The sequence below is a fragment of the Carassius auratus genome, unplaced genomic scaffold, assembly GCF_003368295.1.
Source record: "Carassius auratus strain Wakin unplaced genomic scaffold, ASM336829v1 scaf_tig00014003, whole genome shotgun sequence".
In the NCBI taxonomy this organism is placed as follows: domain Eukaryota; kingdom Metazoa; phylum Chordata; class Actinopteri; order Cypriniformes; family Cyprinidae; genus Carassius; species Carassius auratus.
In genome coordinates this window covers 1-126,108 of record NW_020524465.1, presented here as the reverse complement: position 1 = coordinate 126,108, position 126,108 = coordinate 1, and the positions used below count along the sequence as shown (strand labels likewise).

General features: G+C 38.4%; 5 protein-coding genes and 1 pseudogene across 6 annotated transcripts; 2 read left to right on the top strand and 4 right to left on the bottom strand.

The window, feature by feature from the left end:
• Positions 1 to 21,023: 21,023 nt before the first annotated feature.
• Positions 21,024 to 22,865, bottom strand: LOC113074221 (aerolysin-like protein). 2 transcript variants are annotated; one of them, XM_026246977.1, is made up of 2 exons: positions 22,817 to 22,865; positions 21,024 to 22,476 (listed from the first exon to the last, which is right to left on the bottom strand). In XM_026246977.1, exon 2 carries the CDS (start codon positions 22,457 to 22,459, stop codon positions 21,512 to 21,514), a length of 948 nt encoding a protein of 315 aa, XP_026102762.1. In that variant the 5' UTR covers positions 22,460 to 22,476; positions 22,817 to 22,865; the 3' UTR covers positions 21,024 to 21,511. The 2 variants fall into 2 exon arrangements, with proteins under 2 accessions (XP_026102762.1, XP_026102764.1); XM_026246979.1 differs by having other exon boundaries at positions 22,813 to 22,859.
• Positions 22,866 to 24,766: 1,901 nt separating this feature from the next.
• LOC113074217 (uncharacterized) lies at positions 24,767 to 57,250 on the bottom strand (annotated as a pseudogene).
• A 6,136-nt stretch (positions 57,251 to 63,386) lies between these two features.
• On the top strand, positions 63,387 to 68,908 carry LOC113074216 (uncharacterized). Its single transcript, XM_026246973.1, has 13 exons — positions 63,387 to 64,079; positions 64,794 to 64,953; positions 65,207 to 65,429; positions 65,525 to 65,651; positions 65,804 to 66,102; positions 66,205 to 66,295; positions 66,383 to 66,499; positions 66,598 to 66,673; positions 66,782 to 67,039; positions 67,208 to 67,379; positions 67,720 to 67,868; positions 67,975 to 68,117; positions 68,903 to 68,908. Exons 1-13 carry the CDS (start codon positions 63,699 to 63,701, stop codon positions 68,906 to 68,908), a joined length of 2,202 nt encoding a protein of 733 aa, XP_026102758.1. The 5' UTR covers positions 63,387 to 63,698.
• Positions 68,909 to 74,433: 5,525 nt separating this feature from the next.
• Positions 74,434 to 79,646, bottom strand: LOC113074220 (interleukin-8-like). The gene is made up of 4 exons (XM_026246976.1): positions 79,332 to 79,646; positions 79,103 to 79,232; positions 75,110 to 75,178; positions 74,434 to 74,970 (listed from the first exon to the last, which is right to left on the bottom strand). The coding sequence occupies exons 1-4, from the start codon at positions 79,396 to 79,398 to the stop codon at positions 74,937 to 74,939; spliced, it is 300 nt and encodes a 99-aa protein (XP_026102761.1). The 5' UTR covers positions 79,399 to 79,646; the 3' UTR covers positions 74,434 to 74,936.
• A 21,863-nt stretch (positions 79,647 to 101,509) lies between these two features.
• LOC113074219 (aerolysin-like protein) lies at positions 101,510 to 102,556 on the top strand. Its single transcript, XM_026246975.1, has one exon. The coding sequence runs from the start codon at positions 101,562 to 101,564 to the stop codon at positions 102,513 to 102,515; it is 954 nt and encodes a 317-aa protein (XP_026102760.1). The 5' UTR covers positions 101,510 to 101,561; the 3' UTR covers positions 102,516 to 102,556.
• A 3,346-nt stretch (positions 102,557 to 105,902) lies between these two features.
• Positions 105,903 to 109,276, bottom strand: LOC113074218 (interleukin-8-like). Its single transcript, XM_026246974.1, has 4 exons — positions 108,799 to 109,276; positions 108,570 to 108,699; positions 107,033 to 107,101; positions 105,903 to 106,893 (listed from the first exon to the last, which is right to left on the bottom strand). Exons 1-4 carry the CDS (start codon positions 108,863 to 108,865, stop codon positions 106,860 to 106,862), a joined length of 300 nt encoding a protein of 99 aa, XP_026102759.1. The 5' UTR covers positions 108,866 to 109,276; the 3' UTR covers positions 105,903 to 106,859.
• Positions 109,277 to 126,108: the final 16,832 nt, after the last annotated feature.

Here is a 126,108-nt window from a genome sequence, read left to right as displayed (position 1 = left end):
CTGCAACACTGGCTCTGCCTGAGATCATGTATCTCTTTGCTTTTCTTGATTCTCCTGCTCTTTGTTTTTTCGCCATCATGGCATCTTTCAGAAACCTTTTGCACAAAACATGTTGATTTACATATCAGACTTCATGCTAGCAGCTTTTGCCCATATGCAATGTGACAACCGATACCTTCACTCTAAAACTGCTGGGTTGAAAACAACCCAATTTTGGGTTTATTTTGACAACCCAGCGCTGGGTCAAAAAGGGACGAACCCAGCGTTGGGTTATTTTAACCCAACAGTTGGGTCTATCATATTTTAACCCAGCCTGCTGGGTTGCCATTTTTATGGTTTAAAATGACTATATTGCAGGGGTTTTCAAAAACCAGAGCGGGTGTTTTTTATCACTGTATTTCAGAAGGAAAACTACTGTATTTAGAAAATGTTCGATATATTTCGCATGTGCTTGATAAGGGCAGCGTTTGTGAGCTCAGCACCGCTCTGTAGCCGTTACCCGGAGAAACCTACCTCTCCCGCTCTTAGCGCCTCCTGCTGGCAGAAAATAAACTCGCAGAGTGGCAGCCATGTGGGGAAACGATGCATTTCTACGTTAAAATTAACCCAAATTGAGCTAGGCATTAAACCTACAAATGTTGTTCATTTTAAATATCACTTTTACACACAAATAATAATTATCAAAAGGAAAATATTTATTAAACAACAAGAGAAAAGTCAAAAAGTAACATGTTAGAAGAAATGCAGAAAAGGATGGCATTAACAGCTACAGAGTTCATAAACAAAGCATTGAACATTTGATGAATATAACTGAATTAGGTTTTTTTCCAACTATTCTGGCATGACAGTACACAAATAAATCACAACATTAACTTTGATATTATAACATTTAACAGACGCGTGTGTGTGTGTGTGTGTGTGTGTGTTAAAGGATGTGAGCAGGTGTATGAATGACAGTGTAAACTCTTCTACTAAACAACACAGAAAAAGCATTTAAGTTTTTTTTTTTTAAACAAATTATACACTTACAGTTTGTTTCATAGTCCATGAATACAGATCATGCATCGCAGTCAATTTTCATGATCTCTTTAGCATAACTGATGTAATCATGAAGAAGCCCCATCAGCACAGCATGTGACATCTTCTACATCATCCAGGGCAGCGTCCTCCTTTAAAACCACCGCTGCATCAGTTTAGGGGAAAGAAGATTCTCCTCTCTGACCAGGATTCATCCCAGTCACCGCCTGCTCTTCATCAGTGGCCTAAGAGAAACACATTTGAAAAAATTAAACATTTAATTCAACTATCCATTTTCAGGTAGAGGTGTATTCACATCCGTAAGGATAGGTAAATAATCGGTTTTAAAGTTTCAACACTTTGTGTGGTTGTTTAATGTCTCAGTCCACCACAGCTCTCATGAAGTCTATAATGGCAGCACTAGTGTGAGGACATGCGATATTGTTTGAATAAATATTGCTTTCAGAAAGCTTCTTTACTGAAACATTAAAACAGACATGACATTCACATACCTCACAATATTCATGTACATGGAGGGCTGCTCTTCAAACCGTTAGTTGACCAAATAATTAAAATGTTTATAATTTACTCTCCCCATGTTTTTCCAGACTCATACAAACTCTGCTCATTTTTTGGAAAACATATGAATATATTTAATATTCTCTTTTTGTGTCCTCCATTGCTGGTCTGGGAGACCAGTATTTTATTTTAAACATACATGTTTGCTATCATATAATTTAAGATGTATTCATATATAAATATCAGAATTTACTTCTACAATAACTCTATATTTATGAAGCTTGAAAATACTGATTATCTAAACTATAAATGGATTAACAAATATTATGAGAAAACTAAAAATATATTAATTTATGTTGTAAAGACAGACAAAAGTCTTATAGGTTTGGAATGACTTGAGGGCAAGTAAATTATTTTTTGTGTGAACTTTACCTCTAAGAGCGAAGACCAAGAATGATGACTCTCCAAATCAGACAAGACAACTCCAAACTTGGTTTGATTTCTGCAATAAAAAACACAGACATCAATGGTCTTAATGAAATGAGCACATAATCACACTGTTGTTGCATCAAAATGTGAAGTAAACTGGCAGGAGACAACAGAAACATTTATTTTCTAAAAATAACTTACATAAAATCTCAAAGGAATGATGCTCTCCCATGTCTCTTGCTTTTAACATCTACAAAAACAAATATTATTTTACTCTTAGTAGTAGTCAGTTAGTTTGAGTTCTGCAAAGAGGGACATCAATGGTTTCAATAAAATATTAACATATACATATATATATATACACATACACACACATACAGACATATACATATACATATATATATATATATATATATATATATATAATCACACTGTTTTTGCATCAAAATGTGAAGTTAAAAGGCAGGACACAACATAAACATTAATTTTCAAAAAAAAAAAAGTAATAATAACTTAACTTACATCAGTCTCAAAAGAATGAAGTTATCTTGTCTCTGGATTGCAACATCTAAAAAAACAACATTATTTTAGTCTTAGTAAAATAAAGATAACTTGATGTTATTCTGAAGTTTACTCTCCTTAACCGTCTGTCCCTCTCTTCAGAAGAACACCTCCTCCTCATCCTCACACAGGTCTGTGACTCCTCACACAAACAGCTTCTGTGTCTTTAACTCTCAGCGCGAGGACAATGAAGACACAAGCTTGACAAGAAATATTACATGTAAAACATACTTTTAACAGTTACCACTTCAACAGCCTCAAAATAATTATGCTAGTCTTTACTACACAATGCCGTTTCCTTTAGGAGACAAACACACATTCAGTTTAACCGCGAAAAAAAAGACAAATTCACATGAGCGTAAACCGTGACCCATAACCGTCTGTTAACGCCCCAAAAAGTACAGATAATGTAAAACCGTGTGTAAATATGACAAAATACATTCACAGACGTTATATTAAAAGTACATCCTCCGTTCAGTACCGTTACATGAGGCAGTTAAGACCTCCGTGTCAGAGGCGAAAACCGCGTCCGTTTTATTTTTCAAAATATATATATATATATAACGTTAAGCTCCTTTGTTTCCGCCTTTCATAAAACCTTCCGCCTTTCATACAACCGGGTAAACAATAAAAGATAACTTTACATTTGAATATTTACTTACCATAGTCTTTCACTCGCTTCTCGCTTCTATCACGCTGAGAAAATGGCGGCTGCTCGCACTGGAGACGTACGATCTTGACGTGACGTGCGTGCTCTCCTTCACGTCCGCGTCCTCAACCCAGACCGCTGGGTTAAAAAAAATTTTTTTTAAACCTTATTTTCAACCCAAACTTGGGTTAAAACATCCCAAAGTCCTATCCAACGGCCTCAACCCAGCAGTTGGGTTGAAAAACAACCCAGCGTTTTTTAGAGTGTTGCAGTGAGTCTGTGGCCCCAGATCCTTGAGAGGTCGAGGGGTGTGTGACCCCTCTTGTCTTGAGCGAGTATGTCTGCCCCGTTTCTCACTAGTGTCTCTGTACAGTCAGTCAGACCTTCAGCAGCGGCCAGATGCAGCGGAGTGAGTCCTTCATCTGTGGAGCTGAGGATACAACAACACTGAAGAAGCTGAAACAGCTTTACTAGACAGAAGACCCCATGGAACTTCCATATGCTTGCTTTTCATCCAATGGTAATTTGACTTCAGTATCTAATAAATTATGTCTGGTAATCTAATAAATAAATAATAATTATATTCATTAGTGCATGTTTGTATGTTAGGGCAAAAATAAATCAATCAATCAAAAAAAAAAAAAAAAAAAAAAAGACATAAAAGAAATTTGAATAATTGTTTTAATAATTTTCGATCCAAATACAATAGCTTGCTTAACCTTAAAAAGAAATGACTTTTCTTTTTGGCTGTTTCCAGTCCTGGTCTAATTATGCACAATTTGTCACTGCATATATTAAAATAAAAAAATAAAATAAAAATTATATTTTTTTATTCAATATTGTTTTACAATATTTGATCAAGATATAATAACTTGCTCCAACTTAATAATTACTTGCCTTTTCAGATGAATTTAACCATATCCTTGTCTAATTTTGCACAATTCTTCAGTGAAAATAAAACAATAAAATAAAACAATGTCATAATATAAAATAAAATATTATTATGTTTTATATAATCTTTGATCAAAAATATAATAGCTTACTCAACCTTAAAGAAATTGCTTGCCTTTTTGGCTAATCTATCCTAATGTAATTTTGCACAATTCGTCCATGCATTTTATATATATATATATATATATATATATATATAATAAAAATAAAAATAATAAATGATCTGTTATTAAAACATTTATACAAAAATTAAATTAAATTTGTTAAATGTACTTGTTACACCATCAATCAATCTTTTGTTTAAGCCCCCGCAAACCTTTGCTAATCCAGTCAAAACCTGGAAGGTAACGCAAAGTCCCGCCTATTTTATTCCTTATTAAATATCCAGTTTCACTCCAAAATAACTACAATTGGTTGTATGTTACATATTGTTTAATGCTGACTTTAATGTAAGAAACAAAGTAATCTGCATTTTAATACATATCTGTGTTTAAATATCTTAATGATTATGGGTTCATACACATTGATCTGGGCTCCATGTTCCAGCAGGTAAATGAGGCAGGCGTGTGTGTTGGGTCGGCTCTGGGCACTCAGCACCATATGTACAGGTCTGCGTCCATGAGGACAACTGCTGTTCACATCCACAGGACCACCGGCGTCCAGCAGCAGCTCCATACAGTCCAGATGTCCATGTAGAGCTGCTATATGAAGCACACTGAGACCCTGACACACATACACACACACACACACACATAGTTTCATATTGTTTTCATGATCTTTTATCAAAATGCCATCCAAAAATACTTTCCACTTCAACTGAGGTTACCAATCGACATATCCTTGGTTATAATGTTCTAAGCTCTAATAGTCTTTTGACTTTACAGTTATGTAAAACATGGCAGTGAAGATTGAAATCGTGTTTAAAGCGAGAAATATCTGGTTTGTGGGTAGATCATTGCATTCAATGGATGTGAAATTATTTAATAAATATTAACAGTTATGCTTTATAATATATGCTTTATCTTTATTTAACTCATGGTCATTCTTTGAAGTCTTAAAATCTACTTAACCGTTATTCAAAACTAAAGATTAATCAAGAATATCAGTGTAACATACAATGTAAAATTGCAAGATAAATGTATTTAAAAAGCTCCAGATTATGTGTTACTGCACATTATTTTAAAATAAACTTATACGTACTTTATGATTATTAATGTAATATTTATCCACCGCTTATATACGTTTTGCATGATATTTGTATTAGCAGTAAACATTTCACTGAAAATGGGGAATGACAGACAAAAAAAGGGGACCCAGCTGACGTCACCAGCACTGACATCTGAACCGTCAGTCAATGTAAGTGTTTGCTCTTTAATGTCTAATGTTAAGCAGTTGGAGCTGAATTAATAACAGTGCATTGTGTGTGGTGTGTGAGTGTAAAGCACGCACGCGTTTGTCAGTGTGCAGTGGTTTGCGCGCACTCTTCAGAGCCGAACTCAACCACTCACGCGCTCCGCACGCGGCCGCGTGAAACAAGTCGCTCTCCGGCGGAAATGCACGTACAGGCCGAGTCAACGATCCGGAAACATCCGACCGATTAACACTAGAAATAAACAAATGCAATGATTTATCATTTCTAAATTAATTAATGTGGGTTATTAATACCACAACCTCTACAAAATATAAAATAAAAACGTGTTATTTATTTATAAAAAATTCTAAAAACATCGAACAAAAACTCACCTCATGACCGCAGAGTTTGTTGACGTTTCTGTTGCTGTGTCCATGGTGTCTCTCCTGTCAATCAAGCTTATTTCAATTCATTATTGTCAGATTACTTGACTAGCATGGACGTTTTAGGTTAACATGTCTTTATGGGTTTTAGGTAAACATTGATCTCAGTACCAGCTCATGGAAACTAAATTTAGGTCTGTAATAATTAGAAGAATTATTTGATAAATGTTTTCAATGAAGAATAGCCTAGCATGTGACTCTGCGTCATGTGTTAACTCCCATCATCCACTACAATATTGAACTGGACATGTATTTCTGTAGGATATGTGCATATATGACCGAGATAAAGAATAAAGAACCCCAAAGGATGAAGTTCATTAAGCGTCCATCAGGAGTTTAGCCTTTTGACACCAGAATTATATAGATTAATAACTTTTATCCTGTGACTGCATGCAGAGATTGATCTGTAGGAGGCTTATTGATTTTGAACATAAATATAAATAAATATCATATATACATGATACATGCAGCATTAATTGAGTAGATTTTTTAAAAGTACAAACTCATTCCCTTTAGTGCTTAATCAGATCATTATACCACAAATTCATTTTATCAGGATTGTCAATTTGACATTAGTATGTTCATTATATATATATATATATATATATATATATATATATATATATATAAACTGTATAAAAAAGTTAAAATAAAACAACAATCTAACAATTATAAAACAACAATCTAACAATTTTTTTTTCAAGAAATGCATTTTTTTTTCAGCAAGGACACATTAGATTGATCATTAGTGACAGTGAATATATATATATGTATTTCTAGACATATTCACTATAATTATATATATATATAGAATTATTAGTACACTTAAATCTTTGAATTGATAGGTTGCCTTATTTTTTATATATAGCAGGAAAAAGAGACTCTGTGAACTTCTGAACCGCAGTGATTCTGGGCCGCTGTGAGCCTAAAGGCAGAGGAAGGGCTCATTCTGACAAAATGTCAATGAAACTGATCCTAACTCCATCTTTAACTGCCCTCAAACTATGTCACGTCGTTTGAAAGTGGGTCACCTCGCTTTGCTGTCATAAGGTCATGTACGGAGCACAAAAGCTCAGGGCGAGATGAGGGTCACCACCTCTGTGTCCTTCATCTCTGATCTGGGATCAGCTCTGTTGGACGGCTGAAGGGAGCAAAGGGACACGGAAGAGAACGAGCCTCTGGTCACAGACCAGCAGAGCGCAGTGAGAATAAAAAGAGGGATGGAGGAACGAAAGATAACAAATGAACGTTGGCTCATGAAGCTCGCTTTAGGCTTCCCTGAAAATGAGATCATGTATTTCTCTTGCTAGCTGTTGTGCATTACTATTGGATACTGTCTAGACCAATAAAGATGTATCTAGTCTGATGTGGGTGGAGCAATGACACCAGATCACAAATGTGAACACCTTTGAAAACAAACACTCCAAAGACAAATTGTGCCTGAGGTGAGTCTCTATCTGACTCAAATGAACACTCGACAGAGTCAGTTCATGTGTACAAACTAAATACCTTGATAAGCTGTAAAAAATGTTTTTATGATATTGCCAAGGTTATTAAAGCTATAACTATATATTTTTTTGTTACTTGAAGTAAAATAAATGAAATCAGAAAAAACAACATCCCACTCTTTTATTTGTTTTATTTTAGCTATAGTTGCCAAAGGAAACTTTTTTTTATTATTTTTATTTAGTTTAACTTAATACCAAAATATCACAAACTAAAACTGAAATAAAAATATTAAAAACTTTAAATGACAATTGAATGATTATGACAAATTATTATAAAACTAAAACTTTTTTAAATTACTTTTATGAAAATAAACATTAACTGAGTTAAAATAAAATACACTAAAAATAAACTTTTTCAACTAGTTGACAAGGCAACATTTCTTATTCTCATTAGTTTAAAAGCAAAATACAAATCAATAAAAACTATATAATAGACAATTACAAAACACACAACAAAATTACTAAAACTTTAACTAAAATTCTAAAATGGAATGTAAAAATAAAAACTCAAAGTATGAATAAAAACTTTAGTATCAGAAAACAACACTGCGGCCTAAAGTGCATTACCTAATTGTAAAGTGTTTCCACTGTTTTTATATTTCAGAAAACCTTTAAAAAAGTAAGATTACATCATCCAAAAAGTGAAGTATTTTGTAGACTAATTATTAGGAGCAGCATGTACTATACCAAATCAACCACAGCAGGACCAGGAAGACACATTTAGAAAATAAACATGATCCACTTCGATTTCAAAACTGAATTGAATGAGAAAATAATCTGTGTGGGTGATGGATGGCTGTTCCTTGAACTTTATCTAAAAGATCCACACAAAGTGCATCCATATTTGATGAATCACATTTTGCAGGGCTCATCTTGAGCTGGGTTCATGTAAGTGCGCTGATGTCCACTCTCTCTCTCATAGTCTCCATGAGTTTCTCATCCTACTGGTTCTTTTATACTGCACTTCTCTCTCTCTCTCTCTCTCCGTTCAGCTCTACACTAATGCACACTGTCATGTTCTGCAGCTCTGAGTCGCAGTCTAGCCTGGTGAAGCGCAGTGACCGTATGATGACCCCACTCACCCGCCCCGCTCTGAGAGAGAGAGAGATGGAGACTGAAGAGAGAAAGGCAGCAAAGGATGGGATCAATAAAACTATATAATACAGTCTGTTTTATATAAAACCTTGAAATGAGAGAAGACAGTGCTTTAAGATCCCAAAATTGCAGTTGTGTGGCTTTTATTTGATGTCTGTTGTCTTCGAGTTAATCTGTAAGCTAAACAAACAAAAACATAATTTAAAGAGAGACAGATTTCTGTCCAAACAGAGGCTCTCTGGAGGTGTTTCTGGACGTTTTATGAAGGTAAATTTAAGAACTTTTAAAACCAAAAAAGTTGAATGGAAAAAATATGTCTTTATGGTCTCTAAATGTAAATGTCTTGTATTAGCACTGCTTAAAAGTCTAAACTTCTAATAGATGTCTATTACTTTTATTGCATTTTACAAAAGAAACTCTACCTTCTGATCACACTGCAAACAATTTTTTATTTTTAGTCAAGAAAGGGAAGACAACTGCACCCATCGACTCATCATGCCAACCTTCATCAAAACCCTACACTCTCAGAGAAAAGGATACAAAAGCTGTCACTGGGCGGTACCTTTCATACTAATATGTACACTTTAGGTACTTATTGTTTAGGTAGAAAAGTGTACTATTTGAAAAGGTACCACCCCAGTGACAGCTTTTGTACCAGTGTATCATTGTGGTGGCGAGTTTTGCACTTACATTTTATTCTAGAAATTAAAATATTAATATTAGGTCTCTCACACAGCAAGACTGAATTCTGTTATTGTAGGTAAATTATGCATATTTTGAAGAAAAGAGAAGGAGATAGTGGGATATATCTTTCATGTGTTTCTTTCAGGCGGTAGCACAAACATCCCATCTGTGTCCCATTTTCTGTACTGTCCTGGACTCTATGAGAGAGAGAGAGAGAGAGAGAGAGAGAACTGTGTCTTTATATGAAAAACCTTAACATGTTTCCACCAAATCAGAATTATTATGTTTTAAATATGTGGCATTGAAATATTTGGAGGTTCTGTGATTTGAGGTATTTGCAAATACAAGCAAGCAAATGTGTGTGTGTTTCTAGGTTTATCCAGACTGATTCGAGCATGTGTTGGTACATGGTGTGTGTCACAACATTTTGGAGCAGATGCATCTGAGAAGAAGAACAACGGTGAGTGTGAAGTCGCCCAGGGCTGCTTGTCTCTTGAGATTTTTGTTTTTGGGTGCTTCAAGGAAGTTAGAATGGGGTGTGTGTCCCTGGACATATACAAATACACACTACATACACACTTCCTGGTGTGCGTTTCAGTAAAGTTAGCAAGTAAGAGGGAACACATTTTAAAGGAAAAGTTAAACCTGAAATGAAAATATGCCAAAAATGTACTCCCTCTTAGGCCATCCAAGATGTAGATGAATTCATTTTTTCATGGGAAGACAATGGGTGCTGTCAGAATAAAAGAGAAACACTGTGTGCGTACAACAATCAAATACATCAAGAAGAAATATGCATAGGATAGACAGGTCTAAACAAACATGTAGGTGAATTTTGATGTGTGGACACCAGGGGATGCACTTTTTCAATGGAGGTGTTATTATGGATTATTGACTAGTATTTGGTTTAAAGTTAAAATGCCTAGACTTTTTCTCAACATGCTTTCTACTTTCAGTTCACAAGACGTTAATTGATAATCGTGTGGATTATTGTGAGATATTTATCAGCTGTTTGGTCTGTCATTCTGATGGCACCCATTCACTGCAGAGGATCCATTAGTGGATAGTGAAAATAACACCTCTGAGAAATAGATCACACTCCTGCCGCCGAACTCTCAGCAGCCGGTCCAGATTACTGTCCTGCCCTCACCAGGACCGACTGGCTTCAGATGTGTGAACACTGTCCCCGTCGTCAGAAAACATTAGCACTGAGGCTGCCACTCAGGTCAGAGAACATGAAACGTAAGGTCAGCCTGAGGTCAACTAATGGGAAACGCTATGAGTATCGTGCCGGGAGTCAGTCAATGTGAATCAGCTGTGACAGAAACATGCCGATCTATTGACTCTGCTTGACAAATTTACAGTGGGGCTTTTAGTCCACGGATAGATGGCTACTGTCACAATGGTTTATTTACAGATAGAACCAGCCTTTTAAAATATCATTCTTAAGTGATTTTATTGAATTGCAAATCATTACAAAAATCGTGTGACCATTGCATATAACACCATGTACAATTATGAAAATATCTTATATGTACACACACACACAGACACACACACATATATATATATGTGTGTGTGTGTGTGTACATATAAGATATTTTCATAATTGTACATGGTGTTATATGATTAAATTGGTTTACATGGTAAAATTTGAGTTTACCTGATTTGGACCCGACAACTGCAAGACATCCATCATCGCCCTGCAGAGTTTGGAGGTCCTTTAGTTTGGTTTCTGCTGTGACTGTGAGGAGGGCCAAAATGATTAGTGGAGAACGGATGTAGGAGAAGATGATTGGATCAGAGGAAAAGGGAGAGGAGGGGGTCTGACACTGGTGTTAGATTATAATTGTACCTGGCTGGCAGAAAAGACACACTTAACATTTATGACTAATAATGCATGCATGTGTTCAGATGAGCACATTTACACATGTATTTCTCTCTCTCTCTCTCATGGGTTGTATTTAACCCACATTAGATGGATTACCTTTCAGAGATGAAGCAGATGGAGCAGATATAAGAAGACATTCACATGGTCATGAGACTCATGCAGAATTCAGGACTGAATGGAGCTAAACTGAAATCACAAAGAGGACATAGAATAATAGTACATTTAAAGTAGAATACAAATGGAATATGTAGAGTATATTACCATTCAGGTTGTTAAGATTTTTAAAAGAATTAATTGCCAAGGCTGCATTTATTTGGTCAAATAATAATAATAATTATTATTATTATTGCTGGTTTCTATTTTAATATATTGTAAAATGTAATTAATTCCTTTAATGCAAAGTTTAATATTCAGCATCAAAACAGTGTTGGTTCATATTTTTGCGGAAACCTTTTTATCAGGATTCTTTGATTAATAGAAAGTTCAAAAGAAAAGCATTTATTTAAAATAGATATTTGATCAAAGTAATTTAATGTCTGCTTGCTGAATAAAAACCTCAAACTGACCCCAAACTTTTGAACTTTCTTTCAATAATTGAATGTGGATGAACAGTCTAATTTACCCCAAATTATTCTATAAACAATAATAGACATTCTGTGGTGCTGGAAGGCAAATTTAACATTTTATTTTGCTGACTGTAAATTTTGTTGACAGTGTTCTACATATCAGAATAAATTGGCATAATTAGTCTAAATAAATGACGTAACTGTGGCTAACTCCTCTGCTGCGTGACTGTGTTGTATTTGTGTGCATTGTAATTCAGTAGACCGAAATTCCTCTTCATATCCTTAATTCCAGTTCGATGCAAATTCCAACAGAATATATATATTATTTTTTTACATTCTGCATGGAACACGGTTTGACCAAACCCACACAGACACACACACACACATATATATATATAGCTACATACATACATACATACATATACACACACGAGTGTTGTGTTCAGGTCTCTATCAGTCAAATAACAGGCATCTTTTCTCTCCATCTCTACGTCCAAGATCGTCGAAGCGCTCAGTAAAGGATCTTTGGGAAGGCGCTAATGTGATGGACAGCAGGGAAGTGCGTGTGAAAAACTTACAGAAAGTATTTCACTCAGCCATCGCTTTAAAAGGGGCTCCACTGAAAAATCTGACCCACTCGTGATTGTGGAGAGAAGGCTGGGATGTAACAAGTCAACGATTGAAAAAGGGCACCTCAGTTTCAAAATGCGATTAAAAATGAGCAAGCAAAAAAAAAAAAAAAAAAAAAAAAAAAAATAATAATAATAATAAAACAATAATAATAATAATAAAAATAAAATAATAACGAATACATAATCTAAATGATTAAATGTTAATTGCAATATGACTGTAGAGATCACCGCAGGATGCGCAAAGCGTTTTATATATTTATTTTTTTAATTCTGATTGAAACGCGATTGTTGTTACCAAAACTTGCCACTTGATGCTGGAGAATTTTTGATGGTTGCCAAGGCATTGCTATGTGGTTGTTAAGGTGTTCTAAATGGTTTTCAGTGCATTGCTAAATATAATATAAAGGCCTTTACAGACCTGAAATTAATTTATCAAATAATAATATATTTCATTGCTTTATATTACTATTACATCTAAAGTAAAAAATAAATAAATAATAATAATTCTGATAACCACTTAATCCAGGCGATAAAGAAATACGATAAATTGAGTCTTTCCACAAGCTGAGCTATAGCCTAAAGACACGACACTAAAATAATGCATTAATTAAACAACAACATAATATACATAAAACGCAAATCTAGATAACTGCTAACAAAAACTAACAAGAAATATAGCCTAACCATAAATACAAATTACAGTTAGGTTTTTCCTTCAATAGGCCTAAATTTGGCAGTATAGTCGCTTAGAAAAGTCTTGGAAACCTCTTCAGAAAGTCGCGTGATGGTTGAAGAAAGTGAGGCGTTAGCGTAGGCTATAGTATTCGTCTTGCGCTGCATGTTCTCGTTTATACAAAATGAGTTATCTGTAAGACAAGTTTCCTGCTTGTATTTAGCCTGTGTGAGCTGTTGAAGGTTTAGCCAAAGGTCCGTGAGAGTTCAGGAGGGTATGAAGTGCTCTGCTCAAACGTGCACTGACATCTCACCTTGCGGATGTCATCAGAGGCTTTTAAGATCCTCTCCAAGCCGTCACATCGCTCTGCCTTCACTTAATTGATTTTCTTCAAAGAATCTGCCCCTTTAACTGTATCTCTGTTTCACAACGGGCTTGTATTCTCGCGTCTCACGCCTCGAGTTTTAGAGGCAAATAATGCAAGTTTTCATTCATGCCAGCTTGAACCACGCTGGACCGTTTGCGCGTCAGCATTTCTCTCTACATTTCATGGGCAAATCGCTATGAAGAAGACGATAACGCGCGTGAAGAATAGTGATTACATTACATTCAAGCTTTATCGATGTCCTCAAATATGTTGCAGATTCAAGGGCACTTAAACTTTATAAGACGTGTAAAAACTTCTTAAGGCACTTTAATGCATTTTGTTAATACGTCTATTTTAACTATTAGCCGGCTGTCTGATACACTTTCACTCGTAGTAATTTTAAACGAATTTTTTAATTATAAATCATTATTGTCATTATAGCATAACGGCCTTTGTGCGGCATAAACAACTTTTTGGATAAGATTTTTGCCAGTCTAAGCAACAACTATTGCTGAAAAACCTTTACTTTAGACAGCTGTGAAGGGGGAAACCAACAGGCAAACAAAAGTAAAAACAGAAATCCTGATCATTTAAAATATTTAAACTTACAAAGACGCCACTGTTCTGAAAACAAGCATAGCAAATTGATCTGTGCTGGTTTCGTGCGTTTGGATCATTCAAGTCTAATGCCGTGACCGGGGGCCACCTGCTCAGGTAAGAGGAACATGCATCCCCGCGCAACGACGAGCTGACACCGCGGGCTGCATCTGCTGCTTCGCACAGAAGCGATCTGGAAACACTTCTTTATTTTTGTTGATGTTAATTTGCTCCGTGTTAGGGCCGCGGTTCACGGCTCGGTCAGCCTTCCCTGACACTATATTCCCGTTTATTGCTGTAAAGGTTCCCCCGTCTCATCGCATTAGCGTCCAGACGCCCGTGAACTGTGAATGCACCGCGCAAGGGGAGATGAAGCTCTGCCGCTCATGGTCCTAGATTCCGTCCAGTTACTGACAGAGGAGGACAGCAAGTGATGCATTTATGATTCTACATAAATGCATCAAATGCATGATATACATACAAACCTTTATTTGATGAATGTTTCTTTTTAATAAAACATTACCAAAACAAGTCAAATATTATTGCAACAAATATACTTCTTAAAATTACATTCAAAATCGCTTTTTAAAAGATAAAAATGACAATTTCTTACTCTTTGTGTACATTTCGTATACTATTTAGACTAAAAGGGACAACATATTATTATTGCACATTTTTACCTTGTTTTCCTCCAGCTTTCCGCATGTGTCCCGTGGTTCTAAACGCGTCTGGAAACTCAAATGGGCGCAGAGCCTTTCTGGTGTATCTTCTTTTTCTCCATTCTGAGATCCCATGAATAATTAATACGCAGACAAAGGTATTGGAAGATATTTGAATGCAATCCATATTTAGATCTAAACAGCAAAAACTCCAGAATATCTTCTTAAAACTGGACTGACTAAACATGTGCGCTGTTTTGGTGTGCACACTGTACATTTTACTTGTCATTAAGCTTTGTTTAATTATAATGCTTTAGAAAGGCATATTTTATCAATTATTTTAATTTTATGTTTTAACCAAATGGTTTTTAAAAAAGCACCAAGTTCCAGCACAGATACGTTTTTAAATTGTAATGTAATTACCCATGTTTAACTTATAGCCTACTCACACTTTTAAGTAGCTAAATGTGTGAATTTCAGTTCAAAAGTGCACTGTAAAACCGAACAGTGAAATTAATCAAATGAAATTAGTTAATTGCACTCAAATAATAACTAAAGTTCATTGGACTTAATTTAAATAAGTTCCGTTAACTCAAAAATTTGTTGTAGTGAGGTGAACTTAAAATGATTGTGTTTTCTAGTTCCCAGCATGCTTTGCATCAGAAAACAAGGAAAATAAATGTAGAAATTAAGTGTTATTTTGTGTGTTTTTACACAAGATTAACATAGAGGGACATAAGTTAATACATAAATGTTGTGTTATATTAGATTTTACAAAGGTTTATGTTATGTTGGATTTGTAGTGTTACCGTTGTGGTGAAGAGTAGAGCCTGTGGTTAGACTGAGGATGGACAGCAAGAGCCTAATTTTGAGTGTATTTCCCACATTATAGGACTTGAAAAATAGATAAAATTATGAGTGAATTACTCCCTAATTATAAGTTCAGAAATATAATTATTATAACTCTGAGATAATTAAAGGCAACTGGAATTAATTTTATTTTAAGTTTATGTAAACTTAAAACATTTAAAAACATCACTTAAATGTTTTTGTGTAATCTGTTACAAAATATTTTTTGAGTTCTGTGAACTTATCAGGGTTTACAGTGTGACATTTGAAGTAAAGAAATTGTATTTGTTGATGTATGACACAACCGATGCTATTTTTATGTTTACAAGAAAGTTTCCCTCACTTTACTAATCTTGCCACCAAATACACCAAGCTGAATTAGAGGCAATCATCTCTCTTTTGCAAGATGTCTGCTAAAGATTGCATCATCTGGAAAACATCTGCTGTGTACAAACATCTGACAGACGTCCTTAAGATGTCAGTTTACATACATTCTAAATCATAAACATCTTAAAGACATCTTCTAAATTTCTGTCAGGAAACGTCCTGTAGACATATAGCAGATGAGCAAACACTCAAAAAATTGTTTACAGATGTAAATACAGACGTTTTTATTTTCCAGATCACAATGGGCCAGTCTTTAAATTTTTGACTTTTAGATCAATAGTATAAAAGACTTTCAATGTTTAAATTACTATGATTTCTTTATCTTATTAAAATACATCTTTATATAACATTTACTATACGAGAGTTCTACTTTAAGTTTTAATACTATAAAAATTTGTATTGCAATCTGTAATGCAAGGCATTCAATGAGTCACTGAATTTAGACAAGCTGAAAGTTCATCAATAGTCTGTTTTTAGGAAGGTTACATCTTTGGTGTTCAACATATTGTTTCAGAAATGCCAACAATTAAATACTGAAATGTAAACTTAATTTGATTGGTTTTATGTTGTTAAAGTTAACTTTAAGAAAATAAATATGATTGTCTGTCATTCATTAAATTACTTTTTAAATTATTATTTATTTCACATGGGTTTGAATCAGATGTGGTCAGATGGTCATTTTACACCCAGATGGTCCATCTTACACAGTGACTCGACTTGGGTCAACTTACCCCAAACCCGGGGCAAACTAAGCCATGGGAACACTTTTTTATAAGAAACCATATTTTTAGAACCCTTTGTCAGAGATACAGTACATTCTGATAATATAAAATTATAGGAATACATTCATTTGGAAAGGATAGACTTTCATTGTACTTCTGGATCCTTTTCCCTTATCTTGAGGACCACATAAGTAAAAAATGGCTAATCTACACTCTCGCCGTAAGTATTAGACATTTAATTTAACATTGTACTGCATAAATATATTATGTATTAATAAACAACTAATTTACATGTATACTTTATTTTTTAACTATTTATAGGCCTACTATTAATATGGTTTTAATAAAATATGATGTGTTATAGATGATCAAGACAGGTGATTATAATGGGAAATATACTTTATTACAAGAATTAAACTGTGACAAATGGCTAAATATTCTATATGATGTTTTACCTTCTGGCTTGCTGGAGCTTTGTATTCATGTTTGCAATGTTTCTGACTCATGGTGGGTTTTTAAAGGTACCTCCTGCCCCATTTGGATCTCTATTTAAGAAGTTATCCTGTCAACCTTATCTCACATTTCTGACTTTCACCAAACCAGTTCATTTTGAGAAGACATTCATTACGTTACAGTCATCTGTGAATATTTTTTCCAGTTATGGGAACTTAAGATCACTTAAAACGTCATGTAGCAAACAGCTTTATATTTTTTCACTAGGTTACCACAGATATACAGTACAATATAATATAAATGTGAGTAAAAGGGGAGGAAAAATAAATACAAATTACTTTAAACTACTGTAGTTGATAACATGGAAAAAAAAATGTTCTAAAGAGTATGCATTCATATTTTGTGAGTGTTTCAGCTCACTGTCCCTCTGGGGTAACGGAGTAACACGTCTTGGAGCCATCAAATTCAAGACCAAACAGGGTGGAGAATTTTTTACAAAATGACAAGCTGGGGTTTAAAAACTGAATATCTCATCAATATCGGCTCTGGATTTTGTCATCTTCATGGTCGATGATTAACGGATTTACGGTAACATTTAATGTGGAAGTGAAGGGATGGATTCCAGAGATTCAATAAGTTCCTATTCACAGATGAGACACAGATAGTAGAACCGAAACTCTGACTACCACTGTAGATGTGCCACCAAGAAAGAAGGTGGATTTTGACCGCCATCGGCAGAATGTAATTCTAGTTTTCCCCCGCGTTTGACCTGCCTTACACTGGCACAGTGATCATCACTTACAAGAACGGCAGTGTGTTCAAACCAAGGGTCAATACAGAGGCATCACTTACACTGATATATTAAAAAAAAAATCCAGTAAGTTGTGTTCAAATAAAAGACAATAATTGTGAATATTCTTAACACACAAATACGACACTTTTGTGGTCGTCACAATTGCATTTTAAACGAACCCTGAGCAAATTAAAATGTAGCCCTGTTGTTTCATTGAATATAATTGTCTTCATTATGTTACCATTTGGATGTTTTTTTTTTAATTATATTCTTTTTTATATGGAGCATAAAAAATAGTACTCTTATGGAAATTCTAAGTCTCATTTTAGTCGGTAAGAAATCATTTTTAAATATTTGCTCATGTAGTTTTAAGTATTTTTAGAATAGGTGATTCATTCATTGCTTCAGACTATGCAGTCTGTTAGTTTACCTCACTTCCCGATCTGTTCAATCTTTTTCATGTCACATTCCCAGCTGATCAGTTTGTATCGGAAACAGAATTGATTCATCTCTCAGTCGTCAAGTTTGAGTCGTTTGTTCAGCTAAGGCTGGCCACACTAAAAGATTTTAAAGCTGTATTTAAGCATGATTTGCACCCCCTATCGATCAGGGGGTATATGGCCTGATTAGACGCAAAGACTTGTCGCAAATTATAATTTTTTGTCCAAATATCATCTGTTGTGTGGTGTCATTATTTAACTGCTCCCAATTGAGAAATCGTAAATATCAAAAATGTTTAATATTTACGACTCTTGATTGGGCTGCTTCTGACGTAACCTGCGATAGCCGATGAGAACACGCAGGCCTCACCTATAGGATGTGTGCTTCTATAGCTGAAACTTAGCAGCCACAAAACATGCCACAAATGTTGAGTACTGAGAAAGTACTCAACATACCCATATTTTTTTTTTCTATTTAGTTTTTCACTGTACAACAGAATGCGTACCAGGAGAGCCAGCTGACAACGTCGGTTGTCTTCCTTGTGTTTTACTTCTCTTGTCATGTTTGATCTTGTGAGTGTTCATGAGATCTCGTGTCACTGTGAAATCATTCCGACAAAACATGTCTGTGTCTTCATGTCTGTGGTCTCCCATGGGTTTAAAATCGGTTAAGGTTTGAAAATTGTCTATTGTGTACCATACCTTAAGCTAAATGTCGTTCATTATTTTGTCACATGACCGCTTCCTGGCTTATATCTTACAAACACATACATTACATCAGGGTTATTAAAATCTTGCTCTGGAGGGCCAGTGCGGTGCACAGTTTGGCTCCAACCCTGATCAAAGTCAACTGCCTTTGATTTTCTAATGTTCCCAAAAACATTGATTAACATGCTCAGGTGTGTTTGACTAGGGTTAGAGCTAAACTCTGCTGGAAAGTTTATCTCGTTTTTGGGATCATTAGAAAATCGCAGGCAGGTGACTTTGATCAGGGTTGGAGCCAAACTCTGCACCGCATTGGCCCTCCAGTGCAAGATTTGAATAACCCTGCATTACATACTGTATGTTATCATCATATGTAAGTATTTCTGCTTTATCAAAGTGTTTACCTCATCATACATATAAAGTTGTAAGAATTAACCAATTCTTTATTACCACATTTAATGTTATGGGAAGAAAACATCATGACAGAACTCACAAATTGTAAGAAATAAAAAGGCTAAAATTTGTTACCAGACATGCATCACAGAACTGTAGGAGTTAAGAATGGACTTCAAACTTATTTATAAGGAAGGTTGGGAATTATTAATTTCTGTATCCAATACTGCTGTCACATCATGTGAAAAAAAATTGAACAACTCAGGTCTGTAGACTCAGGTGAACTAATCATTTCTCTTTCCGTTACTGACTGCATATTCTATGAGGTTATCACGGGATGAACAAATGACTCCAACCCGAACCCAAAGATTGGAGGAAACCAGTGTTTCCTGTAAAGAACAAATAGGATGTTACTCATGTCTACACAAAATTAACTAATCCCTCGCTGAGACAACTTGATGTTCCCGAGTCATATTAAAGATCATTTCAAACTGAATAAATCACTCATGAACGATACATCACTATGTGAAGACAACAAAGCCGATAAGCCTGCAGGACATCTAAATCTCTAACTCATGGGTTATATTTTTAAATAGTTTTCAATCGATGGTTAATTCAGTTGACAGCTAGCTCAGTCTGTAGAGCATGAGACTTTTAATCTTAGGGTCGTGGGTTTGTGCCCCATATTGGGCTTATCTCCTAATGGATAGAGAGTAAGACTTTTAACCCAAAGGTTGTGGCTCAAGTCTCAGGTCAGGCAGGAACTGTTGGGGTGGGGGGGATGAAAAACCCGTGCTCTCTTCCACCTTCAAGACCATGACTAATTTGAGAGCCTTGAGCAAGGCACCCAACTGCTCTCCGGGTGCCATAGCACTTGGCTGCCCACTGCTCCGGGTGTGTGTTCACTACTATGTGTGTGTATGCACTTTGATGGGTTAAATACAGAGCACAAATCCCAAATGGGTCACTCGGCCACACGTCACATGTCGTCCACTGGTGTGCTCCTCCTCATACTCCTTAACTCCTTTTTTCAATAATTGGATCAAAACTTGTCACAAAGTGATTATTCAGTGTGTTTGCCTCATCATTTTATTTATTTATTTATTTATTTATTTATTTATTTATTTATCAAGAGTATATTTGGACTATATGCCATATAGTCCAAAAATGTAAACCAGACAGTGCTGACATGTAGGCCATGATGCCTTCAAAACAAAATCTGGCTTTCATTGTATCCAAACTACTTCATTTACTGTATACCGAATAAAATAGTTAATCATCTTATCAAGAGACAGAGTAATAGAGTACTTGCTCGCCTGTCATTTCTTTAGTGTGAGAGTGTCTCCACTCACTACCATGTTTTTGGAGTTTGGTGCTTTCAACAGAATTCTCTCGCTGCTATGAGTGATCATCATTCAGGCTATGATGGCGGTAACGATGTCATTTTTTAAACATATATTGATAAAAGGGTCTGTTATTTGTCCAGTATTTTGCAAGACAAACTGAATTGACTGATGTGTTTTTGTTGTTGTTACAGTGTGCAGTGATGTTTTAAAAAATGTATATCTTCGTTATCATTCATAATGTCATGAGCACTTGAGGATTAATCATAACCATGGGGTCAAAGGTTTATTCAAAGGTTTTTTCTTTTTTATTCGATGACATGAAATTATACATTGGTGTGCTAAATTAGGATTGATTAGTAATGTTTTCCTCACAGTAGGACATGTACAGGGAACAGATAATGTGTACCATGATTTATTCAATAAAATGTAATCCTTTTATCAAAGCTCAGATTAAGCCCATTTGAAATTCTTACATGAAGTATAATCGCTAGTAATATTTCGGTTTTAAAATCCAAAAATATTATTTCAAAAGCAATGTTTAATATATAGTTCCCCTGAACACCCAAACACCCAAGAAAATTATAATTCAATGTAGAATAACTGATACATAATTGATGTACTAGGTATTAAAATGATCACACAAAGAATAAACTGAAAGATTCTAATAGTAAAATATTATTTTGAGAATAAAAATATTGAAGATATATTTTCCCTGAACAACCCTTTAATTTCCGCTGAAATCATAAGTAGAATAACTGATACATAACTGATCAAATCAAAAGTAAAATCAAATTTGTTTGTGTTGTGTTGCATGTATAAACTTTCTTCAAATTACAAATCAAATTCTTTAGTATTCACTTTTATATCAGTGTAAGTGACACCATTGTATTGACCCTTGGTTTCATACTGTAACACACCGCCATTCTTGCACGTGATCTTCACTGTGCCAGTGTAAGGCAGGTCAAATGCGGCTCTTCCGATGGTGATTTTAACATCCAGCTTCTTTCTTGGTGGCACATCTACAGTGGTAGTCAGAGATTCGGTTCTCTCATCAGTGTACTGATGGCTGTAAGTGCTTTCTGTTCCAACGGTGAAACTGAATCCTGTAGAAACGTCTGCAACTTCTGGAATCCCTGCCTTCACTTCCACACTAAATGTTGCTGTAAAGCTGTTAGTCATCGACCACGAAGATGTTTTGGTAACTTTCTTGGAGGTTTCGACCATTTGCTGTTGTTTGGCAGAGGAACCGTTTGTGTAAGTGACAGATTTGATCTCTTCCACTGTCACCTTTGGTATCAGTTGGTTTATTGTGGGATAGTTGACATTGGTGAGGACTGTTGATTGAACTGCATTGAGAAACATGAATCCCATGGAGTCAATATCTGCACCAGCTCTTCCTACAACTCCCAAACAATAACCAGAGCCGACATCCATTGGATATTCTTTTTTTAAACCCCAGCTTGTCATCGATGCAAAAAATTCTCCACCATGGTTGGTCTTGAATTTGATGGCTCCAAGACGTGTTCCTGCTCCATTCCCCCAGAGGGACAGTGAGGTGAAACACTCACCAGGCTTGAACGTGTACTCTTGATATGGGCCATCTGGTTCTCCAAAGGTTTGATTTCTACCATCAGAAAGCCAAACCTTGACAGCCTTCACCTGCCATCCTCCCACCCAGACCCCGATCTTCTCTAAACTGGCACCATTGTTCTCACCCGTAAATGAAAATGAAGCACCTCCTCCACCACCAATTAGCCCTAGAGTAGTTGGGTAAGACATCTTTGAGGTAAATAGATCTGAAAGATACATCACAGATTTGTATTGATGTTTGGAATTATGGAATTGATTTTTTTTTTTTTTTTTGCATTTATTCAACATTAGAAGTATTTCCCTGCTTCTATAGGCCCCTTTTTCTTTTCTTATCTGACCCTTCCATTTCAGGTAGAGTCTCTAATGAGCTGGTGAATTGAATCAGTTGTGTTTACCAGACTATGTTAATTGATGGCATGCCTCTAGGAACAAGCATGGGAAACAGTACAATATGTAATCCTAAAATAATCGTATGCAATGTATTAGAAGCTGTATACAACATTAATTACATCTTAAGTGCTCATCACTGGAAGTATACTCACATACCGTAGATGACTGTAGTCTGATGAACTTCTCAAAATCAGCTTGTCTAATAAAAGCAAGAAAAGTGATATGTATTTGATCAGGATGCTGCTTAAATAAAGCTCCAAAGGGGGCTGGCGGTACCTGGAAAAACACCAAGATACCCCAGGTCAATGTAATCAGTGTTTGAATATGAAAATAATGTTTCCAACACGCCTTAAAGCACCATACTTATATGTGGATTTTTGTAATTATATTAAGTAGTAGTTTCACTGGCAGCAAATTGTTGATTAATCATTAACCATTCTGTTGTGTTCAGTTAGGGCAGAAAATCATACATGTATTAATGGGATTAATTTATTTCTCAGGTCATCTTGATGGTTAGGAAAAACTGCCTTGCACTCTCCAATATCTGTTGACATAACATAGTTCAAAGAAAACCCTTCCCCAATTCTACTTTTGCATATTTTGCATTCATATTTGCATTCAGACATAACCTTTTATTTATATTGCAAAACAGGTTTCTGCATATCTTTTATTTTGCATGTACAATCATAGTGATAATTTTCATGTCACAGTTGCACAAAATAACGGCCAACAACTGTTCATTCCCAGGTTGAATATTGTACACACATATTGCTTTCATGAAAATGCATTTAGTTTAGAAAAGGCTGCTTTTGTGTTTTGTTGTGCTTTTCCAGAAAGGTCGGCTCAACCATGTTTCTAGTGCAGTATGTTTCTACATTATTATTTTTTTGTTAGCTTTACACTATGCTAGCTAACTCATTAAAACATGAACACATTATTTGTATAATATTAGGTCAGTATATGTAGCTCATCTGGGAACTTGATGTACTCATTCCATACTGTGTAATTTAATGGTTAATGCAATTCTGGGAATGTCTCTTTGATCATAAACTATAAATCATATTATTATATGGAATTAAGTAAAAGCATACATACGATTTTTATATTCATTTTCCATAAAAATTACTAACATTTATGGTGTGCTTGATGAGTAGGACAAATGTTGTAGTCCTTATGCTTTGTGTTACCACATTTCTAAAGCACATTACCAATTAAAAATGCAAATTTGAGGTATGACTTTGCTAATTTATGAAGTAAAACAAATTCTGATAATGATTAGCTTCATATAGTAAAGTCGAGACTGGACCTTTGGTTTTCATCTGGTTTATTTATAAAATTATATCAAATTCGAATGTCTTTAGATTCAAAATAATATGGTAAAATGTTATATGGTTTGTAAAAGTAATTTTCAGAGCTGTACAAAAGATGAAAATCTTTTTAAATTATGACATGGCAACTATTCCATGTATTGACTACAGCGAGCCAGACAGACAATTGCATTCATATTAAAATTAACTCAAACATACAGACACAAATAAGATTTTTATAATATTTAGCTCAGGCATACAATAAAATAAAATAAAATAAAATAAAATAACAGTGCACAAAACATAGTTAAATTAAATGCTATTAAATGCTATTAAAACCACAGTAATTGCTTTCTCGTTCATGCTGTTCATATTCCAAAGTATTAGGATATACAATTCTGAGCAAAGATAAATTTGTTTCCAAAGTATAAAATATGATATGGTCTTCTATTTTGCATGCATGATGATTAAAATTAGTGGCTATGAAGAACAGTCTGTGTTTTTATCTCTGATATACATTTACCTTTATTCATTTGGCAAATGTATTTATCCAAAGTGACATTCAAATGAGGAACATCATGAGCTAAAGCTATGGTGATATAATATCTTGTGAAATGGTGTTGTAGTAAAAGCTTTTTATTTGCAAATATGAAATGTTCCTGTAGCTCAGTCACAGAGCATTGTGTTAGCAGCTCAAAAGGTTGTGGGTTCAATTCCCAGGGAACACACATACTGGTAAAAAATAAATAAAAATGTATATCCTGAATGCACTGAAAATTGCTTGGATGAAAATGTGTGATCAGTTCCCAGCCTGCGTCCAAGAAGCGTTCGCCCACTGTTTGTCCCTCCTGATCCACAGCCATCGTAAGGCTCTTTCCGCAGCCTCTGACGCTCCACTGATAGCTCTTCTCTTGCGTGCTCCTGTTATTTCCTGGAGGCTGTAGGACCTGCAGAGGGACCTTCCTGCAAATCCCCTTCCCCCAACCTCGATGGGCAAGCACTGTGCACGCCACCCCCATCTCTGACACTCCTCCACCAGCTCCGCATATTTCTTTCTTTTCCTTTCACTCGCTTCCTCCATCTTCTCCTCCCAAGGCACTGTTATCTCCAACAAGATAACCTGCTTCGATGTTACTGAGAGAAGAACCATGTTGGGTCTAAGGCTTATCTCCACTATGTCTCTGAGTTGCTTTCCCAGGTCCACCCTTAGCTGCCAGTCATTTGCTGTTCCCAGCAGTCCTGTCTGAACTGTTGGTCATGAAGGCGGGGGTCTCCTGCTCTTAAGAATGGCACTAGTAATGGACTCACCTTCAGCGCTTGGTCATGGCGCCAGTGGTAGCGGCCTTCCCCAAGTGCTTTAGGACAGCTGCTGAGGATGTGTTCTAGCGATCCTCTTCCTTGGCACAAGGTACAGTACATGCCGGTGCCTCCACCTTACCCCAACAAAAGAGATTGGATGGACTGGACAAGGTGTTATAGACAGACTGGATGAGAAATTTGATGCGATAGGGCTCAGCCCTACACAGCTCTGCCCATGAAATCTTTCTCTCCATGGCATTCTCCCAACTGGTCCATGCGCCCTGTTGCCTCAATCCCACCATCTGGCTTGCACACTGCTCCTCAATCCCAACCCTCACTTCTTTTTGGACCAGGTCCCGCCTTTCCTTACTCTTCAGTTTGTTATAATGGGTTATTGGGGTGCTTCCCAGTCCTGCCCGTGCCCAGTCTTTAATGCTTTACATTTGATTAAATAAACACTTCAGTTTGTAATATTTTTATTAGTAGAATTAACTCATTCAATTATTTCGGGTCATATTTATTATTTATAATATATATATTTATTTATCTTATAAATTTTGAATCACAAATTAATCACTCATCTGAGTTGGTTCCTTTCAATGAACTGGTCAAACAATAGCAAACTTTCAAATAAGAGAACAAATAAACGTTGTATGAAGTTGTCACACTGTGACTTTTTGGGGGCGGAACCAAAAGTGGCGAAGGTTGGTTCCGCTCGAAGATGGTTTCCGCCCGGCCCGTATATTACAAACACCGGAACTTCCGGGAAACTCCGGGAGGCAAATTGGGCTGTACGAGGCACAGGTGAGGACAATAAACGCGGCGATCGTGGATTGGACAATGGAGAGAACAGGAAGGGTATAAAAAGAGTCTCAGAAATTCAAACAGGAGTTGGAGTTGAATCGTTTCAGGCCGATCCGGCGGGCAGTGTAGAGGTTTGGGCAGAGTCAGCATTGGTAAAGGCAGAGGATCTTCACAGGGTGAAGAAGGAGACAAGGACACTAGTAACTGGGCTGAGTATACAACATTTATTGATGTTTGATGAGACCATCTATATATAAACTACTGATGTGTTGGAGTCACAGTCATAGGAAGTACTCTCCGGAAGTAACGTCAAGGGCGATCTCCAGCAACGGAAAACCGATGGTGTGAAGAGGATTGGACAGCTAGAAGGAGAAGGAGACAAAGGAAGAGTGTTATCGTTCATTTGTGAGTGCTATTGGACAGTGCATTGTACATCATTGGGGAGAGTGCATTATCCAGCGTATGTTGTGAGCATCTGGTAAATAGGCCAGCGGCCCCATTACGGAGCAGAGTCTTGGGTGAGCCGGGAAGTACGAGCACAGGAAGCCGCAAGCAGTCGTGACGGCAACGTTATTCCTCCGGCCCTTCATCTATCAACAACGCCCAACAAAACCCCAGGATAAGTCCTAGTAAACCGTGGTTCTGACCCTATTTCACGTAGAGTGTGTGGAGTGCAGTGGGTGAGTCCTTGTCTTTGCTTTGAGTGTGTACACTTGAAATCTTGCAGTGGTATGCTGTGGTTGTGTTGTCAGTAGCCACCCTGGACTGGATGAGTCGTGGGGGGAGACCAGTGACCGTTGAGGCTGATGAAGCGCCATTTTCATCTAAATGCCATTTTCGACCCCTGCATGGAGACCCAAATGTAACGTCCTGTCTAGACCCTTTCAGAATACCCTGGCTCTGTGGAAGCGGTGGTGAAGAATACACGTAAGCAAGACTGGTGTGAGTAAAAGCCAAAAATTATACCTATATGCAAGGAGGAAGTTTTACTGTTGCAATTCAGCTGTGTGGATTTACTTTACCTGTTGTGGAGCCTCTTCAAAGGTTCACCCCGGTCCAGATCCCTTAAACTGCAAATAGAAGAGAGGAGAGGGAAGCGTTCGGCCCGGTGCGACAGTGTTTAACTTTCCCCGACGCACAAGAAATCCCTGTGGAGGCCTGCGCTACGACGATTACTACTCCAGGTCTGACAGTTCATCTACTTACTGTATCGCAGTATTTCACCGTAAGCCCACCGCCCAGGAGAAGTCTTCTAGGAGGATAGAGCACCAGTTGCCTGTGAAATACCTACCTTTGTCCATTGCTACGAATCACTAAAGGGAGAATAGAGCACCAGTTGCCTGTGAAATACCTACCTTTGCCCATTGCTGCGAATCACTAAAGTGAGAATAGAGCCCCAGTTGCCTGTGGAATACTTACCTTTGTCCATTGCTACGAATCACTAAAGTGAGAATAGAGCCCCAGTTGCCTGTGAAGTACCTACCTGTGTTGTCCCCCGCAGTTTGAGTGACCTCTCTCTTGCAGTGCCATTGGAGTTCTGTGTCGCGGGTTGGTGCTCCCCTCGGAGTGTGCAGAAGGGGAGGCGCCGCCCGAGCACCCTGTACGAAGAGATCGGAGGAACAAGTCGTTTATCAGCCAGTCGTATGGACCCAAGTAACAGGTAGCCACTCTCACCGGATCGATTACTCATTGTGTGTTTCACTCTGCCTTCAGGAGAAAAGAAGGGCGCCACGAGTCAACAAAAGCCCAAAGGGACATACTAACCCTCGCCGCATAGTCCTCTCCGGCCCCTTTCTCCTCCTGCTGAACAGAGACGATAATTTTAAGATTTACCTCCCCCTCCCTGAATTATTTTAATTAATTTAAATAAAGTTGTTTTAATATTACTTACGCTTGGTCTGTCTGGTCATTGGGGTTGCTTTGAGACCTCCTCGAGGTGGAAACTAGGAAGGGGCGTGACTTGCAACATCTGTGGTCCGCTCCGACCTGTGACAGAGTTAAATATGTACCTACAATTAATTAAAATTGATGTATAGGATGGGATGCTCCTCACTTTCTTGAGCTTGAGACAGGACGGCCCCCAGTCCTGTGTAGGAGGCATCCGTCTGCAGCAGGAAGGGGCAGCTGAAGTCCGGGGCACGCAGGACCGGCTCCGAGGTGAGGGCCATCTTCATCTTTTTGAATGCCTCCTCTGCTTCAGGTCTCCAGCACACTTTTTCCGGCTGCCCCTTCCTGGTCAGGTCTGTCAGGGGGGCGGCTAATGAGAAGTTAGGGATGAAACAGCTGTAGTACCCTGCCAACCCCAAAAACGTTCGTACCTGGGTCTTTGTGCTTGGCTTTGGTGCAGACCATATCGCCTCGACCTTATTCTCCTGTGGTTGGATGAGTCCCCTTCCGACTCGGAAGCCCAGGTACTTCGCCTTGGTCAGGCCCAACTAACACTTTTCCGGGGGTTGGCAGTGAGCCCAGCCCTATGTAGCTCCATCAGCACCCTCCACAGACAGTCCAGGTGGTCTTCCCAGTGCTCGGAGTGGATGACTATATTGTCCAGCTATGCCGTGGCGTAGGCCTGGTGAGGGCGCAGCAAGATGTCCATCATGCGCTGGAACGTGACTGGAGCCCCATGTAGGCCAAACGGGAGGGTCCGGTACTGCCAGTGCCCACCGGGGGTACTGAAGGCGGTCTTGGGCTTGGCGGTCTCGGATAGGGGGACTTGCCTAGGTGGTTGAGGAGTTCATCCACCCAAGGCATAGGGTATCCGTCGAACGCCGAGACCTCGTTCAGGCGGCGGAAGTCATTGCAGAAGTGGAAGCTGCCGTTGGGCTAGGGGACCATGACGATAGGGCTGGACCAAGGGCTGTTCGATGGCTCAATTACCCCTAACTTCAGCATTTGTTGAATTTCCTCTTCAATAGCCTGCCGACGAGCCTCTGGGACTCAGTAGGGCCGTTGCCAGACGATGACTCCGGCTGGTGTGTGGATTTCGTGTTGGACCACGTGGGTCCGCCCGGGGGCTGACGAAAACACATCTGGGAACTGACCGACCAGGTGCTGCAGCTCTGTCTTTTGGGCCGCCAACAGCTCAGAGTTAATGTCCACTACGACTGGGTCTATAGTGTGGAGGGCCGCTAGCTGGTCTCTTGTCCCGATCCACTTTTTTAAAAGGTTGATGTGGTAGAGTTGGTCTGGTTTCTGCCCCTGCTCTGCACATGCTCTTCATCTCTCTGTCTCTCTCTCTTTCAGCTCAGCAGTGAACCGTTACAATTATTAAAAAGCTTACATAAGCAGTAGCATTTACAAATCTAAAAGTGTATCTAAAAGTATGAGATAACAAAACCATAAAAACATAGGCATTCCATTAAAAGCTGTGCTTGCAATATCTCGCAATATCTTCTGCCTCTCAATCGGGTTCATACTGATAAGTGATATTAAAGACGCCATTGTTTACAATACAACCAGTGGGCTAGCTAACCAATCAAGAGCCCATCAGCTATTTCCGAGGGAGGGACTTCATAAAAGAAGGAAATGGTCAGTGTGTTCCTCAGAGAAGGGACAGAGTGGTATGGAATAAAGGTAAATTATGTGAAAAATAATGTAAAAAAAAATTATGTGTTTTTTTTTTTTTAAATGAAGCATTAATTCTGCTTAGCCTAAGACATGGTTGTATGTACCTGCAGTCACTAACATTGTGATTCCTGGCTATGCTAGTGCTTTATTAAAGGGGTCAAATTATGTAATTCCCATTTTTCCTCCCTCTGTGGGATGTTACAAGCTCTTGGTGCATAAAGAAGATCTGTAAAGTTGCTAATACTAAAGTCTCAAATCCAAAGAGATATTCTTTATCAAAGTTAAGAGTCAACCATGCCTTAAATTGTTCATTCTAACACGCAATGTTTTATATGATTACATTTTATTTTCATGGTCCCCTCAATCAATCGACTATAAGCGACTTTGCAACTACATGGCATCTAGCTCTCATTAGAGCATTAGTATGCTCAAGAATGGTAGAATCTAGTATAGAATAGGTTGACATACTTGCAAAGACACTTACATCAGTTTACCTGTTGGTTGCCCATCAAAATAAAGTATTAGCATATATATTTACAGTAGCATACATACTATTGAAAACATCTGAACTGATGCTATCTTACTCAGTCACTGACTGTATTGCATGACTGTAGCTTTCGGCCAGGAGAAGATGTCATCAGGTGGCGTCCAACTTTCACGGGGTGTTTCGTCCCTGAACCACAACACCCTCCAGTTGGCGGGTCGGCAGTGGTGGCCGGTCACTGCCCTTCTCCTCCTGGCCCCCATCTCAACTCCTCCCTCCTACTCCAGAGCCAACAAGACGCTCTTTCTGCTGCCTCACCCAACCTACGGAAAGCTGCCTTCCTCTCCCTTCCTGCTAAACCCAAAGCAGTGAGTGTCTTCCACACAGACTGTGCCGGGAAACCCCTACAACCGACCTTAACCGGGAATAGCCAGGTCTGCCACCCTTTGGCCCTGCACTGCACTGTCCCTCCTCTGCCTTGGGTCGGCTTTTCCCCACTGCTGGAAGTGGGTGGATCCGAATCCTTGCCTCCCTACGCATGGGTTCCCGATGATGTCCTTCAACTTCAATGCACTTTTGGCTTGTGCCACTGATGTGTCAGCCACCCACTTGCGTCCTGGTCTCGTAGTGACACCTGCTCTCCTTACTTTTTCATCAGTGGAGTCTTGGTACATCATCACAAGCAGGAACTTTGCCAACAAGACGCTCTTTCAGCTGCCTCACCCAACCTACGGACAGCTGCCTTCCTCTCCCTTCCTGCTAAACCCAAAGCAGTAAGTGTCTTCCACACAGACTGTGCCGGGAAACCCCTACACCTGACCTCAACCGGGAATAGCCAGCTCTGCCACCCTTTGGCCCTGCACTGCTCAACGAGATCCTGATACTATGTGGCTTTCCGCTCATCGGCCTCCTCACACCCGTCTTCCCACGGGACCGTCAGTTCGATCAAGATTATCTTCCTTGCCTCCTCAGACCATAAGACCATGTCTGGCCTCAGCAGTGTTTGCACAACCTGGGGGAAGACTAGTTTCTTTCCCAGGTCCACCCATATCTCCCAGGATTGTGCTGCTTGCAAGAGGCTATTTTTGATCTTCTTGGGGGCTGCCGGTTTATCCCTTTCTCTGATGAACTGAATACATGCCCTCGGCCTTGTACTGGTCTGGTGGTTTTTCTGCCTCTCCCGCTCCACGATGTCAGCCAGTGCAAAGAGAACCTTGTCGTGGCACCACCTGTATCTTCCTTGGCTAAGAGCTGTTTTGCATCCTGCCAGTATGTGCGCCATTGTTCCCCTCCCTCCGCATAGCCTACACGATGGGTCCTCCCTCATACCCCATCTGTGGAGGTTTGTTGGTGATGGAAGGGTGTCGTACACTGAACGGAGCAGGAAGGAGATACGAAAGGGCTCCAGTCTCCAGATCTCAGGCCATGTGATCTTCTGCTTCGGTCCAGGCACCTTGTACTCCAAGTTCGACGGCTCTAGACCTGCGCCTTTCTTCCTCCAGGTGTCGGACCTACGCATGGGTTCCCGATGATGTCCTTCAACTTCAATGCACTTTCGGCTTGTGCCACTGATGTGTCAGCCACCCACTTGCATCCTGATCTCGTAGTGACACCTGCTCTCCTTACTTTTTCATCAGTGGAGTCTTGGTACATCATCACAAGCCGGCACTTTGCCACCTTGAACTCCTCCACCACTGATGATAGGGGCAGCTGTACCTGACCAGACCTGGTGTATAGCCCTACTGACGTGAAGCTTGGTGGGATTCCGAGCCACTTGCGAAGGTGTTTGTTCACTCGCCTCTCGACTCCTTCCAATGCTGTCATAGGTACTTCGTAGATTGTCAGTAGCCACATAAGCTGTGGTAGCAGGCCGTGCTGGAAGAGCCAGGCCTTGGACTTTCCTGGCAATCCTGACCCCTCGATCTTACTCAGCCATCCATCTGCCTGTATCTCTGTCCTGGAAACATTGCATCTGGCGCTCAGGGATGCGTCGTACCATTTACCTAGGCACTTAATTGGGTTTTCCTCAATTGATGGTATCGTCTCCCCCTGTACTTGCAGCTGGAATTTGCTGGTCACTTTCCCATTTCGAATCACCATACTTGTTGATTTCCTCGGTTTGAATTTCATCCAGGCCCATGTTTCTCCATCTTCAAGGGCCTTCAAAATCCATCTTGCTTGCACATGGGTTGAAGTTGTTATGGTAAGGTCATCCATAAAACCTCTAATTGGAGGTTGGCGGATGCCAGACTCCATTGATGGCCCTCTGGATTCCTTTTCTGCAGCTGTTATGAGCAGGTTCATTCCCATGACAAACAGGATCGGGGAGATGGTGCAGCCTGTCACGATTCCCTTTTCCAGGACCTGCCACTGGGTTGTAAAGTGGGCAGTTTTGAACCGTAGTTTGAATCCTCCGAAGTAGCTGGTAATTATACCCCTGGTGTGGTATGGGATATGGTAGTGTTCCATAGCTGTGTTAATGATGCCATGTGGGATTGAACCGTATGCATTAGCCAAGTCGAGTCAGACAGCCGTTAAATTTCCTTTGCTCCCCTTGGCCTCTCTGATCAACTGATTGAGGATGCTTGTATGTTCCAAGCACCCGGAGAAACCAGGAATGCCATCCTTCTGGACAGATGTATCGACATATTTATTCTTCACCATGTAGGTAGTCATCCTTTTTGCCAGGACAGAAAAGAATACCTTGCATTCGACACTTAGTAGAGAAATGGTTCGGAACTGACTGATGTCAGATGAGTCCATTTCCTTGGGTACAAAACACCCTTCTGCTCTTTTCCAGGATGTTGGAATGATAACTTTTGTCCAGATCTTTTGCAACAGTTTCCATAACCTGCGAAGGAGCATCGGGCATCTCTTGTATACTTTATAAGGTGGGGCGCTTCCTGACTGGAGTCCTCCTGCGTCTCACTTAGTGTCTCCACTATGCGCTGCATCTGCTTCTTCCCTTCTCCACATTGGGTCTTGGACTGGTGTATTTTAAGTCCCCTTGCGTTTTTGCAAAGCTTCCGGCAGTGGCACTTTACTTCCAACACTTCCCCTGTAAGTGTGGTTTGAGTGAGCTCGTCTCGTCTCGTTACCTGTGAAAAGATGATGCTGACCCCCTGGACCTCAGATGATGCTAGCCCTGAAACAACATTCTACCAAACTTTGCTATAAGTTTGATTGCAGCATATAATAATTGCTGTTAATAGTGTTCATCGTCTGTTTGATTACGTCTTTAATTGATTTTTCTGGACATTTATGCCATATGTGCATTACCTGACAGTCACCATTGATACGCTCCTACTACTAAATATTGTAGAAACTAAATTTTCTGTAAAGTTGCTTTGCAACGATTCATATTGTAAAAAGCACTATTCAAATAAACTTAAGGGGGAGGGGGGGGGGGGGGGTGAAATGCTCATTTTCACTCAATCTCCTGTTAATCTTGAGTACCTATAGAGTAGTACTGCATCCTTCATATCTCCAAAAAGTCTTTAGTTTTGATATATTTATAAGAGAAAAATAGTCTGTGCCGATTTTTTTCGGAAAAACACGAGCCGCTTGAGGCGTGACGTGTGGGCGGAGCTAAAGAATCACGCGCGCGAGTAGGCTTTTGCATTGAGAGCGTTAGGAAGTTGTGACATTACCCTGAGGAAAAAAAAACCATCATCCAAAACAAACCATGGCTAACAGTTAGATTCAGCCGTTTATTTATGATCCAGAATCAGATCCAGAGGCTGAAACTGAACGAGAGCAGCAGAAGCAACGACTACAACAGCATCTCTATGTGGTATGTATTGAAACTGTATATATTTGCTTATGTAACCCCTCTCTCCCGGGTCCTTTCCAACACACCATCGTGACCCTTTTTCGTTGGGACTGCATTATCCTTAAGAAATACTCTATATGCAAATCCGGCGTCAAACTGGGCCTTGTTTGTAAAACAAGCATCTTCGAAATGCAGGGAACAAACAAAAACACTTTCACAACTCCGTCGATGCTCTTTAAAAATAAACTCCGTCCACTGGTCCCTTGTTTTTTTTTTTTTTTTTTTTTTTTTTTTTTTTTTTTTACGTGCTCTTCCGGGAGAAGTGCTCTTAGGACCCATATAAGGAAATTCCGCTCCATCTAACGTCACACAGACCCATACTCGAAAAAAACTTTCCGAAACTTGTGACAAACCGGAACCATACCATAATTTTTTAAACAAAGTTTCAAAAATTAAGTTGTAAGTTTCAAACGTACAACTTAATTTTTGAAACTTTGTCCATGTTTAGCATGGGAATCCAACTCTTTAACAGTGTAAAAAAAACTCAGTATGCATGAAATAGCATTTCACCCCCCCTTTAAATTGAATTAATTAAATATATTGTTTTTGGGGGACAATACGGTGACTGAGGTAGATATCTTGGATTGCATGGCCACAAATAAACTCTGAGCAGTTTCGTCAGACAGTTTGGGGATTTCTGAGAATTTAGAGTAACAACCAGCAGACAGTAAGCAATCTGAATCACTGTAATGGAACAGATCTGTGGCAGATTTTGACCAGGGTCTTCCTGGTTTTGGATGTGGTATCATTGGCTCTCTTTGATTATTGCACAGAGGACATTGGGAAACAAACTCTTCAATTTGCACGTTATAGAATCAAGATATAGATCAGAATATGGAAGTGAAACAATTAATGCAATATTTTTATGAGTTCCTGGCTCATTTGCACAATAGAAGGTTATGACACATCATGAAAACTGGATGACCTATACAAAAAATGACAATTTCTTACTCTTTGTGTACATTTCGTATACTATTTAGACTAAAAGGGACAACATATTATTATTGCACATTTTTACCTTGTTTTCCTCCAGCTTTCCGCGTGTGTCCCGTGGTTCTGAATGCGTCTGGAAACTCAAATGGGCGCAGAGCCTCTCTGGTGTCTCTTATTTTCTTCATTCTGAGATCCCATGAATAATTAATACGCGCACAAAGGTATTGGAAAATATTTGAATGCAATCCATATTTAGAGCTAAACAGCAAAAACTCCAGTATATCTTCTTAAAAATGGACTGACTACTAGTGTGCTGTTTTGGTGTGCTGGTTAATAATCCTTTAAGTGTTTGCTGTCGACCTGCAATGAGCTTCACAATATAATTTGATTACATTGAATGCTGTTTTATATACTGGGATTTTTAGCTGAATTAGAGGCAATACTGATTTCTCTTTTGCAAGATGTCTGCTATTGCTTCATCTGGAAAAACATCTGCTGTGTACAATCATCGGACAGACATCTTTAAGATTCAGTTTTACATGCATTCTTAATCATACACATATTAAAGACATCTTCTAAACGTCTGATAGGAAACGTTCCGTAGACGTATAGCAGAAAATCAAACAGTCAAAAAATTGTTTTACAAATGTAAATTTACTAGTTAAACAGACATGATGTAAGTCTACTATCAGGAAAAGAAGTGTAGTTTGATTATTGCATAAACGTACATAACAAATAATTAAATCTTAATTTTAGGATGAAGAATGTTCTTCAGCAACAGCAGTCTGCAATATAAAACCTAATTTATTAATCACACAGCTCTTTCTGAAAAAAAAAAAAAAAAAAAAACTTTTATCTGTATAACTGGACAAAATCCAGGCAAAATGGTCATTAGAAATTAGATCCAGGACACATATTAAACAAACAGACAGAGGATATTTGTATTTGTGTTCAGACTGTGCACTCTAAGCCGTAATTACATGTAGCCATCATGATCTTTTTCATATTAATATGCTTAATTTTTCCACTAGAGGGTGCACGTGCAGCTGAACTTTTGACTTGTGCATAAACGCGCTTAGTTACGACTTGAGAGGAATAAATGAAACCCATGCATCATACATTTTTGCAAATAAACCGAATTTAAGTGCAAGTTCTCAGAGAAAAACATCAGATATAAATGTTATCTTCAAGTGATGACAGAACTTCTTTTGGTCATCGCTACTTTTCTGCACTGGGCTGGGATCACAGTGCAGCTTCTGTAAATGTCATCTCAAATGGTCATTTGGGACACGTCGCTGTGATTAAACATGATTAAACTGATTAACTACTACTGATCTATAATACAGTAAATATTTACCACTGACGTTAAACGTAGATAAGTGGTTGTAATACATTAAGAACCTTATCCTAGCCACATGCAAGGCCATTAGGAAGCTTAATTTTCCCAGAATTACTTTAAAAAAAGAAAAGTTTGGAACCCACTATTTTTTTTACACACATATTTCAACACTATATTTTCTCAGCAACGAGATCTGATTAACCTGAGTGTGCCTCAAACATCCCTGGAAAACATGTATTTTAATCATGTTTTATCTAATTTTAGTCTTAGAAAAATTATTTTTTTTCATAATGAGCCATTCTTTATTTTTTTTAGATCAATAGTATAAAATACTTTCAGTGTTTAAATTACTATTATTTCTTTAGCTTATTATAAGACATATTTACAACATTTACTGTAAGATATTAAAGTTTTAATTTAAGTTTTAATACTATAAAAACTATATTCATAGTAAGAAATTGGATATTTATGGTAGGAAGCCAAGTTTTCCATTATTTCATATGTTACAGGGTTAGGCTTTAAAAAAAAAAATCAGTAATAGATTGTTTATGGGAAGTTACAACCAGACAAGTTGGTCAGCACTTTTTTTTTTTTTTTTTTGGTTTAACTCAATAATGTTATACAACCGCAACACAACAAAACGTGTATTCCAGTCTGTATTGCAAGGCATTCATTGACTCACTGAATTATAACAGGTTGAAAGTTCATCAAAAGGAGCAGGAATCACGTAAAGCCTTCACTTACAACTACTGATGTAAAATTGCTCTATAGAGCTAAAAGATCCACGTATTAATCAAAAAAGTGTCACCTTATCTTTCATAAGTTACTATGGTTAAATTAAAAACGCAGAATTGAAGTAATTAATCAATCACAAGGGTGTACAGGCATTTCCCCAGCCAAAAAAAGATAAAATTTTGTGACGCATTTGACACTTTAATCCAAATAAACATATAAAGAATTTAAGACAGGGTTTTGCAAAGACATTTTGAGGGGCAGTGGCCCAAACTCAAAAAAGTGGCACAAGTAAGGTCGTTGCTAGTTAATATAAATTATTTAGTTGTTACAAATATACAAAATAAAAGATAAGATAGCAGACTCTGTAATAATTGACTTTATTGTAGAGGTTGGTGTCGCTGTTGGACAGTGTTTTCTCTACTTCCTGTTGGCCTTCTGTAGCTAATCATAGCTCCATGTAGCTGTTTTTATTTTATATTTTTTCTCTATAATCTTTCTTACTATCACTGTCTGTTTGTTTGTTTTTTTAATTGTAAAATATAACTTAATTCACACCATATTTCTGATATTACCGATCAATCTTATCAGATTAACTTTGATCGTTCACTCTTCCGTGACTGCAGCACACCTGCAAAGCGTTAGCACTCGTTAGCTTGTCATTAGCGTTTTCTTTTCTCCTCTCCTCTCTCACGCTGCAGTTTTCCACAAGTTCATCAAATAACCGCAGTAAGAATATTTCATCAAGCACGGTGAGTAATGGCTTCTCCTACAATTGTTATTTGCACCTCTTGCCACATGTACAGTTTATCTATCTCTGTCGCTGATGAGGGATTCACATGTGATAAATGCAGGGAAACAGTTAGGCTGACAGAGAAGATTTCAGAATTAGAGACACGCATCCAAACTTTAATTGAGGACAGTAAGAATGTTAGGGCTCTAGATATGGCTTTGGATGCGTCTAGCTCAGGGATTCCTGTACATTGTCCGGTTCCAGCAGAGCCCCTGCAGCAGGGCAACTGGGTGACGGTGAGGCAGCGTAGTCGTGGGTCAAAACACCGCTCTTCTGTTCCGATCAAAACATTAAACAGGTTCTCCCCACTCAGTAATGCACCCACTGAGAAACCTGATGAAAGTGCTCTAGTTATTGGCGATTCTATTGTACGGAACGTGAATATAGAGACACCAGCCACCATAGTCAAATGTTTACCGGGAGCCAGAGCGCCTGACATCTTGGCAAATTTAAAAGTGCTGGCTAATGCTAAACGTAAATACAGTAAGATTGTTATTCATGCCGGCGCAAATGATGTTCGACTTCGCCAGTCGGAGATCACTAAAAATAACTTTAAAGAGGTGTGTGAACTTGCAAGCACGATGTCAGACACTGTAATATGCTCTGGTCCCCTCCCTGCTTACCGTGGTGACGAGATGCATAGCAGATTGTCATCACTCAATGGCTGGATGTCTAAGTGGTGCCCACAGAATAACATAGGTTATATAGACAATTGGACGAGCTTTTGGGGCAGACCTGACCTGTTTAAAAGAGATGGTCTTCATCCCTCCTGGGGTGGCGCCACTCTTCTGTCTAGAAATATGGCAAATAGTCTTAGTGTTTATTCTTGACTAACTGGGGCCCAGGTCAGGAAGCAGACAGACTGGCTAAACCGACCGTCTGCTAGCTGCCTCCCGTCACAGAGGTCAGTTAATTCTCAGCACATAGAGACTCTTTCACCTAGATATCACACTATAGAGACTGTGTCTGTTCCACGAACTAGAAAATACGAAAAACGTCCAAACCAAGTTAAGGTTAACAATTTAATTGAGGTTCAACAAATAAAAAACAAATGCAATATGGATAAACAAATGATAAAGATTGGCTTATTGAATATCAGATCCATTTCTACGAAAACACTTTTTGTAAATAATATGATAACTGATCATAATATAGATGTGCTCTGCTTGACAGAAACCTGGCTAAAACCTGATGATTACATTATTTTAAATGAGTCCACCCCCCAAGATTATTGTTATAAACACGAGCCACGTCTAAAAGGCAAAGGTGGAGGTGTTGCTTCAATTTATAATAACGTTTTCAGGATTTCTCAGAGGGCAGGCTTCAAGTATAACTCGTTTGAAGTAATGGTGCTTCATATAACATTATCCAGAGAAACCAATGTTAATGATAAATCCCCTGTTATGTTTGTACTGGCTACTGTATACAGGCCACCAGGGCACCATACAGACTTTATTAAAGAGTTTGGTGATTTTACATCCGAGTTAGTTCTGGCTGCAGATAAAGTCTTAATAGTTGGTGATTTTAATATCCATGTCGATAATGAAAAAGATGTATTGGGATCAGCATTTATAGACATTCTGAACTCTATTGGTGTTAGACAACACGTTTCAGGACCTACTCATTGTCGAAATCATACTCTAGATTTAATACTGTCACATGGAATTGATGTTGATAGTGTTGAAATTATTCAGCCAAGTGATGATATCTCAGATCATTATTTAGTTCTGTGTAAACTTCATATAGCCAAAATTGTAAATTCTACTTCTTGTTACAAGTATCGAAGAACCATCACTTCTACCACAAAAGACAGCTTTTTAAGTTATCTTCCTGATGTATCCGAATTCCTTCGCATATCCAAAACCTCAGAACAACTTGATGATGTAACAGAAACTATGGACTCTCTCTTTTCTAGCACTTTAAATACAGTTGCTCCTTTACGCTTAAGAAAGGTTAAGGAAAACAGTTTGACACCATGGTATAATGAGCATACTCGCACCCTAAAGAGAGCAGCCCGAAAAATGGAGCGCAGCTGGAGGAAAACAAAACTAGAGGTATTTCGTATTGCTTGGCGGGAAAGTAGCATATCCTACCGAAAAGCATTAAAAACTGCTAGATCTGATTACTTTTCTTCTCTTTTAGAAGAAAACAAACATAACCCCAGGTATTTATTCAATACAGTGGCTAAATTAACGAAAAATAAAGCCTCAACAAGTGTTGACATTTCCCAACACCACAGCAGTAATGACTTTATGAACTACTTTACTTCTAAAATCGATACTATTAGAGATAAAATTGCAACCATTCAGCCGTCAGCTACAGTTTCGCATCAGACAGTGCACTATAGACCCCCTGAGGAACAGTTCCACTCATTCTCTACTATAGGAGAGGAAGAATTGCATAAACTTGTTAAATCATCTAAACTTACAACATGTATGTTAGACCCTATACCATCTAAGCTCTTAAAAGAGGTGCTTCCAGAAGTCATAGGTCCTCTTCTGACTATTATTAATTCCTCATTGTTATTAGGACATGTCCCCAAAACCTTCAAACTGGCTGTTATTAAGCCTCTCATAAAAAAGCCACAACTTGACCCCAGAGAACTAGTTAATTATAGACCAATCTCGAATCTCCCTTTTCTGTCCAAGATACTAGAAAAGGTGGTATCCTCACAATTATATTCCTTCTTAGAGAAAAATGGTATATGTGAGGATTTCCAGTCAGGATTTAGACCGTATCATAGTACTGAAACTGCTCTCCTTAGAGTTACAAATGATCTGCTCTTATCATCTGATCGTGGGTGTATCTCTCTATTAGTTTTATTGGATCTTAGTGCTGCGTTTGACACAATTGATCACAACATTCTTTTGCATAGACTTGAACACTTTGTTGGCATCAGTGGAAGTGCATTAGCATGGTTTAAATCGTACTTATATGACCGCCATCAGTTCGTAGCAGTGAATGAAGATGTATCATATCGATCACAAGTGCAGTATGGAGTACCTCAAGGCTCAGTTCTAGGGCCGCTACTCTTCACGCTTTATATGTTACCCTTGGGAGATATCATCAGGAAACATGGTGTTAGCTTTCACTGTTATGCTGATGATACGCAGCTCTATATTTCCTCGCAGCCCGGTGAAACACACCAATTTGAAAAACTAATGGAATGCATAGTCGATATAAAAAATTGGATGACGAGTAATTTCTTACTGCTAAATTCAGAAAAAACAGAGGTGTTAATCATAGGGCCTAAAAACTCTACTTGTAATAACCTAGAACACTTTCTAAGACTTGATGGTTGCTCTGTCAATTCTTTGTCATCAGTTAGGAACCTAGGTGTGCTACTTGATCGCAATCTTTCCTTAGAAAGCCACGTTTCTAGCATTTGTAAAACTGCATTTTTCCATCTCAAAAATATATCTAAATTACGGCCTATGCTCTCAATGTCAAATGCAGAAATGTTAATCCATGCATTTATGACTTCAAGGTTAGACTACTGTAATGCTTTATTGGGTGGTTGTTCTGCACGCTTGGTAAACAAACTACAGCTAGTCCAAAATGCAGCAGCAAGAGTTCTTACTAGAACCAGGAAGTATGACCATATTAGCCCGGTCCTGTCCACACTGCACTGGCTCCCTATCAAACATCGTATAGATTTTAAAATATTGCTTATTACTTATAAAGCCCTGAATGGTTTAGCACCTCAGTATTTGAATGAGCTCCTTTTACATTATACTCCTCTACGTCCGCTACGTTCTCAAAACTCAGGCAATTTGATAATACCTAGAATATCAAAATCAACTGCGGGCGGCAGATCCTTTTCCTATTTGGCGCCTAAACTCTGGAATAACCTACCTAACATTGTTCGGGAGGCAGACACACTCTTGCAGTTTAAATCTAGATTAAAGACCCATCTCTTTAACCTGGCATACACATAACATACTAATATGCTTTTAATATCCAAATCCGTTAAAGGATTTTTAGGCTGCATTAATTAGGTAAACTGGAACCGGAACACTTCACATAACACCGTACTTTCTACATCATTAGAAGAATGGCATCTACGCTAATATTTGTCTGTTTCTCTCTTGTTCCGAGGTCACCGTGGCCACCAGATCCAGTCTGTGTCCAGATCAGAGGGTCACTGCTGTCACCCGGATCCAGTACGTATCCAGACCAGATGGTGGATCAGCACCTAGAAAGGACCTCTACTGCCCTGAAAGACAGCGGAGACCAGGACAACTAGAGCCCCAGATACAGATCCCCTGTAAAGACCTTGTCTCAGAGGAGCACCAGGACAAGACCACAGGAAACAGATGATTCTTCTGCACAATCTGACTTTGCTGCAGCCTGGAATTGAACTACTGGTTTCGTCTGGTCAGAGGAGAACTGGCCCCCCAACTGAGCCTGGTTTCTCCCAAGGTTTTTTTCTCCATTCTGTCACCGATGGAGTTTCGGTTCCTTGCCGCTGTCGCCTCTGGCTTGCTTAGTTGGGGTCACTTCATCTACAGCGATATCGTTGACTTGATTGCAAATTAAAACAGACACTATTTCAACTGAACAGAGATGACATCAATGAATTCAATGATGAACTGCCTTTAACTATCATTTTGCATTATTGAGACACTGTTTTCCAAATGAATGTTGTTCAGTGCTTTGGCGCAATGTATTTTGTTTAAAGCACTATATAAATAAAGGTGATTGATTGACTTTTTGTTAAGAGTGGGCTCTCCCTCACTCTCATCTGTCTCATCTTCAATGGAAGCAGGGGAGGGTGGTTAAGTTGAGCCAGTGGGTAAGTTGACCCACCCCCTGCGTCTTGGGAACTCTACACTTTTACTGTAAGTGACTATGTGTTTTGGAACCACTCATCATTTCTGCCAGACTGTGAAAAGGAGAAACACACGGGGAGGCACCACAGGCGCTGTGCGGGGGAAATAATAACCCCATTCATTATATACACTAAACACAATTACAAGATGTTCGTGAAAGATGTTTTCTCTGTTATGGAGGAATGAGCATTGTTAAATTATTTCACATTGCACTATTACTTTAGGTTAGGGGTATATTATTTTTTTTAGTTGTTTATTATTAATTCATATTAATAGACCTATTACTGTTATAGTTTTCATTAATAACCATTGATACGAGGATGATAATTTTGTCCTAGTGCCATTATAAATGGGCACGAGACGTAACATACTTGTTCTACAGATGGTGGTGCATCTTACCCACTGAATCGACTCGGGTCAACTTACCCCAAACCAGGGGCAAACTGAGCTATAAGAACACTTTATTTATAAGAAACCATATTTTTAGAATGCTTTGTAATAGATAAATTCTGATCATTTAAAATGATAGGAACACATTCATTTGGAAAGGATAGACTTTCATTGTACTTCTGCATCATTTTCCCTTATCTTGAGGACCACATAAGTAATAAATAAACGCTAATCTACACTCTCCCCATAAGTATTACACATTAAATTTAACCATTTACTGCATAAATATATATTATGTATTAATAAACAATTAATTTAGAACATTTCTTCTTTAAAAAAAAAAACTATTTATATGCCTACTATTAATATGGTTTTAATAAAATATGTGTTATAGATTACTAGTATCAAGGTGGTTATAATGGTAAATATACAAGAATTAAAGTGTGACAAACTGCTAAATATTCTATATGATGTTTTACCTGCTGGCTTGCTGGAGCTTTGTATTCATGTTTGCAATGCTTCTGACTCATAGTGTGCTTTTACAGGTACCTCCTGCCCCATTTGGATCTCTATTTAAGTTATAAAGTCAACCTTATCTCACATTTCTGGCTTTCACCAGATGAGTGAAGACATTTTAAGAAGACAATTATCAGGTTACAGTCCTCTGTGAGTATTTTTTTCCAGTGATGGGAACTTAAGATCACTTAAAACATAATGTAGCAAATGGCTTGATATTTTGCAGGAGGTTACTACAGATATACAGTACAATACAAACCTGATTCCAAAAAAAGTTGGGACACAGTACAAATTGTGAATAAAAACTGAATGCAATTATGTGGAAGTTTCAAATTTCAATATTCTATTCAGAATACAATATAGATGACATATCAAATGTTTAAACTGAGAAAATGTATCATTTTGAGGGGAAAATAAGTAGATTTTAAATTTCATGACATCAACACATCTTAAAAAAGTTGCGACAAGTCCATGTTTACCACTGTGTGGCATCCCCTCTTCTTTTTATAACAGTCTGCAAATCTGAGGAGACAAGATGCTCAAGTTAGGAATAGGAATGTTGTCCCATTCTTGTCTATTACAGGCTTCTAGTTGCTCAACTGTCTTAGGACTTTTTTTGTCACATCTTCCTCTTTATGATGTGCCAAAACATTTCTATGGGTGAAAGATCTGGCTGCAGGTTTGCCATTTCAGTACCGATCCTTCCTCTATGCAGCCATGATGTTGTAATTGATACAGTATGTGGTCTGGCATTGTCATGTTGGAAAATGCAAGGTCTTCCCAGAAAGAGACGACATCTGGATGAGAGCATATGTTGTTCTAGAACTTGGATATACCTTTCAGCATTGATGGAGCCTTTCCACATGTGTAAGCTGCCCTCATGTAACCCCATACCATCAGAGATGCAGGCTTCTGCACTGAACGCTGATAACAACTTGGGTTGTTCTTGTCCTCTTTAGTCCGGATGACATGGCATCCCAATTTTCCAAAAAGAACTTCAAATTTTGATTCTGACCAAAAAACAGTTTTCTACTGTGCCACAGTCCACCTGCGCTTCTGGATCATGTTTAGATATGGCTTCTTTTTTTACTTATAGAGGTTCAGCCAATAGCGGCGAATAGCATGGATGATTGTGTTCACTGACAATGTTTTCTGGAAGTATTGAGCCCATGTTGTGATTTCCATTACAGTAGCATTCCTGTCTATGATGCAGTGCTGTCTAAGGGCCCGAAGATCACCGGCATCCAGTATGGTTTTCCGGCCTTGACCCTTAAACACAGAAATTGTTCAAGATTCTCGAATCTTTGGATGATAATATATGCACTGTAGATGATGATAACTTTTAGCAATTTTCTCTGAAAAAATCCTTTCTGATATTGCTCCACTATTTTTCACATGGGAATTGGGGATCCTCTGCCCATCTTGAATTCTGAGAGACACTGCCACTCTGAGAGCCTCTTTTTATATTTATCATTTTGCCAATTAACCTAATAAATTGCAAATTGGTCCTCCAGCTGTTCCTTATATGTACATTTAACTATCCTGGCCTCTTATTGCTACCTGTCCCAACTTTTTTGGAATATGTAGTTCTCATGAATTTCAAAATGAACTAATATTGGGCATCACATTTCAAAATGCCTCACTTTCAACATTTGATATGTTATCTATATTCTAATGGGAATAAAATATACGTTTTTGAAATTTGTAAATTATTCCATTTCCTTTTTACTCACAATTAGTACAATGTCCCAACTTTTTTGGAATCGGGATTGTAATATAAATGTAAGTAAAAGGGAAGGAAAAGTAAATACAAATTACTTTTAACTAGTTGATAAGCTGGAACAGTTCTTAAAAACAAACAAAAAACATGATACAAAATTTAATGTACTTGATTTATAACTCTGACATTACTTTGAATGTTGTTCTGTGATGTGCTTTTCCAGATCTACTTTAAAGATGTCTAGCACAGGAGTGAGAAAAATGGACCTTGAGAAAAATAGTGCCAGTTTAGAGAACATCAGTATCTGGGAAGGAGAAAGGAAGGAGAAAGCTGTCAAGGTTTGGCTTTCATATGACAAAAATTGAAAGCTTTGGCAATCCAGATGGACCATATCAAGAGTACGCATTCATACTTGGTGAGTGTTTCAGCTCACTGTCCCTCAGGGGAACGGAGCAGGAACACTTCTTGGAGCCATCAAATTCAAGACCAAACAGGGTGGAGAATTTTTTGTAAAGATGATGAGCTAGGGATTTACTGAATATCTCATCGATATCGGCTTTGTATTTTGTCATTTTCATGGTCGATGATTAACAGCTTTACGGTAACATTTAATGTGGAAGTGGAGGCATGCATTCCAGAGATTCAAGAAGTTCCTATTAAATTCACAGATAAGACACAGATAAGAGAACCGAAACTCTGACTACCACTGTAGATGTGGCACCAAGAAAGAAGGTGGATTTTGACCACCATCGGCAGAATGTAATTCTAGTTGACCCGTGTTTGACCTGCCTTACACAGTGATCATCACTTACAAGAACGGCAGTGTGTTGAAATCAAGGGTCAATACAGAGGCAGCAATTACACTGATATCAAAGTCAATACTAAAGAATCTGTAATGTCAGATTGTTCTTGGCTGGGCTTTATCCAGTTTTACCATCAATATATTTTGTTTTGGCTTCCCTCTCCCTTCCTTTCATTTCAAATGACTCTTTTTCAGGGAAAAACATAAAACATAAAAACAGGGAAAATATAAACCCAGCATTATCTTTTTCAAATATATTTTAATTATTAAAGAATTTAAGATGTTTAATCAAGCATTACATAAAAGCATTGCAATTTAAACAAAATCTTTGTAACTTAAAATGTAACCCTGTTGTTTCATTGAATATAATTGTCTCCATTATGTTCCCTTTCAGTCGGTCACTCTCGATGTCACGTGGGTGACCAATGAAATTGGGATAATCGCTTCGAAAGACCAATCTACTTCGAGTTTAAACTAAATGAGCCAAAGCACATTAGCATGCAATTATTGCATCCAGCTGCCGCTGATCACAGCGTGAGTATAATAAGGCAGCAGGTGCAATGCATACCAGCATTTCGCTTCGGATCCGAGTGTTAGTATCGTTCTGCTCAACTGTGTCTGCTGTGAACTACGAGTTCAGCATACTCTCGGAAGGGAATTAAGGTAAAATTTGCGGAGCAAAATGAAAAGTAATCTTGTTAATTTGGGTGTTTTAGAAAGGAGAAAGGGAGAAAGAGTTGAAGAAAGAGTTGGAGTTCGAAAATGCTAAATTAGAGTGAATTGGATCAGTTTGCATTAAACCGAATTGGAACCCAGAATTAGAAATTGCCACTAAGAAGGGTACTGCTGTCTCTGAATTCAATGTAGGATGAAATTGGAGGATGGTTCCTCCTTTTTGCGAACGGTATGTTGAAAAATGTCATTTTGAGAGTTGCTATTACTTTAAAGTGGCCTGCAGGTTTTTGGTGTTTATTACTACAATGTGTCATCAATGGTAAGGCGCAAGAAGCTTACTCTGCCTTGACTATAGACGGATCAGCAAATAATGAAACCGTGAAATCCGCAGTTCTAAAAGCCTATGGATTTGTTCCGGAGGCGTATAGACCGCATTTCAGACATTATGTAAAACTTTCTGGTTCGACTTATGTGGAGTTTGCACATGAGAAAGAGATATTGTTTGATCGATGTTGCACAGCTAAAAAAGCTGAAAGCAGAGACCAGACTTTAAAAATAGCTTGCCTGCTGTTCTTTCTACGTATTTAAACAGAAAGCTGAGACACTTCATAACGCTGCTATGTTAGTTGATGACTTTGTGCTGATGCATAAGGTAGCATTTAAGGAGAATTCATGAGACCGATCTCCTGTTTCTTTATCAGTTTAAGTTTAAAAAAAAATTCTAATAATCTGGCAATAAAACAGTCGTTCTTTCTGATGACAGATGCTTTGATTGTAAAGCTTCTGGAAATTTAATTGCAAACTGTCCCATTCTTACAAAGGAGTCCAGCCCAAAGTCTCTTGGTTTAATTTCAGGTGATGTTTCCTTCGAAATCTGTTCTTTCGTCTGACTCCATGATTCAGCCAGAGAAGGCTGGATATGGGCCATTCCTGAATAGTGGAACTGTGTCCGTGTCTAGTTATAGTGAGTGTGTGCAGTAAGTATCCTCCGAGATACTGGGGCTGCTTTGTCATTCATTTAGGAGGGAGGATTACCATTGTCTGAGAACACTGCTACTGGTACTTTTGCTCTAGTTCGAGGTTTCGAAATGGGAGATATAGAAGTTCCATTACACTGTGTTCACTTGAACTCTGAATTGGTGTCTGGGAACGTGATAGGAGTTTGTTCGTCTTTGCCCATTCATGATGTGGGGAAGTCGTGGCCTAATGGTTGGAGAGTTGGACTCCCAATCGAAGGGTTGTGAGTTCGAGTCTTGGGCCGGCAGGAATTGTAGGTGGGGGGAGTGAATGTACAGCTCTCTCTCCACCCTCAATACCACGACTTAGGTGCCCTTGAGCAAGGTATCGAATCCCCAACTGCTCCCCCGGTACCGCAGCATAAATGGCTGCCCACTGCTCCGGGTGTGTGTTCACAGTGTGTGTGTATGTTCACTGCTCTGTGTGTGTGCACTTCGGATGGGTTAAATGCAGAGCACAAATTCTGAGTATGGGTCACTTCACGTGCAGTAGTGCAGGAATCACTTGGGTTTAATCCCGCTGCTTTGATTTTTGGCCATACTCTGCAGGGAACTTTGACAGTCCTGAAAGAAAGCTGTCTATCCGATCAAAATGTAAATCTCTACTATGTTACTGATTTTCATACCCATCTTCATATAGTCCCTGAATTAGCTAAACAAAATCTTGAGAAAGCACAAGGTAAAATGAAGGTCTGGTATGATAAAGAAAGTTAGAGAACGAAGTTTCAGACCAGTTGACAAAGGACTGGTTTTGTTACCTGTGCTGGGAGGGTTACCACAATTTGTGAGTTTCCACCAGCTGTCGATCAAAAACAACTGCACCATTTTTCTAGGGATGGTCGCTTATTTTTGAGTGTTCTGTAGAAATTTAGCAACGGTTATTTCAACCCTTACCGATTTGCTAAGTCCTAAGCCATTGTTTTACTGTTCAGACTCGTGTCAGAGTGCTTTTGAGAATGTTAAGTTCTTGTTGATTGGCACTGGATAACTTAAGACCTTTTAGTCTTGCAGTGGATGCGAGTGACGTGGGTGCTGGAGCTGTTCTCCAGAAGAGGGGTTCTGATGAGGAAGAACACCCTGTCTGTTACTTTTCAAAGAAGTTTGTTGCCGCCCAAAGGAATTTTTCTACTATTGAGAAAGAGGCTTTGGCTTTAGTCCTTGCCATCTGTCATTTTGAGGTCTATTTGACTTGCTCTCATCCTGTTGTTGTGTATTGTGATCACAATCCGCTTTTAAAAAAAAAAATTAAATGCACAACACTAATCAGCGTCTTATGCGTTGGAGTTTGAAGTTACAACCATATGACCTCGATATCAAACACGTTCGAGGTAAGGATAATGTGCTGGCTGATGCCCTGTCCCAGGAGGGTTAGGGGCGTAAACTAGAAAGGTAATGAAAAAGATGAAGGTTCACTTTTGGGGGGTAAAGGTGTTACATATTCATGTGATTCATTTGTTCTATGTTATGATATGTATGTCCTCTAGGGGGCAAATATGTTTTTGTCTTTGTTTTATTAGTGACTGATTGCCGGCACCTGTGGATCCTGTATGTTTGGCATAAGATGTCCAAGCGGCTAAATCTGCACGGCGGGTGGGGTGTTTGGCAGCAGTTAGGGTGCTCTATTGTTTTGTCTTACTCTGGTTAATTTTCCTATCATTATGTCTATCATTTTGGTAATAAATTCCCTATTGTACAAGCTGTGTCTATATATAAAAGATCTTTATAACATTTACATTAAGATATATATATGAGAGTTTTACTTTAAGTTTTAATAAAAATAATTCATACCAAGAAACTTGCTATTTATTGGATATAGGAAGCTAAGTTTTGTATTTCATATGTTAGAGGGTTGAGTTTTAAAAAAATTCTTCAGTAATAGATTGTTGTTGGGAAGTTACAACCAGACAAAAAATAGTCAGCACATTTTTTTGTTTAACTCAATGTTATGCAACAGCAATGCAACAAACGTGTATTCCAGTCTGTATTGCAATTGCATTATTTGAGTCACTGAATTAAGATTAAGTTCATCGAAAGGAGCAGGAATCACACTAATGTAAAGCCTTCACTTATAACTACAGATATAAAATAGCTTTAAATAGAGCTAAAACCTCTAATGTTACAACTTTTTTTTTTTTAAAAAGTGTCTTTTTTTCTTAATCCAAAAACATATAATGCATTTAAGACAGGGTCATGCACAGACATTTTGAGGGGGCAGTGGCCCAAACCAAAAAATGGGCACAAGTAGGGTGGGTGCTTATACAATTATCCAGTTGTTACAAATATAAAATTAAAAGAGAAGATAGCAGACTCCGTAATAATTGACTTTATTGTAGACTTTTTGTTAAGAGTGGGCTCTCCCTCACTCTCTGAGCCTGCATCTGTCTCATCTTCAATGGAAGCAGGGGAGAGTGGTTAAGTTGAGCCAGTGGGTAAGTTGACCCACACCCTGCATCTTGGCAACTCTACACTTTTACTGTAATTGACTATGTGTTTTGGAACCACAATAATTTCTGCCAGACTGTGATAAGGAGAAACGCACCGGGAGAACGAGAGGCTACACATGCGTAACCAGGGTTTGAAGATTAGTGTGGTCTGTGGGGGAAATATGTTATAATAACCCCATTCATTATATACGCTAAACACACTTAAAAGAGACCGATATGTAGATGTTTGTGAAAGATGTTTTAGAGGAATGATCATTGATAAATTATCACATTGCACTATTACTTTAGGTTATGGGTGTATAATTTTATCAGTTCTTTATAATTAATTCAGCAATACATAGGACTGTTACTGGCATAGTTTTCATTAATAACCATTGCTATATAGATGATAACTTTGTCCACTGCTCTTATGAAAGTTGTTGGCACGGCTATGTGAAAATGAAGAAACATGAAATGGCATAGATGTAACATACTTGTTCTACAGTTCTCTGCACTATTGTTACATGCTAATGTTTTGATAGTGTTGATAATATTTCTGACAGATAATATCATGAGGTTTTTTTTGCATTTGCCTCACCGAATGTGGTATCCTGTCAGCAATAACATGTCTGTGGACTCTATTGATTACTATCAGTTTGAGTTCTGGCAGTGTTGCCAGATATGTTTTTAGGAAGGCTAAAACTTTGGTGTTTAACATTTCATAAATACAAACAATGAAATATTGAAATGTAAACTTAGTTTGGGTGGTTTAAAGTTGTTAAAGTTTAAACTTTAAGAAAATAAATATGACTGTCTGTATAAATAAATTATTAAATATTTATGTCACTTGGATTTGAATCAGAATCAGTCAGATGGTCATTTTATGATGGTGCATCTTACCCACTGACTCGACTCGGGGCAAACTGAGCTATTGGATCCTTTTTATAAGAAACCATATTTTTAGAATTCTTTGTAATGGGTAAATTCTGATCATTTAAAATGATAGGAGCACATTCATTTGGATATGATGGACTTTCATTGTACTTCTGCATCATTTTCCCTTATATTGAGGACCACATAAGTAAAAAATGGCTAATCTTCACTATCCCCATAAGTATTAGACATTAAATTTAACATTTTACTGCATAAATATATATTATGTATTAATAAACAACTAATTTACATTTATACTTTATTTTTTACCTATTTCTAGGCCTACTATTAATATGGTTTTAATAAAATATAATGTGTTATCGATTACTAGTATCAAGACAGGTTATTATAATGGTAAATACACTGTAAAAAATAAGTGTAATTTTAACTGTAAAATTTTGTAAAAACGCTACGGAAAAAAACTGATAATAGGTTAACAGTAAGTTCCCGTACTATATACAGGGGAAAACTGTAAAAGATCTAACAAAGCATTTAATGTAAATTTAGAGTAAAATTCTGTTAATTATACAGCTTGTAGAAGTAAAAAAAGAACAAATCAAGTATAATTTACAGTCTAAAACTGTAAACTGATATTCCCATAATTCCCTGCGTGACACTCCACGTTTGAAAGTATTTTGTTTAAATAATCATGTTTTTAAATAGTTCTTGTTATCAGTTATGTACATTTGAGCTTTATGTTACATCTTCTGTTGCTTAATGAAAGTTTTTTGCATTATTTAAGTATCACGTGTGTTACCATGATGGTGTTTTGTGTTTCCATAAATGTGCACCTTCTATATGTTAATATATACTTCTGCTTGTGGTGAAGCTACTTGTGATGAGCTTTGATACTTCATGTGGCTTTCTCTTATACAGTACCATCTTTATTATTATGGTGGTTGTCAGTATTTTTCAAGGTACAAAACAGATTTAATTTTGTGTGTTGTTGAATTTACTGGTTTATATTCACATTTTCTTGTTTGTAAATTACAGCTTTATATTGTAAAATTAACAGTTTTTGACGTAAATGTGTTTACAGTTTTCTGTATTTTTACAAAATTATTCTGGCAACCACAGCTGCCAAAAAGTTTTTGTAAAAACAACAAGAAATTTTTTACAGTGTATACATAGTTACAAGAATTAAAGTCATTATTATTCATGTTTGCAATGCTTCTGACTCATAGTGTGCTTTTACAGGTACCTCCTGCCCCATTTGAATCTCTATTTAAGTTATCAAGTCAACCTTATCTCACATTTCTGGCTTTCACCAGATGAATGAAGACATTTTAAGAAGACAATCATCAGGTTACAGTCCTCTGTGAGCATTTTTTCCAATGATGGGAACTTAAAATCAGATCACTTAAAACGTCATGTAGCAAACGGCTTGATATTTTGCAGGAGGTTACTACAGATATACAGGACAATATAATATAAATGTGAGTAAAACGGGCTGAAAAGCAAATACAAAAAAATAATTATTTGCAAAGATGACAAGTTGGGGTTTAAAAACTGAATATCTCATCAATATCAGCTCTGGATTTTGTCATCTTCATTGTTGATGATTAACAGATTTACAGTAACATGTGGAAGTGGAGGCATGCATTCCAGAGATTCAAGAAGTTCCTATTGAACTCACAGATAAGACACAGATAAGAGAACCGAAACTCTGACTACCACTGTAGATGTGGCACCAAGAATAAGGTGGATTTTGACCACCATCGGCAGAATGTAATTCTAGTTGACCAGCGTTTGACCTGCCTTACACAGTGATCATCACTTACAAGAATGGCAGTGTGTTGAAACCAAGGGTCCATAGAGGCAGCAATTACACTGATATCAAAGTCAATACTAAAGAATCTGATCTGTAATAAACTGAATCTGATGTTAAAACAATATTTGCCTTTTTAAGTTATCTGTACTTGAACATTTAAGTTACTTCAGTGAAGAGACCAACGTTATGTCAACTCAATTGAATTGTGTTGTCAATTTTGCCATTACTCAATTTTACTTATGCAACCACTTTCCTCAAATCATTTGAGTAGTCTCAATTTATTAGGGTTTACAGTGTTTTCCTGATCTTTCCGACCATGGCTTCATGGACAGGTGTGGGGAGTTTTGCCCAGAACACAACCACACTGCCAACGCTAACTGTAATTCTATACAATTGTAAAGAATATATTTTGACGAAGTGGACGTGACTCAGATTAGTGCTGTACAGATTTGTAGTGTCAACCATTGTTCAATACTTTGAGGTCATATTCACTTGTTTACCTGACCTGCATGGTAATGTGTTTGTGTGACTGAGATTCAGGAAATGTATGTAAGATGAAGGATCTTTGTTCATCTTTTTTGATGATTACTGCAGTTTGCCAGTGTAACGGAGGCCAGCGAGTAGTGCTGTGCAGGTAAACCTCACTCCCCGATCTCAAGAGACGCACTAGTGACAGACGCTAGTGGCTGTAGCCATTTAGCCTCCTTGTTAGTGCGTCCGCCTCCCATGCCGGAGACCTGGGTTCGAGCCCCACTCGGACTGAGTGCAAGGAGCGTCAGTGAGGACCTGGGTGAAAGGGGTTACATTGGTGCCGTGACCCGGATGGGAGTGAGGTTTAGGGGGGTGAGTATAACGGAGGCCAGCGAGTAGTGCTGTGCAGGTAAACCTCACTCCCCGATCTCAAGAGACGCACTAGTGACAATTGCTAGTGGCTGTAGCCATTTAGCCTCCTTGTTAGTGCGTCCACCTCCCATACCGGAGACCCGGGTTCGAGCTCCGCTCAGAGCGAGTGCGAGGAGCGTCAGAGAGGACACGGGTGAGAGGGGTTACACCAGACATGTCCTTGTTTCAATTGTAACTTATCTTTCTTTTATTTTAAGATTAACCACAAATTAGGAATCATCAATAAAATCAAATAAAGCAATTTATGAACTTCAGCATATAGCCTTTTGTTAGCACTTTATATGAAGCCTGTATTTATAATACATTATAAGGGTATTCTTAAGGCATTATAATGAATGCATAATCCATTATAAAAAAAACTCATAAAACGTATAGACGTATGTATTTGTGGTTATACGTTTAAGAGTATGATTATTTATAGTGGACTACATATTAAATCTACTTCATTTACAGTATAAAGGACTGTATCATATCTTGACATTGTCCATTTAAGATCTGCACATTATCTTTCTACAGTTTGTATGTGGTTAGATGTTGAGTGGCATTTGAGTCTTGTTATTTACTGATGTGAGCTTAATACTCCAACTGAAAAAATTAAATGTTTTATATGATTACTAGTGGTGGGTCGTTATCGTTAACGCGAGACTCTTATCGGGCGATAAAAAAAATATCGCCGTTAATCTATTCTCAAAGTTGGGTTGGGAGCTGGGTCTATACTAAGCAAGCTATGATGACTTTCACCTTGATATTTTATATAACCGACAGAGGATATTGAGAAACAGACAGCGACACTGAACCGAGCTCTCTTTCTGCGAAGTTCTCCTCAAAGTCCTTCCTGCACCGGAACGAACAAATACAAATCGCAGTTTGAACAAGATGTGAAAGAGCCCAATTCAGTACTCGCGGTGTTCTGGTGTTCAGGGCTCACGCAGAGAAAGGCGTCTCGAGACGCTAAAAATAAGCGTTTTCAAGTGTTTTGATCAAAACACTTGAACATCGAATTTGCTTATTTTTGCTCTAGTGCCGACAAATACATACGAAATATGTCAAAATATCCACTTTGGAAATTATGCTGGAAAAAACAGTCAGTTATTTCTTAAGTGAAAGTAAACAGTTGAGGAAAAAAATTGATATATATATATATATATATATAGCAAAACTGTAATAATGTGAGAAATGTTGAAGGTGTCTGAATAAATGTAGGTTTCATCGTATATTTCATTTTTACATTGAAGACTATCCAGTGCTTTTTTAACATTTAATTATTTAGTTTCTGTACCTTGACACCTACAAACTTGAAAAAACCTTAAACATTGTGTAAATAGCACAAATAAATAAAAATAAATGAACATACTAATTAGACAATTTCAAACAGGGCCCACTGGTACAACCTTCACCGGAAGTGGAATTAGTTTACAGCTTTTTCAAGCAGTTTGTGATGCATTTTGGAAACAGGAGATGTACATTTCTAATGCACCATCTAGCTTGATAAACCCCTTCTCAAAGATTTACTGTTTGTAAATTTTATTTGGGTAACACACATATGAACCCTCCTGTATGCAGGAGGTAGTTTGAGGCGGACTGTCACCGGACTAATGATTATGGTGACAGTGAACGGACCAATAAATTTGGGAGCCAGTTTATTACTCCCAGAACGCAGAGGAATGTTCTTGGATGAAAGCCACACTTGACCCATGACGTATACGGGAGGCTTAGACTGGTGGCGATTGGCTTGGGCCTTGGTGCGTCTTCCCACCTGGAGCAGAGTCTCACGGGCTCTGTTCCATGTGTGCGACACCTCTGGACAAAGGTGTGAGTGGAGGGGACCACGACCTCGGATCCCAGACTGGGAAAAATTGGTGGCTGGTAACCTAGACTACACTTAAACGTAGATAGGCCCGTAGCCGACACTGGCAACAAGTTATGTGTGTACTCAACCCAAGAAATTTGCTGACTCCAGGAGGAAGGGTTCTTAGAGACTAAACATCGAAACACTCTCTCAAGATCCTGGTTTGGCCATTGCTCTGGGGATGGAAACCTGAGGACAGACTAACAGTCACCCCCAATAATTTATCAAATTCCCGCCCCCTGTTGGAGACCACGTCCATCGGAAGGCGAAGTAAACGAAAGACGTGATCTATGACAGTCACCGCTGTCTCCTTGACAGAAGGTAATTTGGGCAAGGGAATGAAATGAACCATTTTTGAGAACCTGTCCACCACGGTCAAAATGACCGTCTTACCCTGGGAGGGTGGGAGTGCGGTGATAAAATCTAGAGCGATTTGTGACCATGGTCTCGAAGGAACAGAAAGCCACTGGAGTATCCCATCAGAGTGTGGAGATGAATCGGGGGGTAGACGGGCGTTCAGAACGATCAAAAACATTTGATAAAGCATCGGGTTTGATGTTCTTAGAACTCGGGCGGTACGACAGAGAAAAATCAAAACGTAAGAAAAAAGGGCCCACCGAGCCTACATGGAGTTGAGTCTTTTAGCTGATCTGATGTATTCCAGATTCTTATGATCGGTCCATACTATAAAAGGAACCCCCGACCCTTCTAACCAGCTGGTGATAAGCGATGGGAATAAAACGCGCATGGATGGATTTTGTCATCCAAGGAAGAGCCCTGGGAGAGAACCGCACCTTCCCCCACCTCTGACGCATCCACCTCCACCACGAACTGACGTGATGGATCAGGGGCCACAAGAATGGGAGCCGAAAAGAAGCAGCTCTTCAGTTTGGAAAATGTACCCTCGGCTACACCAGACCACCTAAACGCTGTTCTGGGGGAGGTCAATGCTGTCAGAGGAGCAGCTAGTTGGCTGAAATTACGAATGAAACATCTGTAAAAATTGGCGAACCCCAGAAACCTCTGCAGGGCCTTGTGGGAAACTGGACTTGGCCAATCCACCACAGCATTAACCTTGTCGGGGTCCATGCGCACTCCCTTGGGCGACACAATGTACCCCAAAAATGGAACTGACTGTGTGTGAAAAACGCATTTCTCCGCCTTGACAAAAAGCCCATTCACTCGCAACCTCTGGAGCACTAGTCTGACGTGCTGAACGTGTTCCTGGAGAGAAGAAGAAAATATCAGTATGTCATCCAGGTAGACATAAATGAACTGATCTACCATGTCTCTCAACACGTCATTGACTAGTGCTTGGAAGACAGCAGGGGAGTTGGACAGCCCGAAAGCCATGACCAAATATTCAAAATGGCCCCGGGGGGTATTAAATGCTGTCTTCCATTCATCCCCCTGGAAACGGAGCCTTGGCCCCAGTCCACCTTGGGGTTGTGTTTGATAAGCCAGGGGTGCCCGAGAACTATGGGGCTGAGGGGAGTATCAGTGAGGACAAATTCCAATGTTTCAGTGTGGTTACCCGCTACCGTCAATGTGATGGGATACGTGGTGTGCATGATGGTGGGTAATGTCTGACCATTGAGAGCATGAATTGCAATGGGTTTGTGGAGTGACGTGATGGGGATGCGGAGGCGATGGGCCAGTGAGAAGTCCATGAAATTACCCTCCGCTCCGGAATCCACCAGGGCTTGGCAGTTGTGAGAACCGGTTGCCCATTGCAATCTATCTGTTCAAACTCTTGGGAAGATCCAATGTGTATATTTCATGTTGGACATGGTCAACCAGCCCAGGAAGCTGTCCCAATGTGCCTCCTCGTTCCAGTGGCACTCGGCAGCCAGGGTGCAGAATTGTATCATGTAGTCAGAGATTGAAAGCTTGCCTTGGTGAAGATCAGAGAGTCTTGTGGCCCTACACCGCACGGTCAAACACCAGTCTCATCTCCTCCTGGAGTGCCTGGAACGAGGAACAGCAAGGATCATTATTCTCCCACACCGCCGTTCCCCAAAGAGCCGGACGCCCCAACAGCAGGTTTAACACCAATGCCACTCTGGATCTCTCAGTGGAAAAGGTTACAGGTTGCAGGAAAAAAAATAATGAGCGTCTAGTCAGAAAAGCTCGACACAGCTCTGGCTCACCCGTATATCTCTCCGGCGTTGGTATCCTGGGCTTGTGCTGGCTGTTGATGTTAATAGGGTTGGGGGAAACAAGCGGTGGGGTGGGCGCACCGGGCGATCGTAGCTGTTGAATCTGGGTAGCGAGTTGGACACCTGCGTCACTAGAGCTTGTACTACCCGAGCGGTGGTGGAGACCTGTTCCTCATGACGATTCCTGAAGCTCTGCCATTCTCGCTGGATCCATCAATGGTCAGTTCGTTCTGTTACATCTGGGGTGGAAAGAAAGGCAAAGAATCCTATAGGGAGTTAATGACAGAGGTTTATGTTTATTATACTCAGGCACTTGTGAAATGATAATGAGAGTTTCGCTGGATGAAGCACAAACGGGCTCTGAGGCAGGCAGGCAGACTGAGGATACCACTGCTCAGGACAGTGACACAGGGAAGCAATGGGCGAAACGGACCGGCAGGATCCAGGAATCCGAAACGGAGAGAGTAGACCAGGAAGCACATGAACAGCCGGAACCCCCAAACACACTGAAACGAACTGACAACACGGCTGGGTGAGAGACAGGTTAATATAGCTCCGGTGACGAGTGCAGCAGGTGGCAGTGATCAGAGTGATAGGTAATCAGTAACCATGCCTCCAACACAACCACACGCACAGAAAAGACGAGACGGTGAATTCGTGAACCATGACAATTGCAAAGTTACTTAACAGCTGTTTAAAGGGTACCATCAAAATAATCAAACTGATATTACAGTAAACATAGTTAAAATTAAATGTGTCATATTACACATTCATCGGATCTGTTATCTGATCTTATAGTTGTTTGAATTAAAAAAAAATGTATATATTATTATTATTTTTATTTTAAGTTGTCTTTGACCGCTTTATGGAAAGTAGAGTAACAATCAGAAGACAGTAAGCAATCTGAATCACTGAAATGGAACAGATCTGTGGCAGTTTTTAACCAGGGTCTTCCTGGTATTGAATGTGGTATCATTGGCTCTCTTTGATTATTGCACAGAGGATATTGAGAAACAAACTCTTCAATTTGCACCTAAGAAATAGATCAGAATATGGAAGTGAAACACTTAAGAAGTGTTTATTGCACAATAGGTTATGACACATCATGAAAACTGGAAGACCTGCACAAAAAATTTGTTACAAAGAAAACTTTATAGTGTATGGACATATATGGAAAATATATGGAGTAAGAAAAGTGTGACTTGTTTTACTGTGGTATTTCTTTTTTTTTTTTTTTTTGTTGCTATTGCAAAAACGCTTAGCTTGAAAGGCTTCTTAAAGATGTGCCTGGAGTGAACCATGTTAGAGAAGGACGAAGTGGCAACAAGCTAGTGAAGACCTTGCAGAAGGTAAGATGCATTTTTCACACTCTTAAAACAATATCCACTCTTTATTATACAAATGACAAAGAATGACGGATAGCACAAGTCAGTTTTTTAATCTTCTGCCATACAGTATTACATTTATTTTCTTTTTTTATATTATTTAATATTATTTTATTAACTGCTTGCAGAGAAATTCATTTAATCATGATGTTCCTTCATCTGCTGATGGTGTCAGTCCTTTCTGGTGGTTCAGCTGAAGTTGTGCATGATTTTCGAAAGAAATGTGCTGATATTTTTGCAAATGGAGCTTCACCAACAATACTTCACGGACATCGGTACAAACAAATTTGCCAAACTTTAAAAAAAAAAGTGTATTATGCCACACTTTGTGATACTTACAACAAGATTCCGGTCTACTCTGCCTACAAGTTTAACAAAGGCATCCGTTGCGAAAGAAAACACGTATGGAGAATTGAACCTCAAGTAAGAATATTACTCTATATCCACATGAATGTTTTATTATTTGCTATGTTTTTGAATTAAAACATATTGTTAGCCATAAAATGTAATCATTGGATTATAATTAATACTCATTTAAAAGATTAATTATTTCTCACACTGTGAAAAGTAAAAAATACACAGATGTTCCTCCATGTAGTCACATTTTGGTGGCAAGTTTATATACCATAATATGAAATTTCCTTAAGACTTCTTTTAATGTGCATTTTCTTGCTTATAAAAAATATTACAGCTTGATAATCCAGGAGAAGGACCAAATATGGTACCTGACCGTTCCAGACAATCATCGAATCAAGCTGTCTGTGATGATTATAAGCACTCTGTCTATGACAGAGGTCACCTGATGCCAGTCTACCTGGCAAGCTCACAGGATTGTGCTGATGCCACCTTCTCTCTCACCAATGTTGCTCCACAAAAACCCTGTTTTAACAGAGGTCAATGGAGGATGCTAGAAGAAAAAGTTGCAAAAGAACTGACCGAGCAATGTCTGTCGAATGAGAACACTGCTTACCTTGTAACAGGGGTGGTACCAGGTAAACGTAAATTAAAAGGAAAGGTGAATGTGCCTAGTCATTTCTGGACTGCATACTGCTGTTTAGACCATAACAAGGAGTGTCAAATCTCAAGAGGATTTATTGGGGAGAACAAGAACAAGAACACTGCTACTGACAACATAACCGTGAATGAGTTACAGGGACTTCTGGAAAACCTGTATAAAGTCAAGTCTTTTCAGTTGTTTAGTACAAAAGCCAACTGAAGTTTTTTTTTTTAGCTGTATTAAAGCTGCAGTTGGTAACTTTTGACGCTCTAGCGGTTAATAAACAGAACTGCTTGCGTCTTGCGGAAGAACATCGTAGCCGGAACTACTTCTCTCTGTTTATGTCTATGAAGAATCACAAAGGTACTGGGTTACTCCGCCGCGGTACCCCCGAAGCAATCTAAAATAGTCCGAATATAAACACTTATTATAGGTGCACCATAGTGATTCAGGACAAGCTAAAAACATGGTTTGGAAAATGGATTCATGGCTTATTATATACATTTTTCTACATTTTGAACACAAACAATGTTACGGACCGCAGCTCTGATTGGTTGTTTTCTTACCGGGAGCGGTCAGTAACTGCAAATGGCAATAGGACCATTGGGAGGAGCCAGAGGAGCTTGATTTTTTTCACAGATTATCTGTCTCATATTCTACAGTCAGGATATAATGACAGGTTTAACAAATATGTAAAAAATATATGTTTACAAAAGTTACCTACTGCAGCTTTAATTGTTGAATTATGATAGTCCTTAAAGAACTATATTTATTAAAAATAAAAGTTCTTTATTGGCATTTTTGGGACAATAAGTAAATTTGTATTCTTAATTTTCCTTCTCATACTATGTAACAATAATCATATAATCAGAATCATAGCTTTACACGCAAGGCTGAACTACCTCCTAAGGACGTAATGCCAATGCTTGAGCAGAGATATCGTATATGTAATTGTGATTTCTGTGTTCTTGTCCACTGCTCTTCTGACACTTGACTAGTAAGCGACAATAATAAAATACTCTTTATCTCCACCCTGACTCCCTGTGTCTTCATTCATGATCCAGGTTTTATTGTGATCAGAATGACCTGAACAACTGGTAGTGTATAATCATCATTTGTTTAGTGTATGATGATCAGTTTCTGTATCTATATCTATAGGTCGGCAAATTAATGAGTCCTAGTGTTTTAAAATCGGTTCAGAAATCATGCAATGTTATCCAGCCTATAAGTATTTCCCTGTATTCAAAAGCTGGTTCCTGCTTCTGACAGGTTTGTCTGCTAGTCTGTAAATTAGGTTCCCCATTCCTTGTCATGGAGAGCCACTTTCCTGCTGGGTTTAGTACTGCAAACACACAACTGTATTTTTCAAGAGTATTTTTTTTTTTTTTGTAATGTGGGACAGTTGTAAAACTAATAATCTCTCCAATCAGCAACAAGTTACAAAACACTTCATTTACGTCACACATGCTCAGTTAAGTCCTTATTCCACATGTGGGGAAGCAAATATTTACCTGGTACCAAATACCAGTGAGTATCAAGGGGGGTACATATCCGGCCTTGGTGGATTCAGGATGTAACCAAACCTCAATCCACCAAAGCCCAATTAGCATTAAATTGTCCCAATTAGCATTCAATTCCGGGGACAAAAGCATAGTGTTGAGGTGGCGGTTAGTCCCCACCTCCGGCATCCGATAATTTTGGGAACGAATTGGCCCGCGTTTACGGTTTTATTGGGGTCGTTATGTGCGGATGCCTCTTGGGGAAATAAGGCACGGAAGGAGACCGCGAGGGTACAGGTGAGGAAACTGAGCCAGGGCCACTGGGGTCTGCTTCAGGGGAACCGAACGAAATCGGGAGACTAATTCTCTCGGAGCGTGATGACTTTCCTCTGGAGCAGTCTCAAGATGAGACACTAAAACATGCGTTCCAACAGGTCCGCGCCATCGATGGCCAGTCTCTCCAACCTGCCCTCCCGCTCTCCTATCCGTATTTTGCCATTTTAAAAGACCGGTTGTATAGTGACTCAAGACGCTCGGACAAAATTGAATACAACCCAATTGTTAATTCCAAAGAGCCTTAGGGAAATGCTTTTCCAGGCGGCTCATTCTAATCATATGGCGGGCCATTTGGGACAGGCCGCAACACTAAATTGCCTCATGGCCCGTTTCTTTTGGCCGGGCATTCATGACAACGTGCGAAGGTGGTGCGTGTCTTGTCCGGAATGTCAGTTGGTAAACCCACCGGCCACCCCAAAAGCGCCTTTGCGCCCTCTTCCCTTAATGCAGGTCCCCTTCGAGAGAATTGGTATGGACCTAATCGGGCCATTAGAGCGATCGGCACGAGGACATCGCTTTGCATTAGTCATAGTTGATTATGCAACGCGATATCCTGAAGCGGTGGCCCTCCACAACATTTCCGCTAAAAGTGTTGCGGATGCCCTATTTCGTCTTATCTCCCAGGTGGGGGTTCCAAAAGAAATCCTCACTGATCAGGGCACGGCATTTATGTCACGTATGTTATGCGAACTGTACGGATTGTTGGGCATTAAATCGATTCGAACTAGCGTCTATCACCCACAAACCGACGGCCTGGTCGAACGATTTAATCGCACACTTAAATCCATGATCCGTAAGTTCGTACACGAAGACGCCAAAAATTGGGATAGGTGGCTAGAGCCCTTGTTATTCGCTGTGCGAGAGGTTCCGCAAGCCTCCACGGGGTTTTCCCCCTTCGAGCTTCTCTATGGACGCCAGCCCCGGGGGGTGCTCTACGTACTGAGAGAAACTAGGGAGGAGGGACCATCTCAGGGAAAAACGAAATTCAGTATGTGCTGGACTTGAGAACAAAACTCCACACATTGGGGCGGCTATCAATGGAGAATTTGTTACAAGCCCAGGACCGCCAGAGCCAGCTGTATAACAGGGGAACTAGGTTACGCAAATTTGCACCGGTAGAGAAAGTACTTGTATTACTCCCAACGTCGAGCTCCAAATTAATGGCTAAGTGGCAGGGACCGTTTGAGGTCGCACGAAAGGTCGGAGATCTCGATTATGAGGTAATACGGTCCGATAGGAACGGGTCCCGTCAGATCTACCACCTCAATCTCCTAAAAAAAAAGGAATGAGGTGGAATCAGTGATGTTGGCAACGGGGATTGGCGGAGAGGATGATCTCGGGCCAGAGGCAAATATCAAACCACAATCCCTCGCCCTGGCTCCAGGTGGAGATCACCTCTCACCGTCCCAACTCACTGATTTAAAGGCCATCTTTCAATTTAATTTTATAACTTAATTTATACAGAATATTGTATGAAAATTTAAATTTAAAAAGACATATATAAGAATACATATGTTTTACAACACCCACGGGCAGAAATTAGGAAAAAAGTGTGCCTATTCTAAGCTACGCTCCAAAAAACCGCCTTTTCCCAGAGAACGCGTCATATGACGTAAGGACAGGCAAACATAGGCGCTGCCGCCCTCGTTCTCAGTGTGGGTTTACGTAGTCTGAGAGGTGGAAACAGAAAATAGAGATTGTCGTTATCGTTATTATAGTTATAGTAGGTTTGAGTTGTCACAATGGTGAATTCTTGTGTTTGTTTTGGATGCAACAACTCCAACTTGTCTGGCCATCGGGTCCACCGATTTCCAAACAAGAAACACAAAGATTTCCGTGCTTGGATACGTTTCGTCCAGGCAAAGAGAAGCAATTTCGCTGCCTCCTCGTTGACAAGACACACGGTGGTATGTGAAAAACACTTCACACAGGACAGCTACAACCAAGGAGATCTTATGGAATTTCGCATGGGATTTCGACGAAAAGAGTGGGTTAGGCTGGCAAATGGAGCTGTGCCATCGGTGCATGCAAGTCCACCTGCAAAATCTGGCGGGAGTGAAGAGTCTAACGTTAATGTTAGCACTAGGAGAGAATCTGCGCGTCGAAAACGGGAGCTTTGCACAGTAAGTCTTATAATACCATATACAAATTGTTGCAGCGAAATGTAGCTCTGCATGTAATTTCTGCAAATTTATTTTTCTTGACGTTATAATGGATTAGTCTTGGCATGGCACGAAAGCCCGCCTAGCTGCCGTCAGCTTACTCTTGTTACACCCCGTGAGTGTGCACATGAGCCTCCTGACACTTATTTTATTGAGCTATTAAGACAGGGTTCCAGAAATTTTTTAATTTTTTAATTAAAATTTTATGTGGTCGCATTCGCATATTACTTCTCGGTTAAATTCACGCATGAATTTTCCTGCATTTAACTTGTTTTAGCGCCCGCCAAATTGATTTTTTTTCTTTCCCGCCAAAGTCTTATTTGATTGGTGAGTAATGTAGATGAACTGCTGCCCTTGTGACAGGGTGCATGTTTAACTGAAAGAACGAGCAAAGAAAGAGAGCCACCGGTCACGCGCACTTTTCACCGTCTCCGAAACGCATCCAAGTTAATTCTATACAATATTAGTTTTCTTAGTTACATCGGAGTTGCCTTGGTTTTCTTTGACTAATCGAAACTGGTATCAACAAGGCACATGCGAGGGAATGCAGCTCGGGACTACTTTGAAAAGATTTTGAAAAGATTAGCAGTCTTTTAAATAATGCATGAATGGGGGATTTTCATGAAAGGACTACATTTTTTAAAGTTCAAAGTTGTGATTTCGGTCTGTTTTCAGATTTTGGGAGAGAGTGCTGCCAGCAAAGACGGGGCGGGTGCAACTGCCACTTCAGATCCTGAAGATGATGGAGATGGAGACATCTCTACAGTGGACCCTGAGCCAGAAGTGGTCCATCGTGGATCACAGTGCAACATAAGATTTTTACATCGTTCATTAGGTAGATAGCTTATATCTAACATTCACCATACATGCCATATACAGTCACAAATAAGGATTACGTCAAAGATTTTCATGATCTCCATGGTTACTATTTTGTCATTTCCACTTTTCAGACAGTAAACATTAAAAATTAAGAACTTCATAATGTTAGAAAAATATATTTTTTTTACTGGGTTGCATTAGATGCATGTGTTGGTACCAATGAATGTACAACGGTGAACAATTATTAAGATGAATCTCTTTCATCTAAGGTGTTCAGGTAAAGCCTCAGATGGTGGATGTGGGGACTCAAACCGAAAGGTTTGAGCATCGCAGATCAACTCCACTGGCCAGTCCTGAACAAAGTGATGATGAATGGTCATTTTCTGATATCATCAATCATTCTGGTGATATGTCATGGAGTCCAGGGGAGGAGATGTTGAGCGAGTCCTCTGAGGAGGAACCAGAAGAGCTGGAATCTCTCAGTGACCCAAAGTAAAAACCTTTTTATTAATGGAAACTGTTTCTGATTGTGTATCAAAAAATGTCATAGTCAGAATTAATGTGTGTTTTCCTTTTCTTGTTTTCAGTGCTGTTGACAAGTTCATTGTTTGCCAGAGGCAGTTGCTGTCCTTGTTCACGGTTTGCTCTGCATGCTGCGGGGAAACCCAGGGACACATAATGCACCCGGAAGGAACTTTCATAAAAGTCAAGCAGGTAATGTCTTATTTGTCAACTGTGTGTGAGGAGCTGAATTATAGTCTGTGAATGTACAGTTTGTATATTAATTATTTGTGTCTTAACTATACAGGTTTTTTACTGGCTCATCTTAAAGCTGCTTGAGTATTGAATCTTCTATCATCTTTCAGGCCTGCGGAACTTGTGGTTATGAGCGTTACTGGCAAAACCAAGAGAAGGTGCATCGAAACATGCCTGCCTGCAACCTTTTACTCAGCGGTGCCATCCACTTCTCAGGTTGCATGGCTACTCAGACAATCAGGATGCTGAAGCTGTTTGGACTGCAGTGCATAAGTCCCGGGACTTTTTTCCGCCATCAGCGCTATTACACTATCCCTACCATCGTGCAGGCCTGGAGGACTGAGCAGAGGGGGATCATCAGGGAGTTGAAGGAGACTGGGGGTGGATTGATCCTGTCTGGTGACTGCAGGTAGAATGGTCTAGCTCACGTCAATGATGTCACGTCACGTCAAGAACAGGTCAATGTGTTTTTGCATTAACCTATAAATGTAACTGTTTTTGACGTTCTTAGATCAGATTCTCCTGGACACTGTGCCAAATATGGTAGCTACTCCTTGATTGAGGATCGAATTAACAAAGTTTTGGATGTTCAGCTTGTCCAAGTAAGTTGATGTCACACAGAAATCTTGTGTCTGATTTAGTTACTGATATTACTGTTACTGTTCAGTAATAATCAGTGGGTTTTACAGAGCTCAGAAGTCCCAAGCAGCTCTTGGTGTGAGCTAGAGGGTCTAAAGCGGAGTATGCAGTTCCTGATGGACCAAGACATGCAAGTATCTGCTCTGATAACAGACAGAAATCGGCAGGTAATGATGCTAGGAGAGATCTAAAGCTGAACAGCATTGACAGGCACAGTATCACTCAAAATAAATTCTACATTCTATAAAATCAATTTGTGTTTTAGGTGGCCAAGTGGGTACGTGAGAAAATGTGTTCAGAAGGAACAAGGCATTTCTTTGACGTCTGGCATATTGGGAAAAGTATGTATTGTGATGTTGGTAGTTCTATATAACAGACTTGTTTTTTGTAGTTAAATTCACTTTCCTAATAATTAGTATGCTCTGCTCTGTTTGTCTGCTCTGGAACAGGTGTACAGAAAGCACTGGATGCTGCTGCAAAAGAGAGGGACTGTGAGGATCTGAAGCTGTGGAGGCCAGCCATTTTCAACCATCTCTACTGGACCGCAGCTTCCACCCCTACAGGAGATCCAGATGAGATGCAGGCAAAATGGCAGAGTATGATAAATCATGTACAGGACATACATGAACACAGCACTCCTGCATTTACCAGCTGCGCACATCCACCGTTGGAAGGAGAGGCAAGAAACAAGGAGTGGCTGGAACCAGGTACAACATAATAGCCTATGTTAAAAGATGTCAAATGTTTTGAGGCTAAACTTTTTTCAGTGCTTGTAAATTTTAGTTTGGTTTTATCAATACGTAACCCCATGTGTACTAGTAATTACTTGTGTTATGAAATGCGACAGATTATATGACAGAATACATTTTATTCAGGATCACCAGCAGCCACTAAACTGGAGAGTGTAGCTGCCAGGAAAGCACTGGTAAAGGATATTCGACAATTGTCACCTCAGCATCAGACATTCTCCCTGGAGGCCTACCATTCCCTCATTCTGCACTTTGCTCCCAAACACACTGGCTTTTCTTTTCTTGGGATGTACAGCAGGTAGTGTTATCACTTAAAAATATCGATACTAATAAAATTTGTTTTTTTTTGTTTTTGTTTTTTTTCAATTTCACGATATTGCAATACATTTGTCCTTTTGTAGCAGGTAACTGATGACAGAATGAATATGGCTAAAAACTAATGCAGTCTTGTATAGCAGACCAAAATGTTATAGATTGATAACAGCATTACATATTGTTTGCAAAAAAATAATTGCAAAGATGAGTCATTGTCTTAGACCCATTTGAACTGAAAACATTAATGTCATGTATTTCTGTTGCATTTCACTGCATTGGGTTAGCTTTGGAGACCTAATGTTCTATCTACTTATCTCGTACAGACTTCTCTTGGCAGCCCTACATTTCAATAGCAATGGCAACCGAGATGTAGCGCGAACTAGTGAGGGTGAGGGACGCTATGCTGTTCGCTACCCACGGTTTCGGAAAGGTGGCTGGGTAGTCCACCCCATCAAGGAGAAACCATCTTACAGTTAGTAGTTTCACTTAGTTTTTCAATATCTTTTTTGTGTGAATCTATCTTCTTTATGTGAGTCAACCATGTTACTAAATGTTTTCTAAACATTTCTCTCCTCAAGGATACGCAACAAATCTTATGGTCTCTCTGGTAGAGGAATACTGCAAGTCACCACAGGCCCTACAAGAAAGCAGTGCCGTCTTGTCCTCTGCTGCACCGCCCCCCCTCACCTCTTCCCTCCAGAAGGTTGCCAAGGATGAGGCAGTCAGCCTCCATCTCGCACGAAACTCACGTTTTAACATGTAATAAAAGATCAATTTTAACAGTACAGTTTGTTTCACTGTGGATTTATTAATCATCTTCCAAGCGGGGCCACTGGAAACCTTTGTATGTCTGTCCCTCCTCTGCAAACTGCCTCCTTATTCCTGACACAACACATGAAGGTATGGCTTTTCTAATGTTCCTGCCTAGTATTCCGTACGCCCAGCGGACAACCTGCCTGTATGCTGTGTATCGGAACTGCCTGTGGTGGAGATTGGGACATAATTACATTTTGATCATACCATGTTTTCATAGTAAACAATTCCAATGGTAAATATTGCATGTCCTGTTGGCTGATATTCTACTGTACTACACAACACCAAAGTTGTTTTTATAGTAAGTATATGGAAACCACTGAGTTAAAAACCTGCTTAACAGGATTTACTATTTTGGTGTAGAAAAGCTGTTTCTTTGAATTGCAGTGTGAAATAATTTTTGCTCAAAACCTACTCTGGTCTGCTGGCTTGAAGAGGGCCATGCTCTTGTCTGAAGTTCATGTATGCTATCTGCAGCACAAAAGGATTCAGACAGGATGCTTCAAACCCTGGATGGAGTGTGAGGCAGGTAATGTCTTCTGGGGGATCTAGGTTTTGGACAAGAGACCAATAGGCGTCGACCTCCCTACAGCACACACTCTCCACTGCAGATGGCATAGCCTCACATCTACCACACAAGCACCTGTTAAACAAATGTGCTAAGATAAACTTACTCTCCTTCCCTCCTTGTAGCTCTAGTGGTTGGTGTAAGAACTTGTAAGAAACAAGCAATTAAGAAAAGCTAGCAATTTCTAAAAAATTTCACGATAAACTATGTTGTGCAGAAATGCACAGAATTTCTATCACAGATGTCACAGATGTAAGCTATAGCCTACACCCTACAGCATTCATTTAAAATCTGGGATCTAAATTAATTATTTAAGACATGCTGCTGGCATAGATGGTGACAATCTACATGGATGCTTGAAAAACAACAAAGTCGACAGCAATATTGCTAAATATGATTTATTAAAGATACTGCAATGTGATAAACATGGAGAGAACATTAGCCACAATTAGCCTGTGGTCACTCACCAAGAAACCTGCCCAATTCTCAACTGATTCTCCTCACACCACAACTCTATCTCTCGCCTCTGTCCATTTACCCTTCCCCTTAACTCTGCCTGACCCCTCTCTCGCCTAGGCGGCTCGTAATTATACGGCAATGGCCCATCGTAAGAGCTGACATTTATCCCTGCTGCAACCTCTTCACTGTCTGACTCCATTACGAAGAGACGATGTTTACCTGCCGTTGCGTCACTTCCGATCAGAGCGTTTTTCACAACGGAAGTAATTTTATTCACAATTTCTTTTAAAAAACTGTTTTAATGCACATTTATGATTCATTTCTTCACGCAAGTCGAGTTCCTACACTGTTTATCTACACGTTCATTCACAGGGATCTTCAACTTGAAAGATAGGCTTTAACGAAATTGCAGGCGGAGTTCGCCGACGTCTTCTCGCCCCTACCGGGCCCTACTAACCTGATTCAACACCATATCGAGACCAACCCGGGCATGGTAATTCGCAGCCAGCCGTATCGTTTACCTGAACACAAGAAAAAAGTACTTCAGGCTGAGTTAGGCGCTATGCTTGACATGGGGGTAATAGAAGAATATAATAGTAACTGGGCGAGCCCGATAGTTTTAGTTCCAAAAACGGACGGCTCAGTCCGATTCTGTGTAGATTACCTCAAGGTGAATGCTGTGTCGAAATTCGACGCGTATCCAATGCCGCGGGTTGACGAGTTGCTTGATCGGCTAGGCACGGCTCGTTTTTATTCGACATTGGACTTAACAAAGGACTATTGGCAGATCCCCTTGTCTCCATTGTCCAGAGAAAAGACAGCTTTCACAACGCCGTTTGGATCACACCAATTTGTTACCCTTCAGTTTGGCTTGTTCGGGGCCCCAGTTACCTTTCAGCGCCTCATGGATAGGATTCTGCGGCCCCATGCTGCGTCCTGAAGATTAAGGCAGAAGTGTCAAAATTAAACAATTTAGAAAAGATCTAAAACCTGCTTTACAAACTTGCAGACAAACCTGTTTTGTCAAGATTTATACAAAGAGAGTGTGCACAAGCCCTGAACATGATCAGTCAGGCTATTCCAGAGTTTAGGAGCCAAATGTTAAATGGCTCAAACTCCTTTAGTAATAATTTATTGGTTGTGTAAAATGTTTTAGAATTTTGCAAGCGAGATCAATAAACATGGGAATAAATTATGTTTTCTGCAGTTTAAATATTATTTTTTCTGATTGTCAAAATGGTTTGTTGCTGGTCGAAGGTAATAATAATAATAATAATTATTATAATAATAATAATAATAATTCCTTACATTTATATAGCGCTTTTCTAAACACTCAAAGCGCTTACATAGTTAGGGGGTGTCTCCTCATCCACCACCAGTGTGTAGCATCCACCTGGATGATGCGACGGCAGCCATAGTGCGCCAGAACGCCCACCACACACCAGCTTACTGGTGGAGAGGAGACAGAATGATGAAGCCAATCAGTAGATATGGGGATTGTTAGGAGGCCATGATGGTCAGAGGCCAATGGGCGAATTGGGCCAGGATGCCGAGGTCACACCTCTACTCTTTTCGAAAGACATCCTGGGATTTTTAATGACCACAGAGAGTCAGGACCTCGGTTTAACATCTCATCCGAAGGACGGTGCTTGTTGACAGTATAGTGTTCCCATCACTACACTGGGGCGCTAGGACCCACACAGACCACAGGGTGAGCACCCCCTGCTGCCTCACTAGCACCTCTTCCAGCAGCAACCTAGTTTTCTCAGGAGGTCTCAAATTAGAAATTTGATCGCATATCTGCTGCCACTGCCAGACAAACAAACCGATGACAGCTGTGGTTAAACATTATAAAATTTATAGATAAACATTTGTAATTGTATATACATTGTTGTTAATTTTATTTATTCTACACATTTTATTAGAGCTCATGTCTGCTCAAACCTTAATAATTCTAACAATTTTAAGTTATGTTCTTATGCTTCTTAACATAATTGTCAGGAAGACAACTTAACATAAACAATAATGCAAAATTAGCTGAACTTTGGCCTCTTAATCTTATGTAGATGTTCAGCTAAAAGCTTTAGTTACATGGAAAATGGAAACATTAAATTAATTACATTAAAAAATAATGACTTCAAAGGTTTGTAATGTAAGCATCATTCAGCACTTTCAAATGTTATTCTATAATCTGAATAAGATGATTAAAATATATTTGGACACTCCATCCCAAATTTTTGTCACTCTATCCAGGGCTGCATTTCCTAAAAGCATAGTTGCTAACCTGTTAGCAACTTAGTTGTTTGGCAATGGGAAATTTTTGGGAAATGCACCCCTGGACCATTTCTTCTTATTCTTCTTCTGGTATTAATGGCGGTTGGCAGACTAACTTGAAAGGTACATTCTTGCCACCTACTGGATAGAAGTGTGGAGTGCATAATGGTTGGTAATTTTTTGCAAAACAATAATACAATTAACAATGGTGGAGAGGAGAGAGAGGGAGAATTTTTTTTTTTTTTTTTTTTTTTTTTACATCTATTTTAATACAACGGTATCTTAAATTCTATTAATCAGTCTTGTTTCTTTTAGGAAAATAAATAATTCATGAAATATTCTTGACTGTTTTGTGCCATTTTCTAACAGAACCTGAGGTGATAAAGCTTGAATTAGTTGAAATATTGCTCTTTCATTGAATCTTTTTGAAATGTTGACTTTGAATTGGGGTATATAAACTGCTGCTGCTGTTATTCCAGATTCAGGATCTTTAGAGCCATCCGTGAATATTTGTATTGTGCTATAATATGTTTGTTCCATATTTTGCTGCACTGCTATATTTATTAATATAATTTTTTCCTTGTTATGTTTTTCTTCGTATAGTTGAATATAAACTGAAGGGACAGGGAAAAGCCAATGAGGAATTGCTGAAATTGTCACATAAGGGACTATACTGATGTTACTTAATTTCATACTCTGAGCCTCCTCATTGGCAGTCCATTCAAAACTTGGTGCTTTTTTTTATACTTTAATACCCAGCAATCCTTCAGAACTTTCTTTACTGGATGACTTATCTAACTGACCTTTAACTTGAGCCTTCTTATTTCTAGAGTCATTTCACCCGTACTTGTAATAATGTCATTGGAGATGATCTTATTGCTAGACAACATATCCGCAATGCTTGAGTTTGGATTGCCTCAATCTTTAAAAGTTGTGATTTAGATGCAGAACTGTACATACTACCATAGTCAATAGCTTCTCTTACAAGTGCACTGTGATTGATGATATGCTCCCTTTTCAACTCCTGCCAATCACCTCATTACATTTAGAGTTTATTTTGCATGTCAGCCGTTTTCTGTGTACGGTTTCTAAAATTCAGTTTAGTATCCATCCACATTCCCAGAAATCGAATTACCGACATCTGCTCAAATTGTTGTCAGTTTTCAGTTTTTGATACAGATAAATGGAAACCCACCCTTTCCATAGTGCCTCGTCAACTGCATACAAATACATACATTTGCTTGAGCAAAACTTTGCCCTTTGTTCGCTTGCTGGCGCTGAGCTAGAGACGTTAGTACAACGCTTCATGATGATAACCAATCGACGGTTCTGTTGCGCGAATGCAATGGCCAAACGGAGACGTCCAGAAGAGCCATCATGAAACGCGGTGTTTTTGTTCACTTGCTCACTGACTGAATTATTTAGCGAATTCTTTCTTCAGAAAGAGAGCGAGAAAAAACTAAACAAAATCCTGATGTGCATAATGTAATGTAATGTGCTTCAGTGATTGTAATGGGAGTTTTGGAGAGTGCCTGAACTCTGGCTAGACTGAATGTAAATGTTCTTTACTCTCTGTAAAATGAAAGTCTTAAAACAAGTAACTTACAATATTGTTATTAAAATTTACATTAAATACAAATTCAGTCATATTAAAAATATTTTATGGCATGATATGTCACTTAAGTAAAAAGTCGGGGGTTTATGTGTAGTTAATAGATTACTACTTTTCCATTTATTGATCAAATAACAATCTATAAAGGTGCAAAACGCGTTTACTTACACATTTGAGAATCGAGATATTTCCTGATATATTAAGCATGTTTGGAATTGTTTTGAATAAAAAGGAAAAATAAATAAAACATAAGCCTATATAAGTTATACAGTGCTTTCATAGCATGACTCAGTTGTTTATTGTTTTGTATCAATATTTAAGGTGGACTTATTGATTAGGTGCAAGAATAGTAGTGATGGTTAAAATAATAGATTGATAATGAAATAGTAGATTGTGCTTTGTTCCTAGATGGACAGAGACTGGAAAGTAATAGATCAGATGAGGAGATGGAGATAGCGGAAGAAAAAGAGGCAAATGTAGACGCACAAGTGACAGAAAGAGCTGGTAAGCAAGCCAGGAGACAGAGGCTGGTGAGAAAGAGGAAAATGTAGAGGCACAAGCGTTTTCTATAGTTTTTACTATAACAGCTGTTCTTAATTATTCTGTAGAACAGAGAAGAAAAAGCCATCAGGTTGGGACAATTTAAGACATTTCAGTTTCTAATCCCAGAGCTATTATTTGGTGGAAATACATTTTCTTTGTTTACTTTTAAACTTAAAATTGTCTCTTCTAATCTTTTTCTTTTTCAAAACTGCATCACATCATTTGCTGCTGTATCAATACATAATCATCCATATCGATACGCAAATCGGCAAGGAATACATCACAATATATTGCTGTATTGCTATTTTGAACCGCGCTATTTAAAGCCTTGTTCCATGTGCCCCTTTTATACTTTGTGCACCTGCCCCTCCAAAGGTCTCTGCACGGCCCTGCTTTAGAATGCTTTTGAAAGACTGAAGTTTTCTATAATGCATGCAAATAAAAATAAAAATTTTCAGACTGTCGCATTTTTGGTTCTGCAGAAAAAAGGAAGTCATGCACGTTTCGGAAAGGCCTGAGGGGAAAAAATAAGATTCATATTGTTTCTGTGAAATTCGCTTAACTTTGAACAGCTCAGGGAATTATACTGTAATGTTGTAATGCTTTGTGATGACAAAAAGGCACAATGAAGACCAACTAAAATATCCATTATGACCCTTTTTATTATGTGTCCCTTGATTTAAAAACAATACAAAACTTTATGAGATAAAATGATAATTCAGCAGAGGTGGACAGTAACAAAGTACATTTACTTGAGTACTGTACCCCTAACCCTAACCCTAACCTTACTTGAGTATAATTTTTTACAGAAACTTGCTACTTCAACTTCACTACATTTGAAAGACAAATATCATACTTTTTACTCTGCTACATTTATTTCAAGGTCCCTAAGTAGAAAGATGAATTTTGAGAACAATGAATTTACTTTTTATTTTTGATACTTATGTATGTTTATTTAAAAGCATGTACTTTCAAGTAAAAAGCTTCTCTTTACAACTTTCACTTGTAGTGGAGTAGCATTTGACCAGTAGTATCTATACTTCACTCAAGTAATGAAGTTGTGTACTTTGTCTGCCTCTGCAATTCAGACAATAACAATCAATATAATTTCATAAGATATAATGAAGTTCATGTAAGTTCACTTTTAATAAACAGGTGGTAGCACATTTTTACAATCGATACTTAAAGTATCACCCAGATATTACAAAATTCTATATTACAGTAGTAGTTGAATCAGTTTCTTCAGTCGCTCTTTGAACCGTGATATTCATTCATTGTTGACTCTTGATGTTTCTCTTGTTGATTCTGCAAATATGAAGAGACGTGTTAGTGTCTGAAGGATAAAAGGTGCACCAAATTGCTGCAGTGAAAACATTCAATATACAATTCACATCATGAATCATTTTAAGACGGACAATTAGAGCCATCATAAACAAGAACTTACTCTTCTTTGAGAGAAATAACCCAGTCTTTCGAAGGATCAAGACACATCTCTCTTTTCTTCATTTTGGCACTGCAAGTAACAAATTATGTCATTCTTTAAAAATGATAGAATTACTGGTAACGCTTTAAAATAATGGTCCGTTGTTAATAAGTAGCTACGCAGGAAGTAATAGGTAGTACTACATTAACACTTAACTTAATACTATTAACTAATATAGAAGCAAGATTAACTAAGCAGTAAGTAATAGCTCATTTAGGACATAGGTAGTTCCTTATTAGTTATTTGATAATTACTAAAGAAAAATATCGTCATTGAGAACTACTTTGGAACTATGGCCAACTAATGAAGAATAACCAATTAATTACTAATCACAACAGCTACGTCTATAAAGTGAACAATTAGCTTCTTTATGGAAACGTATATATATATATATATATATAGCCTATCCATATGATATATTTAATGAGCTCCACTAAGTTCAATGTCTCCAACTCTAATAACTTTAACGTTAGTGGTATCATGCTGGGGAGGGCTTCTCTTCAGGAAGTGAAAATAAATAATGATGTTCTCTTGTCAAAACATATTTGCATCCTTCATGAAAACATTGACTGCATTTATAGTGTTAAGCACAAAACAACATCTTCCAGATTACAATGTGTCTGGTAGAATATCACTAGTTCCTCACAGAAATATATGGCTGTACAGTATGTGTCAGATAATTTTATTGTAAATTACTTGTGAAATCCATGACTGGAGTGTTCAATGTGATCTCATGAGAATACATGTGTATTTTTACGTTAAACGTGGTTCTATCACACGTATATTTACATACGTTTTCATGCACATAGAAACGTACAATTTATACGTATTTATAGCAGTAAAACGTACAAATACATGTTTTTATTCAATTTATTGAAAGCAGTTTACTCGTCTATTTAATAGGAACTAACATTTCTGTGCATGCTGCAAACCATAGATACACACAAAAGCACAGCATACAATTACAAATCACATCCATTTTATTTGTTTGCTGTACTGCATATCTTTAGAATCCAGATGTTTGCAAGGAACATATCCAAATTCAGCCCTTTATCAATGGTTCTTCATATTCATTCTCAGCAACAGCGTCCGTCACAGTCAAATCTAAGCTCGCTCCGTTATGAATTTGAAAATAGCGCCAGTGCGCCACGTTACGACATGATTTACGGCACTGATATCGAACGCTCATTGGTCCTCATCCAATTCGTCACAGATTGCGACATGTTGTGTTTCAGTTTATGACATTTGAATACTGCGCCAGTGCGCCTTCACGGAGAGAAGACAGATACATAATTTCATGGATTAATAAATTAAATTCTGCTCTGTACCCTATAAAAACTATTACCTCCATATAGAGGACTGCGACTGGAACTCATTATCATTTGAACTACTTTTGGTACCACTTTTGATATTTTCGCAAAAAATAAATGATTAACGTTACGTTTGTTTGTTTGTTATTTGTTTATTTATAATAGTAACGTTATGTAGTTTTAAGAAATGTTGTCTTTAAAATAAAAAATCTTTCACTTTAAAATAAATGGTCCAGATCACTAGTAACGTTAGTTCATGCGGACTGACAAGGTAACACTTGAGTAATTAGTCTGGAGTTAACATGTTTTTCACTTTAAAATAATGGGCCAGATCACTATTAGTTCCTGCGGACTGACAAGGTAACGCTTGAGCAATTAGTCAGGAGTTGACATGTTTTTCACTTTAAAATAATGGGCCAGATCACTATAGTAGTTCCTGCGGACTGACAAGATAACACTTGAGTAATGAGTAATGGATTTCACAATTATCTGACACATACTGTACAGCCATATATTTCTGTGAGGAACTAGTGATATTCTACCAGACATTGTAATCTGGAAGATGTTGTTTTGTGCTTAACACTATAAATGCAGTCAATGTTTTCATGGAGGATGCAAAGATGTTTTGACAAGAGAACATCATTATTTATTGTCACTTCCTAAAGAGAAGCCCTCCCCAGCATGATATCACTAACGTTAAAGTTATTAGAGTTGGAGACATTGAACTTAATGGAGCTCATAAAATATATCATATGGATAGGCTATATATATATATATATATACGTTTCCATAAAGAAGCTAATTGTTCACTTTATAGACGTAGCTGTTGTGATTAGTAATTAATTGGTTATTCTTCATTAGTTGGCCATAGTTCCAAAGTAGTTCTCAATGACGATATTTTTCTTTAGTAATTATCAAATAACTAATAAGGAACTACCTATGTCCTAAATGAGCTATTACTTACTGCTTAGTTAATCTTGCTTCTATATTAGTTAATAGTATTAAGTTAAGTGTTAATGTAGTACTACCTATTACTTCCTGCGTAGCTACTTATTAACAACGGACCATTATTTTAAAGCGTTACCGAATTACTCTTAACCACTGCATAAAATGATACATGAGACACATTCTGGCCGCATCATTCTAACGGAACAGTTAATCCAAAAACAGCTGTCAGGCAAAAAGCAAGACTTTTATGATTAAAAAAAATAATTAATAAAAAAATAAAAATAAAATAAAAACTGTAAAGAACAGCTCAGGCATTCTGCTAATCTTTCCATTTAGGTGAACTATCCATGAAGCATCACACTACCACTCAAGTATTTGTACACTCCCTTGATCGTAAATTTTTAATCTAGAAGATTCACTGATATTAGCAAAGAAATCATCAACAAGTGTTCATCACATGTGAACTCCTAAAATGATGTTTAAATGCAGGAACGTGCACATATATTTTGAGGGGCAGGGGCTCAAGTTAAAAAATGTCACTTCTTATATTTATGTTATGTTTAAAAATAATAATAAAAATACATAAAAAAAAAAATCTAAATACATTAGGGGTGTGCAATATTGCCAAAAATATATCTCATTCTTCTTCTACTGCTTATCTGGGGCCGGGTCGAATATATTTATCTCAATATTTTCTGGGATTTTATTGATAACAATAATTAGATGATATTTTGGGTAGTGTGTTATTGTGCTGATATCTCAAGGACCAATTTGGAGAGCAGATTCCTAAGGTTTCTGATATTCTACATATTCTGTGTGGTGATCAGTTCACAGCAATGATAGAAATGAATCTTTTTTTTTTTTTACCTTTTATGGCCACTGTTACCTTCATAAAGCCATTTATTTCTAAAAGTGTGCATTGTCTTTTCAGTCAAATTCATAAATTGAATCAATCAATTAGAATAAGCAATTTGGGCTGTTACCAAGCAAATTAAATCAGTATTGACAAAATTAATCTTTCCAATGCAAAGAAAACAGAAGCTGCATTTGAAGGAGACTTTAGATGCATTTACAAACTGTTTAATGCAGAACATGCAATAATAATGTATTTATTCTGCAGTTACAAATGCATTAATACCATTTTGATATTTTAAACATACAATGTTAAATACTGATATTTAAATGCAATTTTATTTTATGGGGGGAAAAAAAGCATTTTAATAAACCGAATCATGGATTGAAAAAAAAAACATGCATTGGTCTAAGCTCCTAGATTTCCTAATGCCTTAGCTAAACTTTAGCAAACTTACATGGTAGCTCTTAGGGGTCATGGATGTTAGCAAGACAGATTAACTATATTTGCCTTTTGTCTTTTAGATAATTATCTAATTATCTAATAACCTGATATTTTTATTAATTCATTTAATAAAATAATAATAATAATACAACTCTAGAAACTTTCTCCAGAAAGAAAAAGGGCATGTGCTCAAGCCCACTTTGAGGTCTATATGTGTGAACATGCCTGTTTCAATGTATCCCAGGATGCACCTTGGGACAAGTTTGTTGTTGTTTTTTTTTTTTTTTTTAACTTAAAGTTCTTAAAAAAGCCTTAAAGCTTTTTTGAAGATGTAAAGAAAGAAGAAAGTTTTGACTGGTAGTGAACTTTAGATAGTTATCAGTTTGTGAAGTTACTCACATGATCGCCTCTCTTTTACAATATGCTCCAGCAGGAATAAACCTCAATGAGAGTATTTTATTCGCTGGAATTGCTGGGGCTGAATGCATATAGGGGCAGTTGCAACATATCTGTGGGCGTACAGGTCTAACTGCAGTGACAGAGAGAGGGAGTGAGTTACTGTAAGATTTGCATGAAATATTATTAAAAAATGTCAAAACGCATGATAAATTAATGTTAGTCTGCTTACCCTCTGTTGTGGAAAGCAACGCAACTGTGCAGATCAAAAGCACGAAAGCTGATACTGTGAGTTTCATCTTTCTGAGCCAGTATGGTGCAGAGCAACACTAGTGAAGAGATGAAAAAGCTGTAGTCTGTTGGTTGTGAGAATACAGCGCCCTGCACTCTCCCTTTTAAAGACAGTCCCTCCCACACAACATGCACAAGGTTATTGTGCAATTATGATTTCTCAGCATTCTTCTCTTCCCAGGAACTCTTTCTTCAATTTCACTCTGTAATAAAATAAATTAGAAACGGTATAAGTGCTACCAGATGTCAACTGACCTTATAAACACACAAACCATTTGGAAACCAGTCAGTATCTGTTGTGACCACCATTTGCCTCATGCAGTGCAACACATCTCCTTCGCATAGAGTGGATCAGGTCATTGATTGTGACCTATGGAATGATAGTCCACCCATCTTCAATGGCAAAGTTGCTGGATATTGGCAGGAACTGGAACACACTGTCGTTTACAACGATCCAGAGCATCCCAGACACATGCTCAATGGGTGACATTTCCAGTGAGTATTCTGGCCATGCAAGAACTGGGATGTTTTCAGCTTCCAGGAATTGTGTTCAGATCCTTGCAACATGGGGCTGTGCATTATCAGGATCTCATCACGGTATCTCTGTACATTCAAAATGCCTTCAATATAATGCACCTGTGTTCATTGTCCATAACATACGCCTGCCCATACCATAACCCCACTCCACCATGGGCCACTCAATCCACAACATTGACATCAGCAAACCGCTCACCCACACGATGCCATACACGCTGTCTACCATCTGCCCTGTACAGTGAAAAAACTTTGAGCTGTGGCATCGTGCTGTGTAATAAAACTGCACATTTTGGAGTGGCCTTTTATTGTGGCCAGCCCAAGGCACACCTGTGCAATGATCATGTTGTCTCATCAGCATCTTGATATGCCACACCTGTGAGGTGGATGGATTATTTCTGCAAAGGAGAAGGGCTCACTAACACAGATTTAGACAGATTTGGGAACAATATTTGAGAGAAATACACCTTTTGTGTACAAAGAAAAACAAATCTTAGATCTTTGTGTTCAGCTCATGAAAAAAACTGAAATAGTATTTTCAGCAACACTTTCTATGACGCCGGTATTTATAAAACATATAAGGGTATTCTTAAGGCATTATAATGAATGCATAATACATTATAAAAAACATATATGTATTATCAACTCATGGATAATCTTAGAATACATCATAGTACTTACGTATTTGTGGTTATAAGTTTAAGAGTATGATTACTTATAACACACAATGAACACCATATTAAATCTACTTAATTTGCAGCATAATGGACTGTATCATATCTTGACATTGTTTGTTTAAGATCTACACAGTATCTTACTACAGCTTGTGAGTGGTTAGATGTTGAGTGTTATCTGAGTGTTTCCTGTGGGGATTATGTTAATTAATAAATTGTTTCATTTCAGAAAATTTGATTTTTCTCACTATTATTTCATGTTAGTATTTGAAAGTGAAAGTGACGTGAGATTCAGCCAAGTATGGTGACCCATACTCAGAATTCGTGCTCTGCATTTAACCCATCCAAAGTGCACACACACACAGCAGTGAACACACACCTGGAGCAGTGGGCAGCCATTTATTTACAGGGTTAATAGAAATATAAATTACTGTAACTCAAACAGTAGAGCATAGTGCACTTTGAATAAAAGTGTCTGGCAAATGCATAAAACTAAAACAGTAAAACATAAAATATAAATAATTCTGAATGATGCAATTTCATTCTATTCTGAAATGATGAAGAAAGGCACTAGCACTGAGTGTGCTGGAAATCCAAAACTAAAAGAAATATGTTAAGTACATTCAAATGTAATTTTCAGGCAATTCCCTTGGCAAAACATAAATTGTGTATACCTTTATTTATCATTTGTCATGTTGTGGTTTATTTTAACAGAACCATTGCAGCGACACAGAAGTACTGAAAACTCACTGAAATGAAAAATGTAGCACAAGAAAGACAAAATGTCAAAGGTAAACATCCTTAATGCTCTGCTCTTTAGTAGATAATAGTATTAGAATGTATGATATGTGTTACTGTTACGAGCCCCTGCTCTTTCTCTCTTTCCTTTCCTGAGTGCAGCTGCTAATTGGATGTGGGCGGAGACCATTACAAACACCTGAAGCCTCTACCTATTTAAGAGCTGCTGGCACTTCAATGGAGACTTGCCCTGGGAACTCTGTTTTGTGTTTAGTCTTGTTTCGCATTCTTTTTGTTTAAGGCTGGTGAGAGACTGACTGTTTAGTTACCACAGTGTACATAGAAAGCATGGGTAAGTGAGCTGACCCGGAAGACTTTTGCTGTTTGATTTCTTCCTCGGGAGATAGGAAGTTTCCTTGACTCTTGAGTTAGTGGTAGTTTAGATTAGTTAGCTCACCAGACTTTATTTAGGATTCGTTTGTTATATACTTTTACTGTTTTCCTATTTTTGGATATTAATTTTACCTGTGGATTAAAACTTAAACTTTTGCCCTGGCCACTGTGGTGTTTGTTGCCTTTAGAATGGCTTTCTTATGTTGGTCCCTAAATAGGGTCGTAACAGTTACCAAAGACAAGAGATGACATTCTCGAGCACTTAATCAAGCTCTTCTAAATGTTTGCACTGAACGGCTGTGAAAACAGAAATTGGGGGAAGCAGCATCATGATTCAATTTAAAACAAAGTCTTTTCTGCTTGCCAAGATCACCTCAGTTTTCCACTGAAAGCTCTTTCAAACACTAGTGGACTCCAAAGAACCACAAATCTCCAAACAGCAAAGCTATTTGAAAAAACATTTTCTCCAAATGAAAAAAATAGGAACAGTATAGTGAGCCTTCCCAGAAATGGTGATGTTGCAGCCTGCAACACTATATTCCAGTCCTTTAATGGTGTTAACCTCTTCAGCAATCTGGTCATGGAGTAGAAGTCATCAGATATCTTTCCACCATTTATTTAAGTGCAGGTTTCCCCATATTCATATATTGATTATGCATTGGAGGTAGTTTCTACAATGAACTATAAAAGAGAAGTAAATACCTGCTGGGCAGGGTACTGTACATATTGTACGCACGGGTTTGTTTTAAGCTAATTTTTTGCATAGATTTACAAGCAGTTGAGAGATCGTGAATGATGAGTTCTGCAACATGCACATGTTTACAGTCACAAACTCTGTCAGTCATTCAGGGGGACATTTTGGTCTAACAGGTCGGGGGCTGTTTAGTACCATCTTCATATGACACAAAGTCACACACAAAAATAATAATAATAATACCCACAATGACCATAATATTTTCAGAAAATTATTTTTATTGACCTAATTTAAGGAAAAAGAATAAAGTTATGGTTTAATGTTGAAAACCAATAAACAAATTAAATTAGCTGCACTGTGCATGTTTTGTTTGCATAAACATTAAAATATTAATATTAGAATTGATGTTAATAAAGATTTAACCTAAATATATAAATAAATATGAAATGATAAACATCACATTTCAGACTTGTTATCAAAATCATTAATTATAATACTCTTGAGCAGCTAGGTTTTGTTTTGTGTGAAAACAATTTTTTTTTATTTAGGCCTATATTTCTCATCAATGGGGTGATATTTTTACTTGTTGACCATCTTCACATTTGCAGGGTCTCTCTCTCTCTCATCATTCGAATTCATTTAATAAATATCATCTTGGCCTAATATATTCCACTAAATTGTACCTCTAATGAGCTATATTAAATAGCATACCAATGATAATTACCATAATGTTCCGTCATTTACACGTTAAGGGAGATTTTGAGCTGCAAAACCTCCACGAAAGCATTTTCCTTGCTGGCAAATAAGAGCCAAATAGCCACTCGACGTGAATTAACTATATAAATAATTTAAGGCCATTCAAAATACGGGGATCTACATGTGCGATCACTTGAAATCATTTGGGGCGGGTAAACACAGATATGGAGCAGTATTACACAGACCCGTTGTTCACTGACAAGTAGGCTAAATGCGTAATATGAACATGGTTTACAATTCAACGGTTTGTCGCAGTGAATAACGGCATATAAAATATTGATACTGTAGTTTGTTTATCAAGTCTAACAAACTTGATCTCTTCTTTCTGCTTCCCCTTCCCTTCTTTGCACACAAAAAAATAAAAAATAAAATAATCAAATAATAATCCAATGTCCAAACATAGCGAATAATGATCGATGGCAAAATAAGAGGATCGATATTATTTAAATAATTACTTTAATTTGGTTATGTTTTCATATCATTCACGTGTCTCACCAGTCTGCATGCTGAATTGTGACATTGTGACTGCATCCCTTTTACAAGTGTGAATTAGGATAGTACTTTTCATATAGACCTTTTTTGCTAAAATTATCAATGTAAATAAATACACTAACAAATAATGTAGCTATATTAAAACTTGAACTTGAGATTCATACCGGGGCACATGCCACTGTAAAAGGGCAACATCCCTTTATCAAACCATTGTGATTCTGTATGTGTTACTATGAGGCCGATGCTGAATCCTCAAACTGATCAACCATATCAGACATGTTGCAAGCCATGTCAACCAAGCTTGCTTAACTTTCTTCTTTCCTCTTTTTCCCAAGCATAAAGGTGTCCAAATGATGTTTTATGTCCAAGTTACCATCAGTCTTCTTCTTGGCGGTTGGCAAATAACTTTCGGGTGCAATGCCATCACCTACTATACTGCAGTGTGGACCAGAGTGACTAACAGAACTATTTATATAAAAAAAGAGTTCATTGTAGAAGTATATTTACAATGTTTAGTCAGTTAATTATTTACACCTTTATGTGTTTACATATTTAATGCAGTAAGGATATTCTGCTGAATCTGCCTATCTGATTCACTCACGTTTATCTCAGTCTAAGTCCTTGCTTCTGATTGGTTAGTGACGTCATGTGAAAGGCTGTGTTGAAGGAAGTGTTGTTGTTGTGACGGTGTTCAGTAAAAAGTGCCGCTTGAGTAAGTCTTCTGTCTCCATTCTGCTGTTCATTATTATAAAGAGTGATCTACCACCACATACCGAACCCTCACGTTACAAATATCATCGCTTCACCTTTATTTAGCTGTAGAGTAAAAACACAACCGCCTACATCACCGCCATATTGGCCCCAGTAGTTTTCCACTTTCTGCCCTTGTGTGAATTTCCCGCTGAATTTCACGTGATTTCATCAGAATCACGTGATGTCAAACAAGCTATAAGAATAAGAAGTCGTTTTTTTTATTCAACTTGTACGGAGGCAGAGCTCTGTGGCAGACTGCTGGATCTAGGGGGTACAATTTTGAGGTAAGAAAGTAACTTTTTATAGCTTTATTTTGTGATGGCAATGTCTGATTTGCATGTGGATTCATGTTATTTAGTTATCATTATGTAACGAAAAACAAGTGGTGTTCAGTTGATTAATACAATAGTGCCCCCTATTGAAAACATCACATCAACCTACACTACACACATAATTAAGACCCGCTAATCCGTCCCTATGCTCCCCGACTCCCCTTTCTTATACCTATCGCCCTTCTCACACCCTCACCATTCATTCTCTCATACACACAGAAATAAATTAAAACACTTCCCTCTCCCCCGGTTTACAGGACCCAGCCGTGGGGTAGAGAGCAGTCACTACAAACCGTCAGGGGGAAATCATTCCAATAAGAGACTGCGATGAAGTTCACCGTTATTTCTAGTCCATATCTATTCAGAAGCGAGAGAAACACTCAAGTCCAATTATAGCATCATTCATCTCCTTAAGTTAGCGTGACAGTCGGGCAAAAACGCCAAACCAACAATCCCGCGAGGTAATGGTGACTCTAATAGTTAACCCCTCCCTACTAACTCAACTCACTCACACACAGGAGTCTAACTAACTGACTATCTTTATCTCCGGAGGACCTATTGTCCCCGAGAGACAGCCAAATGTAACCCCACAAGTCACCCACCAACCGCTGCTACATCTCATGCACCTCCTTTTAACAAGTCCTTTGATGTGGCAACAGGTGAATACAATCAGAGCAAATCACATAATCACTGGATAACAACATTCTACAGTATTTTGTCACATAATGGACATCAGGTCTTCCTTACCCACGCCAAGCAGCAGCAGCCCAATCAAACAATTTTATTTTTTTTCATGCTTTTTCAAGATGAGATCATAGACATTGGAACGGGGGGCTGGGGGGGCGGCCGCCCCCCTTTCCCCACCCCTCTCGGGGTTACGCCCATTTCACACATACTCCGTCTGCGGTGCGTATGCGTTGCGTAATTTTTTACGCACTCATGTTAATGGATTCCAGCGTTGCACATGGTTGCGGTCCGTCAATGCATTCCAGGAGCAGTGCTTCAGCAGCAGTGCGGCGATCGTTTACGTACCGAGTCTATTTTTGCTTTGCTACATGCACTGAATCAAAGTGACAGCGCATTGTTCGCGGTAAAAATGAACATGGATTGACACAGAAATGCAGTCATTTCACAATAAATGTATACTAATTAAAGCCTACTGTGTACACGAGTTCTGGCTTGATTTAAAACAAGAAAATGAGCAACTTTAGAGAAACAAGGCAACATTATATATGCACTTTTATAGAGGAAGAAAAACAAAGTTATTTAAGACCCGTTGGATTGCGTGTAATAAAGATTTAAATGCAAAAAAAAAAATGTTTGTTCATTGTTTTTGTTTTCCGTTGTTTAGGGCTGTCACTTTTCTGAAAAAAAGCATTTTAAATTTTTAAGACATGAGGGTTCATTGAATCGATTTTCCATGTAAAAAGAAAAGAAAGACGTTTCCTTTTCCATTGCCAAATACCAGATGAACATAAAGAGAGTGCTGGAAACACACAAGCCAGCAATATTTCTTATTTATTGGCATTAGAGCTGTAATTGGGCCTTAAAAGTTAGGCCCGACAGGACCGGAGCCAGACAGGTTTCGGCCGAGCGGCAACCTCGCACTCTCTCTTGTGAAGCCAATAAGGAAGTGACTAAAACTGCAATTCATCGACTGGCCGCTTGAGGCTGGCTGCAGAAGAGAGTCAGTCCCATAGACTCCCCATGTTAAAATGCCCAACTTTACAGCAGAAAAAAAACATGTTTACAGCCTGGTTCAAAAAATTATTTGGGTCTATATTACTAATTTTCTTCATGACAACTGTGAGGGGGTGATTTTTTTTAAAACTCATCCGTTTAAAATATATTAAGCCTTAAAGTTCTGCATAATTAAGGGCGTGGCCACTTGAGTGACAGGTGGATTGCCGCTGCTGACAATGCCGTCGCGCTGGGTGGGCGTGGCTTCTATCCGGGAGAGTCGCGCGGTGACGCGCTGCCAAGATGGCGACGGCCCGCTCTGCACTCTTTAGGCTTCAAAATCGTTATTGAGGAGTCTATGGGTGACGTCACGGACACTACGTCCATATTTTTTTACAGTCTATGGTTTTGGCCCGAGCCTGACAAGTACATTTTGAATGACAGCTTTTTAAAAGCCCGAACCCGTTTACAGTCCGACATTCAAATATGCGTGCACACACACAGCTCTTTTGCCTTTTGTCAATAATGAGTCATCTATACATGTTTTAACATAATTTATTCATAACTAACGTAGACGTTAAGGAGCGACTCACGGTTGGAGTCCTTCAGGACAGCTAGGGTCAGCCACAGGTGTCTGTGAAGGACCACCATGACCCCATGGATCGACTGAAGGCTTGAGCGGAGCATTTTATTGCTATCAATGCAGTCTGTTACCGTTCACAGGTTTTACTCGGCGGGTCTCCCAAAAGCTATTGTTATGGTTTTATTGTGTTATTGTTATTGTTTAACAGTTATTGTTATCGTTTTATTGTGCAGACCATGACTGAGACCTAAACGGCTGCTTACGGATATCAGGGAAGAATGGAACCCTCCTCCAAGTGGCGGCTTGACTTTCAGTACCAGTAGTTAAGCTTCCTCTTGGCAGTTTTCTCTGGAGCATCCCAATTGAGGTCAAACTCATTAACATCTCTTGCAAGGACCCTGGCGAGCTCCTCCTGGATATGTGGCAAAATTTTAGCATGTGCTGAAAGGCAGGGCATGGAGCAATGTCTTCATAATTGCTCGACAAAGCTTTCTATTAGGGTAGAGGGGTAGGGTTAGGGGTAGGTGTAGTGCCTCTTTCCAGCACGCCCTTTGTTCAATGCTCCTTGTTATGTATTTTATATGTTTTGTAGGTGAGGAATGATAATTTTTTACTGGAATCGACTGTTGATGACATCACACAGGTACTGATAGCACACTTATACAAAATACATGTCATCCCCTCTCTTAAGTTCATAACTATCCAGCTTGTAAGTGTTATTTCACAATATTTATAACAGTTATTACAAAATGTTATTACATTTTTTAACATGCCTTTTGTAAACAACTATAGGTGTAAACTCTTTATCACACAATATTTTTTAAATAAACAATTACACAAACTAAGTAGAATCTTTTGTTTTGGTTGTACAAATTATTCAAAACAAAATCAAAATTCAAGAATCGCCTTAGTTCACGCAGGACACATCAGTCATGCTCGCATCAGCTGATAGTGTGCTGTTCCTGACTTTTACCAATCCAGTTTTGACACATTTATCACAGCAGTCCCCATTCTCCAGTATCTCTTCTATCGCATCACTGCTCACAAATCAACTCCCTCCTCCAACCCCAACTCCATCTAACTGAAACTGTAATCTAATCAGATGTCCCCCCCCCTCCCCCCCTCTTCTTCTTTTACAGTTCATTATTGCAGGCATTCTCTATCATGTACTTTGTATTTTCTATGATTTATGTAAATTGTAATTATGAATGCATATACTGGATCTGTTCTGTACCCCTTGCTGCTCTCCTCGCTCTGTCCAAGCATGGCTTCATGGACAGGTGTGGGGAGTTTTGCTCAGAACAGAACCATACTGCCAACGCTAACTGTAATACTATACAATTGTAAAGAATAAACTTTGACGAAGTGGACCTGACTGAACTCAGATTAGTGCTGTACAGATTTGTAGTGTCAACCATTGTTCAGTACTTTGATGTCATATTCACTTGTTTACCTGACCTGCATAGTAATGTGTTTGTGTGACTGAGATTCAGGAAATATATGTAAGATAAGGGATCTTTGTTCATTTTTTTTTTTTTTTTTTGATGATTACTGCAGCTTGCCAGACAAGTCCATGTTGCACTTGTAACTTCTTCCTTTTATTTTTAGATTAGCCACAAATGAGGAATCAGCCCTAAGATCAAATAAAGCAATTTATAAACTTCAAATAATACCCTTTCGGTAACAATTTCTATGAAGCCTGTATTTATAATATATTATAAGGGTATTCTAAAAGGCATTATAATGAATGCATAATGCATTATAAAAAAAAAAAAAAAAACTTTACAATATGTTATATCAACTCATGAATAATCATATCAACAATTATAATACATCATAATACTTATGTATCTGTGGTTATAAGTTTAAGAGTATGATTATTTATAATGGACACCATATTAAATCTACTTAATTTACAGTATAAAGGACTGTATCATATCTTGACATTGTCTATTTAAGATCTGCACAGTATCTTACTACAGCTTGTGAGTGGTTAGATGTTGAGTGGCATTTGAGTCTTGTAAATTTATTGATATGAGCTTAATACTCCAACTGAAAAAAAATGCAATGTTTTATATGATTACATTTTATTTTCATGTTCCCCTCAATCAATCGACTATAAGCGACTTTGCAACTACATGTCAACTAGCTCTCATTAGAGTATTAGTATGCTCAAGAATGGTAGACTCTAGTATAGAATAAGTTGACATACTTTCAAAGACACTTACATCAGTTTACCTGTTGGTTGCCCATCAAAATAAAGTATTAGCATATATTTACAGTAGCAGACATACTAATACTCTGATGATGACCCCTAGTTGATAGTTGCAAAGTTACGTAACAGCTGTCTAAAGGGTACCATCAAAATAATCAAATGAGACTTATAATACATTATAACTGTGAGAAGTATAATCCATTGTTAAAGTTGGTGCAACGTGTTCATTGTGTTATAAATCATTATACTCTTAAGAGCTACAACCACAACTAAGTAAATTTGATAATATATTAAAACTGTTCTTATGAATATTCATGAGATGATATAGGACAAATATCAAAACCTTGGCCTTGATTTTACACCCAGAAATCATCATGGGTGCTTTCACACTAGCCCGTTGTTTCAGAACCAGGCACATTTCCCCCCTTAGCTCAGTTCATTTGGGCATATTTGGACACAGCAATCGCAATCTGATCCACTCCAAAACAATCAGCCTGAGATCATCTGAATGAGGTGTTCTCAGCTCGATAGAAAACAAACTGGAGTGGTTTGGTTGTAGAGAGAAAGCAATCTGAACCAATGGACCAGACTATATCACAATGTATATTGGGTAATTACAGTACGTTAGTTGCGTGAAAAATATTAGCTTTGTTGTTTTGTTAAAACCTCAAAATGAACCTGTGAATGTCCATGGATGAGGACGTCTTGGGTGAGCAAGAGTTTTTTTGCATTTGGCTCCCAAACTCTGGAATAGCCTTCCTGATAATATACGGGATTCACTCTGTTTAAACCTAGATTAAAAATACATCTCTTTGACCAGGCATTCTAATAATATATCTCATAGTCTTGTACCTAAGTTATAACTGATCAAATACACATTATTATTCTTTAGCTTGGGTTAAACAAATCATGCTAATCAGCTATGCTAATTATGTCTCTATTTGTTTCTCTGTTTTTGCCATAACTAGGATGTACACAAGCTTCAGTCTGGGTCCAGAACACCTGAGAAGAGATGATGCTGACCCTCAGATGATGCTAACCCTGAAGCAACATACTACCAAAACTTTGCTATAAGCTTGATTACATCATATAATAATTGCTGTTAATAGTGTTCATCATCTGTTTGATTACGTCTCTAATTGATTTTTCTGTACATTTCTGCCATATGTGCATTACCTGACAGTCACCATTGATACGCTGCTACTACTAAATATTGTAGAAACTAAATTTTCTGTAAAGTTGCTTTGCAACGATTAATATTGTAAAAAGCACTATTCAAATAAACTTAAATCGTTTTTGGGGGACAATACGGTGACTGAGGTAGGTATCTTGGATTTCATGGCCACAAATACACTGAGCAGTTTCGTCAGGCAGTTTTGGGATTTCTGAGAATTTAGAGTAACAACCAGCAGACAGTAAGCAATCTGAATCACTGTCTTTGATTATTGCACAGAGGACATTGGGAAACAAACTCTTCAATTTGCACGTTATAGAATCAAGATATAGATCAGAATATGGAAGTGAAACACTTAATGCAATATTTTTTATGAGTTCCTGGCTCTTTTGCACAATATAAGGTTTTGACACATCATGAGAACTTGATGACCTACACAAAAAATGAGTTACAAAGAAAACTTTTTATAGTTTATGGACATGATGTGCAATGTTAGAAAATATATGGAGTAAGATGGAGTATATAGAAAAATGTGACTTGTTTTACTGTGGGATTGCATAATCATTGTTTTTTTGTTATTGCAAAAACACTTAGCTTGAAAGGCTTTTAAAGATTTACTTTGGTAGAGAAGGACGAAGTGGCAACAAGCTAGTGAAGACCCAGCAGTAGGTAATATGAATTTTTCACACTGTTAAAACAATATCCGCTCTTTATTATACAAATGACAAAGAATGATGGATAGCGCAAGTCAATTTTTAATCTTCTGTCATACAGTATTACATTTATTTTCTGTTGTTTTTTAATATTATTTAATATTATTTTCATTAACTGCTTGCAGAGAAATTCATTTAATCATGATGTTCCTTCGTCTGATGATGGTATCAGTCCTCTCTGGTGGTTCAGCTGAAGTTGTGCGTGATTTTCGAGAGAAATGTGCTGATATTTTTGCAAATGGAGCTTCACCAACAATACTTCACGGACATCAGTACAAAAAAATTTGCCAAACTTTGAAAAAAAAAGTGTATTATGCCACACTTTATGATACTTACAACAAGATTCCGGTCTACTCTGCCTACAAGTTTAACAAAGGCATCCGTTGCAAAAGAAAACACCTATGGAGCATTGAACCTCAAGTAAGAATATTACTCTATGTCCACATGAATGTTTTATGGGGTATGTTTTGGTATGTTTTTGAATTAAAACATATTGTTAGCCATAAAATGTAATCATTGGAGTATAATTAATACTCATTTAAAAGATTAATTATTTCTCACACTGTGAAAAGTAAAAAACACACAGATGTTCCTCCATGTAGTCACATTTTGGTGGCAAGTTTATCTTCCATAATATGAAATTTCCTTAAGACTTCTTTTAATGTGCATTTTCTTGCTTATAAAAAATATTACAGCTTGATTATCCAGGAGAAGGACCAAATATGGTACCTGACTGTTCCAGACAATCATCGAATCAAGCTGTCTGTGATGATTATAAACGCTCTGTCTATGACAGAGGTCACCTGATGCCAGTCTACCTGGCAAGCTCACAGGATTGTGCTGATGCCACCTTCACTCTCACCAATGTTGCTCCACAAAACCTCTATTTTAACAGAGGTCAATGGAGGATACTAGAAGAAAAAATTGCAAAAGAACTGACCGAGCGATGTCTGTCGAGAGAGAACACTGCTTACCTTGTAACAGGGGTGGTACCAGGTACAAGTAAAATAAAAGATAAGGTGAATGTGCCTAGTCATTTCTGGACTGCATACTGCTGTTTAGACCATAATAAGGAGTGTCAAATCTCAAGAGGATTTATTGGGGAGAACAAGAACAAGAACACTGCTCCTAACAACATAACAGTGAATAAGTTACAGGGAATTCTTGAAAACCTGTATAAAGTCAGATCTTTTCAGTTGTTTAGTACAAGAGCCAACTGAAGGTTTTTTGTTGTTGTTGTTTTTTTAAATTCAGCAGATTTATTTGTTGAATTATGATAGTCCTTAAAGAACACTCTTAAAAATAAAAGTTCTTTATTGGCATTTTGGGACAATAAGTAATTTTTTATTCTTAATTTTCCTCTTCTCCTACTATGTAACAATAATCATATAATCAGAATCATAGCTTTACACACAAGGCTGAACTAAGGATGTATGCCAAATGCTTTAACAGAGAGATAATGTATATTTAGTTGTGATTTCTGTGTTCTTGTCCACTTCTCCTCTGACACTTGACTAAGCAACATTAATAAAAGACTCTACATCTCCACCCTGGTTTCTTCATTCATGATCCAACACATTGTAGCAACAAGGAATGTGATTCTGTACAAGTTTTGTTGTGATCAGAATGACCTGAAAAACTGGTAGTGTATAATCATCATTTGTTTAGTGTATGATGATCAGTTTCTGTATCTATTTACAAAGTCTGCAAAACAATGAGACTTAGTGTTTTCAAATCGGTTCAGAAATCATGCAATGTATTCCAGCCTATAAGTTTATCTTTTCCTGTATTCAAAAGCTGGTTCCTGTTTCTGACATGTTTGTCTGCAAGTCTGTAAATCAGGTTCCTCATTCCTTGTCATAGAGAGCCACTCTGATGTTTCATATCAATGAAACATGTTATAACTCACCCTAAGCAAATTTTTTTATGTATTTATAATTTTTATTCATGCATAGTTTTTTGAAGAGAAAGACAAACCAAGTAATGTCTCTCAGCATTCAAGCTACATTATATTATAGCAGTTTACTAAGATTGACTGTAATAAAGTATACACACACACACTTCACTCTTCGTGTTTGAAACTAAACCATGCAATTTTGTTTGTGCTGCAAAGATTGAGCCACTTAAGAATATATATTTGTTGTATAATCACCAAAAAACATTATATTTTTACAGCTCCTTTCTCAGGAGGTCTGCTAAGAACATGTCAATTTTAGTCTAATTAATACTCATGAGCCTCTCTTCTGATTGGCCTATTGTTTTCTGAGTGATGCACAGCCATGCCAACCACAGGTAACTAGGGTCAGCCGACGTCACAGCGCTTGCTGGAGGCAGCAAAACAAAGGGAAAACTGGAGGCGGCCAACTCAAACCAGCGCAGTTGGAATGTTGGGTGCCGGAATTGACATAATACAGCTTTAAATTAAATTATCTATATATTGCATGTGTTACGACCCCTGGTTCAAGAGAAGCAACAAAAGTTGAGGGACACACGCAAACCAAATATTAAACTCAAGAAAATATTTACCACTAAATTTGTCACGTTTGGTGATACAGGAAAGACAGAGAGATCCAAATGCAGGTGTGAGATTTTATTGAAGGGCAAATCCAAAAGGGTAAACAGTCCAGGCAGGGTCAAAACCAGAATATCCAACAACATAACAAACAAAAACAATAACACACGGCAAGAGCAGACTCAGGAAAGTATCACACATAGACAAGGACTCCGTGACACAGACTCAGACAGACCGGGTATAAATACACAAAAGGATAATGAGGGAACAGGAGACAGGTGGGGAATAATCAATTAACTAAAACAAGGAGGAAGGTGACCAAATAAGGGAACAGGAAGTGATAAGGTGACAGACACCGTGGGAACGGAGGACACCTAGTGGAAACCCAGGGAACACAACCCGGACACTGTGACAAAATTAAATTAATATTTAATAATAAAATCAAAACAATTAAAAGGCTTTAATCACCAGCAGGGTGGACTATTGTAATGGGCTCCTCACCGGCCTTCCCAAAAAGACCATTAGACAGCTGCAGCTCATCCAGAACATCTGAGCATATCACATCAGTCCTCAGGTCCTTACACTGGCTTCCAGTTACATTTAGGATTGATTTTAAAGTACTTTTACTCGTATATAAGTCACTAAATGACCTAGGACCGAAATACATTGCAGATATGCTCACTGAATATAAACCTAACAGAGCACTCAGATCACTAGGATCGAGTCAGTTAGAAAATACCAAGGGTTCACACAAAACAAGGGGAGTCCGCCTTAAGTTACTATGCCGCGCGCAGTTGGAATCAGCTTCCAGAAGAGATCAGATGTGCTAAAACACTAGTCACATTTAAATCTGGACTCAAAACCCATCTGTTTAGCTGTGCATTTATTGAATGAGCACTGTGCAATGTCTGAACTGATTGAAATATATTTCACTGTTTTTTATGTAAAATCATTTTCAAACTGTTTATAAATTCATTTTAAGTAAATGTTTTAATCATTTTAAAAGTTTTAAAATTGCTTGTTTTATTTTGTTCTTATTTTTCTTCATGATTATTTTAATTTCTTTTATGTAAAGCACTTTGAATTACCATCGTGTACGAAATGTGCTATATAAATAAACTTGCCTTGCCTAACAAACCTTTTTTCAATCAACCTGGTTTTCAAAGTTACCTTAACATTTTCTTTGAGCCTTTTATCTTTAAAATCACAATTTCGTAATGTTCAGCAATGCTTAATAATTGCTCTTTAGCTAGGGTGACCAGATTTCTCAGAGTGGAATACGGGACAGACACAGAACCCACAGACCCACAACACCTACTGCACACATACAAGTATTTACACTTAATACTATTGTTAGCTATGTAAAAAAATAAATGTAGGCTTATATAAAATTGCAGATCAGTTGAAACAAGATGGTGCAACAGCATCATTCACTGTGCAGAACCTGATTTTACCAAGTGAGACATGTTCCTGGGACAACATCGTTGTTGACCCTGGAACAACATTGTGATTAACCAATCAGATTTGAAGAACCAGTTTATAGATTTTGTGAAGTTTACGCTTAAAATCAGTGTTTGGTGCTTGTACATCAGTGTCATTCATCTATCATTTCCTCTGATTTTAGGGATTACTCATGGTTAAGGTTAGGTTTAGGTGTAGGGATATGGTTAAGAATATTTTTTTTGGAGTAAAATGTTGTTCCAGGGTCAACAAAATATGTTGACCTAGGAACACATCGAACTTGGCAAAATCAGGACGTGCCATTCACTGTTGCTGTTTTGTATTTTTCACTGGAACCAATTTTTGCCAGCGTGCGCTTGTCTTTCAAGAGTTTATCATAAAATGCGGAGCAGTCCAGTCCAAAATTAATTCGTACGAAAAGCATTGCCTTCATTCTTGTTACACTCTGTCGAGATTTTTCATCCGTCCATGATGCATTCATTAACGAGAACACACGCTCCACAGGTGCAGATGTACCAGGCAGGCATAAAACAAACTCCACAGCCAAAGATAAGACTCCAAAGTTGAGTGACTTGCTCCCCATCTCACTAAACACGTCTGTCCATCTATCAGACACAGCCACCTTGTTTTTGTTCCACTCAGTGATGTGACAAGTGACAATATTTTTAGCACAGGCCCACTCATCAAAGAGCATGGTTTCATCAACCGATGTGAGTGCAGGTACACCCATCCAAAAATTCATGAGACTAAAAAACTAAAACTAAACTAAAAAAAAAAAAAAAAACATCAATATCAGCCATGAGAAAGATCACCTCAAGATTAGATTATTGTAATGCTTTATTGGGTGGTTGTTCTGCACACTTAGTAAACAAACTACAGCTAGTCCAAAATGCAGCAGCAAGAGTTCTTACTAGAACCAGGAAGTATGACCATATTAGCCCGGTCCTGTCAACACTGCACTGGGTACCTATTAAACATCGTATAGATTTTAAAATATTGCTTTAAAATATTACTTATAAAGGCCTGAATGGTTTTGCACCCCAGTATTTGAATGAGCTCCTTTTACATTATAATCTTCTACGTCCGCTACGTTCTCAAAACTCAGGCAATTTGACAATACCTAGAATATCAAAATCAACTGCAGGCGGCAGATCCTTTTCCTATTTGGCGCCTAAACTTTGGAATAACCTACCTAACATTGTTCGGGAGGCAGACACACTCTTGCAGTTTAAATCTAGATTAAAGACCCATCTATTTAACCTGGCTTAGACATAACAGACAACTAGAGCCCCAGATACAGATCCCCTGTAAAGACCTTGTCTCAGACGACCACCAGGACAAGACCACAGCAAACAGATGATTTTTCTGCACGATCGGACTTTGCTGCAGTCTGGAATTGAACTACTGGTTTCGTCTGGTCAGAGTAGAACTGGCAGTCTGGCAGCCTGGTGTCTCCCAAGGTTTTTTCTCCATTCTGTCACCAATGGAGTATCGGTTCCTTGACGCTGTATATATCAGAGATATATATATTATTCAGCAGACAAGATTGTAATGGTATAACTACTTTTACAGAATTAACTTAATTACTGAATTTCACTGAAAATATATTTTATATACAGATGAGAGAACCAAAACTCTGACTAGCGCTGTAGAAATCCCACCAAGAAAGAAGGTGGATGTTGACATCACCATCGGCAGAGTGACGTCTGACCTGCCTTACACTGGCACAGTGATCATCACTTTCACGGATATCAAAGTGAAATCTAAAGAATCTAGTGTGTAATTTTAAGAAAAAAATCCTTCTTTGCGGTCTTTAATTTTTACCAGCAAATTAGCAATGTATACATTTTCTACTTTAGTATGATTTGTTTTAGATTTCCTCCGTTGTACCATTACAAATGTCTATTTGCTCCATTTTTTAAGAGATGAAATACTCAGCACTTTCTTTTTCAAATAATCTTATACAAAAATGGTTATTTTGTGGTATTACCTTTAAAGCTCCCTTTTGGAACCCTTTTTTTTTTAAAGAGTGAAATCAAGCTTTATATCTGATTTTCAAATTCCTCCAAATCTTAGTTGCTCGACTCTAATAATCTAAATGTGAATAACTGAAGTGTATCTTAAATTTCTCTAATACAAAATAAAGGTTAAATTGGATTGAATTAATTTTATTTACTCTACACTTTAGATTATTGTTGTTTCATTTTTGTTTGTTTTTTCTTTCAAAACTTTCATTAATTACATTAATTAAAAAATTATGACTTCAAAGGTTTGTAATGTAAACATCATTCAGCACTTTCAAATGGTATTCTATAATCTGAATAAAATGATTAATATATATTTGGACACTCCATCCCATACCTTTGTCACTCTATCCTGGCGGTTGGCAGACTAACTTGAATGGTACATCCTGCCACCTACTGGATAGAGGTGTGGAGTGCATAATGGTTGGGATATTGCAAAACAATAACACAATTGAAAAGGAGGGAGAGGAGAGAGGGAGATTTTTTTTTTTACATAGCCACCTAAAAATACTCTTCTCACAATGGTGTGTGCTCTTTTAGAATTAATAAATTCGTTATTGCTAAATGATCTTCTTATTCTCTTAAGTGCACTATTCCTTTTACTTATTGCCTCACTACACTCCTCATTCCACCATGTTCCACCATGGAACAGCTTTCTTCCTATTACCAGCCTTCTTCATTCCTATTACTTCCTCAGCAGTACTCTGGAGAATTTCACACAACGTATGATTAAAAACTTCTACATCTTCCATAGAATTGTTAAATTCAGACATTCTGTTATAACACAACTTGGCACAACAATTGGCAGATTTAAACTTCCACTGTGGCATTCTTTCCACCACAGTTTGTGCTATATCTAAACCAATTGTACTGATGATGGGAAAATAATCACTAAGAACTGTGCTTTGATTTATAATATTCAAATCACATTTTCCAGCTAAACTTTCAGAGACTAGTGCCAAGTCTAACCTTGAATATTTTCCCTGTGACAAATCAACTCTAACCCTCCCCAATCTAGCATGTCTTCTATGATCATTCCATTCTAATCTGTTTTAGTACTCCCCCATAATGTGCTGTGCGCATTCAAATATGGGACTTCTATTCCCTCCCATATTTCCTACTGTAGCTTATCCTTACAAAAGTTATTATTATTAAAATATTATATAAATTATTCTAATTCTCTGTGCTCATTCCCATATTTCAACCAACACAACGTCTTGCTCATCGTTGACAACAACTGTTCTATACCCAATAACTTGTTTAATAAATGTTGCTACTGTACCCTACCACCATTTCCTTTACTTCTATCTCTTCTGATTGTAATGTATCCAAAAATTATCTGATTGTAATCCTATTAAAAATTAAGTTTAATTGAGGTTTAAGCCACATCTCTTGATCACAAATAATGTCTTGATTTGAGATATATATATATATATATATATATATATATATATATATGTGATTTATTGAGCAGTGTGGGGTGCCTGGTGAAGTGTGCTGCTCCGCTTTCTGGTGGCCGGTGCTTCCCGTGTGTTCTCTGTGCTCTTCGGTGCCAGTTAAGGTGAAAGTGGGTGTCCTTACGTGCTCCAAAGTGGGTGGGCTGTCAGTCACTCGCTGCTTTCTGCGAAGAAATGAGACAGGAGTTAGACCATCGCTGCATTCGGTTCGAGACTGTCGTTTGAGTGCAGCATGTGCTCCTTAAGAGTGTGCTGGCTGATGGGGAGCAGCTGTGACGGGGACATGCAGGTGTTTTCTGTTGGTTGACAGGGCGACGCTGATTCCTCTGGGAGTGCTCGTCACATTTTATATATATAAATATATATAGCATTATCATTAGCAATTAAACTTCTTGCATTTCATTGCAATATTGTTATCACCATTATGTACAACCACATGTTTGCCTGTTTACTGTCTGACTATTTACTGGTTGCATCACAAGATCCTATCGTTTATCATATCTACCATAACATCCTCTAACTCCAAGTACTTTCCAGCAGCTCTAATAATGGTTTAGATTCTTTTTGAGCTGCTTTCACTTTGGGCGGAGCAATTTACCACTTCTGCTATGAACGTTACAAATTATTTTTTGTCAAAACTTTATTCTCTTTACTTTTTTCTTTCAACATTATTTTTTGTTGTGGGTCTGTTGTCCTGTCAGTTGCATTGGGTGTCTGTTTTACTTTCTTTAGAGCCTCAGCGTATGATATTTCTTCACCCACTCTGTCATTTTGGACTTTTACTGCATTTTTCCTTACTTGACATCCTCCATATCCTGCACTTTGCTCTCCTCCACAATTACAGCATTTAGGATTAACATCTTGTCCACACTTACCATACTCATGATCACCTCCACATCGCACACATGTGTTGGTCTCTACACACTACCGCAACGTGACCAAACTTTTGTCAATTATAACATCTTAGCAGTGGAGGAACATATGGTCGAACAGTGGCTAAGTTTACATAAAACCAAATAATCAGATTAGCGGCTCAGTCGGACTGAAAAGCCATAAACACCTTAATCGATCTGATTGAGCTACATCTGAATGAAATTTGGATCGGATTGATGGGTGTGGTTTATTACTCTTCTAACACGATTGAGAGTGCATGTAAACACTCGATCGGATTGAACCACAAAACAGAAAGGTCTGCACATGTGCAATGAATGAGCGGCTCTTCTTTTTGAATAAAGTATTGTATAAATGTGTGTCCTGTCATTATAAACTCTCCTTCCACTTGGCAACTGTGTAGTGAAGCAGGACAACCTTGTTTTGGATACTAATTTGGGCATGGGGAGTTTCGGGCCCTGGTGTTTTCAGTTACTCTTTGTAAGGTCTTGCATGTGTTATGGTTGCAGTTCTAAGCCTTTTATCCTGGTTTTTGGTGGTCTGCCTGTTTATCTGGATTACTCTGTTTGCCTCAGCCCAGAACTCTCTCATTGTTTAGACTGCATATTGTGTTTGAACCCATGCCTGTTTTGACTACGATTATCCATCTAATAAACTACTGCACTTGGATCCTCAGCCTTCATGTCCCTGTGCAGTTTTGTGACAACAACCATGAGGCACGTTTCTGTTCGAGTTTGTGTTTGGAATGACTTGAATAACTAGTGTATAATCTTCAATTGTTTAGTGTATGGCGTCCAGTTTTTCAAGTGTAACTTGTTAGACAGCGAGTGTGTGATATCTAGTGTTTTAATGATGTTTAAACACGTGTAAAGCATCAAGCAGGCATTACAAAGAGTAGGTTGAGCAAGATATATTTTGTTTGATAAAATTTATTACATATAGCCTACTCTTTTCGACCATGTGAGTAAATGATGACAGAATTACAATATTTGGTTTATTTTCTTAATTTTATTATTATTACTATGAAAATATGAAATGTAGTTCATTTATTTAATGAAATGATACTCTAAATAATAAACTAAATCTGACAGTAGGTGTTGGTAAATGTCCTGATTAAGTCATCGAGTCATTTATTCATTTATGATTTGTTCAAATGGCTGATTCATTCAGGATTGAAGTAAATGGTTCTTTATGAATAGTTCAATGAATCATTAGGTTTGTTCGACATGAAGCGGGTCATCACCATCAGACCGATCGGTGTGTGACATCAAAGAACCGCAAGAGCTTAAAGAGCAGACGATTCCTTGTGCTTTTGATTTGCCCTCGTGGTACTTTGATGTCAAACACCCATTAGTCTGTGGTCACTTCAAAGCCAATGCAAATGCCAATGGTTTAACACACCAAATGGTTCCCCAAATTCGTTCAAAACGTGGATTAAGAAATGGAATGCCCCTCTGGGTTGCTCGGAGATGAACAGTTCCACTTTGTCTTTATATTTTGGTTGGCAAAATTGAGAAAAACAGACAATATTGTATCTAAATAACACAATATTAACTTAATAGACTGTTGTATAAGAGGAGTATCACATTTGCAATACTGTGATATTGCACTTAGCCTACTTCTCATGTGATATTTCTTAACTATGTGACATAAATATGAGACACAATCTCAAACGGCTTTTTACTCTACAGTATATCTTGCCTTTAGGGACATTTTCTAAGCTCCATCACGCGGTAAATTGTTACCCTGCCTCATATTAGTCATGAATCTACTGTATTTAATGGCAGATGATCCACATAGGTCTGGGACAGGGCAAGTGCATCAAATACCTTAATAATTTTAGCGTTATTTTTCTCGAATTTAATCGAATTAATCGAATTAACTCGTTAAATTACCAGCCCTAATAAATATTGAAACTTTTGCACACAAATGAAAAAAGCAAGCCCAAATTTCTTTAAATCATGGAATATGAATGAATTATTTATTGACAATTTTAGAATACACACACAAGACACATTCATTAATGTATTTGATTTAGATCTCAGATGTTAATTCGGATTTTAATCTGTGATATCATTTTCAGATTTCTTTAAAGATGTCCTACCCAACAAATCTGTTTAAAATTGGTGGTAAAGGAGGTTCACCATTTTCATTGACTGGTAAGAACAATGGTTCCAGTTTAGAGAAGATCGGGGTCTGGGTGGGAGGATCTCAGGTGAAGGCTGTCAAAGTTTGGCTTTCAGATGGCAGAAGGGAAACCTTTGGCGAACCAGCTGGACCGTATCAGGAGTACACATTCAAAACTGATGTGTGTGAGTGTTTCACCTCACTGTCCCTCTGGGGGAATGGAGCAGGAACACGTCTAGGAGCCATCAAATTCAAGACCAGTAAAGGAGGAGAATTTTTTGCAAAAATGACAAGCTGGGGTTTAAAACAAGAATATCCCATAGATATCGGCTCTGGATATTGTTTGGGAGTTGTAGGAAGATCTGGTGCAGATATTGACTGCATGGGATTCATGTTTCTCAACGCAGTTCAATCAACAGTTCTCACTAATGTCAAATATCCCACAATAAACCAACTGATACCACAGGTGACCGTGGAAGAGCTCAAATCAGTCACTTACAGAAATGACTCCTCTGAAAAACAACAGGAAACGATTGAAACCTCAAAAAAAGTGATCAAAACATCTTCATGGTCGATGAGTGTCAGCTTTACGGCAACATTTAGTGTGGAAGTGAAGGCAGGGATTCCAGAGGTTGTAGAAGTTTCTACAGGATTCAGTTTCAGTGTTGGAACAGAAAGCACTTACAGTCATGAGTACACTGATGAGAGAAATGAAACTCTGACTACCACTATAGATGTGCCACCAAGAAAGAAGGTGGATGTTACCATCACCATCGGCAGAGCCACGTCTGACCTGCCTTACACTGGCACAGTGATCATCACTTGCAAAAACGGCAGTGTGTTACATTATGAAACCAAGGGCCAATACAAAGGCATCACTTACACTGATATCAAAGTGAACACTAAAGAATCTGATCTTTAATGTTAAGACAGATTGTTCTTGGCTGGGCTTGATCTGATTTTACCAGCAATGTATCACTTTTAATTGTTTTACTTTAGTTTGCAAGAAACTGCCCTTTATCTTTCTTGAGAGAAAGTGCCTTTTTTTTAAATAAATTATATATGTATTATTTGTGCATGTGTTTGTGTTTTTCTGTCTGCACATAGCTTTCCTTGTCAAACAAATAAAAAAATCTAAATATCAGGTCGGGTCAGGTCAGGAAATGTTGTGACTGTTTTTTTTTTTTTAGGCTACTCAGTTTATAATAGGCCTAAATACATTATTTAATTTGTTAAAAACACAGGCAAATGAGCTTCTTTAGTACTTCTTTGCTGTTGTCTTGATCATTAGATGGAGTACCCATGAACTTCAGTAGAGGGCACTCCACTCAGGACCATTCCACCCATCACAGTTAAACTTCATGAGTCAAAGCAAGTCACCAATGATCTTCATGAGCACAGTCCAGTCACCAATGATCTTCATGAGCACAGTCAAGTCACCAACGATCTTCATGAGCACAGTCAAGTCACAGTTGATCTACATGAACCCAGGCAAATCACCACAGATCTACCAGAGCCTCGTCACATCTCAGCCGAACTCCCAGAGCCTCGTCACATCTCGGAGCTCTCGTCCTATCCTGTCACGACCATGGAGGCCGTCTATGAGCTCTCATTCATTCCGGTCAGGGCTACGGAGACCATCCACCAACTCTCTGTCTGTCCTGTCATGGCCACGGAGGTCCTCCATGAATTCACAGCCTACCCTGTCATGGCCACGGAGGCCAGCTACCATCTCATCACGGCCACGGAGGCCGCTATTAACCTGTTTATGTTCTCTGTTTCAGTCCTACCCAGGTAGGCTTCTGTTCCGTCTGCTCGGCTGTGGTGGTCCTCTGCAGCGCCCTGGTGGGCTTCTGTCTCGTCTGCTCAGCTATGGGGTCCTCTACTCTGCCCTGGTGGGCTTCTGTGCCGCCATCTCGGCTGTGGTGGTCCTCTACTCCTCACTGGTGGGCTCCAGCTCCACCTGCTCCGCTCTGGTGGGCTCCCATGCCACCTGCTCTGCCTTGGTGGACCCTTGTTCCCGAGTTAGGCCCATGGTGGGCCCCTGTTCCCGAGTTGGGCCCATGGCGGGTTCCTGTTCCCGAGTTAAGCCCATGGAGGACCCGGTTTCCTATGTCTGGCCCCCAGGAGGGGGAATGTGCTCCACTCGCATTTAATGAGGTTTAATTATCTGAACATGCTCCTCCTGAACTTTGCTAAATGAAGAGCACTTGAAACAAATATGTTTCCTTACCATTTTATTTATACAAAACCTGTTGTAAGTATTTTTATATTTTTACTTAAATATGCATATTAATAACTTTAAGTTAAACACACCAAAAAAAAAAAAAAAGAAAATCTGAAAAGTTATCTGAATCTTTTTCGTCGTTGCTTAATGTTCATTTAATGACAGTTTTTCTTTTATTAGTCAGGATTACTTTTATTTTTTTCAATAATTTGTTTAGTAATTTCTTTATAGTAACACACTGACCCCTTATTTTGGATAATGAACACTTTTTTTTTTTTTTTTTGATAGACTAAATATGCCATTATGTTTTGTAGAGAAATACATTTAATATGAATATACACAAATCAGCTGCTAGTGGAAGTGATACAAATAAACTACTAAATAAAAAGTCTAGTTTGTTTCTTCAATTGTAATCGGGGGTGCTTGTTCATATGGTTACAATTATTTTCAATAAATATGGCAACAGTATTTATGATTGGAAAATGAAAAAAATGAAGTAGGTGTATCATGATCGAGCACTAAATGTAGGCTAAACATCTGTGTTTTAGAAGATATACAGACAGTTGAGGTAGATGTTTTAAAACATAATAAACAATACTCTAGTATAGTGAGCTTGCTGTTTGACTGGGTTCTTAAACTTAGTATTTGGAGAGTCAGCGCCTGACTAGGGCTGGAAATCAATTCCAAAGGATTTGATTCCACAGGTTGTAATCGATTCCATCGAGGAGAACTGACTCCTTTGTAAGACTCAGATTAACAGTTCATCATGAATTCGCCTTAGTGAAACAGTGGGTGCATCCAAAAACTGAAAAATGCTGCCTTCGGAGGTCGTATTCCAAGGTAGGAAGGCATCAAGGCACGTACGAAATCAATGTCAGCTTATCTCCTGAGATGCCTTCACCTGGCCGGTTTTTGAAGGCAGCATAGATGTATCCTTCGCTGCCTTTGATATCCCACAATCCTGTGCATTCCATTCTGTGACAGTTAAGCCAAAAATAAGCTGTTAAAGGCAGGAAGTGACATAATGGTCCTGAGACAGAAGATCCTGCAAATTAAGTGGTCCTTGTATACAGCAGAAATTGATGTAATTTGGTTGCTTTCCAGTCATCAAGTTCGGTCAGAGCTTGTTTTTTGTGGATAATCACAGACATCTATAGAAGACATTTACAGTGCATGAGTTACATGGCCTAATTTTTTTTATTTACTTTTATAGCAGCTTTATAATGCCTTTGAAAGACTGAAGTCCATGTTTTCTATAACACATGCAAATAAAAAGAACATTTTTCAGACTGTCGCATTTTGGGTTCTGCAGAAAAAAGAAAGTCATGCACGTTTTGGAAAGGCCTGAGGGGAAAAATAAGATTAATATTTTTTTTTCTGTGAAATTCACTTAACTTTGAACAGCTCAGGGAATTATACTGTAATGTTGTAATGCTTTGTGATGACAAAATGGCACAATGAAGACCAACTTAAATATCCATTATGACACTTTTTTAAAAAACAATACAAAACTTTATGAGTATATAAAATGACAAATCGGCAGAGGTGGACAGTAACAAAGTACATTTACTTGAGTACTGTACTTAAGTACACTTTTTGAGTATCTGTACCTTACTTGAGTATCATTTTTTACAGAAACTTGCTACTTCAACTTCACTACATTTCAAAGACAAATATCATACTTTTTACTCCGCTACATTTATTTCAAGGTCCCTAAGCAGAAAGTCGTTATGTAGCAGTTGTTCCAGCGTGTGCATTTTCAGATTCACTAAACCCTTTTCATGCAAAAACCCGGCCTGCGTTCTGCCAGGACATTCCAGTGTTGCCAACTTACAGTATTTACAGTATTTCTAAGCCTGCAGTTTCCCGCGTATCTTTTAAAGGATGCTTGGCTAATTTGTTATGCAAATCTGGCAACCTCGGGACCTCCCCTGCTAAATTAACGTCTGTATTATTGTGTGCTCAATAAAGGCAAATATGATAATAAAACATGAAAAAGTCACATATTTATAGTGTGGTGTAATCTGTTTATTTACCACATTGATTTTAAAGAGACAACTGTATGTGACGCCTTACGTAGGCCAGGTGCTATGATAAAAGAATATAATGATCGGCATACAGTAAATAAAAATTACATACACTTTGATCTACATGACAAAGAAAATTTAGCTTTTATTCTATGTGAACTTGCATGTGTATGAGTTAACTCATTAAAGCGCTTTTGAAAACTGACCACCAGTTTTTACTATAGTAACTTGTTTAACTATGGTGGGCTATTTGCAGTAAAATCCCATTTTTCACAAATTTACTATTCTCTCACTATGGTTACCATAATTATGCAATTTGTAGTAAAAATACTGCAATCACAAATTTAACAAATTAATTGTAGTTAAACTATGGCAATACAATAGTTTTTAAGATTTAAAAAGTCTTACTACTCTGTCCTACTGGTAAATTACTGTAAAAACTGGTCAAGGGTGTGGTCATGGGAACACTACAGTATACTGACAAAAGTCTTTCGGATGAGACATTAAACCAAGGTCCTGACTCTCTGTGGTCATTAAAATTCTCATGATGTTCTTTGAAAAAGAGTAGGGGTGTAACCCCGGGATCCTGGCCAAATTTGCTTATTGGCCTCTGACCATCATTGTAAGTATACAATAATGTGCCAAAAAACAATGAATTTACTTTCTTTTTGATACTTAAGTACTTTTAAAAGCATGTAATTTCATACTTTTAAGTAAAAGGCTATCTTTACAACTTTCACTTGTAGTGGAGTAGCATTTGACCAGTAGTATCTATACTTCACTCAAGTAATGAAGTTGTGTACTTTGTCTGCCTCTGCAATTCAGACAATAACAATCAATATAATTTCATAAGATATAATGAAGTTCATGTAAGTTCACTTTTAATAAGCAGATGGTCGTGACAACACATTTATATATTATACTTAAAGTATCACCCAGATATTACAAAATTCTATATTACAGAAGTAGTTGAATCAGTTTCTTCAGTCGCTCTTTGAACCGTGATATTCATTCATTGTTGACTCTTGATGTTTCTCTTGTTGATTCTGCAAACATGAAGAAACGTGTTAGTGTCTGAAGGATAAAAGGTGCACCAAAGTGCTGCAGTGAAAACATTCAATATAAAATTCACATCATGAATCATTTTAAGACGGATAATTATAGCCATCATAAACAAGAACTTACTCTTCTTTGAGAGAAATTACCCAGTCTTTCGTAGGATCAAGACACATCTCTCCTTTCTTCATTTTGGCACTGTAAGTAACAAATTATGTCATTCTTTAAAAATGATAGAATTACTCTTAACCACTGCATAAAATGATACACGAGTCACATTCTGGCCGCATCATTCTAATTGAGCAGTTAATCCAAAAATACAAAAACAACTGTCAGGCAAAAAGCAAGACTTATGATTTAAAAAAATACATTAAATAAATTAAAAATAAAAACTGTAAAGAACAGCTCAGGCATTCTGCTAATCTTTCCATTTAGATGAACGATCCATGAAGCATCACACTACCACTCAAGTATTTGTACACTTCCTTGATCGTAAATTTTTATAGAAGATTCACTGAAATTAGCAAAGAAATCATCAACAAGTGTTCATCACATGTGAACTCCTAAAATGATGTATAAATGCAGGAATGTGCACATACATATTTTTGTTGTTTAAAAAAAAAAATAATAATAATAATAATTCTAAATATATTAGGAGTGTGCAAGATTTCCAAAAATATATTTCATTCTTCTTCTGCTGCTTATCCAGGGCCAGGTCAAATATATTTATCTGAACATTTTCTGGGACTTTATTGATAACGATAGTAAGATGATATTTTGGGTAGTGTGTTATTGTGCTGATATCTTAAGGACCAATTTGGAGAGCAGATTCCTAAGGTTTCTGATATTCTAAATATTCTGTGTGGTGATCAGTTCACAGCAATGATAGAAATGAATCTTTTTTTCTGTTCCTTTTATGAGCATTTTTACCTTTATCAAGCCTTTTTTTTTTTCTAAAAGTGTGCATTGTCTTTTCAGTCAAATTCTTAAATTGAATCAATCAATTAGAATAATAAGCAATTTGGGCTGTTACCAAGCAAATTAAATCAGTATTGACAAAATTAATCTTTCCAATGCAGAGAAAACAGAAGCTGCATTTGAAGGAGACTTTAGATGCATTTACAATCTGTTTAATGCAGAACATGCAATAATAATGTATTTATTCTGCAGTTACAAATGCATTAATACCATTTTGATATTTTAAACAATGTTAAATACTGATATTTAAATGCATTTTTATTTTATGAAAAAAAAAAAAAAAAAAAAAATCATGGATTGGAAAAAAAAAAAAAAAACATGCATTGGTCTAAGCTCCTAGATTTCCTAATGCCTTAGCTAAACTTTAGCAAACTTACATGGTAGCTCTTAGGGGTCATGGATGTTAGCAAGACAAATTAACTATATTTGCCTTTTGTCTTTTAGATAATGGTCTAATTTTCTAATAACCTGATTTTGATTAATTCATTTAATAATAATAGAGAAACTTTCTCCAGAAAGAAAAAGGGCATGTGCTCAAGCCCACTTTGAGGTCTATATGTGTGAACATGCCTGTTTAAAATGTATCCCAGGATGCACCTTGGGACAAGTTTGTTTTTTATTTTTGTAAAAAAGCATATTTTGACTGGTAGTGAACTTTAGATATTTATCAGTCTGTGAAGTTACTCACATGATCTCCTCATTTTTACATTGTGGTCCAGCAGTAAAAAACCTCAATGAGAGTATTTTATCAGCTGGAATTGCTGGAGCTGAATACATTTGAGGGCAGTTGCAACGTAGCGGTGGGCGAACAGGTCTACCTGCAGTGACAGAGAGAGAGAGTGAGTTACTGTAAGACTTGCATGAAATATTCATCAAAAATGTCAAAAAGCATGATAAATGAATGTTAGTCTGCTTACCCTCTGTTGTGGACAGCAGTGCAACTGTGCAGATCAAAAGCACGAAAGCTGATACTGTGAGTTTCATTTTTCTGAGCCAGTATGGTGCAGAGCAACACTAGTGAAGAGATGAAAAAGCTGTAGTCTGTTGGTTGTGAGAATACAGCGCCCTGCACTCTCCCTTTTAAAGACAGTCCCTCCCACACAACATAAAAAAAAAGTTTGTGCAATTATGATTTCTCAGCATTCTTCTCTTCCCAGGAACTCGTTCTTCAATTTCACTCTGTAATAAAAACATTTAGAAGCAGTATAAGTGCTACCAAATGTCTATTGACCTATGAAACACACACACAACATTCGGAAACCAGTCAGTATCTGTGACCACCATTTGCCTCACGCAGTGCAACACATCTCCTTCGCATAGAGTGGATCAGGTCATTGATTGTGGCCTATGGAATGATAGTCCACCCATCTTCAATGGCAAAGTTGCTGGATATTGGCAGGAACTGGAACACACTTTCGTATACACCGATCCAGAGCATCCCAGACACATGCTCAATGGGTGACATTTCCAGTGAGTATTCTGGCCATGCAAGAACTGGGATGTTTACAGCTTCCAGGAATTGGGTTCAGATCCTTTCAACATGGGGCCGTGCATTATCCTGCTGCAACATGAGGTGATGGTCGTCGATGAATGGCAAAACAATGGGCCTCAGGATCTCATCACGCTATCTCTTTGCATTCAAAATGCCATCGATAAAATGCACCTGTGTTCATTGTCCATAACATACGCCTGCCCATACCATAACCCCACCTCCACCATGGCCCACTTGATCCTCAACGTTGACATCAGCCATACACGCTGTCTGCCATCTGCCCTGAACAGTGAAAACCATGATTCATCTGTGAAGAGAACAACTGTCCAAAGTGCTGTCCACTGTCCAGGTGACTGGTCTCAGATAATCTTGGAGGTGAAGATGCTGGATGTGGAGGTCCTGGACTGGCGTGGTTACACTGTGGTCTGCGGTTGTGAGGCCGGTTGGATGAACTGCCAAATTCTCTGAAATGCCTTATGGTAGAGAAATGTCAATTCATGGGCAACAGCTCTGGGGGACATTCCTGCAGTTAACATGCCAATTGCATGCTCCCTCAAAATTTGTGGCATTGTGCTGTGTGACAAAACTGCACATTTTAGAGTGGCCTTTTATTGTGGCCAGCCTTAGGCACACCTGTGCAATGATCATGCGGTGTAATCAGTATCTTGATATGCCACACCTGCAGTGTTGGGAAAGTTCACTTTCTACATGAACTAGTTCAAAGTTCAATTCACAAATTTAAAAATGAACTAGTTCAGTTCATAGTTCAAACTACAAAATTTGTAACTAAGTTCACACAGTTCCAAAAATGAACTAGTTCATAGTTATTTTTTTCCATATGTTGATGCGAGCTATTACTTTTCAAAATTATTGCAACAGCCCATATAGAATCACAGACAGCAATTATTTTATCAGTTTTAACAATGAAGCTATGTGTCAGATTTCATCTTCATATCCAATTTTGAATCCTTATCCAACCAGTGTTTACATTAGCATTGAGGGGACAGCATTTCCCCATTGTTGCTTTAATGCTTTGTCTAGGGTTGCCAACTGTCCCGAATTAGGCGGGACATCCCGCAATTTGAGCCTAATTGATTTGTCCTTCACAAACCGTTTTTTTTACTACTGCGCTGATCTAACCACTGATACAACAGCAGTGCTGATCACGACACTTGAGAATGATCACCGACATGGTAACACACACACGACACCTCACACCTGGGGTATGTTCAAGTTCAAAACTGTGCGCAACGTTTTGCTACGGTTTCAGGGTTGAACGTCATGTTTCCTGGAAACGGCGTGCACCGGTGTGCAACAGGGTCTGAGATGCGTTTTCTCGGACGGGAAGATGGCGACCGGTCCACACGTACGTTAACGAGTCAGCCGATTTTTATAGGAATTACTGCACAACTTTTCTTTGGAACCTCTTTCATTGCCATCCAATGCTATAGAATACTTCTGGAAGGTTAAAAGAACTGTCACAAAATATCTTATCTCTGTTTAAATCAGCAACTGCAGTATTACGGAGCTACGGGAATAGCATTAGCTAACGTACAAGCTAATGATGGAAACCGATAAAACCGAACTGTGTCAAATGGAAATTTCCATGGAAACTACGAAGTGTGCTTCAATCACAGAAAAATGTAACATTCAAGAGATGTATTCTTATGCCTGCGTGAGTAATTCCGGGGAAGAATGTATTTCATCTCCGAACACACCACAGAAGCACAAAGCTAAAAAAAGCAAAAACAGTAGTCCTGACTCAAAAGATAAACCGTCACTGTATGAGCTACAAAACACAATAATCTCAGCCGTCATAGAAAAGATAAATGAAAGGGCGGATAAAACCGATCAAGCCGTTCATTACAACACCGTCCAAATTGATGGCTTGAAAAAGTCTCTGGATTTCTGCCACCAAGAAGTCGTCGATTTAAAAAATCAACATGTCGCTCTTAAAAACAAGTGTGATCTGCTCCAAAAGAAAGTTAACGAGATGGAACAGAAGGTGAATGAGTCTGATCGCTACAGTCGACGACATAACCTCCGTCTGCACGGTGTTTCTGAAAAAGGGGACGCCCAAGTCAGATCGCAAGTTCGAGATATCTGTCGAGCAGTGCTACCTGCCGAGGAGGCTGAGATGGTTGTTGCAGCGGTGGATGTAGCTCACAGAATCGGGAGACCTAAGGAAGGAGGACAAAACCAGCCCCCGCGTCCAGTGATCATCAAGTTCATATCAAGAACGTCCAGGGATGTGCTGTGGAAAGGCTCCAAGGCAAACAACTACCTAAAGAACAACCGACTTCACTTCAAAGAGGATCTGACCGCGGCTGATCGAGCCACCCGCAGTCGTCTATGGCCAATGGTGGAAGCAGCTAGGAAGAAGGGTGACAAAGCCTACTTTGTTGGAGATAGGGCGTATGTGAATGGTAAAGAAATTAAATGATGTGACAGGTAAAGTGTAGTGTGGAAAGATGGTGTAGTGATATAATAACGAGTTTATATTCTAAATGTATCAGTTTTACGAAGTACACAATATTCTGTTATGGCATGATATTTACAAGTGCAGCGATTTTTGTAGTTTCAGTTTGTACTCAAGCTTAGGAACTAAAAGTTTGTTCAGAGTTATTTTTTGGGAGTTATTTTTGTTCTTAATGTCAATCTCTATTCTTACTGTAAATGCCAGGGGTATCAAAAACTTGTTAAAGAGGAAATGTTTATTTTTGTACTGTCAAAACAAAGGTGCTGACTTTTATTTTATACAGGAAACGCATGCTTCAGAAGATGACGTTTCATTTTGGAGAAGTCAGTGGGGGAAGAATGTTTGGTTTTCATTTGGTAGTAACAGATCGGCAGGAGTAGCTATTTTACAGGGAAAATTTAAAGGTAACATTATCAAGTATCTCTCAGACAAAAATGGCAGGTGGATAATTCTTCTTGTGGATATTGATCACTTTCAGTTTGTCATTACTAATATATATGCATCCAACAATAAACAATCTAATAAAACTTTATTTTCTATGTTAGAAGACAAAATAAATCAGCTGCTATTATCATTCCCTAATGCCAAGGTTATCTGGGGTGGGGATTTTAATACTGTTTTGGATAATACTGTGGATAGATGGCCCCCAAAGAACAATTGTGCATGTGAATTAAACAATATTTGTAATAGAATGGACCTCATTGATATATGGAGACACAGAAACCCAAATCAAAAGGCATATACCTGGTCAAACAAGGATAGATCTCAACAATCTCGTTTAGACTTCTGGTTGATTTCTTCAGACATTGAAAATAGAGTGGATTCAGTTATAATAGAGCCTGCAGTTTTTACTGACCACCGTGCTGTTATTATCAAGGTCAACATGGCTGCATTTATAATTAACTCCAGTAGAGATTATTGGAAATTAAATAAAACACTACTACAAAATAAACAATTTAAGAAAGAAACACAGAACATTATTGATAAATACTGGAGACAAGCTAATACAATAAATAATTTTGGTAAATGTTGGGAATTAATGAAATTTGAAATTAGGAATTTAGCTATAATATCTGGAAAGAGAATTGCCAAAACCAAAAGAGAAAATGAAACACAAATAATTGCCAAAATTGTGAAATTATCTGAATTAACAGATCTTTCTGAAAGGGAACTTGGTGAATTGGCAGCATTGCAACTTGAATTAGACAAAATCTATGAAGATAAAGCCAGAGGGGCCTTTATCAGATCAAGGAAGAAACGGCTGGAGTTAGGGGAAAAGTGTACAAAATATTTTTTTAATCTGGAAAAACGGAATTATGAATTATCCTCCCTCTCTAAACTTAAAATTAATGACCAGATGTGTGAAGACCAAAATCTTATATCGCGACATGTTGTTGACTTTTATCAAAAGTTATATGCTACTTTTAACACTGAAAGTGTAGATAACACTAACTTATTTTTAAAAGGTATTGAAAAAGACATTAGAGGTATTGATGAGGGATTTAAATCAATTTGTGACCAGAGGATCAGTTTAGCAGAGGTTCAAAGTTGTATTGGCTCCCTTAAAGACAATAAGTCTCCTGGTAGTGATGGCTTGATAAATGAATTTTTCAAAATATTTGGTGAAAGTGTAGCCCCATTTTTAGTTGCAGTGTTTGAAGAAGCCATAGACAAAGGAGAATTACCACCCACCCTTCGTCAAGGCCTTATTAAATTAATTCCTAAACCTAAGAAAGATAAATTAAGTATCGAAAATTGGAGGCCAATTAGTTTATTAAATAATGATGCACAGATATTTGCAATGATCTTTGCCAAAAGATTAAAATTAGGATTAGATGATCTTATTGGGGAGGAACAATCTGGTTTTATGCCTGGGAGAAATATTTGTAATAACATCCGTTTAATTTTGGACATGATTGACTACAATGATTATATTTCAGATGATAGTTTTGTTTTATTTGTCGATTTTTATAAAGCTTTTGACACGATTAGTCATCAGTTTATGTTTAAGGCTATACAGGTTTTTGGTTTTGGAGACAGATTTCTGAGAGCAGTCAATACACTTTATAAAGATTGTAATAGCTCTGTTGGACTGGCCCATGGCACAACCCCAAGATTTGACATCCATCGGGGTATAAGACAAGGGTGCCCTCTGAGTCCCTTTTTATTTCTTCTTGTCACTGAAATAATGTCTCTACACATTAAAAAAAGTTCATTCAAGGGCATCACGGCAGTAGATAGAGCATTTAAATTATCACAACTCGCAGATGATACAGCAATTTTTCTAGCTAATAAGTATGAAGTTCCAAAAGTGGTTAAGTGTATAGAGACGTTTTCAAAAGTATCGGGACTTAAAATGAACTTAAGTAAGTCGGTGTTATTACCTTTAAGGGAATGCAATATGTCGTCGATAAATAATATCCCTGTAAAGAGTACCTTCACATATTTGGGCATTGTTATTGATAAAAATGAAAAATCCCGTAACAACTTAAACTTTGACCCAGTAGTTGAGCAAATAACAAAAAAATTTAACATGTGGTTAATGAGGGATCTTTCTTTAAATGGCAGAGTTTTACTGTCCAAAGCTGAAGGAATATCACGTGCTGTTTATGTGTCTCTGGCTTTGGGAATGCCTACTACAGTTTTTAAAAAACTAGATAAAACTCTTTTCAATTTCATCTGGAGAAATAAGTGTCATTATCTTAAAAAAGAGGTATTATGTAACACAAGACAAAATGGAGGTCTGGAGGTTCTTTGTTTTGAAACAGTAAATAATACTTTTAAAATTAAATGGCTTACTAAGTTAATTCAAGAAGAAGATAATATTTGGAATGCTTTCCCTAAATTCATTTTTAATTCAATTGGAGGACTCAACTTCGTGTTGAAGTGTGACTATAACCCTGATAAATTGCCTGTAAAATTAGCTAATTTCCACAAGCAAGCTCTGCTGTCATGGAAACTGGTGTACAAACATAATTTCTCACCTACAAATTATTACATTTGGAATAACAGGAGTATTCAGTATAAAAACAGATCTTTGTACAACAAAAACTGGATTAATAATGGTATTGTTTTGGTTTCACAACTTATGAATTCGGATGGTCAATTGTTATTGTTTGAAGAATTTATTTCTAAATTTGATATTGCAGTTACACCAAAAGAATATGACATTGTTTTTGCTGCTATTCCAAGGAATGTTTTGCAGCTTTTGATTGGATCCAGAACAGAGCTTTTTGTGACAGCTCCTGTTAACAAAATTTTTCTGGGAAGTGTAGATGTTACAAGAAACAAATGTTCAAGTAATTACATTAGAAACCTTTTGGTTAATGTTATGGTTCCTCCTGCTAAAAAATTTTGGACATCTCTTTATAAGGATATTAATTGGAAAGAAATGTGGTTGATGAGTAATAAATTCTGTCTAAACAATAAAATAAAAGAAGTATCTTTCAGAATTATACATAGAATATATCCGGCAAAAAAGACGTTAGAAAGATTTAAGTTTGATATTGAGTATTCATGTACTTTCTGTGGCTCAAATGAAGAAACTATTGAGCATCTGTTTTATCATTGTGTGTTTACTAAAATGTTCTGGATGAATGTACAAAATTTTATTGAAAGGAAAACAGGACAGTCATTATATTTGCAGGAGAAGGACGTTCTTCTTTACTTTGAGGACATTAATTTGGAAAAGGACTTGATTTTTTTTGTACAACTTGTTTTATTTTTAGGAAAATTTCACATTCATAAAAGAAAATGGACTGACAGCAAGCCATTATTTCACCTATTTCTACAAGAGCTATCTCATTACAGCACCACCATCAATGATCTTAAACAATCAAAGGCTTTAAAAACAAATTCTATTCTAGAAAAATTTCTATGCAACTAATGTTTATTCTGTATACTCTTTGTAACCTTATTTATTTTAATGTTTGTACCCCTGGCAAACAGTTTTGTTCTGTACATATTTGTTAATAAAAGCGAACACAGATTTGAATTTAGCATTGAACTTGGAAGCTGCATTTAAAATCCACTTTGCCCAGAACTCTTTGAATGGGCATGACGCCTCTGCCCTCGATGCCTGTGAAACGATTCTCCCTCAAACAGCACGCTAACGTTACTTCTACACTACAGCTACACACTGCAACATATCTGCATGTTCTCACATCACGTCGTAAAATAATAATAAGTAAATAAAATAAAAATCACTTCGCTGAGAATGAAACACCACTTACCAGCTTCCGCGGTGTTGAAAATATCCTCTAGCAATTAAAAAAAATGTGCGCGTGGCCTGACGAATCTTCCCAGTCGTCGTCAGGTGAAAGGTCATCATGTGGGTCATCTTATTGATGGCTAAATTATTATTCAGAAATGTTACTAAAATTTAGATTGGGCATGGGCAGGCATTCACAAAAGAGTACGTTATGAAAAAAAAATAAAAAATTCAGAAAATTTTGCTTTGACAAAAGGGCACTTGGGGCACCAAGGAGCAAAGGGGCAGGTGCTCAAGCACCCAACGCCCCCACCCCACCCCTTGCACATGCCTGGCCACTTCTCAGTATCTGCTTCCAGAAGAAAGGAACTGCGTGCAATATTTGCCTTTGTTGACATTGAGTGGCGTGAAATTCTGCGTCATGTTTGCACGCGATGGTTGTCTCTTCATCCAGCTGTTGATCGTCTCCTGCAGAGCTGGCCAGCTCTCACCTCATATTTCAGGTCCCTTGGGGAGACCTGTCCTTTGGCACTGAGGAGGACTTTTGAGGAGGAAGAAAAAACTGCAGCTGCTGAGATTTATCTGTGCTTTTTCCACAACGTGGGGTGTGTGTTTGACACACTTGTTAGAAAGCTGGAGGAAACTAATCTCTGCGTCCCAGATGTTTACGAGGAGGTGGGAAAATTCAAAGTGAAGATGCTTCAGCGGAAAGAAGACAGCTTTTTTAGATACCAGACCAAGCAGCTGATGGACAAACAAGTGTCAGCAGCACAGAGATCAAAGCAAAAAATGACTTTCTGGAGTTGTATGACTCTGTCATTGCATATGTTGACAAATGGTTTGATTTCTAATCAGAAAATGTAATGATGAAACTGAAACCAATCGGCCTACATAAGGAGCTTTCCTTCACTGACCTGAAACAGGGGGTGGTTTCCCTCAAAATGACAGAGACATGAGTATGGACCAACTCTATGAAGAGTTTTGTGCTAGTAAGGAAGAAATAAAGAAAGCCACACAGGATACCACAAAATCCACCAGTGAGAAGTGGGTTACAGTTTTCTAAATTCTAGGGAAAGCCAACTTGATCAACATGTTCAGGATTGTTTCATTCGTCCTCAGTGTGCCAGGCTCAAATGCCTTTGTAGAGAGGATTTTCTCTCTGATGAACATTAAATGGTCAGACTCAAGAAACAGATGCAGCACAGAGCTCATCAAAAATGAACTTCAAATAACTGTGAACTTTGACCTGTCATGTAAGGACTTTTCTCTGGCTGCACAAAAGGACAAAAGACTGCTTGAATCAGTCAAGGGTAGCCAAAAATATCCATGGAAAAAGTAGACTTGGTTAGCAGAGGCATGCCCCTCTTTTCTTCTTTTGCACTTAAATGTTTTATTTTACAACTTATATAAAGTTTGAGTGAATAAGAATGTGAAGAATTTATTCCCCACCACTGTTTGTGTGCACAGAGGTTGCATGTTTTGAAATTGCTATTTGATTCCAAGCACAACAGCATACATAAGCTATGTTATTTTTAGTTTGTCACATGCAAGATTAACATGATTTTTTCTAATCTACAGTGCAGGAGTCACAAGTGTTTTGTCTCAGTCCTTTAATTGAACCATAACATATAACCTTTACTATTTGTCTGTGTTAATGCTGCTGTAAAGGAACAAACTATTATTAAACTGTGACGGTTGGGTTTAGGAGAAACACAAGGAGAGGGTAGGATCCAAATGCAAGTATTGTTTATTGTAACAAAAAAGGTAAATACAAAATAAACCGTCATGGGAGACAAACAAAACAAATACAAAAGAGGAAACCGGATGAAACGGTAACTCGGAGGAAGCGAGAAGGTAAGGGGAAGTCTCGGGAGACGAGAACAATTCACACATAAGGTAAGGACTCCATACAGATGACAGGGAAAGTCAGCTATACATAGGGAGACTAATGACAAAGGATTGTCAGCACCTGTGCGATTTAATTGGAGTGCAATTACTGTGAAGACAGAACCAGACTAGAGGAATTAAAGTGCCTATGGTGAAGTGCCTAAGGAGAAGTGAGCTCACTAGGGAACACCCAGGAAAACAGAGACTGACAGCGAGACATTACCCCCTCCCCTACGGAGCAGCTCCCAGATGCTCCACCTGAAACCCCGGAAAACCCAACAGGAAAAAGAGGTAGGAGGGAGGTGAAGCGGCGGCGGACTAGGGGGAGGGACGGAGGGTCAGAATACAGGGACAGGAGAACCAGAAGCATGGGCAGACAGAGACAAACTACCAGGTAGAATGGAAAGACAAAGACAGGACAACCAGGTAAAAATTGAAAAAACAGAGACGGAACAACCAGATGGAATGGAAAGGCAGAGGCAGGAAAGTGTAACACAAAACAAGGAGTCCAGGAGGGTGGTGGACCGGCGGAGGATGAAGGGGAGGGACGGAGGGCCAGGTCCAAAGAAGGAGATAAGAAAAACAAATGTAAACAAAACACAAAAACATGGAGGACATTAGGTGATGCCCACCCAGGCGGAACAGAGGGCCATAACACCCATGTGGTCAAGGCGGAAACCCCCCCAGGGCAGAGCAGAAGACCACCACGTCCTCGTAGTCAAGGCCAGAGTCCCCCAGGGCGGAGCGGAAGACCACCACGTCCTCGCGGTCGAGGCCGGAGTCCCCCAGGGCGGAGCGGAAGACCACGACGTCTTTGTGGTCGGCCCAATAGGAGGACGAAGATCACTGGTGACTAGCCTTGTCTCTGGAGGGTTCACGGGAACCTGACTCGACTCTGGAGAGTTCATGGCAACCTGACTCGACTCTGGATGGTCAACCGGAAACTGATTCAACTCGGGAAAGTCAACGGGCACCTGACTTGACTCGGGAAGATCAAAAGGAATCTGACTTGATTCATGATGAACAACTGGAACATAACTCGACTCTGGATGGTCAGCAGGAACTAGCCCAGACTCTGGAGGGTCGACGGCAACTAACCCTGACTCTGGAGGGTCCACGAACACCTGACTCGACTCTAGAGGGTCAACCGGGAACTGACTCAACTCTGGACAGTTAATGGGCACCTGACTAGACTTTGGACTGCCTATGGAGACGTGAGATGCCTCTGCTTCGGGCACCGCCTCTGGAACGGCCTCAGGCACTGCCTCGGTCACCGCAGTGGGAGCAGCCTCGGGCAGCGCCTGGGCCTCCGGAACAGCATCGGGCAGCGCTTGGGCCTCCGGAACAGCATCGAAGCATCTCCTCGGGAACGGCCTCGGCAACGCCTCGACCTCCGGAACAGCATCGGGCACCGCCTCGACCTCCGGAACAGCATCGAGCATCATCTCGGCCTCCAGAACAGCATCGGGCACCGCCTCGGCCTCTGGAACGTTCTCCGGGTCTTGAGGAACGGTAGACGCCTGTCTCCTCCTCCTCCGCCCTCTATGATGGAGAGTCAGTGGCACCTTGACTGGCGACTCCGGCGTTGAGTCGGCCATCTTGTGCTGTGGTGCTGGGCTGGTGGCCATCTTGTGCTGTGGCGCTGGGCTGGCGGCCATCTTGGGCTGTGGCGCTGGGCTGGCGGCCATCTTGGGCTGTGGTGCTGGGTTGGCGGCCATGCCACGCAGCGGCGCTGGGTTGGCGGCCATTTTGTGCCGCTGCACAGGACTGGCTGCCATCTGATACCACGGCGCTGGCTCGGTCGACATGCGTCTCCCTTCTCCTCTCGGGACATCCTGGGGAAATGGCAGCCCCCAACCGAATCCCGGTTCGATGGGAGCCCACAGTGGCGATCGCTGCCGGACCTCCTCTCGACCGCTTGCTCCGGAGCGACCTCCCCTGCTCCCCCGGAACACCACTAGGCGAGAGCCCTCAAAACCATTTTTCTCCCGCTTGCTGGCTGGGGAAGAAATGGTAGTAAACATACTGCTGGATCCAATGTTGATGGAGTCCTTCTGTGACGGTTGGGTTTAGGAAAAACACAAGGAGAGGGTAGGATCCAAATGCAAGTATGGTTTATTGTAACAAAAAAGGTAAATATAAAATAAATAGTCATGGGAGACAAACAAAACCAAAACAAAAGAGGAAACCGGATGAAACGGGAACTCGGAGGAAGCGAGAAGGTAAGGGGAAGTCTCGGGAGACGAGAACAATTCACACATAAGGTAAGGACTCCATACAGATGACAGAGAAAGACAGCTATACATAGGGAGACTAATGACAACGGATTGTCAGCACCTGTGCGATTTAATTGGAGTGCAATTACTGTGAAGACAGAACCAGACTAGAGGAATTAAAGTGCCTATGGTGAAGTGCCTAAGGAGAAGTGAGCTCACTAGGGAACACCCAGGAAAACAGAGACTGACAGCGTGACATAAACCTACTGTACCTTGCTAAGGCATGAAAGTTATGTATTAATATTTTATTAAAGGGATAGTTCACCCAAATATGAAAATTCTGTCATCGTTTACTCACCCTCAAGTTGTTCCAAACCTGTATGAGTTTCTTTGTCCTGCTGAACACAAAGGAAGATATTTGAAAGAATGTTTGTAATCAAACAGATCCCGGTCCCCATTGACTTCCATAGTAGGAAAAAATATAAACCACACACTACTGCTGTGTCCCAAACCTAAGTGCATGGACCCTGTAGTGTGCATTTGAAGTGCGAATGCTTCACAGCAGCGCAATGAAGGGTGTCCCAAACTGAAGTGTGGGACTCCGAAGTGCGGATGTGAAGTGCGATTGCGTCACAGCGTCACAACTTAAGCTGTCCCAAAGTCAGAATGCACACTTCGAAGGGCGCATTTGAAGTGCGAAAGAGTCACCGCAGCGCGAAGAAGGCTGATGAATTTCGAAAGCGACTTCAAATGTGCCCTTCAATAGAGCATCAAAGTCTCGCCCACAACTGGTGCCAGAAGTAAAAATCAAATGCAATTTCTGCATTGACATTTGGGGTATAAGCCATAAAAACGCAACCATACATGGTAGACTTAAAACCAGCTAGGGCTGTACTAACCTATAGTAATAGCTCATATAAACGCCAAAGGTTCATGGGGCACTAACCTTGTTTTGAGATGAATGCCTTTTATTCGCGATGTCTTGGATAAGTACTTTATTACCCACAATCCTGAACAATCCCACAATCCCACAGTGATGCATCTGATTGTTGGAACTCGAGTAACTGCCTGGTTAAACCCTGTGAAGGTCCATGAAGACTGAAGATCATTAATAAAAAATAAAATAAAATAAAAACAAATGCGTGTCAAATGCGTCCTTCAATTCCCATGAAAATGAAGTGTACATCTATGGACTGAAGGAGTGGATGCCGAGTTGCCATATCCTTCATACTGATATTAATTATATTATTACATGATTTCCTGTTTGACTATTAATCAAGTTATGGCAAGAGTGAAATTTGTAACCTTATGTGCACTTATGAGATATTAAAGAATCCTGTTCTACCCTGTATTTCTTTTCCTCAAGATTAATGTCCACATATTATGTGTGTGTATCCAACCGTAATGATAAGACACTCGCCAGTGCTAGAAAGCCTTGAATTTTAGATAAGTTCTCTGTGTATGTGTGTTAGTATCTGTCTGTACAGGGAGAAGCTCAGACAGTCCCAGGACAAACGATCAACTGCCAGTGTCCAGCGTATCAGATATACGTCTTTGGAGAGTTTATCTAGGTTTTGGAACCAATCAGAATTTTGTTGACTTATGTATTGATGCAATTAGTATCCTCTGTCAGGGTATAACTGTGGTTGATTTTGAGTTGTACAGGGGGCGGCCTACGAACTCCGTCGAGAGTATTGAAGCTGACTTCTGCTGATGAAATTGCAAACTATTTTATTCAAGTAAAATTATTATTGTTAATTGAACTCATCTCTGACTCCTGGTCTTCATTGACAAATATCTGGTCCTTGGGTTTTAACTGTAAATTGCCCTACAGGACACTTCGCACCCTACCATATCCCAGAATCACTTGCGTGCATATGACGACGGTGGCAGGTAAGAGTTCTGTGGAGGACTTCACATTGATAGGTAAGTAAGCTATTGTATTTTCATTCACTCAAATACCTAGCGAAAGTGTTAAAAGACAGTTTTTTTTTTTATTATTATTATTTCATAAAGCACAAACAATAAGACAGCCACTATATAAGACAATGGTCTTTCTCTTTGTTCTGTTTTTGAAGTGCTGTCATACAAGATATGTCTACAAATGTTTTAACCAAACTTTAGCAGTGCAGTATTTTGTATGCATGGCCTGCTGTGTCATATTTTCTATTGGTAAGATTACAAAGCTGTCTTTATATTTTTATATAAGTGTTTCCATTTTCTCTTGTTTTATTACTATCCGTGGAGCGGGTGAGCCTGCTGGGAAAGCCTTAAAAATACAAAGTTCATAGTACATTTTTTATTTATTTTTTGCTGAAATTCATTGTGCTGTTGTTGTTAACAGGCATGGTTTATTTGCTAAGTGTCCTGGGACAGGTGAGGGAGCGAGTGGAGCTGTTCAGGGAGGACATTAAGCTACAGAGAGAGAGAGAGAGAGAGAGAGAGAGAGAGAAGAGCGCAAGTTTTCTCTTCTTAAGAGAATGTGTAACAGATACATTCTTCATTAGCCAAAGGATAACAGTAGGAAAAAATGGGTATATTACAGTTTTTCAATATCTTTTTTTTTTTAAACATCATATTGGCAATGGAAAAAACGAATTCTCTAGTTTATTTTTGTGATGCAAGTTAAAAATCAAAATGCAAAAGTTGTGTATATTTTTCTTTTATAGTGTGTAATTTATTCATAAATAAACCTGAGTACTTTCTGTACATTTTGTATTTTTGTTTTTCATATTCACATGTATATAAGAAGCACTCATGTATATTGTAATTTAGTTTTTTTTAATGCAGCTTAAACAAAACTTTATTTTATGTGTTTATTTTTTTGTCCTGTAATTTTTTTTTTACACATTAAAACAAATTGTTCTATACAGCATGGCTTAGGTTTAACATCACAAAAACACCCAGCGCTGCCTCCATGTGTTCGGGGGTCTTCAGGAGGTGAATGGCCAGCAGCTCCTCGATGACTCGGAGGATAATGTGGTGGACAGTGGAACGAGGCACATGTCAAACACTTTAGAGACCATCTTTATGATGTACCACTGGCAGCAGATAGAAGAGAAACACCAGGGTCTGGATTGTGGCACTTCTCAGACGATCCAGCAGCACTGTCAGGACCTCTCTGCTTAGCCCAAAACCATTAAACACCTGTCCAGCGCTGGTACATTCAGTTTCATCCTGCAGTACAGGGGTCCAGTCTGATTTAGGGAAGGAAGGAAAAGAGATTGTTTAGAACTATGACAACATAATCATGTAAATGATTACAGAATTTTCTTTTTTGGCTGAACTGTCCTTTAAGTAAAAGTATTATCTTGCATACTGTAATATATTTAAGGTATTGGGAGTAAAACTGTTGGGTAGTTTAATCTACAACAATGCATCATGTTGTAAAAGACCATATTTTTGTCGTGTTACTGTCCTGTGAGAGAAAAAAAAACCTGTAGTACGAAAATGAAAGTAACACCATTTATTGTGAGAATATTAATACATTATTGCTAACTATATGAATGACTGCATCTGCAGGACTGGGACCGGTCACACAGAGCACTGTTAGCGGTCACAGATGCCACTGAACATTAAGCTGGACTATGCTAAAAGAAAGTGAAAAAAAGAAGAAGAAAAAAGACAATCAGTTTATTCAGTTTTATTTTCATGATTAACGGCCTTAAAAAAATCTGGGTTGCAAACCTGTTTACATATGGTCACCATAGTCAAGACAATAAACTACATAAAATCGCACCTTTGTAAGATATCAGTAAGCATTTTAACTGATATGTGTGTGTTCGTGTGTTTTGTAGTTTTTTTCAAATGTACCATTAACGTTGCATTATTCAAGTAAGCTTCGAACCAGTACCTGCATGGTTGTAATCCGACAAAGGACGCAGCAAACCAGTGTAATTTACCTGGCCTCGGTCTTGGTTATGCCTGAGGTACATCACCTTCTCCCACTTTGACGTAAACATGAAATCAAAACCAGAGCAGTTCTGGCTCCTCCTATCCTGACAGGATTGTTCTCTCTGCGCTCGCACCGTTGCTATGCGACAGTGCGGTAATCGGAAACACCAGGTGGCGGAATTAGGAAATCTTGCAAAGGCGGAGCATCTCACGCACTTCGGAGGGCCCTTCGTGGCACGTCCGTGGCCTTCGAAGTGCGTACACTCAACTTTGGGACACAGCTGTAGTGTAGTTCTGCTCCACGTGAAAAGTTTCACGAAAGTTCATTTCATATCTGAAAGTAGACCTACAGAAACACATATTTGTTTTTCTCAGCAACATTGCAATTCTACAGACTTGACAGGTTTTCCTTAGACTTTTTCCTCCGAGATCTGGCTGGGGATACTGGTACTGGGGTACTGTAGCCTAGTTTGTTCATCAAGTCTTATCTCTTCTTTATGCTTCCCCTTCCCTTCTTTGCACAAAAAAAAAAATAATAATAATAATAATAATAATTCTGACGTCCATATACAGGATCGATCAGTGATCGAGTTCAAAATTATACAATCAATATTATTTAGACACTTACCAGGGGCGATTCTAAGATTTTAATTTTAGGGGGCTCAGCCCCCAATAAGGGTATGATTAAAAAAATTATATTTGACTATTAGGGTAGGGTTGTATACTACTAACCTTATTGCAATCCACTATTCCATTGTATCCCTGTATTTCATATATGGGAGTAGGAGTACTTGACTGAGCCATATACAACACTGTAAAAAAAAACTAATACAGTTTTTTAGATGTGACCAGTCACTGGAAAATTTGAATTGGGAATGTAGATTTTTACAATAAAGACTTCCTGATTCAGTATTAGGACATTCATGTTTATCCTTTGATGATACCACAGCTTTTTCTTATGAATGTATGTGGAAATTGGCACAAAAATTAAAACAACATATGGGTTCAATGACTGCAATGAATCTTGGGAATACAGTGGTATTGTGTGTGTGAGGCTGTATGTTCTATTCTCACCTGACTGTTGCTCATTTGCAGACCTACTCCTGCACGACAAAAAAATGTTGTATATCCATCTACAATGAAAAATAAATTATTATATTTTATTATTATTATTATTAATTTTTAGCTTTTTAGCCTTTATAATCAACAATACGGTTGGTTATACACATAGACAGTAAAAGAAAGTTATACATCAAGTCAGCCCCTGGAAATTTATTTGATTTCAAATCATTTAACTAACCAGCTAATATTCATTAAGAATATAGACAAAACATGTATTAATGTAATTGTCTATTGGCAATATGTTTAATCTGTTCTATATTTATTTCTATTTATTAAAAATAACACCATTATCAATTTGCCACTTCTATAAATCAATTACTTAAAAAAAAAAAAAATCACTGATCCCTTTACTCTTACTCTAATATCTGTATCATGATACACTAATGATTCATTATTACTTAATACAAAATCATATTTAATAATACAAAACAAAATATCTCCACATGATGTTTCTCTCTCTGTGACATTTAGTGCTTTCAGACAATGATGTGTGTCTTTAATCATTTCTGTGAATGTCTGCATAATGTAATGCCGAAATACACAATAATATGTTTTGAATTTTGAAAAGTAAATTAAAATAAATCATGATCGTTTTCTAAAGTATGTTTTCATGGGTGTTAATCGCTTCATTTTTGTTGGAAGAAAAAACAACTGTCACACCGTGATAAAGGCTGAAGGTGAACGCAGCGAAGACGTATTGGTATTGGATGCGAGAACACGCACACGCGCACACACACACACCTTGTACTCTATGATGTTCGCTCTGCTCGGCGCCCCTGTGGATTGAAAAACGCGCTGAATCCGTGCAGACTCAGATAAGGGAGGAGCCGGAACTTGATGCAGCTTGCCACCGTTTCAAATGAGTTTTAAAAAAGGGACAGAAGCGATCACTTAATTTAATTAATCAAATAATTTTTTAGGGGGCTG

Excerpts from the sequence above, each read along its gene's own strand:
- LOC113074220 (XM_026246976.1), bottom strand. The coding sequence starts at position 79,398 with ATGAAACTCACAGTATCAGCTTTCGTGCTTTTGATCTGCACAGTTGCG. Across the intron at positions 79,233-79,331 it reads GTTGCTTTCCACAACAGAGG|TTAGACCTGTACGCCCACAG; the intron begins GTAAGCAGACTA and ends CTGTCACTGCAG. Across the intron at positions 75,179-79,102 it reads TGTAAAAGAGAGGCGATCAT|TGCCAAAATGAAGAAAAGAG; the intron begins GTGAGTAACTTC and ends TGTTACTTGCAG.
- LOC113074216 (XM_026246973.1), top strand. The coding sequence starts at position 63,699 with ATGGTGAATTCTTGTGTTTGTTTTGGATGCAACAACTCCAACTTGTCT. Across the intron at positions 65,652-65,803 it reads CTTTCATAAAAGTCAAGCAG|GCCTGCGGAACTTGTGGTTA; the intron begins GTAATGTCTTAT and ends ATCATCTTTCAG. Across the intron at positions 67,040-67,207 it reads CAAGGAGTGGCTGGAACCAG|GATCACCAGCAGCCACTAAA; the intron begins GTACAACATAAT and ends CATTTTATTCAG.
- LOC113074218 (XM_026246974.1), bottom strand. The coding sequence starts at position 108,865 with ATGAAACTCACAGTATCAGCTTTCGTGCTTTTGATCTGCACAGTTGCA. Across the intron at positions 107,102-108,569 it reads TGTAAAAATGAGGAGATCAT|TGCCAAAATGAAGAAAGGAG; the intron begins GTGAGTAACTTC and ends TGTTACTTACAG. Across the intron at positions 106,894-107,032 it reads GTAATTTCTCTCAAAGAAGA|AATCAACAAGAGAAACATCA; the intron begins GTAAGTTCTTGT and ends TCATGTTTGCAG.
- LOC113074219 (XM_026246975.1), top strand. The coding sequence starts at position 101,562 with ATGTCCTACCCAACAAATCTGTTTAAAATTGGTGGTAAAGGAGGTTCA.
- LOC113074221 (XM_026246977.1), bottom strand. The coding sequence starts at position 22,459 with ATGTCTTACCCAACTACTCTAGGGCTAATTGGTGGTGGAGGAGGTGCT.